At 36.7% G+C, this 115,998-nt stretch overlaps 2 protein-coding genes and 1 long non-coding RNA gene across 7 annotated transcripts; 2 read left to right on the top strand and 1 right to left on the bottom strand.

Annotated features, from left to right (window-relative positions):
• The first annotated feature begins 4,531 nt into the window (after positions 1–4,531).
• SHPRH (SNF2 histone linker PHD RING helicase) lies at positions 4,532–63,223 on the top strand. 3 transcript variants are annotated; one of them, XM_007421535.4, is made up of 30 exons: positions 4,534–5,188; positions 6,920–7,583; positions 9,160–9,289; positions 11,765–11,980; positions 13,790–13,868; positions 14,512–14,662; positions 17,037–17,142; positions 18,548–18,804; positions 19,858–20,529; positions 23,444–23,695; positions 25,474–25,552; positions 25,908–26,071; positions 26,158–26,414; positions 31,076–31,197; positions 33,621–33,709; positions 35,546–35,638; positions 36,318–36,425; positions 39,244–39,386; positions 43,413–43,586; positions 44,112–44,174; positions 44,637–44,862; positions 48,368–48,511; positions 49,176–49,277; positions 50,651–50,722; positions 51,834–52,022; positions 52,629–52,721; positions 52,932–53,018; positions 55,952–56,130; positions 58,810–58,890; positions 59,960–63,223. In XM_007421535.4, exons 2-30 carry the CDS (start codon positions 6,945–6,947, stop codon positions 60,054–60,056), a joined length of 5,064 nt encoding a protein of 1,687 aa, XP_007421597.2. In that variant the 5' UTR covers positions 4,534–5,188; positions 6,920–6,944; the 3' UTR covers positions 60,057–63,223. The 3 variants fall into 3 exon arrangements, with proteins under 3 accessions (XP_087997867.1, XP_007421597.2, XP_087997877.1); XM_088141741.1 differs by lacking the exon at positions 59,960–63,223 and having other exon boundaries at positions 4,532–5,188; positions 58,810–59,489; XM_088141751.1 differs by lacking the exons at positions 4,534–5,188; positions 59,960–63,223 and having other exon boundaries at positions 6,955–7,083; positions 58,810–59,489.
• On the bottom strand, positions 18,722–81,560 carry LOC148217099 (uncharacterized). Its single transcript, XR_015796393.1, has 3 exons — positions 81,307–81,560; positions 35,374–35,681; positions 18,722–18,809 (listed from the first exon to the last, which is right to left on the bottom strand). It is a non-coding gene; the product is annotated as an uncharacterized LOC148217099 (long non-coding RNA).
• Positions 81,561–81,650: 90 nt separating this feature from the next.
• FBXO30 (F-box protein 30) lies at positions 81,651–108,020 on the top strand. 3 transcript variants are annotated; one of them, XM_088141767.1, is made up of 8 exons: positions 81,651–81,784; positions 85,555–85,654; positions 94,381–94,423; positions 94,709–94,800; positions 96,541–96,573; positions 101,007–101,061; positions 102,589–104,656; positions 105,370–108,020. In XM_088141767.1, exons 5-8 carry the CDS (start codon positions 96,549–96,551, stop codon positions 105,571–105,573), a joined length of 2,352 nt encoding a protein of 783 aa, XP_087997893.1. In that variant the 5' UTR covers positions 81,651–81,784; positions 85,555–85,654; positions 94,381–94,423; positions 94,709–94,800; positions 96,541–96,548; the 3' UTR covers positions 105,574–108,020. The 3 variants fall into 3 exon arrangements, with proteins under 3 accessions (XP_087997893.1, XP_087997884.1, XP_025028427.1); XM_088141758.1 differs by having other exon boundaries at positions 100,969–101,061; XM_025172659.2 differs by lacking the exon at positions 81,651–81,784 and adding an exon at positions 81,858–82,269 and having other exon boundaries at positions 100,969–101,061.
• Positions 108,021–115,998: the final 7,978 nt, after the last annotated feature.

The following is a 115,998-nucleotide window of genomic DNA, read 5'->3' as shown; positions in this document are numbered from 1 at the left end:
TGAACTAAAAATAAAAAAAAAAACCAGTTCATTTAAACCATTCATTCTACCCACTTATACATCTCTGGAACCTTTCACTTCATTCACCTTTTCTCTAATGTAAGAGAGAAAAATATGTGGTCTTTCAGGTGACCTTGAGCTACAATACCCAGTAATCCCAGGCCTGAAGGATGTTGGGAATTATAATTCACCAATTTCTTTGGACCACAGATGCCTCATCCCTAATGTAATAACATAGACCACTGGCTTCCTGAGGATTTCCATACTACAATTCTGTAAATCAGTGGTGGTAGACTGAGATGGCTAAAATGGTTTAAACTGTCTAGCTGCACAAGATTCCTTGTGTAGAGACTGATTAATGGCTGTTCCTGAGGATAGCCATGGATTCACCTGGAAGGGACTTACCTGCCCATCAATCATTCACTTTATTTGCTTTACTATAATAACTTCTTTACACTGGACCATCAAAGCCAATCCCTCTTCCCTAGTATGTTTGCTAAAATTGTAGTAGTGGCAAAGAAGAACTTTTGGTTATTTAGTTGTGTGTATGTTTCCAAGAATCATTTGTAAACTACTACTCAATTCTATACTGGTAAGAATATATACAGGAATAAACTACCATTGCAAAATATATCTTTGTGAAGTCTTGAGAGAACATGCAGAAATATTGTACAACTATAGATGAACATATTGTGGTTCAAAGTTCACTATACCTCTTCCATGTTTTTCTGTCCTTGCAAAACATCCTCATTTCTACTGTGTCCATATCCCAAGCTCATAACCTCTTTCTTCTTCAGTACCTCATCATCTCTATCCAAACCCAAGTCTATTGGTCTTTCTCTTCTTTTCCATTCATTCATCCTTCCTTCATGTATCTGTTTTGTAATTCGATACTCATTCTCTGTATATGACCAAGCCTCTTCAACATACTTCATGTTGACCATTTGTTTTTGTTTGCAATCCATTCATTCAGCACCTTTTCATTCTTGACCTATCTCTTTTTATTTTATCACACACACCTCTAAGTACTCCCAGGGGCATCCGGGTGGGGGGGACAAAAAGGTCAAGATAGCAGCCACAATTGCATAACTGAAGTCCACCCCTTCTGAGGGACTTCAATCAAAAAGTTGTGGCTATCATCTTGATTTTTTTGACATCTCCATGGACTCCCCTGAGTACCCCATTCTTTCTGCATTCAACATGTTTTTATTTTAATAGTCATTTATTCCTTGCCACATACTGTATGCTACCAGTGTTTGCAAACATTTATCTTTTTTGCAATTTTTGGCAAGCATTCTATCAAGGTACAAAAATTCATCTACTGTATTTGCTCTAATTTTCACCACTGATATCTAATTTGCATCGCTTACTCCGTTTTCCATGTCAAACACCACTATTTTGGTCTTCAGTGCATTTATCTTCAGAGCCATATTCCTTACTGCATGATTTATCATGAGTATGTCCATACACTGCAGGAGATAGGATATTCACAGCAATATATTGGCTTGAAGATAGCCTCTAGGTAAGAGATCCTAGTTTGTATAAAATAGTATGAGCATGTCTGGGATAACACTTAGGTCTAGTTGCACTCGTGGGACACTGGCCAAAATGTCCATAACTGACAGGTACTATCTTGTAAAGGGTGTAAGAGTAACCTTAAGGGACAGGAGGAAGAGCTGCAACCAAGATAATGGTAAGATAAAAGAACTGTAACCTGAGAAAATTTCTCAGACTTGACCCTCTCTACTTCTCTTGAAGATAAAGGGAGGGAGGGGGGACGCACATTCAGATTGCAAGATTCTATTACTGTAACCTTATAATAAAAGTAGTGTTAAATGGAATTTTAGGCTTCATTATTAGCATTTTAAAAAGGTGATCTTAATGTTTTTTAACACGACAATCTAGGCCTCTTTGCTAACTTTACGAAAGCATGTTTTTCCTCTGGGCCAAGGCCATTTCTTTTGGTATATCTGAGAACTTGCCTTTTCAGCTACTAAACAATAGAGAACGTATTCTGAGAGTCTTTGAATACACTTGCAAGTTTTAAAAGATACAAACGCGGCTGGGAAAGGGAGTGACATAACCCATACATTTGCCACTTGTGGAATGTTAACTGGAATCAATGTTTTCTATTGTTCAATTCTCACATGTAATCAGTGTATTTTATTGTTTGATTACTTGCTTTCTGATGTATCACATATACTGTATGTATGTATCATTTGTTTCTGTACCCTATATTCTGTACCCCCCCCCTTAATAAACACTTTTTGCTTTGCCTGAATTACTGGGTAGTTCGTATTTTCAGGTAGGCTAAGGAGCCACTTTTGCAAAGGTAAAATTGTTTTCTCTCCCAAATCCAGGGAATAGGTCTTCAGCTCCACACCACTTGGGATGCCTGAATTTTAAAGGCAACAGTATTAGCATTCATAACTTTGGTTTCCTAGTCTGCTCTACCTTACCATTAGCAAGGAATGCTGCATGTATTATGGGTTCAACCAAGGTTGATAACGAAGTGTATACTTTCCTTCTGTTACTAAAAAATATCCATCCCTGAATGCTGCTGACATTTTCAACTACCTGATAAGAATTTCTCATGTATTCATTTAATCTATGAAATATACTCCAAATTGATTCTGGACTTGAAACATCTGGCCAATTTTTTTTTTTTAAGAACATTTTTTGGTGCCATTTTGGTTCAAGGAAATAAAACTTTATGGAAAAATGTCTATATTAAGTTTTGAAATAATACATTATGCATAATATCATACAGTGCTATGGTACACTTCAAGAAGGAAAAATTAGGAAAACCTATAGGGAAACATGCATAAATTTTAACTACAAGGAAAAATAATGTGAATGTCCATGTATTGAATATAAATGCAAGTTGTGAGATATAGGTTCTGAAATAAGATTGCATTTTTATGATATGCTATTCTGCCTAATTATAAAATAAGACACTATAGGAAGATTAAAAGCATTGGAACCATGCTGGAGATATATACAGTAGATTTCTCACCTGATTAATATTTAGAGTCTTGAACTTGGGGCTCTTTGGGTCTTTTGGGCTATGATTTGGATGTTGGCTCTGCCCACAGTTTGGGGACCAAACCAAGTTCAACAGCCTGCATAGTGCAGTGACTCAGTGAATGTTAGGGTGACTCAGCCTGACCTGAAACTGACTGATTCTGAACTAATTGGGTTTTTTCGGCCTGGCTCCGTCTCCTCTGACAGGCTGTTGTGAAGAGAGATGGAAGAACTGGGTGTGCAGTCCTGAACTATCAGAATTGGCAGGATATGAGTGATGCACAGATGTAATACTAACACCATTCAGACAAGCCACAGATAAAGTTAAAGTTCCAATGGAGGTGTATGGCACTTTTATTTCCCAAGTTTCAATAAAAAGCCAATAAGAAGACTTGAGATGAGACTTCTGATGAATAGCAGATGTATTTTGATCAACACATTAACAAGAGATGTTGATGGAACCACACCTCACAAAACAAACATCAGAGGCTTTATAGACATTTAAATCTGTAATCAGATAGTACATCTCCTCATACCCATACAAGGGATTTTTGGGACAGTCTGAGCAAGTGAAACGTGGTTCTTAGGAAGGTAAACTTAAATGTAACTTTTTCTTCTGGTTACCAAGGGAATGGCATACCAGATTCTTATCTTTTTCTGGAATGTAGGGCCTCACAACTGTTGCAAAAAGCTTGGTACAACAAACCCTGCCAGCACCAGCCTTGTATCGAATTAAGTTATGGCTTGCAGCATCTGCCTAGTTCTAAGGGAGCTGGGGTGGGGGATGCTGGGCTCTTTAGAAGGCAACTTTTATTGAGCTTGTACTCGGCTAATTGCTTGCTTATTTGAAGACAATCGGGCATTCAGCAAAGAGATGGGGGGGGGGAGAAACCAGTGCTCTTTACAAAACAAAAGCAAGTTAACCCTTTAGAAATAAAATAGAGTGCACTGTTACAGGTATGGTTATACATTATGTGAAGCATATATATATATATAAAATATAAAATTGTGTATATATAGAATATAAAATTGTGTATCAAAATAATGCCCTTCAGAGGCAAATATGTATAGCTCAGGACTGAACTGTGGAGTCCTTGGGGTTCTCTGAGCTTGGTTCTTTTCTTGGAAGCGTTTCATTACCCGGCTAGGTAACATCTTCAGAGCTAAAATGGGATGGGGTTTGCTCTCTATTTATATGCTGTGGCCTGCCTTGCCAGTGCCAGTGGGGGTTTTGTTCTGCTCCTCTGAGCAAACCCCATCCCATTCCAGCACTGAAAGTGTTACCTAGCCGGGGAATGAAACGTTTGCAGGAAAAGAATCAAACTCAGAGAACCCCAAGGACTCCAAGTTAAAGTTTCTCTCCAGTCCAGTGTTTTTTCAACCTCAGCGGCTTTAAGATGTGTGGACTTCAACTCCCAGAATTCCTCAGCCAGCAGTTCTGGGAGGTGAAGTCCACGCATCTTAAAGTTGCTGAGGCTGAGAAACACTGCTCTGGTCGAGCTAGATTCCTGACGAGTCTATGCTTGAATGTTTTGGGGAAGATGGGGGAGCAACGGTTTGGAAGTAATTTAGCACCGCCTTCTTCTGCGATGTTTGTCCAGTTTCTCCTCCTGGGATTTCTCCACGGCCTCCCATCCAAAGATTAACCAAGTCCGATCACGTTTAGCTTTTTCGGGGTTAGCCAAACCTACAGCATTTTATTACGTTTTACCCTGTAAAGAACATGGCACAATCGCACGGAACAAGCGGCTTCTTCCTGGAGATGCCTCCATCTTTTAAAGGGAACCGACGCAAGCTAAACCTTTTGCCACAGCACCAACCGAGAGGAGCCACCGCGGCGTTTCGCTCCGTCCTCCCCGAAAGAAGGCAACATTCCCTTGGGCGGCCGAGCGCGTGCGCACACGCCCCGGACGCTGTGGCGTCACTTCTCCAGCGCACGCGCGCCAGTCGGTGGGGACGGGGATCGCGGGGGACCTTTGCTCGCTGTCGGTTGGCGTAGCCTTGCTGGCCGGTGCCTCGCGGGGGGCGTTTGCTGGCACGCTTCTCCCTCCCGCGGCGGCCCGTTCGGAGGCGGTTGCTCTGCTGCTTCGGGCTCAGGCACGGTTTCCTGAACGGACATCCAGAGCGGAGCCGCGCGGTTCGCGCAAGCTGGTTGAACCGTCAGGTACGTTGGAGCGAGGAGCATCTCTCGGCGGAAGGGGCTCTGGCCTCGTTTCGCCTCCGCCTGGTGCCTCCACCCGCCTCTCCGCTCGTTGGTGCTTCGCAGCAGGCCCGAAGCTTTGCATCCCCCACGCCGCCGTCTGTTGTCTTCGTATCTCCCAGCGGTTCTCCCCTGCCAGCTTGCTTCAGTCTTTGCGGAAATAGGAAATATTCCCTTGTGTTCTACTGTACACCCGGCGCCAGCGCTCTTGCATTCCTGCAGTGCAATGGAAGGACAGCAGCTTCTATTTCATGGGGCCCTATGAAGTTGATTTGAAATAAGCAAATTCTTACCCATCCCTTCAGATGTGGTGCAGAAATCTAATACTCATCCTCATTTAAAATGTGTAAAGGTTATTACATTATGGACTTTTTAGTTTAGCTGGTACTCTGTTATGATTAATTGTACTCCATTATTGTTTCAATTGTTTTATTCTGTATCTGTACTGCACTTAGTTATGAGTGCATAATAAACAAGCAACTACTATTATTATTAGAGTCGCACAAGGGAGTGGGGCAAGGCAGCAAACTTCAGGTAAAGCTATCTATATGTGGAGCCAAGGATTGCAATACAGATTAATGTTAAAGGGCACTTGAAGGTAATGGAAATAAAGGCCAAAGGTGGGGTGGTTGGACTTGTACAACATTACAAAGTGGCCTCTTCAGCCTATTCTTTTTGGGGTTTTGGGTAGCAGCCTAATACATAGAAAAGGCAAAATAGAAGCAAGGACTTTCAAGATCACTGATGCAAAGCAGAATAGTAAAGCGGTTGTTTGAGCCCATATTGTGCTTTTCAGCAGCACTCCTCCTCCTTAAAAAAATTGAAGTAAGTGACTTCAGTTGTCTGGTGAGTGGATAGCCAATTGAACCAATAAATAAGGTCACAAGTTGCAAAGACAGACTGAAAATTGGTGTGGAAAATATGACAGAAACAAGGTTTAAAAATTAGCAAGGAATTGGAGGCTCTAGGAATACACATGTGCATCTCATAGTTGTTTTGTCAGCTTCAGGAAAGAAGTTTTAAATTTTAGGAAGAAATATTACAGAAATGGAAAAAGAAAATATAACAAAGAATTGGAACTCTAAGAAACCAGCACACTGTAATCCCTTAAACATGGCCCCTTAAACATTTTGTTTCAAAAAACAAATGGTGATTATGTCTAAGATTGATGAGGTTTAGTGTTTTTCTGATCTGGTAAAGAAGCAAAGGCAGAAGCATGCATTTTTGGCTAAATTTTCTTAGTATTCAAATACCAACACACACACACACACACACGCACACACAATTGAAGATAGTATTGTTAGGATTGGTTATGGAGTTAAAATTGTGGCTAGAAAAGATAAATATCAAATTAGTACATGTAATCCAAAGATTTTTAATGTATTACTTTTGAGAATGCATTTTCATGTTTTCTGAAGCAGTGTCCCAAAGATCATAGGATATGTTCATTCTGAAAAGTCAAAGTAAGACCTCCAGCTTTGAAGAGCAATTTCTCTGAGTCAGTATCTGAGACTAGTTCTTTCATGGATGGGAAGTCCTGATGCTGAACCCCAAAGTGAACAAGACTGGAGTGGGCCAAGGTTTCTTATTTGATGTTATATCTAAAATAGTTATTTGACTAATATTCTAGATTCTTATTAAATCAAAATATAATGCTTCATTCAGGAACCTGACTGGTAATTATCTATGTTACAGTGATTAGCAGTAGTGAAATATCAAAATGAGTCGCCGTCGAAAGCGTGCTCCTCCCGTGAGGATGAATGAAGAGAAAAAGAAGCAACTCTGCTGGAATATGCATGATGACCAGAAAAATGAAATGATAGATTTAGATGTGGTGGATGAAGACCATCCTGTTGCAGGTACAAGTTCATCTTCTGCTGCACTTGTTGTGATAAATGATGATAGTGGGGATGAAGACTTGACTCACAAAGAAAAGAATCTAAAATCCCCAAGCTTCTCAACATTCATAGATGAAGCAGAAGATTCTTGTCATCCATTGCCATCTATATCCATACAGCTAAATATTTTGATACTTCCTTATCATCCTGATCCTCCCTGGAAAACCTTGCTTGGAGAATTTACACTTCAGCTTCTTCCTGAACAGTATTTAAATGAGAATATCCAGAAAAGGGGGTTGACCTTGATGACAGCAGAATTTAGTGATCATCTGCATATTCTTGTCCATGCAAATGATACTATAAAGGTGGACAAAGGGGAAGAATCATTACAGAGTACTTATGAAGTAGATGTGTTAGTTGAATCATCTTTAAATAATGAAATTTTGGAAAATTTAATGTGGCTGCAGAAGAAAAAAATAATTGTACTGTATCAAAGACCTGGAGATGCTCGCTATTTAAAGGTATTTGATTTATGTAATTAATAGGGCATGCTGAGTGTTGAGTATATTTGAAATTGAGAATATATAGAAAGGGTGCCTGAACAGAATATTGAAACTTATGTGTTTTACCTGTACATGGAAAATATATTAGCATCAAAGACAGGAATCTCTCCTTCAACTCAATTTATTCTATATACAAAATAGATTTTACTAGATTTTATTCCTTTGCAGTGCCTGTTAACTAGCTTCTCTGAACAAAATGTTAGTGATGCCCACTAAAATAATGAAAAGCCTTGGCCCAGCATATCTTAGAAAGTATGGTTTTCATATGTTTTTAATTTTCTGTTGGGATGTACAAATAAAACTCTCCCCTGAGAAAGTTTAAAGCTGCTGTTCGGTCTACATTTTGTTTTTATTTAAAATTTCCTCCCTATACAGGAACTATACAAATAGTTCTGTAACTCAGTATCCAGACTCATAAGATGAAAAAACTTTCCTATTTCTCTAAATTTGAGGAATTCTTTACCTGTAAATTGGATTTTATTAAATAAATTAAATTGTGTGTTTGTGTGTGTGTAATGTTAAATAGCCAAAGGTAGGTCACAAATATAAGCTACTAACTAATCACAGTTAGTGGTGCAATAGCTTATAAAGAGGAAATGCTTTTGATACAGCATACTGTTATAAACAGTTATTTTACCAAATCCCCAACATTTTTTTTTTTAATTTGGCAGATTTTATTATGAGGGCATTTTTTAAAAAAGAAAGTTCTGAACTGTAGGAACAAACCATGTATTATCCATGAGTTAATTATTGTCTCAATGTTTTCTGTAATTTCCCCCAACCCACCATTGCATTTCATTGAGGCTGTGAAAGGGCTTATTTATTCTTCCTGCTCTGCTTTCCTGCTTTCCATTATCATCTCATGGAGAAGGAAATGCAAATACTTGATTAGATTATGGTTCAATGTATTGTGAACATATACCAATAACTCTGTTGGATGATTTAATTATGGGTATCTTCCATTACATGTAGTTTGGCCCTTAGTTATCTTCACCCAGGATTCTCAAGCTCAGTCTCCTCATTATAGGATGTGCCTGTTTTGGGGGCACATAGGAAGCAGCTTTCTCTTCCTCTGCAGCTAATAATTGGAATATATTTCCTTGAGAATCACAGATAGTAGTTATGATTTCAATTTTTAGGGAAAGTATTAAAATATATCATAATTTAACCTGTTAAATTACTTTCACTGTCTTTAATGAACCCTGTTCTAACCTGGTATCCTTTTAGTTATGAAATGTGATGTTAGGTCTCATATTCCAACTAGTCTTGATGGTTGAATCTTCTAAGAATTGGTTTAGTATATTTGAAGAAAACTGGGTTGGAAAGATAGCTTTAATGTTCTCACTATGATTTTAATTTTTTTTTATTGTGGTGGTGTTATTTCTACTCTTCCTTGCTTATTCCTTAGCAGAAGTATTTAGTATATTAATAATACAAATATTAATTATTTGTATTAAATTTACTTTTCCCTCATTTTGTTGAATATTCTACAATTTGTCTAAACTTTTTTTCCCCATGAACATTTAATTCACAGGTTGGAATATATCTCCTTGAACTTGGCATAAGTAAATTAGAATTCCTTAGTGATGGTGGGGGAAGAATAAGAAAGGCCAATCAACTTCTTCAGAAACTGATGGAAAAATTTTACCACTTTGTAATTCCAGGTAATCATATTCTTCAGACCAGATCCTTAAAAATGTATCTGTTTATTCACTTAATTGTAAATTCTGGCAGAATCTGTGCCATTGTTTGTTTGTCAGTTTTCTCTATATTCTGTTGGTTTTGGCTGTTTACTGCAAGTTCTTCTAAGAACAGCAGCCTTAGCTCATTTCTTCAATACAAGGTTAGCGTAAGTTGGTTGCTGGGAAGATGCTTGCCTTGTCTAGTACTACCACATTTGCTGCTTAAGAAATTAAAGAGAAGGAATTAGATTTGGAGAAATGAGAATATTATTATAGATAGTTTAGATCGTTATCATTAATTTGAACATTTTATTGTGAAAAAGTGTGTAATCCTATATGGTTCTTATCTGATTGTTGTTTTTTCCCTCCTTTTCACTATGTGAGCTGCCCAGAATCTTTTGGAAGTCGGGCAGCCTTCCAAATCTAAATAAATCACATTCAGCAACTCCATATTCAAGCAAGATTCTGTAATTCAAGCCTATTCATTTTATTGTACAGTTTTTCTAAATAGAAGTGCAATAAACTAACTCAGTGAACTGCTGAAGAGCAAGACTCTAGTCTGTGCCTTCTGCCCAGCATAAAGCAATTTGCTACCCTTTCCCAGTTTTGTCAGCTCTCATTAACATTTCAGTCAGGATTCTGCCAAATGCATTCCCAGCCACACTTAGTTTCCTTATGCTTTTTGCATTTATTTGTTGTTTCCATTTACAATAATTGCATCCCTTCATCTGGCACAGGTACAGTCTTCATGTTAAACAAGTCACATAGTTATTTTGAAAACTCCAAAAACAAAGTACATCCATATTTTATCATTTTTTCAGGTATACTAGCAATGCCTTTGTTCTTACTATTTTGCAACATTTTCACCACATTTATTATTTTACATCTTTTTTTTTCTTAGACACTAGCATTTATAGTATTTGTTTCAATTCCACTTTTTGTCATATTGTTATCATTCTTGTAAAAACCTTTTAAAAGACTTCTAGCATTTCTTCACATTAGTTAAATCCCAGATCATTTATCACTTTTATTTTTAATTTCATTCACTCTGTTTAATCTTCTTTATCTAATTGAAAAATATATTTTTTTATTTCCATTAACATTGCTCTCCATTTTCTCTGCCTGTTTAAGCTGTTCTCTTGTTCTTTGCAATGTCTTTTTCTGTCTGGATACCATATGCAGGAGCTTTCTCTCATCCTCAGTTTTTGCAACAATCATTTTCTTATATGCATTTTTTTCTTATCCTGGGTTCTTTCACTTTATCATTTCACCAAGCTTGCTTTTTTATACTTCCCATTAGAATATCTCAACATACTTAATGTAGCACTCTGAATCAAAATTCTTTTCATTCTACTTTCATATCTTCCACATTTTCCAATGTCCATTTTGCTGGGAGATTAATCTGTCTTGTCATACTTTTTCATACAGGATTTGTACTTTCTGCACTTGTTCTATTTTCATTCTCATTGCTTTCATTTTTTTTGTCTTCCACATCCATTTTTTCCAAGATCCATTTTTAACACTACTAAATGGTACTTTATTTCAGGCCATCTCATCATTTTTGTATCCTTTATTATGTCACTTTTTATTGCAGTCAAATCAGTTATGTTTTTAGATTTATATTCATTCCTTTACCATGTGTATGTACAAATAGACCTATGCTTACACTACTTATTAAAAACATCTCTCTTTCTGGGCAGATAACTTGCCACAGAGCTTTTCTTATTTTGTTCCCATCTCCCATTCATGTCACTTAACTGAATGGATTGCATTCATTTGTACAATTTTCCCTCAAACTCATCTCAATGTTCACTGGAATGTATCACCTAGTTTCATATGGACCCATAGTAACATAGATGACACCAATTTATACTTTCTGACATACATTTTAACCCTTTCATTTCTAATGAAACCTGCTGTTTCAGTTCCCTGCATGTATTCATCAGTTCCACTCCACAAGGTCAGGCACCTTAGTTCACGTCTCTTACATCCTTCCCTTTGTTTGAATTTTCAATATTTCTGCATAATTAAACTTTGGATCATTTTCCTCAATAAATAATACTCAATAAGTATATGAACAAGAAATGAACAGGTATAATGTTTTTGACTTATTTGTTTAATTGGGTTTTCTTTATCTAGTTTTAGGACTTGTGTGGAAAACAGATTACATTTTAGGTCATATTTATGCAGAATTATTGACAATTCAATATTCAAACGGGTTCACAAACTTTTAAACACCACTGTATATTTCTTATAGTCAATTCACATTATTCTTTCATCAGACATTTGTTCATATCTCCGTATTTTGAGGGAGTTGTTTTCTTATCCCCCTTCAAAAGCTTGGAAGCATTGATGCACTAGATTACTCAGGTACTTTTTTCAACTTTTTATTTCTTACGTTACTTTAAAAATATTTCTGATATTACTGATAGTCAATAGCACTGTACATCTTTTTAGACATTCTGGAAGAAGATGAGGAGTCTGACAGGGATATAGAACGTCAAAATATTGAAGAGCTGTATGACTATGTGAGGCATGTACACCAAAAAGAGATAAAGTTTTTAAAGGAGAATGTACAACATTCTGCATTGATTCCTGTACTTAGGCCATATCAAAGTGAGGCTGTAAATTGGATGCTGCAACGTGAGAACTTTAGAAATATACCTACCAATGGTAAGTATCTCAAAATAGTAACATGAATGTATATATTGAACACATTAATGGTAGAATACATGATGACATACTTGTTATGAGGGAGTTGCCAGTTCCTTCTTTTGGCTAATGTGGCTTAAAGACATCTTTAGAAACTGTAGAAATATCAGCAAATACAATGGCTAGTTTGTATATTAGATCAATAGAAATATTAACATATAAAATGTGTTGTATATTAGATAAGTAGTCCTCAGACATTGCCTCAATAGTGACATTCTAATCTAGCATTTGTTTCTAACAAGTACCCCCCACCTTACCAACCTATGGCAGCCTCTAGTTAAGAATAGCCAGTCAAAGGGATCCCAAATGGTTTCAGAAATACATACATTATAAGGAGAGTGTTTATGGAATATTTTTATACTGTGGGGGAGGGGATGCACTTAGTCAGCTGTTTCAGGTTCCCAAGGGTTCATAAATCTCCCAGTACTGAGTATTAGAATTTTCTGAAGCTGCCTGTGGTACACATACTTTTTAGCTACCTCTTAGTTTGAGATAATACACCATTCTTCTAGCAGCAACTAGTAATGTATGTTTATATTTTATAAAATAAATTGTCCCTGTGCTGCTTTGAGTCTTACCCTTTGGCAGACTGGCTGATTGCATGACAGGATCTTTGCTTTTGAAGATCTCTCTGTATTCAGCAGAATTCCCAGCAGCTGAAGGAATGCAGGTTTCTCATACCTTATCATAAAAATAGTATCTATGTCACAGGAGACCTGATTCTATGCCCAAGCCTGGGGCCCCCAGTATATGACAGAGCCCATCTCCTGGGTGTGTTAATGGCTGTCTTTTATAATTTTCCCTGACTGCTATGTGTTTTATTTTTTGTACATATTTGCATTTTTATTTATTCTAATATTGTAAGCCTCCCTGAGTCATGTATTTGAGATTGGCAGCTATATAAGTTGATTAAATAAATAAATGCAACATTATGAAACTTCTATACAGGTAGTCCTTGCTTATCAACTGTTCGTTCAGTGACTGTTAGAAGTTACAACAGCACTGAAAAAGGATATTTATGACTGGTCCTTGAAGTTGCGGCTGTTGCAGCATCCCCACGGTCATGTGATCGCAATTTGGGTGCTTGGCAACAGTCAAGGATTTACAACAGTCACAGCATCCTGTGATCATGTGATTGCCATTTGTGACCTTCATAGCTGGCTTCTGACAAAGTCAGTGGGGAAACTGGCAGGAAGTCGCAAGTTGCGATCACATGCTGTTGCGCTTAACAGTTGCAGGTGATTCGCTTAATGACCGTAGCTGGAGTTGATATTATAAGTTGGTGTGGTCACTGACATTTCACTTTATGAATGTGTTCCTTAGCAACAGAATTGCCAGTCCCAATTGTGGTCAGTAAGTGAGGACTACCTGTATTTTTATACCAAGTATGGGTAGTCCCCAGTTTAAGAATGAGTTTCGTTCCCAAGGTCTGTCCATAAGTCAAATTTGTATGTAAGCCAGAACAGTATTGTTGTATAATAATGTATAAGTAGTATTGTGTAATTAACTTGAACCATTATGTGTTTAATTTGAATCATTGTGTATTTAACTTGAATTTTGCTATAGTAGGCTCTTTTCTTAACTATAAGTTGTTCTTAAACTGGGTGTTCTTAACCTAAGGACCCCTGTACTCATTTAGCTAAAATTGTTCCACAGAATTGTTCCACAGAATCCTAGGAGCTTCAATTTGAACTTTCAAGTTTGAGGAGATGAGAAGAAATGAGGAGTTCAATGAATCTCATTGTCTTATTTATTCTTTTCTTTCATCAGAAAATGCCCTCCACTATTTATGGAGAGAGTTTAGTACTCTAGATGGACTAAAGCTCTACTATAATCCTTTTACTGGCTGGTAAGGATGGATTGTTTTAGTATTATGTCCAAAAGCATAACATTGAAACAATGATCACATTTAAGCCCTTTCTGCAAGAAAATGTCTTAGTTTCTGTATGATTTCTTTCCTTGAATTGAACTCCAAAAATGCAGTGTAGCTTCTTTTAAATTCTTCTGACTGGAAAAAAAAAATTGAATTGAGAATATTTGCCTTTATCTGCCTTTCATATATATGGAAAATCTTTATTTAATAGGTATTGGGTTGTATAGATTGTGTATAGTATAAATAGGTGAGAAGACACTAGGATTAAAATAATTTCATGAATTAATTTTGTTCTGCAGAAATCACAGTTATTGGAAACTGAAAAACGTATGCTTAATAAAGTATTTTATGCAATTATATAGGATTTTATGCAATTATGTAAATCTTCTGAATTATGTTTCTCAGTAGAATTATTTCCTTCACATCTGTTCTATAGGATTTGAGGAATCCTTGATGTATATTTTGAGGGCATGGTGGGGGGCAGATGGAGCAGAACAAGAAGTCCCATTGAACGAGTTTTGAAATATTGAGTATAGCTGATACATGTTTAGAATTCTATATATTGAATTCAGTAGTTCAGTTGAACTTGTAACGAAAACCCATAATTTTTTATTTGCAGTGTGATTCGTGATCGACCTGTTGCTGGGCCTCGGTGGCCTGGTGGCATATTAGCAGATGAGATGGGCCTTGGAAAAACAGTAGAAGTCTTGGCTCTTATTTTGACACACACTCGTAAGGATGTCAGACAAGATGCTCTGATGTTACCAGAGGTGAGAAACCTATAGTGTGAGTGGATGAAAACAGTATCAATATTCAAAAGCTGATTCAGTCCATTAATTGTAATTGGAAGTTATATTTGGAACATGTAAGCAAATATTTCTCCTAAATCTCTTTTCTTTGAAGTTTGTAAAACAATTTTCTGTGATCTTTTTATTTTTTTTATCATTAGTATCAAGACATAAGATTCAGTTGTGAATCTAATATGCTAGAAAAATTGAATTGAAATAGAAAGTTATATTACAACGTAAAGCACTATTTGTAGTGTTTGTACATGATTCATAACAATCAATCTTCATTCTTAAGTATCATTTTTGTAATGTGTATTTGATCTCCAAAAATCTTTTAGTAAATAATCAGAATAATTACTGATAATTAGTTAAATAAACAATTAAACTAATACTTTCAGCATTCGAGACTCAGATAGAAATGTTGAGTCCTGAAATAACCAGATGTATATTTATATGGATCATTAACTGGCTAAAGAACAGGACATAAAATAGACCTTAGTGAGTAGCTTGCATAATAGAGAATGAAGGAATAATTTTTAAAACCATATTTGAATTGGTATTATATAAATAATGTTATCAACATCTATGCCTGTTGAATTTATGAACAAATGTTTCTTTAATCTGAGGATTGACAAACTCCAGACTAAATGCTGAACCCCATAAATAAAATAATTTTAAAATCACCAGAATTTTGTGTGAAACTGCAGTATTTTTTAATGCCTGGAACAGTGTGTGAGGGTGCATGGTGTTTCCAGGAGAGGAGGCTGAAAAGGTGACCAAACACTGTGATAGACGGTGAAGGGCTTAGGGGGCAGTGAAGTACCAGTGTCTCATGTAGATTGAAAAGAAATGAACATGCAAGCAGGCTGCGTAGTGCTCTTAAAGACATTCATCAGGATAGAAAACAACATTGTTATTGGGGAAGGGGGAAAAAAGCTAAAGGTGTGCACTTATACACATATACACATGTATACATTTACAGCTTCAGAACTAAAGGCTTGAGCTGTGATTGGCAGCATAATGAAAATGCCACTTTTGGGCATCAGTAGTGCACGCAAAAAATGCATACTAGGTTTTATGAAGAAAGTTGTTTAAAATCAGTCTGCTCTATATCATTGTGCTATTACATAAATCTGTGTAGCTGCATTTTAATAATGTGTCTGATTATTTTTATATTGAAAATGTGCAGAAACAACAACAAAATTGGCAGGATTACAGCAATATTTCTTTACCCTGGAGAAAAGTTAAAGTTACCAACTAAAAATTATAAAATTATTTTGTTAAAAATATCAGGTTAACTAGGAAGGATATGATAGTCCAAATATAACATTTTTCCTCTCTTTATTCTTGGATTATTCATGACACAATTAAATTCGAAATGTGTTGCAAACTGTTATGATGCTTACCAGCCTACAGGATTTGAAGCTCAGTAATTTGACCAATTTGTAGATAGGTTTACTAATAGCCATTAGCTATGATAGCTAAATAAAATTTGCTTGTGCAGAGACAGAATACATCTATAACTTTATGTGAGATGGGCAGCTATATAAATACAATAGATAAATAAATAAATCTATTGCTGGAGTATAGACAAGAGAAGAGGTGTCGTGTGGTCACTCTTGAAAACAGAATACTGAATTAGATGTACTGTTGCTGTGATCCAGTAGGCCTGCTTTTATGTTTGTATTTGGTGTCTTTTTGATTTTTTAATTTTTTTTAAAAATTACAGTTTTATGAGATAAGTGATAGTTTCTTATGTGTGCATTTTGCCTTATTTTTGCCTTAGATTGCTTCCTTTTATTATTACAGTAATATAATAATTATGATATCAACTACAGATGGCCCTTGTTATCTACAGTTTCTCATATCTACAGTTGGAAAACACAGGGCAGATCTTGTCTGTGATAAAGCATTCTGTGGTTTTTGCCATGTAGCTCTGCTCTAGAGTGTTCTTTGTGTGTCTTATGCATGCACAAAATGGCTGACAAGCTTTTTCACATAAGCACAGACTTTACAGACTTGTTATTCATGGTTCAATTGAAACAGAATCCCATGAATAAACAAGTATGAAATATATTTAAGTTGGTGAAAAGGTCAGTATTTCTAAATTCTGTTTTCAGAAAATAATGTTTAATGCTTACAATTTCTTTCTGTAGTCTTAATTCTACAGTGTTAATAAAAATGTTATTGTTTGACATTGAATTGTTCTAACAATTGTTAAAGTTTCCACCTAAATTCTTACATGTTTTGGTAAAACTGGTGGACCTTAATTAAATATACAGATATTTTTGTCATGCCTAACATTTGTTCATTATTAGGTAGACTATGACATAATGATGTTAAAATTATATCTCAGGGGTTTTTAGTAAACTTCTTTGTTCCACCTCAACCTACTGAAGGAAGTAAAAAGAAAAACATAATGAAAATGGAATTTACATTGAAGGAAAAAGTTCAGTATCCCAGTAAGTATTTTTCAGCAGGTATCATTTGCATAACCAGCAGTAAGAAAAAACAGCTTTCTAGAGAAAAAAGTTAGTGCTGAAGTTTCTTTGTATGCATATATTGTCAAAGCTAATGCCTTAAATCCCAGGATTCACTTTTTTACTTATTTAAGGTACTGTACTGATAATACTATCTCTCACAATATGTTCAAAGTACAACAAACAAAGTACAAGTTTGTAGTATTGATAATCATTAAAAACTAAAACTATCAAATTCCTAATATCGTTTTATTTCCTCCAGACAGTTCTTCACTTATTAAATCAATAAAACTTGCATTTTTCTCAGATCTGATAGCTATATGGAAAAAAAAGTTTTAAAACTGCCAAACTTGTTTAATGTGCAGTTGGTTTCTATTCATTAATGTTAATGAATTTTCAAGATAGAGCTCTCTGTTTGAATTTTTTCCAGTCCTTAATTTTTCCAATCATTGCTAGAAGATTTTCCCTAGTGCATGTGTGGTTCTTGCAAGCCCCACAGCATTTATACTGATGACAAATGTGGTTTGGAGATAATTTTTAATCTTGAATAGGAATGAAAGTGTGAGAGATGCTCTGGAAAGTAAAAAATTTAAAAAGTTCTTTGCACAGCTCTTTGTACTAGGCCAGTATCACAATACTGCACTGTATTCATGTAGTCTTTGCTTCAAATTCCTGCTACTGTATACACTTAGGAGCAGGTGTAATATATAAACTGATAGGCAAAGGAGTCATTTACAACAACATGCAGAAGAATTTGACTATAAAATGAATGACAGTCTCAAGTAATTGAGAGCTATTTGGAATTTCTCAGTAAAGTAGAAACAACACAATAGCAATATCTATATATGAATATATAGATATATAGTATACAATATATATTATTTTAATATACCAGTCAAAATATGGAGGAGAAAACCTATTCAGACATCTTAAAATCACATTATGGAATTATGTTAATTACTGTATATTGTTTGAAAACCTGTGCCTTCACATCACATTAAATACTTAGTTTATAATGAAGAGTTCTTTTTGTCTTACACAGAAACTAAGGGAAATTTCAAGTTTTTGCTGCTGTTTGTTGATCTGTTTTATTATTAAGTATATGATGCTTTCTATATGAAGACTACTCATACTTTGGTTACATGTGGTAATTGAAGAATTATGATTGGAGAATTAAAGTGCTGTATATTAGTAAGAAATTAAAAAAAATGATTTAAAATTGTTTGGCGGAAAAGATTACATCTGCAAATTAGTAACAAAAAAATTAAGCTAGAGCCTTATGGCTTGGTTACTATAACCAAGTTATAGTAAAATTATAGTAAAATCTTAAAATTACTTTGCAATCTTTTTTCACAGCTTTAATTAAAATTATTTGTTCTTCATATAGGTTTGCGAGTGATGCTTTTAACAGCTATAAAAGAAATGAATGTGAAGAAGGGAGCATCCATTGTTGCAATTTTTAAGTATGTCCATGCCATATATAAATATGATGTTCAGAGAAACCGTCGGATTCTTAAAAGAACTTTGGAAAAATTAATTGCAGAGAAGGTAGTAGAGCAGGTCAAAGGCCATGGTCTTGCTGGCTCTTTCAAGTTGGGCAGAAACTACAAGGAACAGATGTTTTGTAATAGGTCCAAAAAACAGGTGAGCTGGAAGAAAAAGGATTTTTTAGGATTATTTAAGTACATGTTCTCTATTATAATGAAGCATATTTGGGGAAGGGAGAAAAAGAATGGCTGCTATATCCATTGAATAGGAATTAAGAGAATTCCTATGGGAACATAAGTCATTTATTTAAAAATTAACTTTACATATGATGAATACTTCTGCATCATTGTTATATCATGTTTAAAATAGTGCAGACATCTGTAGATTTGTGTGTACAATTCTATGCCTTCCAGTAGTGCAGAAACCCAGCCTTCTTCCATGTAGGTATTCAAGATGTACTTGCAGATATAGGGGAAAGGGTTACATGATGTGCATAATGGTTATGGGTAGGCCTCCTTGATACGACTTGGGCTTGTAGGTTCAGTTAAAGAATTTAATACTTAAATAGGTCTAACCTTTTAGAAAATCTTTCTAGACTTCCCATTCCCATTCATGACTTCTTTTAAATAGTCATGAAGTTTGTAGTAAGGTATCTTCTTAATTATCCCTGATCCTTTAAATACATCGACATAATTGTACATAATTTTGACAAAATAGAATTGGGTACAAATCCCAATTATTATAAATTGATATTATAAAGGGAAAATTATGTATCAAGTGTAAAGTTAATAGTTTTGAGGAAGGAAAGGAAACTGAAAGTTGATAGTTGTATGCTTTAAAAAAGTCAGCTTGGAGATTGCCAAGCGTACTCAATACTATAAAGATGTATGTTCTAGCTCCTCCTCCTCTGGTACCATCTCCTATCCCCACTTGGTATTGTATAAAGGTTAGGAGATAGTGGCTGACACAAGTGATACAAGCCCTCTCCAGCTTGTGTCCTTCAGATGTGTGAGGCAAGAACTCCCAGAATTTCTGTGCTGGTGAGAATTCTGTGAATTACAGTCTCAACACATTTAGAGGGTGTCAGATTGGGGAAGGCTAGAATACAGCATGCAGAGTGGATGTTTTCCAGCTCTCTCTTCCTCATAACTTCAGAGAATTAGGAATTAGTACTAGGAAAATTAAGTTTAGTTTCTTTTATTTTTATAGAAAATGCAAACTTCAAATAGGTCTCAGAAGAAAATTTTGCCAGACCATAACCCAGAAATCAAAGAATTGGATGATAAGGATGCATGTTCTACAAATGTTCTAAAGTTACCTCAGGCGGTAGACATTACAGCAGAAGAGCATGATTACTGTGCAACAAAGAAAGATATTAGTGAATCAAACCTGGATTCTGAGAGTTGGAAAACTAAAGAAGATTCTCAGTGTAGACCAACTGACAATGTGCTTGTAGCCAAAGATGGGATATGCTGTAGTGTTGCTGTACCTAAAAATGATGAAACTGAAGAGATGCAGGATGTCTTAGAAGACCAGTCCTCAGTCTGTCAAGAACACACTAGCATCTTTAAACAACACCCTGGTTCTATTTTTCCATTCAACACCTCTGATTACCGCTTTGAATGCATCTGCGGTGAGCTTGGCTTGGTTGACTATAAAGCTCGCGTGCAATGCCTGAACTGTCACCTGTGGCAGCATGCTGAGTGTGTGAATTATAAAGAAGAAAATCTTAAGATCAAGCCCTTTTACTGTCCCCATTGCCTTGTAGCAATGAAACCAGTTCCTACAGGAGCAACTCTCATCATCTCTCCAAGTTCAATCTGCCACCAGTGGGTTGATGAAATTAATAGGCATGTGAGATCATCTTCCCTTCGTGTGCTGGTAAGAAGTGTTCTTTATAGTAACAATAATACAATAAGTGTTCAAAGAATGTGATGGATCTCTGAAGAGCAATTATATCACAGAGCAGGGAGAATGAAAATATATTTCCCTGTGGGTATTATCTTGTAGAGTATAGGTATAGTACATGCCTTTATAGAGGCTGGTGGAATATGAGGATATTCCAATATATCTGTAGCTGCATGATTATATCCTTATCATTTACAAGGAAAGTTTGAAGTTCACTGTAGCCTGGATATAAAATTTACATTCAGTTTCTCAGATTTGCTAGCAAATTTCAGAAATTGCAGGTGGCCAGTAGAAAATCAGCCATTAATTGATATGCTTGTGTATTAAAATGGATCAAATATAATCATGTGAAGAAAATTTATTTCTCTTTTTGTATGGTAATGTTTTTCCATTCAGATCTCATGAATATCTGTCAAGCTGTCTAGATATACAGTGGGGTAAAAAAGTATTTAGTCAGCCACCAATTGTGCAAGTTCTCCCACTTAAAGAGATGAGAGAGGCCTGTAATTTTCATCATAGGTATACCTCAACTATGAGAGACAAAATGGGAAAAAAAATCCAGAAAATCACATTGTCTGATTTTTAAAGAATTTATTTGCAAATCATGGTGGAAAATAAGTATTTGGTCAATATCAAAAGTTCATCTCAATACTTTGTTATATATCCTTTGTTGGCAATGACAGAGGTCAAACGTTTTCTGTAAGTCTTCACAAGGTTTTCACACACTGTTGCTGGTATTTTGGCCCATTCCTCCATGCAGATCTCCTCTAGAGCAGTGTTGTTTTGGGGCTGTCGCTGGGCAACACGGACTTTCAACTCCCTCCAAAGGTTTTCCATGGGGTTGAGATCTGGAGACTGGCTAGGCCACTCCAGGACCTTGAAATGTTTCTTACGAAGCCACTCCTTCGTTGCCTGGGCGGTGTGTTTGGAATCATTGTCATGCTGAAAGACCCAGCCACGTTTCATCTTCAAAGCCCTTGCTGATGGAAGGAGGTGTTCACTCAAAATCTCACGATACATGGCCCCATTCATTCTTTCCTTTACACAGATCAGTCGTCCTGGTCCCTTTGCAGAAAAACAGCCCCAAAGCATGATGTTTCCACCCCCATGCTTCACAGTAGGTATGGTGTTCTTTGGATGCAACTCAGCATTCTCTTTCCTCCAAACACCACGAGTTGAGTTTAGACCAAAACATTCTACTTTGGTTTCATCTGACCATATGACATTCTCCCAATCCTCTTCTGGATCATCCAAATGCTCTCTAGCAAACTTCAGACGGGCCTGGACATGTACTGGCTTAAGCAGGGGGACACGTTTGGCACTGCAGGATTTGAGTCCCTGGCAGCGTAGTGTGTTACTGATATAGCCTTTGTTACTTTGGTCCCAGCTCTCTGCAGGTCATTCACTAGGTCCCCCCGTGTGATTCTGGGATTTTTGCTCACCGTTCTTGTGATCATTTTGACCCCACGGGGTGAGATCTTGCATGGAGCCCCAGATCGAGGGAGATTATCAGTGGTCTTGTATATCTTCCATTGTCTAATTATTGCTCCCACAGTTGATTTCTTCACACCAAGCTGCTTGCCTATTTCAGATTCAGTCTTCCCAGCCTGGTGCAGGTCTACAATTTTGTTTCTGGTGTCCTTCGACAGCTCTTTGGTCTAGTGCAGTTTGGAGTGTGACTGTTTGAGGTTGTGGACAGGTGTCTTTTATACTGATAACAAGGTCAAACAGGTGCCATTACTACAGGTAACGAGTGGAGGACAGAGGAGCCTCTTAAAGAAGTAGTTACAGGTCTGTGAGAGCCAGACATCTTGCTTGTTTGTAGGTGACCAAATACTTATTTTCCACCATGATTTGCAAATAAATTCTTCAAAAATCAGACAATGTGATTTTCTGGATTTTTTTCCCCATTTTGTCTCTCATAGTTGAGGTATACCTATGATGAAAATTACAGGCCTCTCTCATCTTTTTAAGTGGGAGAACTTGCACAATTGGTGGCTGACTAAATACTTTTTTGCCCCACTGTATGTTTTTCCAAATAGTTCCTTGTAAATGCTTAGAACATAGTTGTTGATTTTTGATACAATTATCCTTCCAGTCAAAAAGAAGAAAGTAGAACAGAGGAATTGTAAAAATAGCTATAGTATTAGGAATGTTAGAAGCAGCCAATAGAAATGCTTGGCAAAGCATGTGTGAGTGAAGAATTTCTGCTTAAAAAACAGCTGCATCCTGTCCCTAGTTGTCTTTGCTTGTATGTACATGCACAGCTACCACTTCTACTGAGGTGGCCAGCAAAGTGGCTGTATGTCCTCACGTGTGCAGGCAACTCAAGACAACTTTGAAATACTATGTGAGCCTTTCAGTGGGTGTTGCTCCTTAAGCTCTAAGAGGAGTGTTTTGCTCACCCAGCACATTTTGTCACATGCTCCTTTCACATGCTTTGGCCAGCCATATATTTCACTTTGCTAAACTATTGTAATGGTATGTGGGAATGATCTTGTGGGACAAGGGGAAGAGATGCTGCCTAGGGAATGATCAGATAAAAGGGGGAGGAACCCGCAGCTGAGTAACAGGCAAAGAAACTTAAAAAGGATCTGCCCTAACATATCAGGCTGTTAAAAGTGACAGCGGGAGATTTGTATTTTCAGACTTGCAAGATTCTGTTAAAGTAGCCTTACAATAAAGTAGAATTAGCTCACCTAGTCATGTTTCCTGTCTGGTTTACACCGGAGGGCTAATAACTATGAAGCTGTTACCATAATTTTAATTTTTTTTTAATGAGAAAGAAAATGCTCAACTTTATGATGGACAACCACTTTTTACTACATGGAAGTCTCTAACTGTCAACATTTGCTTTGTTATGTCTTTTTCGGCAAAACCCATGCAGGTTTATCAAGGAGTGAAGAAGCATGGCTTCTTGCAGCCCCACATCTTAGCAGAGCAGGAAGTAGTGATCACTACATATGATGTCCTCCGTTGTGAGCTGAATTATGTCGACATTCCACATAGCAATAGTGAAGATGGGCGCCGTTTCAGAAACCAGAAACGTTATATGGCCATTCCTAGTCCTTTGGTAGCTGTGGAGTGGTGGAGAATTTGCCTAGATGAAGCACAGATGGTAGAATGCACCACTGCAAAGGTGAGGCAATCCCTTAGGTATGAATCTAAATATGAATTGTATTAAACATAAAGTGGAAGGAACTTCTGTTACTGTTTAAACAGAGATGTAAACATGCCCTTGCACTTTATCTTTCAGAAGTGAGTAAATTATGAATTTCCCTTAGGGGTATTTGCTACTAAATATTTTCCCTCTTGGAGGTTTGAAAGGATATGATGCATGGTCCATTTTAAAATAATAACTTTACATAATATATTCTGACAGTTTAAAGAAGTAGGTCATGATGTCTTTTATACGGCTTCATGGTTTAAAGCAAGAGATTGATTTAATGCTATCTCAAGAGGCACAAGATATGCCCTTTGGGTTTAGAAGATGTAAAACTGTTTGCATTGACTTTAAAAATTGTATTTATGCCCATTCCAGCAACTGGTAGAAGATATTATTAATTCTAATTACTAGATTTTTAAAGATTACAATTTTATTTTACAATTTTATGTGCTACCCATTTCCAGATAGTTCAGGGAACCTTATAGAAATATAAACTTTAAAACTACAGCTGCATAAAAAGCCTCTGAAACTGTATAGGTCCTCATTCGATTGAGGTAAAAAATTACACCATGTATGGCAGATGGATAGATATTGAGAAGGCAAAGCAGGAAAACAATTAAGTAAATATGGGGTTTATGGGAAATGTGATGAGAATAAGGCAGATTTGCTGTAAGAGAAGGACCTCAGTTGCAGTGGTCCAGTTGCAATGGTCTAGAGCAATGATTAGCAAATTTTGGGTTCTGAGGGCACATTATTCCATGGCACCAGGAAATCCTGGTTCAAGTCCACACTCAGCCACGGAAATGGATGGGTGACCTTGGGCAAATCACATTCTCAGTGTAACCTGTGTCACTTGGTGTGGAGAAATGGGAAGAAGGAATGCTATGTATGCTATCTCGAGCACCTGAAAGAAAAATGGAATAGAACTCTAACAAATGAATTGATGCCTTATCAAGTCTTCTTGATACACTTACCAATGAATACATAAAAGCATACATATACACATAAGCTTCAGTTATGAGCATAAACTTCATTCCTCCATTCATACACAAACACAAAGCGTATAAAGCATATAAAACATGAAAAAAGAAACAGTTGCGGCTCAGTCACCATTATGAAGCTATCCTGAATAAAATTGTTTTCACAAGCTTGTGAAAAGCCAATAAGAAGGCCGCCTAGCACAACCATCAGGGTTAAGGTGTTCCATCGTATTGGGGCTACAACAGAGAAAGCCTGTCTTTTTGTTCCATGAATCTCCTCAGTATGAGAGAAGTCAGGGTCTGGAGTAGGCTCTCTCTAGTTCTCCTGATAGGATGGGGAGAATTATTTTGGAAAAGGCAGATTCTAATATAGCCTGGAGTTATGCTATAAAAGGTTTTATAAATAATTATGAGCACTTTGAATTGGGCCAGAAAGCCTGCTGGAAATCTGTGTAGCAACTGAGAAATGGGTGTTTGATTAAGAAATAGGCGGTATATAAGCAAGTCTTACCTACCAGTAGCCTGAGAGCTACATCCTGTGCAAGGTGTGGTTTCCAGTTAATCTTCAAAGAGAGCCACAAGATGATGATATGAGTCAGTATTGCCAGGGTTCCTGCTTCCTACTCCTATTACTGCATTAGCTTACACTGGACAGAGGCTCCACTGGATATTACCTTGAACTTACAGTGCTGTTTGCTGCCTAGCTCTTGGATTTAGCATTGTTCCTACATGTTATGAACTTTTCTTACATTTTCTGTCATCCTGTATTAGGCTGCAGAAATGGCACTCCGATTGAGTGGAATCAACCGCTGGTGTGTCAGTGGCACACCGGTACAGCGAGGACTGGAAGGTGAATGATGATAGACATTGTCTTTTAAGCTGACATCAATGATCACTGACCTATATTTTGAAAACCAGCATTACTAGATGAATTGCTAGTGGATTATTTAGGCTATTTATAAGATGATGGGCTACTCAGTTTAATTTTTCAAAAAAGGCCAGCTTTTTTTATACTGTATATACTATCTAATATACTGTCCAAGTTTCATCAATACCTCATCCTCAAAAGAAAGCAATCTTAAAGTTATATAACTTGTCAGATGATGAACTAAAGTAGATTATATTTTGAGAATCACATTCATTCAAAATATTTTTGGAAAGATTGCAACCTGCACTCAGTAAACTTTATTCTTTCTCCGCAACAGATTTGTATGGATTAGTACTGTTCCTTGGTGCTGATCCTTACTGGGTCAAATATTGGTGGGATCAGCTTCTGTATCGACCATACTGCAGGAAAAACACACAGCCTCTCTACAACTTCATAGCCAAGATAATGTGGAGGTCAGCAAAGAAGGACGTGATTGACCAAGTAAACACTTCAGTTCTAAAATCATGTTATTAGATAATATTTTGCACCTAAACTTTAGTTGTTTATTATTGTTTCATTATTGTTAGATTCAGATTCCTCCTCAGACAGAAGATATACATTGGCTTCATTTTTCTCCTGTGGAGAGACATTTTTATCATCGCCAACATGAGGTGTGCTGCCAGGATGCGTTGGTAAAGCTCAGGAAGATCTTGGATTGGTCCCTCAAACTTAGCAGCTTGGATAGGAGGACTGTGACTTCCATTTTGTACCCTTTGCTGCGTCTGAGACAGGCCTGTTGTCATCCACAAGCTGTTCGTGGAGAATTTTTGCCTCTACAGAAAAGGTTAATTTCACTTTTTCTTAAAATGGATTTAGACTCATCATTAATATATATATGTAAATATTGGTCTTTTAGTAGCTATTCTAAAAATAGACAGTAAATAAAATTCAGCAAGTTCACTGTATGAAAAGAAAACATGTCAAGCATTTATTTGAAACTATGAGCCTGATATTCCAGGCAGCAATTTTACAGGCAGTGTAGTACTTGTGGAATGTTCAGCCCCTGAAGCTCTATTTACATGACAGTGCTCAAAAGTACCTACTGATACTCATTCAAGATGGGCATTTATTCTATCCACACACTGGGCATCATTACTACAGCTGCCAGTAGTCTTAGCATCCCATATGATTGAATAACAAGCCATTACAGTTCTTCTTTTCTGATAATATACAAAACAAAGATAAAATACAAAACAAAGATAATCACTCTGTGAAAATTCAACATGGCCAATATGACTTGTATTTAAAGACATGGAATTATATTCAGACCACCAGATTTATGCCCCCTATTTTCTTCTTATTGTATATACGGTTCCCCTAATTACATAAAAAGTGTATTAACCTTTTCTGAAAAGTAATGTCACTAAGAGTCGACACTGACTTGATGGCATGCAATCAATTTTTAAGAATATACTGAGACAGTTGTATGAATAGATACAAATAGATTTAGTCAATCCCACTTTGATTTCTTATATCTCTTCCTTAGAGTATGTATCCTTCTTGCTACTAAGTTCTATTTAGAGTTACAAAGTCTCTTAGACAAAGATTTTCTAGTCCTGTGAAGTCCTTCTAATATTGTAGTTCCAGTGTCTACACAACAAGCTGGTGCTATGCTAAACAATCACAAGCTGAATTTTGTGTACTTTCAATATACTATATATAGAAACACTTTTTAACTAGTTGGTGTTGACCTGCATTATTATCAAAGACTGATTGAGATAGGATACCTAGAGGGTATTTGTGTAACTGCCCAGTTAATTAGAGAATAACATATTTTATGTTACGCTTAGCTACAGTAAGAGATAGAGGACCTCTATCTTCAATATTTTGCTTTAGTGCCCACAGTTTTTTCTTCCAGGTTAATGTAGTCCTTGTGTTAGAAACTGTGTGAGGAAAAATGTTCTGATAATGGACAGGTGAGTCTTCATAGCCTTGAGCTCTGAATTCAGCATATGTGAGGCATATCTGCCTTAAAGACATAGATCTTTTGGCGTTACTGTACAGTCCTGAACAATGGCAGTATCAAGAACTAAATGAAGATTCTGTCTTGAGAAAGAAGAAATTTGGAATAGTGATAGGAATCTGATAACCGATCTTTTATTTTGCCTTTGATTACGGACAGTAGTAAGGACGAAATGGGAAATATATTTTCTTTCAAATTGGAAGAAACTATTATTTTGCTTGTTCTGGGTTTTGGATGTAAAAGAAAATTCCAAATGAGTGAGTAGGACTCTGCCGTACTCCATTCATTGCCCATCCCTGAGCTTCTTCCCTCCTTCCCTCAGTCACTGCTGATGTTTTTGCCAGTTTGCCTGCCTCCTCAATCTTCCTAGGACCTCTCTTTCCTTTTCTCTGCTGCTGCTGCCAGAGAATCCCTATGTGACATATTTCAGTGGCCAGAACCTTCCCCTTTCCCTGGATCTTCCCATTTCTTTCCTTTCCTTCTCTCCTCTTCTTCCCCATAGCCACCAGTGCCCCATTCCCCCTGAAATATTCCTGCCCAGGTGAAAATAGTCCCATTGCATTCCATGCACAGAACAAAACAATCCTGTTTGGTTCCATGCACTACCAAAATACCTGAAATGTGTGCTTTGGTTTGGGCACAGCTATTTGAAGCCAGCTGTTCTGTGTGCAGAATGGTTTGCGTATGAAACCTCTAGATCAGCCCTTCTCAACCATTTGACCCTGGAGAAACCCTTGAAATAGTTTGCAGGTTTTCCGTGGGTTTGAGTGCCGGGAGACAACCACGGCAGAGTGTTTTAAAGGACCCTAAGTTCGCAAACCGCACTTTCTAATAACTTTCAGAAATTGCTTATTAACTACTTCTAAGCTATTAGAGACCTTTGGAATGACAAATTTGAAAAGGCCGGGTGAGTCTGCCTTTAGTCCTGAATGAAAGAGAACTTTAATTATAAGCTTAAGAATTTAAAGAACCTGAAATAAACAGCAAAAAGCTAAATAAGATTTTAATCTTGGAAAGTTATAAACAGACAAAGCATCCAGATAAAATTGGAATATTGAAACTTTTACAATAAGATTATGGAATTAATTATAAAGTAAAAACACCTTCTTGTGGGAAATGAAGCCTGTTTTGGTTTTAAAAGACACAACATAGAGAAATAATTTCATGATTTCAAAAACTGGACACTAGAGTGGACTAAAGATTTTAAGTAGATGAAAGATATACAGGCCTGCAAGATGGTTATGACAATAAAAATACTGAAGGAGACTTTTGAAAAATGGAATCAGAAAATAGTAACCACCATATCAATAATGTCAGTAATGATGTCTGCTTCTATGGATAGACTATGTCCAAAAATGTTATTGAAGAAATGTCAGATGTAGAACAAATTTTATCTGACAAGATAGAGATGTTATGAAAGTGGATTTACAGCTGACAGGCCAAGTTAATTATTTAGAAAAGGACGTTTCACCAGATCTACAAAAGAAACTGGCTGAGGTTTTAAAATTTAAAAAGGAAACACAAATGACAAACCAAGAAAGTGACCTGGATAATTTTTTCCTACTGAATTTACAAAAGAGGCTTGTTAAAGCCTTGAAAAATTCTGCAATGGAACAAAAAAGAAATGAAGAGAAATAAAATCCTACGACAATATTTGAATGTATTGTCGAAGGCTTTCACGGCTGGCATACGATGGCTAGTGTGGGTCTTCCGGGCTGTGTGGCCGTGTTCTTGAAGTTTTGTTTCCTAACGTTTCGCCAGCACCTGTGACCAGCATCTTCAGAATGTAGGAGCACAGACAGGAGCAGCTCCTGTCTGTGCTCCTACATTCTGAAGATGCCGGTCACAGGTGCTGGCAAAACGTTAGGAAACAAAACTTCAAGAACACGGCCACACAGCCCGGAAGACCTACACCAGCCATAATATTTGAATGAATTAAAGATTAAGACTGTTAGAAGAAAAGGAAGGAATATAAAGTTGGTGTATTTGATCAAGGTTAAAATAAGATACGTTATTACTTCTGGCTATCCTTTTTGGACTTTTTGCTGACACCAGGACTGAAAAGATGATGTTTTATGGATTTGTTTATAAATGGGATATGGGATGAAGAAATAAATGTTTGTAACTTTAGAGAGAGTGAAGAATTACTAAATTTGTTTATACTTACGATGAAGTTTAGAAGTCACTTCTTATATATTTCTTTTCTTTTTCTTCATTCTGTTCTTTTTTCTTTCTTTTTCCTTGCACTTTTTACTCCTCCCCCACCTGCACTCGTGGTGTAGCATCTTCTCCTGCTGCATTTCATAGCTCTCATGCCCACATCAGTCTACTTGCGAACCTCCCAGGGCTTGCAACTTTCTGCCAGCTTCCCCATTGATTTCGCTTGTTGGAAGCTGGCAGGAAGTCATAAGTCATGGTCACATGAGGTTATGGATCACTTAACAACCTGTGATCCTTGCTTAATGACGGCAACGGGGACTGCCAGGATTGCTGTTGCTATACAATGAAGTCACGTGATGTAGTGCTTTATGGCTGTATCTCTTAGCGACAGTCCCAGTTAAGCATTAGTGAGGACTACCTGTAGAATGCTATGTAGATTTTAGTACAATGTTCATGTATGATAGCAACCCAGCAACTATAGCTGAATATGTTAAAAAGTAGCTCCTATGAAAAGAACTACATAAAATAAGCTTTCTAATTTCTTTTTTTCTGAGAGCAATATACTATTTAAAATTAACAAACTCATGGGAATCATTTGCATTGCATATTTAAACAAAGTCAGGATCAGGAGTTTTAAATAATATGAATGTAAGAACTAAAGCAGGAATCTGCTTTTTATCTCACTTTCATTAGATTAGCAAGGCGGTTCATTTTGTATCCTGCTGGCTGTAAAGTTCAAAACAGAATAAATGAAGTTGCCAAGCTGTTTTTCAGTCTGATAATGGCCTAACCTAAATATCCTCAGCTTCTGAGAAGACTAACACCAGGCCTGTGCTCAAGTCTCCTATTAAATATGTGCCTTTCAAATTATTTTCTAGAATTTGAGCTTACTTATGAACTCTGCTGCTGCTTCTGTACTTTGATGTTAAGCATCCATAAAGGTGGCAGGTAGAGCAAATGATGAAACGTGTATCATGATGTCAACTTAAGTCCCTATGTATTTGAGTGAGATGTTGCAATACAAGTACAAAAGAGCAGAGCTTGTATTATGATATCATAAGGTACATTTTGTTATTTTGGCATCATAATGGTTAGGAACATATGATTATACCTGTATTGTTAACTTTTGCTTTGCTGCTCTGTATATTATTTTTATTGTTGCTAATCAGTCACTTTCCCTTAAGCCGGTTATTGTACTCTCTGCCCACACTCATGATCTCGTGGATATTATGCAAATTGCAAAGCCTCTGGGATAACTTCTGGAATAATTTGGATAGCTACTAGAATTATGTCTGTAATTCATGTTTGGGTCTCTGTTCCAGCACAATGACAATGGAAGAGCTTCTAACATCTCTGCAGAAAAAATGTCGGATAGAATGTGAAGAAGCCCATCGCCAATTGGTGTGTGCTCTTAACGGCTTAGCTGGTATTCATATTATTAAAGGTAAAAAATGCTGGAAATAGTATGGCATACTTCTTTGACTTGGAAATATATTCTGTTATTTTTATCTTAATTTGTTATATCAATTAAGTTAAGCTGTTTGTTCTCTTACACTAGATTGTTCCAGGCAACAAGTAGTTATCTGAATGTAGTTGCCTAATGAGAGTAGTAGTGAATATGAGGGATGGTACAGTTTTGGCTTTCAGAAACAAAACTAAATAGAATTTAAATAATACAATATGTACATTTTTGTAGTTTATGTAATAATCTCTTGGTTTCCTATGGTCTAATGAAGCATCTCAGACTTTTGTATTGCTTACATATTTTGATAGATTGATTATGTGCCATCAAGCCAGTATTGACTCTTAGTGACCACATAAATAGTTTTCTCCAGGACAGTTTCTCCAATCTGATCCTTCATGTCTTCCAACAGTGCACTTACTATTGCTTTAACTAAGACAATCCACCTTGCCGCTGGTTGTCCTCTTCCCTTTCCTTCCACATTTCCCAGCATTATGGACTTTTCCAGAGAGCTATATCTTTGCATAATGTGTCCAAAGTATGATAATTTGAGCCTGGCCATTTGGGCCTTGAGTGAAAATGTGGGTTGATATTTTGAGGATCCATTTGTTTGTTCTCTTGGCTATCCTTGGTATTCTCAGGAATCTTCTCCAACACCAAAGTTCAAAAGTATCAATGATTTTTATATCCTGCTTCTTAAAAGTCCAAACTGCACTTCCACATAGCGTCATGGGAAAAACATTGCCTGCACAATTCTGATCTTTGTAGGTATAGACATATCATGACAGTTGAATATCTTTTCTAAGGCCTTCATGGCTGCTATACCAAGTGCTGGTCTGCAGCATATTTCTTGACTGCTGGTTCTTTTACTGTTGATGGTTGATCCTAAAATGCAGAAATTATCCATCACTTGGATATCTTCATTGTCAGTTCTATCCTGATTTTCTACCTGTTGTAATTAATTTGGTCTTCTTTATCTTAGTCCCAGTTTTTCTCTGTGCTTCTTGATGTTCATTACTAGAGCTTGCGAATCATTTGCATTTTCAGCTATCAAAGTAGCATCATTAGCAAGCATAAGTTATTTATGTTTCCTCCTCCAGTTTTACAACCATTCTCAGTTTCATTCAGTCTAACTTTCATCAATAAATATTCAGCATACAGGTAATCCTCACTTAACGACCCTAATTGGGGCCGGCAACTTTGCTGTTAAGTGAAGCAGTTGCTAAGTGGGAAGTCATGTGACCGTGACCACTTTCCACCTGGAAAGAGACAAGACTAGTCAGTTTCACACCTTCAGCTTTTTTTTTACCTCCTAACCTCTCCCCCATTCTTTGGAATGCTCAAATGCCTGCTTTCTGTCTTGTACACATTGAAAGCAATGCAATCATGCTTCCCAGGCCCCCCCCTTCTACACATTGAAAGCAATATGATTGCTCCGGCAGCAGGAAAGGGTCAGGGAAAGGAGAGATTGTCTATAGAAGTTTTCTCTCCCTGCCCCCAACCTCGCAGAGCGGAGAGATTGGAGAGAGAATTCAAGAGAGCAAGGTGTTTGCTTTTGTGCATATCGAAAGCAATGAGATTGCACTCACAGCCTGGGGCTGGGAACCATGGGTGTGCTACACAAACAGATTACAGTACTCTCTTGAAATCTTTTCCTTCCGTTCATGATCTGTTTCACCGTCAGCCCCTGGCTATGTCTTTGCTGTTATAACTGAGCTCTTCCATCTCCTTGTACCAATAATATAATCAGTTTGATTTTTGTGTATTGCAAGTAGTGATGTCCTTGTATATAGGCATCATTTTGGATGTTTGAAGACTATGTTAGCAATGAAGGAATCATTGGATGGCAGAAATTGGTAAGTTGTTTTCCTGCTTCATTTCAGTTTCCTAGGCCATATAGACCAACTACATCTTCCTCCTCAATATTTTCACCTTTGGCATTCCAGTCTTCAACCATAAGTATCATCTTGCTTGCATGTTCTGTCGATTTCAAATTGAACTTGAATAAAATTCATTAACCTCCTCTTCTTCTGCATCAGTGGTTGGAGTATTAACTTGGATAATTGTAATATTAAAGGTTATCTGCAACATATTATTGATATTATTCGGTCATTAATTGCATTGTAGCCAAGTACTGTTCTTGCTGTATTTTTTCTAACTCTGAAAGCAACTTAATGTCTTCTCTGTTTTTTGTGCCCAAATAATAAAGAGTATGATCTGTCTGACAGATTTTTTAGCTTCATTTTCAGAGTGGAAGTTTGGTATTCTTTTCAGTTAGATTCATTGTGTATATTTTTTAATTTAAGGGTGCTTCTTTAAAAAAAGGCTAGTGATAATGTATACATAATTTTATGAAAGCAGGAAACAAATGCAATGATCTGGTCTGAAATGTGCTAATTTTTCAGGAGAATATGCTTTGGCTGCTGATTTGTATAGAGAGGTACTACGTTCCTCTGAGGAGCACAAAGAGAAGCTCAAAACAGATTCATTGCAAGTATGTACATTAATTCGGTTTTTTTGAATGCGTACATAGACTATGCTAGTGTACGAATACGTTATTATTGGCTGTTCACCTAACCAATGTTAAATTTCCTTTCGCTCTGAGTCAATATTGCTTTGATATCTTTTGTAAAAGCTTATCATTTTTATTACAAAAACAGGTCTTAAAAGAAATTAAACCTATATAAATTCATTTATGAATAAGCAAGTGCTGGGCAATTATTACATCTCCATTTCTTTTTATTTTGCAGTTGTGATTGATGCAGATGGATCTGAATAGTATTGTTAAAGAGCAAGAGATAAATATTTTAAATAAATGCAGTTCTTTCCTTAGTGTATATATATAATGCTCCACTTAGCACTATAATTACTTATCTTAGCTTTTTAGTTTGTGGTATTTTTAAAATCTTTTTTAAGGGATTGCACCAGACTATTTGGAACATGGTACTTTATAAGCTCTCAAGATTGATGTCAGCCCTTTGAGGTAGGCCAGATCAGGAAACAGGTTCCACGAAAAATACTGGTACTCTACGTTATATAAATATAGGCAGAAGTAACTGAATATTGAAAGCCCGATGTTTTCCTTTTCCTCCCTCTTATACCAAAGCAAGTCAAGGCAGAATCACTTTAAATTTCTTTCTAATGTCTTCTTCCTTTTTGGGGGCTTAATTCATGTTTTATTAACTGTTATATTCTTTCTCCAAGGTCATTTCTCTGTTTCTCTACAGTTATTAATGTAGAATGTCTGAATTGAGTTGGAGTAATTTTCTGGAACTAATTATTGAATCAATTTTGTCAGGTTGTATAGGCCTATTTGTCATTGTTCAGGTGGCTGATATATTTATATAAACTTGTTTGACAGCAATAATCTAAAATTATGGTTCTTTCACTTTAGCTTCAAAATACTTTGGAAACCCTTGAAATCAATAATGTCTGTATATTTCAGTTATTATAATTTTTATACTATTGCAGATCACACATTTCCATTCTAAAAGACTATTTTTTTCTCCCCATTTCCTTTGATGTGGCTATTGACAGTTTGTGAAGGTCAAACACAGAATCTGGAGCAAAGAATTCCATGAACTCAAGGACCCCCCTGGCCCAAATTTTGGTGCCCTTCATTATGCTGTTTAAATTCAGCAATGAAAATGTTGGTTTTCATCTGTGCAGAATTACAAGTTTTGGGCAAAGTGCTTAAGGCAATCATTTTAAAACCTTCAGCTCCTCCCTCCACAAAATCCCTTCGAATGAGCAGAAATTTTATCACATCATCATCCATACCCCTTGCAACTCTTAGAGACCTTTTTTTAAAAAAATAAAATAAAATAAATAAAAGTTGAATCATTGGCCATAAAAAAACAGCCATTCCGTTTGGTTGCCTTGATCTGAAAATGAGGTGTATATAGTACTGTACAATTTCTGTTCAATTTTCTTTCTCTGTCATATTCCTTCCCAGAAGCAGGAAGAGGTCAGCTAAGCAATAACTGTTAATCCCCGTAAGCACCTAGGCAAATATCTGATAGAAGAATTGGATTGTGGTTGTGTTTCTGTATTCCAGTGAAATTTAGATTTTAAAGAAGTCACTTAGTTGCCTCTGTCCATGGTAAAGTTGATGGTATTTACTTTTAATCACAGAGCAATAAGATATGTAGAAATTACCTGTGCTGGTTTTTGACTGTAATAAAGTTTAAAGTAATAACATTTTAAGTAAGAAAGAAATTATTTTGTAAGTTTCCTTGGTGTGCAAATTCTGTTACACATTAAACTGTTCCCCATTAGAGTTTTCAGAATATATTTGACTTCATGACAGGCATTTATGTTGTATTGACAGAGACTTCATTCTACACACAATCTGATGGAACTTCTGGCAGCAAATCATCCTGGGATATCACCCACTTTACGAGATGGCAGACTTAAGGAAGAGGTAGCTGTTCATTGTATACATTTCAATGTCCATGAAGGAGTATCTATTTGCAAAAAAAGAAAAGAAAAGAAAATCAATTGTATTTAAAAACATAGAACATTCCTATATGGGACACTTCATGATAAAGTCTGGAGTAATAAATCTACCAGTTCCAGGGCTGACAAAAATGATCACAATACTAAGGATGGGAATTTTTTGGATCCTGAGGTATGCCCATGTCAACCCCCAGCATTCTTTTGTTTGCTTTCCGGTGCCATGAGGAAAATAATTTTGAAGACTGGTGAAGAAGAAAAGATTTCAAATCAGATTTCCCCCTCTGAGGTTAGACTGTCTTGCCAACTTCAGAGGAAGAAATTAGAACTATACTATGATTATCTAATAGTCATCATGGTCGATACCATGAACAACTTACTCCCCCGCTCCAAAAAGATATCTTTGTAATAACTTCATAGAGCTGTCCAGATTCTTCTGTCAGGGTTCAAATTTATACTCTTCTCCTTCTGAAACATCTGTTAATTATACTTGGTTGTGTTGTACTGAAATGATTAATCAAACCAGGCTAATATTCTAGAATAAATTTGTTTAATTACAAAAATATATCTAAGGATTAACTGTATTTCATTGTTAGAAAGGTTTCTGTCAAGGTTATATGACTAATTAATGTTTCATTTAAATGCAGTGTGAACAGCTCCGCCAGCATTATATGAGTAAATCAAACGCAGAAGTTGCTGAAGCTCACCAGGCTTTGCAACCAGTTATACAGACAATTCATGAACTCCAAAGGAAAGTAAGAGTCTGCTGACATATTTGAATTGTATCTCTTTAATGTACACAGATACTGTATTTTTGTCGTCTTTATCACAGAGCATCTTGAGATCAGGATGTTCAGATGTTTTGAATTAGAAACAATCTGCCTTGAGTATGTAACACCCTGTTTTCAGATGCAGAACATCTTTTTAAGCATGAAATGGCCTGTTTCAAGCATTTCAGAAGTGCTTCAAGCTTTTACATTTGAAGCAGTGTTCTGAGTTTGAAATAATTCCAGTGTGCTCAGATCAGATACTACATCTCTGATAGAAGTTTCACACCTAAATAGAGGTATTCCAAATTCAGAATGGTTTAATTTGAAATTTTTTGCATAGCACAAATTGAGTTTCTGTTATAATGAGCTTAGTAAGTTATAAGTATGATTCTTTATTAAAAGTTTTTTCCAAGTTTTAGACGACAGTAAGCAACGGAAACCCCGCCTCCTGCGCTCGCCAGCTGGGCTCTGCCCTAGGAAGGAGGCTCTGGCAAACCACTTCCGAAAAACAGTTGCCTTGAAAACTGCAAGGACTCGTCCAAGCAGTCACTGCAGGGTCAGCAATGACTGAGCGCAGACAAAAAAAAAAAAAAAAAATCAATCTTGACTTGAGCAATAGTAAGAACAGGCTGCTATAAGAATTCCATCTTCCTAATCATATGCTTTTTTTCAGTAGTATGTCAGGTTTGAATATTTGGGCCTGGTGTGTTTCTGGATTTGTCACACTAAGTAAAATGAAAGTGACATCAATAGCCAGTATTGCATTTTATCAACTTTCTTTAGGTCCATCATGAACAACACTACTTGGAGAAAGCAGATCTCATCAAAATAATGTGTACTCAAATTACATCCATGGCTTTATATAATGTGCTGTACATAGGACTGATTTTGAAGCACTTCAATGTATACAGATAGTCATCTCAAGAAGGCCAACAGGGAAAAGTTACAATTGTGTAAAAACTGTTTAAAAGCCTAATTTAGTGCTTATTTGGGTTTTTAAAGCTTTAAATAGTTTTGGTCAGGTTATCATAACATAAGGGCTGCTTACTGCTGTACATGAGAGTTGGTATGGGTTGGGACAGCTTAAAAAAGCACTGATGATAATGATATATGCCTGTTCACTTTTATAATTGGCTAATATTATGCCCTACTTTGTGAGCATTGATGAAGTAGTTAAGAAAAATCAGCTACTTTTTAAAAGCAAAAGAGGCTTTCTTTCCAAAGTAGACAGAAGAACTTACTTTTTTAAAAAAGATTTTTTTTCCCGCCTTTATTATTTTTACAAATAATGCAAGGTGGTGAACATATCTAATATTCCTTCCTCCTATTTTCCCCGTAACAACAACAACCCTGTGAGGTGAGTTGGGCTGAGAGAGTGACTGGCCCAAAGTCACACAGCTGGTTTTCATGCCTAAGGCAGGACTAGAACTCAGAGTCTCCTGGTTTCTAGCCTGGAGTTTTAACCACTAGACCAAACTAGTTCTCTTTTTCTCTCAAACTTTGCACTGTTTGTCCCTCAAGGCAGGCTTAAGACCAGCTAGATGGGGACATTCCAATCGTGTATGATGAAAAGGACATCTTTTTTTGTTGCTAGTTCTAGCTTTTAGCCTACCTTCATAAAATTGACATCAGGATAAGAGAGCACAGATGGTTGAGCTTCACAGCTCAACAGGGACTTAGTCCATGCCTGCTGGTCAAGTCTGACACTGTTCATCCATGCTAGAGAGAGCATTGTGCGGCACTAGAAATGACAGATGAAGTTATTGTGTGACTCACTGAATCATGGAGGCATTCATCTTTGGAAGCATTAGCAATGTATTATTCACAAGGCAATGTCTTTGAGAATGCTGTATTTTTCAGTGATAAAAAGCTGTTCTTCAGGTAGTTCTTGTATTTTTTTCCTCAGAAAGTACCTTAAGGTATCTGGAGCATGTTGAGATTTACTACTCTATTTGAGTGTTTGGCAGAATACAGTGATGATACATATGAATTTTGTGACTCAGAGCATTGGTCCAATAGTAAGAAGTTGTTATTATTTTCCTTTGTTCTACCAGGTGTATTAGGCACAAGAAGAATTATAAGATCAGACTGTGGATTTTGTAGGGCAGGCTTGGGTTATACATGGGCATATTCACTGCAAGATGGGAGTATTAAATTTTTCTGCTGATACTACCAGGGGTAGACCATTAAAGTGAGTTAGAGAGAAACTTCTGTGGTGCTTTAAGCACGTAAGGTCATATAAGGGCTTGGCCAGAACAGCTTTCTATTAATCTCCAGTGTGCAGAATCAACAGAGACTCCCTGACCTTTCTGGATGCCTGTATCTAGGGTATATTTTTTTACTGTCAGCTTTGCTGCTATCAAACTCCATTGCTTTAAAAAATTGATCCAAAGAGCCACACTGACAAATAGAATTCTGGAGCTGGATTTTTCAGGTTGACTTAAAATTGTAACGGACACTCAGAGTCACTAAAGAACCCCTAGCATAATTTTGGTTTGAGTACATAATTGAATAAATATTGCATTACATCAGAACTTACTAGAAAAAGCTGGGCCTGTATTATTGCATATTCATATATAATGTTCTTCCCTTTTGTTATTATTTTTTAAATCATATACTACTCTTTTAACTCGATTTCTCTGCGTAATCTAATATTTCTTTGATTGATACTTGGAAAAGACCATTTTTTAAATCATTAGCTTTATCTCATAGTGCTGTTAAGCCTGTCATGATACAACCTGGTCGAGGAAAGTATGATTTATGGGACATTTATTTATGGTCACAATTTTTCTGCTACACCCAGATACGCTCCAGTTCACCTTGGTGGTTGGATGTGATTCAATCAGCAATACAGTATGCGATAGATGAGGAGCTTGTACAGCGAGTGCAAAATGATCTAACCAGCAATTACAAACAGCAAATGAATAAACTCTCTATGGCAGATAAGTAAGTCAGAAATTGCAAAAAAAAAATTGTGTAACTTAGTTTGTTCTTCTTGAGTTAACTGGTTTGATTCCAGCAGATACGACTGTACGTCAGGCATTGATAGTTCTGCTCTACAATTAAATTTTAACAATTGCTTTAAACAGAAACCTAAAATATAATGCTTCTTAAGTGAATATATACATGAAATAAGAAATGTGTTTCATTTTGAGTTTGGAGCAAAGTAGCCCCACTCAGAACATTTGATTGGAATTATCTGAGATGGCTATATTCTAGAAAAAGAAAAATTGATTTTTTTTCTGGTTTTCTATTCATAAAAAAAGTGGAAATTTGGATCAACCCCCTTCCTTACCAATCTGAAACCGCAAGAGTTGGTGGGGGTGGTAGTCCATAATTTCTACCTGCCCAGAGAAAAATTGGCCACTGGTATGATTTAAGAATTGTTTTGGAAAACATTAAAGGCATTTTTTAAGGATTTTTTTAAATCCCCCCTTTATTGTTTTTATAAATAACTCAAGACAGCAAACATATTTAAATACTCTTTCCTTCTGTTTGCCCCACAACAACAACCCTGTGAGATGAGTTGGGCTGAGAGAGAGTGACTGGCCCAAAACCACCCAGCTGGACTAGAACTCACAATCTCCTGCTTTCTAGCCTGGTGTCTTAACCACTAGGCCGAACTGGCTCTCATTTTCTCTCATTTTTTTCGAGTTTCTTTCAGTTCAGTTCAATTCAATTCAAGAATTTCTCTCATTTTCAAGAGGAGTTGTATTGTTTCCATAGAAGATAATTGTATGTTCAAGCAGTAAAATTTTGATTAATTTTGTATACATTTTGAAGCTTGCTTGCCTCAGGCACAAATCGAACAAAAATAAACTCGTATATTGCTGTTAGCTGAACTTGGATGCCTGCCTGTCTGTTGTAATTGCAGAAATGATCTGCTATATTATTGCATAAGTAACATTAATATTACAGGTAGTTCTCGTTTAGTGACCACAATTGGGACTGGCAATTTGGTCGTTAAGCAAAGCAGTCGTTAAGTGAAACTGCAACTGTGCTTATGATCTTACTTCAGCTTTCCTTTCTTTACAGACATGCAAAGGGCATACATGTGAGGATTGATTGTAAAGTTACTTTTTCATCCCTGTCATAATCACAAACGATTTGCTAAACAAGGCAGTCACTAAACAAGGACTATCTATATAGCAGGCGGAAAAACACTTCTGCCCCAGGCTCTGCAAACCACCAAAACTTGAAATTAAATGCTCACCAAAGCTCATCAAGAACCTGCACAGAGTGCAAACGTATCAACACATGGCAATCCAACCCAAACCATCAGCATAATATTTGTAGTAAGCTTTGTATTTATAACTGACAACCTCAGCAGTATTAACAATACTTGTATGCAAAGCAAAGTATTCATATGCTTGACTTCTTTTATCTTTATTTACTGGTTTTCTTTTGCAAGCTATTTGCCTGCAAAAGAAAGGAGAAGACAAAATTACTTGTATGGATTCTAAATTTCCGTAGCAAAAAATTGTAAGTAACTTACTTATTAGTGCACAATGTGCAGCAAAGGATCCATGTAGTAACTGAAGTTACTGTTCCCACATCCCATCTATTCTAAGGTAACAACACTAGGGATTATCCTGTTTTGCTAGCTAGGCTGGATTAAGCTACAAAGCAAACTTTTGTTCTGCGCAGTGTGTTTTGTTTCTGAGTTTAAAACAAATTTTTCATAGCACAGGTATTTTGTTTCAAGCTTGGAATATTTTCCTATTCTTGAGAATTACATTTTTGCATCCTATTACATTCATTTAAAATGCTTTAGATTCCTTTGTTATAAGAATTATGTTTTGTCCGTCAAAGCTGCGCTGGGGTGCACGTGCGCATTGCACTAGTAGCTTTCTTTGTTTTGTCATAGAGCTGCTGCATTCATCACCTTGGTTGCTTAACAGTTCACCAGTTCACTCTGCTATTGTTAAAGAATAATTTTTCAATGATAAGTGGAATGGTAGAGCTTTTTGAATTTTTTTTGAGCAATCACTGACAAGTAATCTTTTATTGAGCTAAAATGGTTATATAAAAGCACATTTTAAATTCTTTCTCTGAAACTGCGTTTGCTTGATATACTTGCATTATGACACAGGCTATATGCTATTTAGAAAGACAGCTGTCAATTTTTGTGAAAAACTGATGATTGGAATGATACGCAGACAATTTATACTACATGCTCTGTTGCTACTTTGAGATCTCGATTTTTGAGTTGTTCTATGAGACCGTAAATCGCTAACATCTTGGGACCATGGAGACATTTCACATCTAATGTTGTGAAAATGGTTACTATGAAGAAGGGCTTACTTACTGACATAGCAGTTGCTGTGTTTGGTTGTGGCAGGATATGCAACATGTGCCACAACTGTTACGGCTTCTCTGGTGGATGTGTCTTCAGATGAAGAGGATGGGGAAGGAAGTGGAGCTAAAAGCATCAACTGGACGTAGTCCTGTTGCTGGAGATTCCAGCAGTACTGGAGCCATTGATCCCACTCTGACTTTAACAAACCCAGCAGTTCACAGGACCCCTTGCCAGTACCCACTTGGTCACTTAGCTCTAGACAGAAGTGTTTATTCACGTTCCAGGATCAGAGAGCTGAACTTTGGAGAACTGAGAGGCTAGCCAAAAGGCATCTGAGTGCTAAGAAGAGAGCAGGCTCTGCAGCTACTGTTTCATGAATCTCAGCTGTCCATTGGATAGAAGCTCAGTGTGGCTTATTTAATTGTGCTCACTCCTTTTGAACAATGCTGAGAATAACTTGTCAAAAACTCAGCTCTTGTCTGTGAATATCCTATGTTGCTGTGTTTTGGACCCTGGATTTTGTCTGTCCTTGTCTCTTTCTTCTCCTGTGGATTTATCACCTGATTAGTAATTTACTGTCTCAATACCTGCTTGCCTACTTTAAGGCAACACAGCAGTATATCCTCAAAGATACAGTGTTTCTACAGTGCAAATTGAGTTTTAAAAAAGCTGGTCAAGCAAAATGTATGTTTATTGTGCATAAAAAAGAAAGTGTTTTTATTAAGAATTATTTCCGTAACCTCTGAAATTAAGAAAGACTTAGCTATTGGATCATTTATTACTACAGCTACATGCAACATGTTAATTAGCGAGAGGTTCCGATTACATGATGGCTAGAGGAAAATTCAGTAATAAAATGCTGCTTAATTCCAACTTTTTCATTGCAATAATAATGTTGTTTAGGGGAAAAGTCATGAATATTTGCAATAAACATATGCAATATTAAGTGGATCTGTATGTTTTTAAATTCACACTGGGCAATCTTGAGTAAATGAGGGAGACATCTAAGAAATTCTCATACTGGTTGTTAATGTGCCAAATTGCATGAGCTGGCTTCTTCATGCTACCACTTGGCCTACTATTACTGTTTAAGACTTCCAATGTGCCTATTCAAGATAGTTTGTCTGGTACTTATGTTATCTGTCCATAGCCAATGAGAGGAGTAAGTACATTAGATGAAATGTATTTAAAATAATTTAAATTAAAATAATTTCCTGTGCTGGCACATAAAAACAAACATGGCAACTATTATGTGGGTGGATAAACCTTTTTTCATAGCAGCTCTCTTGTAAACTGATCTGCATGCTCCCTATCATCCCAACTTTCCTTTGTTTTTGTTTTTTTTTCTGGCCATACGAACAAAGCACTCAACTGAAACTGTTTGCCATTTTTATGTTCTAAAGGTATAATATGGAATCTATGTGAAATCCAAGTACATTCCTGAAAATAACCGTGATTCTGGACTTTGAATGCAAAATGACTTTGCAGTATTTTGTTTAAAAATTAACTAATCTTTAGTTTAAGATTGTTTTAAAAATCCATGTGGCTAATTATGGCACCACATTGGCAATCTCAGGATGAGACTAAGGTCCATCCATTTCAGGTATGTGAGTGAATAGATCAGTTCCAAAATAAAGTTCTTAGTCTTTGAATACCCATTTATCTCTTCCTAGATTCCGTGACTGCAGAGGACTGCAGTATCTGCTGACAACTCAAATGGAAGAAGTGAAGAAACTGCAGAAGCAAGTGAGAGAGGCTGTGAAAAATCTGGAAGGACCTCCTTCCAAAGAGGTTATTGAGGCTGCCACTATCTGCCATCTGCGGCCTGTAAGATTGCCGCTAAACAAGTAGGTATAAAAATATTTGCCAAGGGCCAAACTACAGGGATTTCTTCAGCATTTCTTCTGCAGGTTGTGGTGAAACTGTCATGAGATTGTGTAATGAGTATTATTGTTTTATGACTTAAAAAATGGTGCTTGTTATACTGTATCATGAATTATTTGGTGTTAATTACCACAAACGTTTTAACATTTGTATTCATTGTGGATATTTTATCATTTATAGTGTTGTGTGTATTGTGAGTGTTTTAATTGCTATAAGCCATCATGAGCGAAATGAAATTGGTACTGTACAGATTTAATTAATTGATTAATTAACATAAGGTACACAACTGATGTATAGCTGACATAATATATACATTTTGATCTTACTTGATTGATTTACATGGAAAAACAAATCTTTTTTTCTTGGTTATATTCTCATTAATAACTTAAAAATAATTAATTTTATATACTTCTGTTGATTAAGCATGCTTCCTGACTTAGGGAGTAACTTTGTTTACTGATCTTCTCTTTGTAAAATTTGTGTTCCAGCTGTGTCTTTTGCAGAGCTGATGAATTGTTCACAGAATATGAATCAAAACTATTCTCCCACACGTAAGTGCTTATTGCTTTCTTTTTTTCTTTGCAGTTAATGCAGTTAAAAAGCAAACTTTTTTCATATCCAAAAGCAGTTACTGATCAATAAAATTTGCTAAAGGTCTGTGTATTTTCTGAATTTTAGTGCTGCAAAAAAGGATGCATTCTTCTTTAGGAACTACTGTGTCCCTTATCCAGTGTGTGCAGCTTAAAGGAATTGCTTTCTGTCAGTGTACTCTTTCAAGAGAATAATATTTGAATTTCGTGGTGGATTTGTTTTTTGAGATAATGACATCACATCATGTATTCTCATGCCCTTGTAGCATTTCTTTTCAGTTGTGAAGGTGTGTTTTACTTTGCCCAATATCTTTGATTTTATTAAGATAAAGATAGATTCTAAGATAGAAGCTTAGATAGAAAGATAAATTGTCAGATAGAACCTTCAGATATGGTGACAGCTCTAATGTTTCTGCATTAAAGTGTAAAAGGCCAGATGGCGATCTTTGAAGAAATGATAGAAGATGAAGAAGGCCTGGTTGATGATCGTTTGCCTACCACCAGCAGAGGTCTCTGGGCAGCAAGTGAAACCGAGCGGTCCTTGAAAGCTATATTGTCTTTTGCCAAAGCTCATAGAATAGATTCCAAGGCAATTGAAGAAGGCAACATCTTCCTGGAACTTTTTGAAGCATGGAAAAAGGAGTATAAGGTATAACGAGAAGAAGAAATCCCAGAGAAAGCTTAATATAAATAATAGTTACTTGATACCAGGCATGTGGGCAACTCGAGCATAATGTGAAGCAATTCAAACAAATTAGAATAGCAGTGGTAGTAAATACAAAAAAAAAAAGCTATAATGTCAATATATCAGGCATTTCAACAAAAAACAATTCATTCAGTAAAGAATAGGACGATGATATACAACAAATATATATAAAAAAGAGCCAGTTTGGTGTAGTGGTTAAGGCACCAGCCTTGAACCTGGGAGACCATAAGACTTTGGGACAGTCCCTCTTTCTCAGTCCTAGGAAGAAGGCAATAGCTAACCACTTCCAAAAATGTTGCCCAGAAAACTGCAGGGACTAGTCTAGGCAGTCGCCAGGAGTCAACGCTGACTCAAAGGTGCACACACACACACAAATACAGCAAATATAATTTTTAAACCTTTTCAAAAATCATGCTATATATTCCTAGTCTATAATCATATTTTAATATAAATTCATATTAAATTCATTACATTTAAATAATATATTTGCATATATTAATATTAAGCATAGAAATCTGTAGAACTAGTACTAGCAATTCATATGTTTTATAACTACTGTTTACAGTTTTTCCTTTGCGCTGTATATGTGTGTTTAATATAACAAATGCAGTCTGCTAATACTTAGTGCAAATAAATGTTTGAGATCTAATGAAAATATACCACTGTAAGTAAGCTGCAAGGCACAAAATTTAGATTAAAATTAACTTTATTATAGTCATAAACCATTGCAAAAACCTAAAAACACTTGAAATATAACAAAAAAGTATGAAATAACAGGTTGTTGTATATATTGTGAAGTACAAGTATTTAATCATGTGTTAATGATTCAGACCCTGCCATTCATTAGACCCTGCCAAATTTTGTAGACAATAGAAAATTTTTTTCCACATTTAGCGAGATAGATGGGTTCTTATCTAAGAGTAGGTATTCTAAATAGAATAAATCTGATTGTCTAGGGTAATTTGTTAATAGCAGGGATATAAGGCAGGGATGAGTGTCTATATATATGACATTTTTTAGTACTCTTATTGCTTATGCTTCACTTGCTTCATCCAGTGAAAAATAGTTGTTTGGAGTAGGGGGTTGCTGTAAGGAGTTTAAAACTGCTGGCACTAATCAGTACTAAAAGTGGGAAACAGATTATCTTTTCTTCATTTCTGGTTGTTTGAAAATACATAGACTAATTGCCGAATCTGTGTGCAAATGACATACGTACAAATATCTGTTCAGTTTCCATGACACATGCTATATATTATTGAAATGTGATTTATATCCTTAATTCCTACATAATGTAACAGCATCACTTAAAATTAAGAGATCAGCTAGAGTGTATTGTATGTGTATAATTTTCTTCCACTATCACAATACCCCAAATTAAGAATAACATGGCATTTTTCAGGTAAGTGTATTTCATTATGGAATATTCAATGATCTATATAGCTCAGTAAATAATAATATGAGTTATGCACTAAATATCCTTAAGCAAGATGTGTCTTGTCCCTAATTCATATTTACAAATGGGACATAATTGTTTGGATTACTTCTCTAGCTTGTTGCAAGATTGTAATGTGTACATCCATGCGTGTTAAGGAGATATACAGTGGGGCAAAAAAGTATTTAGTCAGCCACCAATTGTGCACGTTCTCCCACTTAAAAAGATGAGAGAGGCCTGTAATTTTCATCATAGGTATACCTCAACTATGAGAGACAAAATGGGGAAAAAATTCCAGAAAATCACATTGTCTGATTTTTAAAGAATTTATTTGCAAATCATGATGGAAAATAAGTATTTGGTCAATATCAGGAGTTCATCTCAATACTTTGTTATGTATCCTTTGTTGGCAATGACAGAGGTCAAACGTTTTCTGTAAGTCTTCACAAGGTGTTCACACACTGTTGCTGGTATTTTGGCCCATTCCTCCATGCAGATCTCCTCTAGAGCAGTGATGTTTTGGGGCTGTCGCTGGGCAACACGGACTTTCAACTCCCTCCAAAGGTTTTCCATGGGGTTGAGATCTGGACACTGGCTAGGCCACTCCAGGACCTTGAAATGTTTCTTACGAAGCCACTCCTTTGTTGCCCGGGCGGTGTGTTTGGGATCATTGTCATGCTGAAAGACCCAGCCACGTTTCATCTTCAATGCCCTTGCTGATGGAAGGAGGTGTTCACTCAAAATCTCACGATACATGGCCCCATTCATTCTTTCCTTTACACAGATCAGTCGTCCTGGTCCCTTTGCAGAAAAACAGCCCCAAAGCATGATGTTTCCACCCACATGCTTCACAGTAGGTATGGTGTTCTTTGGATGCAACTCAGCATTCTCTCTCCTCCAAATATGACGAGTTGAGTTTAGACCAAAACATTCTACTTTGGTTTCATCTGACCATATGACATTCTCCCAATCCTCTTCTGGATCATCCAAATGCTCTCTAGCAAACTTCAGACAGGCCCGGACATGTACTGGCTTAAGCAGGGGGACACGTCTGGCACTGCAGGATTTGAGTCCCTGGCAGTGTAGTGTGTTACTGATGGTAGCCTTTGTTACTTTGGTCCCAGCTCTCTGCAGGTCATTTACTAGGTCCCCCCCATGTGGTTCTGGGATTTTTGCTCACCGTTCTTGTGATCATTTTGACCCCACAGGGTGAGATCTTGCATGGAGCCCCAGATCAAGGGAGATTATCAGTGGTCTTGTATGTCTTCCTTTTTCTAATTATTGCTCCCACAGTTGATTTCTTCACACCAAGCTGCTTGCCTCTTGCAGATTCAGTCTTCCCAGCCTGGTGCAGGTCTACAATTTTGTTTCTAGTGTCCTTCGATAGCCATAGTGGAGTTTGGAGTGTGACTGAGGTTGTGGACAGGTGTCTTTTATACTGATAACAAGGTGCCATTACTACAGGTAACGAGTGGAGGACAGAGGAGCCTCTTAAAGAAGTAGTTACAGGTCTGTGAGAGCCAGACATCTTGCTTGTTTGTAGGTGACCAAATACTTATTTTCCACCATGATTTGCAAATAAATTCTTTAAAAATCAGACAATGTGATTTTCTGGAATTTTTTCCCCATTTTGTCTCTCATAGTTGAGGTATACCTATGATGAAAATTACAGGCCTCTCTCATCTTTTTAAGTGGGAGAACTTGCACAATTGGTGGCTGACTAAATACTTTTTTGCCCCACTGTATGTATCTGTATCTGTGTATGTGTATGTATATATGGACACCCACATATGCACACATATGAATATATTGGTTACTGACAGATTTTTGCAGTTTTATTGTTTTCCCTCTGTTCTGTAGAGATGGAATTGCTTGTCATATAACACATTTATAGATACAAAGGGGGAAATCTACGTTATTGTTTTCTATTATGTTTTCTGCCCATGTTATTTTAGAATCTGTTTTGTTGACCGCAACCTAGAGTTCTTTTCTTGATTACAATAATTACCCTTTCAGTTGCTTCATGAATATTGGATGGTCTTGAGAGACCATGTTTCTGCCATTGATGAACTTGCCATGGCCACTGAACGTCTTAGAATGCGTCATCCAGAGGAGCCAAAACCCAATCATCCTGTTCTTCACATAATTGAGCCACATGAGGTGACATTTCTTTATACTTGAAAAGCTGGAATACTGCTTAATAAGCCATGGTGGATCAGTTCATAAAGTATTGAGTTGGGGCTGACCTTATTCAATAATGACGGCCTTGGCACAAGTTGCTACTTAATTTTGAAAGATTGCTTCAGTTGGAGTTAAAATGAAGTGATGTTCTGGTTCAAAATATTGTATAGACCTAATGATTAGCAGTCATTGAGGGCTGCAATCTGAAACTAAAAAGAACTAACATCCAACACTGCTATTTCTTAATCTTTTGTAGTATCTCTTTTGTATTATAATGTTGGAAGTTATATACCTCAGATCTGTTTGTATATAGCAGATAGGTTGCTCTTCAGCCTTAATGGTTCTTCAAAGTTGTTTACAATAAATATACCATAAAGTAATTCAAAATTAAAATAATTCCATTTTAAACTAGTTCAAGAGGAGCAACAGTAGGATAATTAAAATACATCATATCATATATGTTATACACTCTGCTCTTCACCTGAATTTCCTGATCGCTGCAAATGATGGGTGTTGAAGGACAGAATGATTTTAAACAAAATAGATCTCTGTTAATTAGCAATAATGCTAAAGAAGATGGTATATGCTACAAAGTCTTTCCACAATATAATAAGAGATTTATGAAAATAAACTTGGTTTCCAGGTAGAACAAAATCGAGTGAAACTTTTGAATGACAAAGCAGTTGCCAAATCACAGCTCCAGAAGAAACTAGGCCAGCTACTCTACCTCACTAATTTAGAAAAGGTAAGATTGAACTTTCCTGGGCTTACATTATGCTATTGCCTAATGCATTGAAACATCCTTCCCCAGTCAGTGCTGTCCAGATGCATTGGTTGTGAGCCTCTACAGTTTTTGGCCATAAACTGAAGACCGATAGAGTGGGAAAATGCCAGGGCAGGAGAAATTATCTTTAGTATTTTGAAGATAGAATTTTCCCTTGAAACCTATTTCATGGAATTTTAATGACTAAAAGATAGTGTCTGTTGACTGTATTTAAACAACACAAAAAGCATTGCTTACAGTTGTGAACTCACTAGGATCATGCCGGGTAATTCCAGCCTGCCTCTATAATTGCTGCTGATAAGGTTGTTTCAGGTTTGCATTGTCTATCCAGAGTTGCTATCTAGTTTAAGGCTTAATGTGTTACCTGTCTGCAGATTTCTCTTGCTAACTAGAGAAACAAATCTAAAATAATCCATAGCTATTTTAACCATATTTACTAATATATAATTGTATATTACATTGTAAAACCCTGATTCTAAGAAAATGTGCACATTTAGGCCATCTGACTCCTTGATGACTCTGGGTGGCTTACAAATAAAAACAATATATATATGAGAAAGAACACAATTGACTAGAAGAACAGGACACTAACTATAAACCAGCCATAGTGGCAAGGGGCTCCACAATCACTGTGTCCCCAATTGTCCCCTTTAACAATGTGCTAAATCAATAAGGGTGGGAGCCACAGAAATCTCTACGGGGACGTTGTTCTGTTAAGACATTGTTCAAGAGGGCAAGTATTGCAGCACAGTAGGCACACTTCCAGGGTCCCACAAGATGGCATTGTTTAATTGACAGGACCTGGAGCACATCCATCGTGCTTGACTACCAGGCGGGCAAAGACGAGATATGTGGTTCCATTTTAATGTATTGTTCCATTGTTACTTGCCCCATAGACGCTTGAATTAAGAGTGAATTTAAAAACAGTTTATCACTCAACACAAAGAGATATGGGCTTCATTTTCTTTAAATTATCTCTCATATTAGCTCTGAAACATATTTATAAGTTCATCATGCTGGCTCTCAAGTGACACTGGTCACTGTATTGTTCATACTATAACATACTTTCCAGCTGTACTCTACTTTGAAATATTTCCATCGCTATGCATAACGCTTTTTCTAGTTCTATTTCTGGCTCTTTGGATTCATGCACATTCTTTCATTTTTTGGGGTACTATGTCATGTTATTATGAAAGATTATTATGAAAGAAGAACATATTTGATTAATAAAAATGAATAGTGTTAACATCAAATTACTTAGATAATTATTTTAAGCAGTACATAATTGATTTTTACTCTCTCAGTAAAAATGCTTTTCTTTAATGTTCACATAGTCTCAAGATAAAACAACTGGAGGAGTTAATCCAGAACCCTGCCCAATTTGTGCACGGCAGCTGGGAAAACAGGTAAAATTTCCTGTATGGCCTTTTCTGTAGATAGTTTAGTTCATTATTGGCATACTTGAAATAATTTTCTTTATCCAAAATTTGCTTGTGTGCAGTCTCAAAACTGTACTTATAAATCTGTTGTCTTTTGAAACAGGCCTATATGGTTATAATTCTGTATTCATTAAAAAAATTATTCTGTTGGACCATATAGCTGCCAAACGTAGAATGTGTATGCAATTTTGCTTCTTAAAGATCTCAAGTATTATAATTTTCATATGGAAATATATTTATACTTAAACATCTAGCTCTTAAAACTCTGAAAATAGCTATTGAAGTATATTTTACTACCTGATGAAACACCAGGCAGCTGAGCAGATTTTCTAGGTATCTGTAGAATTTCAGTGTTGTGTATAAATTTTTGTCCTTTTTTTAATATTAAAAGCTGATGACAACATAAGTAGTTATATGCAAATCTGCATAATTAGCTGTTCTGGTTTCAACTAATGTTTGCACATTCTACAGTCACAAAAAGCCTTGGCTATGGCTGTTCAAACTCCTCTGAATGTTATAGCTAAATTCTAATTTCTAATATGATAGAAAAGAAAGGCTGGTACAGTAAATGCACGGGTTGTATTTAAGTAAATTTAATTTAAAGTTTTTTCAAATTCAAGCAAAGTTATTTTTTGTCCTGGGAGTTAACACTTTTGGGACTTCTCATTCAGAGAATGAGTGTCCACCCTGTCATCCAAACTGTAAAACCCTGCCTCAGAGGTTTGATTTTTTGTTTGTTTTGATATTTATGTGTATGGTACAAGCTGCCCTGTTATTTGCCCCACCATCATTTTATGTGACCGTAATCAACAATAAATACCATGAAGCAATCAAAGAAATCCAGGACTTGTATCTCAGTTTTTACAGGCTTTCACTATTTTTAACATTGTGTTTAAATTTGTGTGAGAGCTCTATCATTAGACACCTGACCATATGTTCAGGCTGGCCGGTTAAATTAAAAATCTAATGTGTATGCATCTTTTCACTTTTTTTAAACAACTGAGTAGTCCCTTTTTAGTTTTCATGTTTGTTTATGTGAACTACAAATAAGCTCTTACTCTTCTTTTTCTCCATCTAGTGGGCAGTGTTGACATGTGGACATTGTTTCTGCAATGAGTGCATAGCTATTATTATAGAACAATATAGTGTTGGCACCCGCAGAAGTTCAATCAAGTGCGCCATCTGCAGGCAAACAACTTTACATAAAGAAATCTCCTACGTCTTCACAGCAGAGACTGCAAACCAGGAGGATGATATACCTGTGAAGGTAGACTGCTTTCCTTTTTTTTTTAATTAATGCAAATTATTCATGATTTCATTAGGAAAGTTTTACTTTTTAAAAAATATTTTTTATCCGGCTTTTATTATTTTTTTATAAATAACTCAAGGCAGTGAACATACCTAATACTCCTTCCTCCTATTTTCCTACAACCACCACCCTGTGAGGTGAGTTGGGCTGAGAGAGAGTGACTGGCCCAAAGTCATCCAGCCAGCTTTGCTTTATTTGGAAGTAGGTTTTGTGGAATTAGTAGTTTTCACAACATTTTTGTCAAAATATAGGGTGAAATTTAAGATTTCTTTGTAATTCAATAAGTTAGTCTAGTGCTTAAGTCCATTATCCAAAGCAACTGGGCATATCAGTTGGCTGGATCATGTTCATGGGTAGAGTTTCATAATATCTTTATAGCCACACAAAGCATCTCAGGTCATATGCCTGTGTGTTATATATATTTTTGAAGAGTTTCCTGGTATACTTGAATTAATATGCTATAAATAGTGTGGTAAAACAAATACACATAATGTTACTGTGTAATTTTATCATGATCTATACTGTATAAATGAAAACTAATTTTTATTTTCCTTCTCTTGAAAGGGAAGCCACTCAACTAAAGTGGAAGCTGTGGTTAGAACTTTAAAGAAAATTCAGTTCAAAGATCCAGGGGCAAAATCTCTAGTTTTCTCAACGGTATTTCTAACATTCTAAAATTATAAATGACCATTTTGTGAATGTATTGTACAACTAGATTCTTGTGTACTGATAAATGAAATGTGAATTGATTGAAGCTAAAATTAGTCAATACTGACAATTGTATATTTGTACTACTACCTATTTTTGATGTTGGAAGCAATAAACAGGCTTCCTAGTATGTAAATAACTGCCTCTTATATTTTGCAGTGGCAAGATGTGCTTGATATCATTGCAAAAGCTTTACACGATAACAACATGGACTTTGCTCAAATCAATGGAATTCACAAATTTCAGGTATTGATTGCATTATCATTATTATATACTTCCTTTTTTCTTTCTTCTTAAAACCAATATAGAAAGGATAACAGATATTTGTGCCAAAGTATTTGAACTGATTAAATTAATTTAGTTTCTAAAGTAACCATAGTACTGTAAATTAAAAAACAAACCAGGAAAGATAAATAAGACATTAGGTTGCAGAATAAGAACCAGTGCAAATTTAGCATCCACCATCAGTTAATTCTGGTTTGATGCAAATGAGGAATTAATGCCCCCATAATCTAGATGGTAGGGAACAAGTGAGTGAGATTTTATCTTATCTAGCTTCTCATTCTTTCCAGCCATTTTCCTATCTTTGCTCAAAATAGTGATCTGTTTCCTCTCTAATTATTTCCTCATGAGGCCTGTCTGTTACACTTCTTGATTATTTTGTTTTATTCTTACCTGAATTACTTCTTTGTTTACTACAAAAAATGCAAACACAGTTTTAGGCTAAATTAAAATAATTATAATTTTCAAATCACAGTAATTGATCATTCTATTTTATTCTGCTTTGGTCAGACCTTACCACAAATCCTGTATCCATTTCAAGGTACCACACTTAAAGAACAATTCAGAGAAACTGAAAGAGATTCAGAAAAAGACAACTAGGTCCTATAAATAGAGGAACCGGGTTGTATTGTTTTGTTTTGTTTAGCTTTGAATAGAGTGTAAGTGGATATTATGGCACTCTTCAAATACCCAAAAGGCTCATTTCACTTTTAAAAAAGTCTTCTTAACATTAGGAGCAATTTGATAATGAAATCAACTACCCAGTGATGTGTGCTACTCTTCACTGGATGTCTTCAAGCAAAGGCTAGATAGCAGTCCATCAGGGATACTTTAAGTTGGATTTAGCAGCCTAAATGGCCCTTTGCAAGATTCTGTTATTCTCTAGAAATAAGTACACATATCTCATGAGTCCTCAAGAAGATCAAATCGGGGATAACAGATATTTTTAATTGTTCCTTAGTGGCCATATTGGCCATGTTTTTTGATGATTCTACAGTTATCAAAAGGTGCTCCAGTCTTTCTGCTAGTCATTCCAGATTGGATCTTAGAAGGTCCATTCTTGTAGTCTTCTACTTGAAGATCTGTGATTCTGCACAGCTAGCAGTTTTTGGCATAATTACAGAATCACAGATAAATAATTCTGTAGTTCTAAAGTGTACAGTTTTAACCTGCCATATTGACTTAAAGCTTGAATGTTTTTGGCCTGCAATCTTCAGAAGCTATCTGAACCGACTGGGGATATGGCTCATTCCACCAAGGCAACCTCAACTTCAGCAGTGAATGCTCTGTATGGCAGACACCTAGATATCTTCCAGTTCTTGCATTGCAAGTTTGATGTCCTGGCTATCTTTGGAAGAAAAGTTTTGGAATAAACATTTTACATCAGCCTGTTTTTCCTCATTAAATTCTATTTGGCATCAAAAAAATCTTGGCCTCACTAGGAACTAACCACTTATGGGTCACCCTAACCCCATCCTTTCAGTTGTTGGCTCTGGTATAACATGTTTACGTGATCATTTATTTTATACCAAATGGTGGAAATAACTGAATACTTATTGAGAAAGATATCTCTCATTTGATGTGAAGGAGAGACATCTACGCTCCACTTTGGAAGTGTCTGGGAACCAAAAAAAAAAGAGTTTTTGTTTTGTTTTCAGGCTTGTGCAGTACTATGATGGGGTTTTTTGCTCATTCATCTTCCTGCTTTGCTCATCTCAGTTATGGGCTCTTCCATAGATGCATTAGTTGCAGCTTTGATAGAAAAGGAATTAGAAGGAACAAGAAGTCAGAGAGTGCATGAATATCTGGGTTATGTGTTCCTGGTAGATTAGTCCATTGTGTGGATACCTTCTTCATATCAAACAGGAAGTAATTTTCATGGTAGGAACACAGTGTTTCTGTTTTAACTGCATGTTATTCTTACAAATTGTGAATGGACACAGTTGAGCAGCTTTTAATAACTTCTAGTAATTTTAATCCTTGAGATCATTACAGGGAGAAAAGGCTATGGCAAGGCTACAGTTCTTTCTGCCTGGAACTGTATCCATTCTACTGTCTCACTATCAGGCATCTTCATTGTGGTAAGCCATGGAGGAGACTTTGGGGAAAATATGCATTACAAAAACAAAAAGTCCAGAAGCATTCCTTGAGTCCTGGGAAAGAAGAAAGGAAGGGACTCAGGCTGTCTCCTCCCTGACTCCCTGGGATATAACATGGAGGGAAAAGAAAACACAATCAGGTTTGCAGGATTATTTATCTCAGTAAAGCATAGTTCTAGTCATTTTATGGAGTCTTGTTTCCTGATCTGGACAACTTCTAAGGGCTGACATAGTCACTTCCTATCATCTCTTATCCCACTTATCTTCCTGTTTATTTTCAAAACGAGGATTAACGGTATTTTTTTATTGCAATTGAATTATTTGTATTTGTATAATTTTACTGCAGAGAAAAGCAGGGTATACATTTTACTAAAAATCAATATATTTTATATCTGCAAATTCTGGGGACCAGCTTTAGTTCTACCATGGAATAAAGTACAAGCATGCTTTTTTTTTTGGATGAAGTTAATTTTGGATAACCTTAGGCAAACTGAAACCAATCTCAGATTCCATTTAAATGGAAACTTATTGCAGTTAATGCAGGTGATGAGTTGTTTAAGCTGATTAATTCAAAAGTGGAGGGTAATTTATCCATAGTATCATGGGAATCATTTATTAGTCATGGATAACAAGGAGCCCATGTTATATTTGCACATCATATTTGGCTGTTCTGTATGTGTAAAGGAGTTAGGATTTCCTGTCACTAACCTGTTACATTTATTAAATATACTGAAAAATTGTGAATTTATATTTGTTTCCCCACCAAATATCCTTCACTGAAATATTTTTATTTTCCAGGAAAACCTCTCTGCATTTAAATATGATCCCAAGATCAACATACTGCTTTTGCCTCTCCATACGGGTTCTAATGGTCTAAACATAATTGAAGCAACTCAGGTACTGCTGGTTGAGCCCATATTGAATCCAGCCCATGAGTTACAGGCCATTGGCAGAGTGCATCGTATTGGGCAAACTAAGTATGTTCTAAAATCCATCTGGCTCATGTAATTTAACTCCATCTTCATAAAGGTTTAGAGGCTCTCCTTTTTGCCCACCAGTGAGTTTTACATACCAATCAATTACACCCACTTATTTTGGCTGTCTTGTTCTTTTTTCCCCCTCCCAATGAATTAGGGTTAGGATTAGGATTATCAATCAGTTGTTGACAGTTACCTCTGTGAATTTATGTACAGTGGTACCTCGGGATACGAACTTAATCCATTCCGTGACTCTGGACGTATCCCGAGTTGGTCGTAACCCGAAGCAAATTTCCCCATAGGGTTCAATGTAAATCCAGTTAATCCGTTCTGCCCTCTGCCCGAATTTGGTCGCAACCTGAGGCAATTTTCTCTTCAGAGCTTTACTCCCGCCAAGCCTGCTCTGCATTTTCTTTGAAGCCATGCTAACACGCACACCAAAAATGTTCGCAAAACACTGCAAAACACACCACAAGCCTCACCGAACGTCTCCTTGCTACTGCGACCTCGCCCACAGGAAGCCACGACCGCGTGGCAGCAGGGAAAATGGCCGCGGATCCGGTTCGTAAGTCGAGGCGAGTTCGTAACCCGAGGCAAATTTTTCCTGCCAAAGCTGGTCGTAACCCGAAATGTTCGTTAGTAGAGGCGTTCGTATCCCGAGGTACCACTGTACCTACACCATAATCACAACAAGGATATCATACCAATCGATTACATATGCAGTGGCCAAAAACGTTTTAGACAGGAGATTTTAACACCAGTGGTGGGCAAAAAAGGAACAAGAGCCAGTTTAGGATTTAATGTAGTGACTCAGATGAGTTTAAAGTAGAATCAGAGAATGTAAGGAAAAGAAAGCATTAAAGTGCTGTGACTTCAGAATGTATACTTCTCAAACTCAGTACTGTACTGTTTATGCTATTTTTGTACAGAGTGGGAATTTTTACTTATTACTTAAATGATTACATTTATTCCCTGCCTTTTTGCTTATATTACAGTAGTTCCCCTGCATTTTTAATATCTTTATTTTTTGTAACAAAACAATATTTAATCTTAAAAAAAAGAATTTTTTTAAAAAATTAAAAGTGCAAACTAAAAATATAAACTAAGAAGGAAAACAATATATTTTATATCTTTATATTTTATACTTATCAACAGTCACTGATTTACCAATGAATTTACTACTATAATATGAACAATACAAGATACTATTGTAAGATATCACAGAATGTATTGTCGAAGGCTTTCACAGCCAGAATACAATGGCTGGTGTGGGTCTTCTGGGCTGTGTGGCCGTGTTCTGGAAGTTTTGTTTCCTAAAGTTTCGCCAGCATCTGTGACCGGCATCTTCAGAGGGCAGGAGCACAGACAGGGCCAGTTCTCTCTGTGCCCAGGATGATGTGACCCTTTTGTGGGTATTTATAGAGAACAGCGAGGGTGCCTGAAGGGGTGGGGGGGTTAACAAGTGGCTGCTTGTTTTGGTGTCAGAATATGTGTGTATCTTCCTTGGGGTTAGGCAGGGTTTTTTCCTTCTATTGAGTTGTTAATGAGTGGCTGCTGAGGGTGATTACAGTGAACATGCTAATCACCCTCAGCAGCCACTCGTAAACAATTCCTCAATAGAAGGAAAAAGCCCTGCCTAACCCCCAGGAAGATACACACATATTCTGACACCAAAATAAGCAGCCACTCATTTCAATCTGGGAAGATTCTTGCTAGAGGTTGTAGCTAATAAACATAGCTGAACTGATTTTGCATTGTCTCTTGGAGTTCCTTGGGCTAGGCCTGACATCAATCTTCCCAGACTGAAACTCCAGATCCCAAAGCCAGCCACAACAGTGTGAACTCCTCAGGGAGGTGCCAGTCTCATCCTCTTGTAGTTCCTACGCTCCTGCGGTGAGCTAAGGAAATGCTTATCTCCCTGAGCCTGGCCTTCATAATTCCATTCCATCACATATATAAGGTTAAAATAGTATTTACCAGTCTAGGTACCTTTCAGATATAGTGATTTTTTACCTTCCAGCATTCACAGCAATGGCCATGCTTTCTGGGGAATTCTGGGAATTAATGTCCGCACATTTGGAGGACATCTAAACTGGAAGTCTGATTTAGAATATCATCTTATCTGAAATAAATATATTTAATTTGCACTTTTTGTGCTTATGGTATTATTCCTCCATGAAATGTGAAGAAAAGAGATGTTCTTGGCTGACCTAGAAAAATACTGTCTTGGTTCTATTCCACTTAGCAGATACTGGAACTACAACTGGCTATGTCTGTGGTTTTTTAATTTGTTAATTAATGGAAAAAAGCAGATTTAAAAAAAGAAAAGCACTAGACATATTTTCAAAGTCTTTGCCTTTTATATAATAACTGTTTCCTGTACATGGGTTTTCTAAAACTATATTATAAATATGGCTATATTACTGAAATTATAGTTAATTTGATTTTTATTTTAAAATATCAGCTGATTCTAGTTTGTTCTTACAGTACTTATTACATGATTATTGATTACATTATATACATTAATTACATGATTATATACATGAAACCATTAAAAGGATTAAGACTATAGACTCCCCTACTCCCCTACTGTAAGTAAGGCCCATTGAACACAGTAAAATTTACTTCTGAGTAAAAAAACATAATAAGCTTGCTAAATGTTCTGTTTTCAAAATGCAGGCCCACCATTGTTCATAGATTCTTGATTAAAGCAACAATAGAAGAACGTATGCAGACAATGATGAAAACTGTAGAAAGAAGGTGGGTAGAAGGTGATAATCAAATTATTATTCAAATGTGCTGCAACTCTGTACACACATATATAGGAGTAAGTTCCATAGAATTAAGCAGAAGTTATCCTGAGTTCACATATATAGAATTATGACATTAGAAATCAGAAATCAGCATTATGATGTAAAAAGGGAGAGGCTTTATCCAAGGACTCTCAACTGCAGGCATTTTCAAATTGCAGTGAATATTCTTGCCACAGAAAGAATCTGAAGCATAATAAAAGTCAAGTGAAAATGTCTCAGACCACTATAGCAAATAAGAACAACTGGACTTTGCTATATCTAATGTTTTGGGAAAGTCCCTATGAATCACTTTTGTATTTTAGACTCTTCATCAAGCTATTGGAATTGAGTCAGTTCCTGAAATTGATCTTGATCTACTTTCCAGACCAAAAAAAAAAACCTGGTAAATCAGTTGTCTCATTTTTAAATTTTTAAACAGCTAGATTCCCAAGAAGCATACAAGATTGTGTGCATAGTAAATCCATATAAATCAGTGCAGGTTCATTGGTTATTTGTTTATGGTGAATAGCTATTAGAACATCTTTTTGGCCATTTGCAAACACAATTTTTGTAAGTCTGCTTTTAAAATACAAAAGAATTATGTTTGGTTACTGACCAGCTGGTATGGCTTATGTAACATATTGAAATTAAATCTAAACTTTTTTTATTCTCTTCGGTTGAAGAAGAGATCCATTTTTGTTACATAACTTTTTGTATAGACATTTTTACATATGAAGTGGTAGCAATTTACTACATAATTTCTAATTATGTGAATCATTTTACTGAACATTGAAATAAAACACGCTTAGAAAGGAGCTTACTATTTCAAACATAAATACCATTGTAAATCATCTTGGGAAATATTTAAAATTATCAGCCATGATTTTGTACTCCTTTGAAATAAACTGTCCTTGGGAAACTGCCTTTTCCTCAGTGATCATTATAAAATAAATCTCTAGTGCAGAGCCATGAGTGTACACTCTGTTTCTCAATTATCTTGATTTGTTCTCTTCCTCTTTTCTGTTTTGTTTCCAAAGTCACTCTAATTCTTCCATGAAACAGTCGGAGGCCTCTGTGTTAACTGTAGCTGATTTGGCAGATCTTTTCTCAGAAGAAACTGAAGAACTTGAATGAAACAATCTATTTCAGATTCACTGAGGTTGGAAGGGGGCCATGACCTATCTGATTTCTAAGTAACACAATAATATGAGTTAACTTTCAGGAATTCCTGTACATGTCACCAACTACTCATTCATTTTAGGATGATGTATTGGTAAATAATTTTGGTTCTGTGATTGTGAATTACTTCAGAATATTATTTTGGTTAATCAAAATGCACTTTATTTAGAAATTAATAAACTATAACTTTGTACTTCCAAAGAACCTAAGCACCATAATCCACCTTGAATTGTGCATAAAATTGTTATTTCAGTGTAGTTTGTTACATCAGAAAATTTATATGCACATCCAGTTGAAACCAGTGGGAGCAAATAGATGGCATCCATGTTCGGTTCCATATATGATTTAGGCCTAGAATTCCTGAACTAAGAGAATTAAATAAGAGACACATATGGTTGTTCTTTGCTGGATCAAGGTGTTCAGCTAAACACTGAAGGAATAATAATTTGTATGGCAAGAAGGACATAATGAATCAAGTATTGTCTCCATTTTATTTTTGCAGTTAATTATTAAAATAAGTTTCAAAATAAGCTGTTACATTTTTGAAAGGACTTCTAGCGGTGCTCCCATGTTATCATGCAAGTAGCAGTTTATCAGTTAACCTTAACCTGCAAATTTTTAGAAACCATTTTAGTTTTGTAATGGTATTTATGCTATGATATTCCAATTTAAATTTTTGTTTTTTCTTGTTTACATGTTTGCTGTTAATATGTGCTATTCTCTTTGTAAATTATGTCTTTTGTATGATCTGTCTTAAAATGATAGCTAAACACATGTTTATCAGATTTTTAAAGATTCTTAAAATTGTATTGTTTTGTTTAAAATTTGGGTATTTGTATTCTGTTAAAAATGGTAACACTTCCTCTTACATTTAACTTTGATATGACTGTGAACAAAGTATGACAAACTTGTAAATTACTAATTTTGTTGTATTGCTTGTTCATTTTTAATAGCAAAATACTAGTAATTAATATTAGACATAAAAAATTAAATGTATCCAAACAGTGGTGAATTTAATAGTAGTTAAACTAATCTTGCTGAGATTTTATATGAATTTCTTAGATAGTATCTGTATAGAATGATCATTAAAATTGATGGCTAGAGATAGGGAAAGACTAGGATGCAGATTTAAAGTAATATTTCAAGGCTGAAAGTTTCATTGTGGATATTTTATGTTGCCAACCTTCCTTCCCGAGCATTACCCCTCTCCCACCTTTATATTTATTATGTATTACTAACTTGGAGGCCTATTTTTAAGTAAAGGCAACAGCAAACACATATGCAGGTGTACATAGAAAGAATGTTTTATACCAAGTTCAGTCCCACCTTCATTTTCTTACAAGTTTACCTAATCAAGCTCAGTATGTTACAGGTAGTCCTTGGGTTACATCCATTTGTTCAGTGACCATTCAGAGTTATGAAGGCAGTGAAAAAATGGACTTACAATTGGTCCTCGAAGTTCTGGCCATTGCAGCATCCCTGTGGTCACGTGATCGCAAACCGGGCACTTGGTGACCAGCCCGCATTTACAACTGCTGTCACCACCCCCAGCTGACCTTCATCTTCTTTGCCTACCTCCCTTCTGTTGGGATCGCCAACACTGGCTGGCCTCAAGCCCTACGGTACGGGGCTTCGTTGGCCATGCTGTGCAGGGCACCTTCGCTGCTGCCTGCCTTTCCAGCTGCCTTGCCATGCGGGAAGCCCTCAGCCAAGTAGTTGCCAGGAATTACCAGTAGGTATCCTGGCCATGTGTGGGGGAGGCACTGTGGAATTGTCCCAACTTCACCGATCAGTGTGAGGATCACCTGGTCGGCAGTGGCATGCAATGTGATGCGATGGACTCGCAGCTTTGGCCCTTTCCCTTCCTGGCAGAGCAGTGGCACCTGCCCACACTCCCCACCACCTGCCTGCAGCACCTGCCTGTGCTTCCTAGTGCCTGTGCATGGCATTTGCCCCCACTTATCCTCCTTAGTGCCCACCCACGGCACCCATTCCCTAGTGCCTGCCCACCCGTAGCTCTCATCTGCTGGCCTGCTTGCCTGGGACTCCCGTCTCTTCCCATGTTGTAGTCATGTGAGGTCCTCACTTAATGACCTACCTGGTCCTGGACTTATGACTAACTGGGACTGCCATTGCTAAGCAATGCGGTCACATGACATCACGCTTTACTACCGCATTGCTTAGCGACAGAAATTCTGGTCCCAATTGCCATCATAACCCGAGGACTACCTGTATGATGTTAAGACCCAGACATGATAGCAAAAGGTTTTCACAACTTTATACCTTTAGGATTTTTGGAACAGGAAGGCTGGGTTTTTGCTTCCCCTTTATGCAGAAAATTGGACAGTGTGCATGTATTAATACAACATATTGAGAAAAGCCAAATATATTGAAAAAATAATAGAGCAGATATAACTGATTTGCATTTTTAGATTTGGAACCTTGAACATCATTTGATTCAGCCACCTTTGCAAAATTTGATTTGGTTGAATCATTTACTCTTGCACATAGTAAGTAATTCCTATCTTTTAACATGGGAATAAGTAATTTAACTACCAGGTTTGATAGGAAGACAAAAAATAGATGGCAAATCTGAGTTCTCCCACACTGTCAATAATTGAATCTTCCTATTTTTGGAAATGTATTCTGAGACTTAATGGGAACTGTCCTTGGTTTAGGGTTGGAGTAGAGATTCCTTGGGGCTTAGTGGCTTGGCAGTGTGTCCTTGGTTGCTGGAACTAGGGTTTGTGCTTGGATGGTATGTAAACATGATTTTATTGTAACTAACTTTCACTGCTTATTTTTAATTAAACTTTTTAAGTATCAGTTTAATTTTTTTTAAAAAAAATACCTTTTATCATTTAGAGCAGGTAAGATATACAAAAACCTGGAAATAACAGGCACTTTCTCCATCAAACAAGCAATGTTTCTGTGTTTCTCATTTATCTAAATTGCAAGCTTGTTGGGTCAGTTGTGACAAAAGTTTCTACCATTTCAGGCAGTCTGGAGACTTGGCCGGCAAAGCATCTCTGTCAGGAGAACCAGCTTTTTTCTTCCTTTTTTGGTTGCCTGGAACATAAAAGTTGTTTACGAGAATTGTCATGTACTATTAACAGAAGCTAAAGAAATACCATGCTGGGGGGGGGGGGGGGGCGATGAGACAAGGAAGTAACTTTTTTTTCTTTCTTGCTCAATCCGAGAAAAAGTATGTCTCTAGTCAATAACATTAGGGCAGATGAATCACAGTCCATAAATTGGCTGTTATGGAAAGTGCATTTTAGACTGAGGAAAAACAAATACTTTTGAGAAAAGTACTTAGCACATAAACATAAAAAAATAAAAAAAATCCAAGAATTTATGTCCTGCTTTTCTAAACCAACTGTGCTTCAGTATAGCAGACAATGCCAGCTGGCTGCTCATCTTGGCTGTGTGGAAAATGCTGTCACACAAGGCCAATATAAAGTGCTACAGAAATTCAACAGGTCTTGTGTTCTTTAAACAAATAATTAAAGATAATTGTTACTTGCTCATGGCAACCCAAATTAAACTCTTGCATTTAAATCTTATTAATCAGAATATTGACTTTGCTGATACTGATTAAAACAGGAAGTCCCATTGTCAAAATGGTAAATTGGATAAAATGCATATCTCAATAGAGAGAATGTATTGTGCCCTGTGAAACGAGGACAGAACCAGGTTTGCTAATAATTATTTGTGTATGAAATAGATTTACTTAGCACGACGATTGTTAAAAAGACTGGTTTCCCAAACCCTATATATGTCCCTCCTATCTGTTTTATATTTCATTGTTTATAAATTCCTGTGTATTACAACTTTGCTGATTGCTTTAAAATGGGGGGGGTCACTTTCTTGGAGACAGTAAGTAAGCTCACAATTCAAACAACTCAAATTGCAGATTAAAAAAACATAATGGGTTGTATAGAATGCAGCCTGAATAGAAAAATACTCATTTAAATAGATGCCTTGTTTCTTCCTACTGCATCCTTTGGAAAACTTCCCTTGAGGAAGGGTAGGCCTGCAGCAAAGATCTGGGATGCGTGAGGGGAAATGAAAAGTAATGTGGAGGAGTTAGATTGCATGAGCAAGAGTTTTTTTATAGTAATTTATATTAAAAATTATGATTACAACAATAAAAACTAATACAAACTTTAAAAAATGAATTAAAAGAAATAGAAAGTTGAAAAATAGAAAAATAGGGAAAAAGAAAAAATAATATAGTAAAGAAAAAAAGAAATTATACAGAAATGACTTCCCCCTTCATCACAAGTATAAACAATTTTAGTAACTTACAAACTTCTCTTAAAATACAACAAATGATCTCTTCTTCCCATATTCCATCTCTTATCTATAAAGAAATCCTTACAGCCTCATTGTTTCAGTCCTGGTCAGCAAAAGTCCATTAAGGGTTACCAGAGATAACATATCTATTGTAACCTTGATCAAATAAACCAACTTTATATTCCTTCCTTTTACTTTTAACAATCTTCATCTTTAGTCCCTTCAAATAATGTCCTAGAATTGATTTCTTTTCATTTTTTCTTTGTCCCTTCTCACAAAATTCTTCAAAGCTTTAAAGAGTCTCTTTTGTAAATCCAATATAGAAAAATTATCCAGGTCACTCCCTTGGTTTGCTATTTGTATATCCCTTTTGGTTATTAAGACATCAGCCGGTTTCTTTTGTATGTCTGGTATAACATCTTTTTCCATATCATTTTTGTAACCTGTCATTTTAAAATCCACTTTCAGACAAGTCTCAGTCTTGTCTGGTAAAACTTGTTCCATAACATCTTTTAAACACAGTCTATCCATAGAGGCAGACTTCTTAAAATTAACTTCTGGATCTGTTGTTCAAAAATATCCTTCAATATGTCCCATGTGTTTTGTTCTGTATTTGTAAATTGAGTTTGAATGTTCTTTAATTGTAATCTTTATTTCCTTCTAGTTCCCTCTAATGTTGAATTTTTAAAGTCTCATATTTTCTTTTAAAGAATTCAAAACAAAAGCATTTTCCCATGGGAAGGATTCTTTATAATTAATTCCAAAATCTTATTTCAAATTTATATGGACCCTTAGTCCATTTGTAACTTTCTAAAATCAAAGTTTTAATCCCCCTTTTGCTGTTTATGCCAAAAATATTTTTTTTAAGTTCTTAAATTTGTATTTAAAACTTCTTTTGCTAAGGATCGAAGGAAACTCACCCAGTGCTGCAAAGCTTGTCAGTCCAAAGGTTCATAATAGCTGAAAAGCAGTTAACAAGCAATTTTCAAAAGTGATTAGAAAAGGAAGTATGCAAACCCAGTGTCCTTTCAAAGGCGCCAACCACATTTTGAGCAAGATGGCTATTCCTTCGTCTCCCAGAGCTCTAAACCTGAAGACCACTGTCTTGCATTCTCCTCATGAGGAGCAACAATCTGGAGTACTTGTGGATAATTTCAAGTCCTCTCCTAAACTGGAGAGGAATTATCAAAGAGCCAGTCTACTTGCCCGCTCTTCATTGCACTGCAGTTGTCTGTTCCGCTTTTCGCAGAGCTGTCTTCAGTCCACCATTTCTTCCCTGGAAGTCTCATCCATGAGCAAGAGTTTTAAAATGCTTGGATTCTGTTTTGGCTGAGCCATATTGCCCCAGTATGAGTACAGGCCATTGACTATTTCTCACGGAAAGGAACGTATAACGTATTCTACTTTCACCCAACTGACCTGAAAGGCAACCTCCAACCGTTTCTGCTAGTAGCATTTTCTGACTTGTACAGGCTCAAGTGGTATCTGATCATCTGTTGTGCTTCATTTCAATGTATGAGTTCATCATGGAACAGCGAGAAGCTAGGCTTTTTTTCTTTTTACAAGCTCACTAATGGTACAATGAAGAAATGGACCTGATTATAATTTTTTTTAAGAAGATGAAATTGATTAGAGTTCTGCCATTTTTCCATTTTAGCCCAAGTGAGAGGGACTGTGGTGTATTTTTACTTTCTTGGTCCAGAAGGGGTTAAAGAAACAGAGGAATCCTCCAGTCAGGGGCCATGGTAAATGTGGTCCAGATAGAACATCAGGCCATCGTCAAAGGAAGGGGTTGAAATTCTGAAACGGTTTTCTTAAGAACGGCTTCATTTCCAGCTAGTTTACGCATAGGAGACAAGCAGTTCAGTATTTCAGTGCAGAAAAGTTGAATGACTAATAGTTATCCAAAAGGGTGGTTGTTGGTTTATCTTATAAAGACCGCAACAGGACAAAGGGAACATGATGATTCTCTTGTATGTGGGTTTGTAGAACACACTGAAAAATATGTGGGGTATAAAAGGTTAGCGGTCTACAACAAAGATAACCTGATTCTAAAGTTTAGATGAAGCCATGATTTCTGCAAATAGCACCTTTGTTACCAACTGTATAATTTCATTATGTGAGTATAATATCTGGAGTCAGCAATCTTTATTAGTAACTGAAGAATTGTTTCTACTGATGCAAGGAGGATGCTGACCTGGAATAAAAATCAAATGAGCTTTCAATTCTTTCTTTTTCAGTTAAATTAAAAGCATATTATTACTCTTGTGAGTAAAAGTCTGCATACATTCTCTTGCAGTGAGTTTCAGTTTCCTGCAGTATATGAGTAGTGCAAGGAATTCTTTTTGCATTTGTTCACTGTGGCATTAAAAAGCATTTTTGTTTTTCAGATGCAAATAGATGTGTTGGCAGTATCAAGGGATGTTTGGGATTACCTCAGACAGAAAGGAGCGGGTTTTATCCCTCCCCTTGCTGCATCTCATTTAACTTTAAAAGAATAAAAATCAGGTGGGCCAGGGATTCTGGCAGGCATCAAGAAAAATGTCCATGGTACATGTGGGTACCATATTGTCTTACGGGAGTTAGTTCTCATATCATTAGAGGGATACAACTTGATATCAATCTGGCTATTACCAAAACAAGAAACAGATGGAAACCAGGCCTCACATTCAAAAAAGAGGCTTGTACACCCATTGCATAGTATGGACAGAAGAAAGATAAAAAAGTAAATTCACTATATATGGGATTCATCAGTCACTGGAATACTTTAATTAGCTTCTTAAGTTTTTCATACTAAAATTCCTTATGGGAAGTTCCTGAATTCTTGTGTATCTGTTAATTCTTTCTAGCCCAGTCTGCTGGGATTCTTTTTCTCCCCTTTCTTGGGAATGTGGAGAATTGCACAACTGCAGGCTAGACATTCCATCTTCCCTGATGGAAGACATACTGAACGTTTGCCACAACAGCAAGCCTTCTGGGTTGTTTTAGAGTTCTGAAGACTACCCACTTTCTCCTTTGAGATATATGGTACTTTGTCAAGACCTATGCATCTTGTCACACTTGCCACTGTGTAAGGCATTTGTTGCAACCTTTCTGCCAACCCCATTCCACAACTGTGACTTGGGACACAGTTGAATTTTATTATTGACCCATGACTTGTCAAGGGACTAGTCACTATTCTAGTTGTAGATCTTTTGTTGAAGATGCCTCATTTGATCCCCTATTGGGGCCTGCCCTTTGTGCCAGACTTCTCATTTGTTATCAGCCAGGTTTTCTGGCACTAAATCATGCCTAATCATCTTAACTTGGATAAAGGTGCTCAATTCTCAACCCCATTTTGGAATACTTTTCATTAAACTCTTCTTTTCCCCCCATCACTTGCAATCTGATGGTGAACTCAAGAGAACAAATGCTACCTTGAAGCAATATCTTCATTGTTATGTGAACCACCAGCAAGACAAATGCACTATTCCATTATTCTATTGCCTATGGATGAATTAACATATAACAACTCAGTGAATTCTTCTGTTTGCACATTCCCTTTTCAGTACACTACAGCTGTCACCCATGATTGTTTCTGGGCTCTGCCCCAATCTCCCCACCTGTGAGTTCTCACATTTTCTATAGGAACTTTAGGCAGCATACCAGTTTCTTAAAGAAAAACTGGATCTTGCCAAGGCTTCCTGCAAACATACTGATCATCACAAGGAAGACTCTTCCATTACTCTTGGTGATCACATATGGCTTACAAAATGTTTATCCTCCACATATCCTTCCAAGAAGCTGGACAAGTGTACTGTTCCTTTCCCTGTACCAGCCTGAACTAACTCACTTGGCTTTCTGCAATTTCCAAAATATATCCAATTTTTCACATACTCCCTTTTGGTTCTTGAACATCCTCCATTTTCCTTAAACTGGTTTGTATCACCTTCCCCTCTAGTATCATTTGCAGGGGAGGAATTCAAAGTGGAATGTATTTTGGTTTCCCAACACAGAAGGGAGAAATTTAAATACCTGGTTCACTGAAAGAAAGATCAAACACATACTGAAAACCAACAGCAAATGCCCATGGGTCGTCCTCCACCAATTTCATTTGCAATATGCAAGCTCAAACCTCCAGCTGATATTGCAATCTGTCTAAAGCACCTATGAATTCTTTGAACTCTGAAGGGATAGGAAGTGATTTTGGATTATCGGAGTGAGGTGGTGAATTGATTACTTACTGGACTGAGTCCAACCAGCATCCACAGGACAGTCTTTGGGTTGGGGAGTAGGATTGAACTTTTATCTGAATTGAGCATTCCTTCTCCATTTTCCTGTTTCTAAGGTTGGCAGGCAGTCTTCCCTTTGCTGGATCCTGGAGTGATTAGTCTTGATTTGGGAAGAGTAACCAAGAGATTGAGACTGAAGCCCCTGCTGCGTTTGTTCTCTAGATATGGGAATTCCTTTCCTCTCTGATTTTATGGGAAGATAGGAATGGAAATACCTTTTCATTGAGATTCAGAATGGAGGGGAGAGCTCTACAACTTACACAAAGACACAGGATTCACGAAGAATGTCATATCCTTTCTGAGCTGGACACTCCTCCAGAGGAAGGAAAGAGGCTTCAAGTTCTTCTAGTACAAGCACATGGAGAGGAGAGGTCTTGAAGGGAAAGTTAATGTGAGAGTTCTCACACTGTCAGAGGAAAACAACTTGATATCAGATCTGGTCACTACCAAAACAAAAGATAGATGGAAATGAAGCCTGAGTATAAAATCCTTATCAGAAGTGATATAAGAATCACTAGATTCTTAAGGGCCTGTTCATGGCTTCTATTCTAGTTTGCCAGAGAAGTCTGATATCCCTGATCACATGTGTCTCGAAACAACTTTTGGTTCTTTTACAGTATTAACTATCTCCTTTTTAACTGGGGATGCTGGTGAATCTGGGACCTGCATGTCAAGATTCTGCAATCCACAGAAGAAATACTTGCATACATACAATTTGTGTTCTGTTGGGCAGCAGTTCCAAGTATTTTTTAAATTGAATATTTTGGCTTTTAGATTTCAATACTTATTTTTCATTCATACCAGTAATCCAATTAATCAAGAATCATGGTATTGACTGCTAAAATTTATTTCACAAGAAGAATGTAATTATTGATAATATGTAGGTTTATATTCTAACATTTTAATATATATTTTGAACATCACTATATAGGTCAATATAATTAAAGGAAACCATGTGCTAAAAGATGGGTTGAGAGAGAGTTCCAGGCCAAAATGATTGTCAAAATTACTTTCTTTGAACAATTTACTCCAGTTTCCATTTTGAAAGCCAGATTATAATCTTATTCTGAAGCCAGTTTCAAATGAATTTTTCCACAGCTTCAAGCTCACAGAACTTGACAGTGCTTTTAGACCCATCATTTTCAATTACTCTTACCTCCCTTAACCACAGATCTCATAATTTTACTTTGGGTGAAGTCCTGCCCATCAAATTTGTTAATTCAAGCTACCAAAAATAATTAGATCCAATACAATTCTACTATCATCAGGTTTTGTTTTTTTTTACAGCAAGAAGTTTTAAACAAACCATCCTATATTCTAGTAGGTAGTTTTGAAAAGTGCAAATTTTACATACACATACAAGGTTGCAATATTTATTATTATTGCTATTGTTATTCCTAGGGGGAAAGAAAGGAAGAAACAGTTAGAAATCATTTACTGCCCTTCTCTAGAGTGGAAAAGAAGCATAAAAAACACCAAGGGGGAGATTCCAAAGAGGTTCATGTTATAGTAAAAGACAAATATGTGGGAGGAGGGGGAATGGTTTCTTGGGGTGTGGGGGTGAGGCAGTTTGGCTCTAAAATAGGTAGCTCAGCATGAGTAATCATGGTCTCCATTGGCTATCCATGTGGAATCTTATTGTTGGACCTGGAGCATCCTTGATGTTTTCCAGGTTGGAGCCTTCACTGCTATGAATAAGTTGAGAAAGAAAAAAAAAGGTTAAGAGCCGTGCAAAACTTTGTGCATCATTCACTAATTACAAACTTTCAGCCCAGACACCAAGTAAAAAAGACAAGATGCCTTTACATAAGAGGGCAATTTCTGGTAAGGGTTCTTTGAGACAATTCCTCATTAGATGGCACCATACAAAGTGCTCTTACCTGCTTTCCTATGATTTCTTTGCTAATAACCCCATTGGGACTAACCCCAGGGAGGGTGAGTTTGCTGCAAAAATCTGCTTGGTCAGATTTGTTAATTCTTCTATGATAATGTTTCCGTTCTAAATTTGCACTTGTTTTGTTCTATCTAAATGAATTATAAATACATCATTTTCACAAAGGATAACAGCATACAAATATTGCAATAAAAGTAGGCTCTTCAATGGATTTTCAAAAAATAATACTGTTACTTAGTACTGCAAGTCATTCCTCTTCCTTCATGGAGATGTTATGCACAGTTCTTCATGAGGACCATTCTAGTTCAAAATTTTCTGTTAGTGCAAACTATATCTTAAATGTTGTAAGTGAACTCAGTGTTATATATCCAAATCTAACTCATGAGTTTTGATAAAGGCAGAGAGTCTTTTCAGCAGAGTTACTTATCAGCAAAAACTCACTCTTCAATGAGTTCTGATTTTTACTTCTTGAAGCTAACTCTTCAAAAACCGAATTAACTGCTTGGGCTGTGAGAAGGCATTGCTTAGCCATAAGTTCAGTTGAACCACCCTGTGAAAACTACTCCCAATCCTGCCTCAATGTTCCCTTGTCATTTATGGATACATCGAGTAAGTTAGAGAGAGGCCTGGAAGGAATTAGACCACTCAGATCATCTTTTAAAGAGATGGAGGAATCTGGTAACTTGTTTTTCTACTGTATTTCTATTTGGAAGTCACATTCAAGAACCTTAAATCTGTTGGAAATTGGGATAGAACTAGAGGAAGAAGTAGGGACTGGTTTACTTACAGCTTCTGTGGGCAAAAGGAATTCCTTGATTTTTGGATGTTTAGCTGATTTCAAGGGTCAGTAGAGCCAGTGTGGTCTAGTGGTTAAGGCGCCAGGCTAGAAAGCAGGAGACTGTGAGTTCTAGTTCTGCCTTAGGCTTAAAAGCCGCCTGGGTGACTTTGGGCCAGTCACTCTCTCTCAGCCCACAACATCAGGCACAGTCGACAACCTGGCCAGTCAATTCCTGTCTCAACCAACAGATCAACATTCAGTTGATCCGAAAAAGCAGACCCTGCCCCTGCGGGAAAATGCTAGGAAGAAGAAAAAAAAGGCTGATTTCAAGGGTAATTACAGTCCAGGACTGGCTCTATGGCGTTCTCCCTTTTGCCTATTCTGCCAGGGAGACTGCCTTATGCAGCCTGTAATTTCTTCTTCCCTTTCCTCCACTCAGCAGACTGCAGTTGTTTAAATAGTTAATAAAGCCTTCTGTTTTACCATATAAATAACTATTAATGGCCAAAGGCCAAGAGCACATCAATTAGGAATGCAAACATTAGTATCATCAGAAGTGAACCCTGTTGGTTTTATAATGAATGTGTCAATTGCTTTGCTATTTTATTGTGTTAATACTTGGATTTCATTTTTTATAGTTCTAGAAAGGTGAATGCAAATAACTTGGATAAATTGCCTTGTCTGAAAATTCTGTGCTGAAATCAGTGTTTATTTTTGCACTATCCCTTATTTTTGTCCAGCAAGCTAGTTTTATTGCATATGTGCCTGCGTGTGCACATGAAGCTTGTGCCTATAAGTTAATGAGTATTTTCAACTGAAATATATTTGGGTATTGGGAAGACAATTTTTAATAATGTCTTCATTTGCAGGATTGCCTGCTCCCAAGGGTATCTGCCTGCCCATATGCTCCAACAGGGAGGGCATGCTCCAGATGCTTTCATTGAAGCCATATCATTTTATGGGACTCAAGAAGTATGCCTTCTTGGTGGTGACTCCTAGCCCTTTGGATCGATCTTTTCCCCAATATATGGTTGGCCCCAACTATACAGGCCTTTAGAAACCAGTTAAGACTTGGGTCATTCTCCAGGCCTTTGGGTCAGGATGAGTAGAGTTCCAGTTTGAGGATATTTCAGCCCTGACTCCCATTTTACTGTTTTAGTGGGTCTTAATGATTTCTTAAAAACTTGATTCGGCAGTGTACAAAAAAGAAGAGAGAAATCATGACCAGAGTCATGTTATCTGAGTTGGGCAGCCATATAAATCTTTAAAATATAAATATTTGTGTTTCCTGGTCTAGGGGAATAATGGCCATTTCCATCACCCAGCCATCCCTGTAGCAATATAGAGCCTGACTACCTTAATGATACATCATCACAACAGTGGCAGGATGATGCTATAAATTGGACATGCAGAAATTCTCACACATTCATGCTGTGTTTAGGGATCAAGATGAGATAAACGAAACTATTCTGAATCTATGTTTAAATCTCCACATTTTTTTCCTTGTTCTTACTGGTCTTATGGGTTGGACCTAATCTAAAGTACCTTAACTTGCATCCCACTGATATCAATGGAGTAAGTTATTAACAAAGACTCATTCATTATTCCCACTTTGCCTAATAATTCTTCCATGTTGAATCCTGAGTCCAACCTTATTTTTCCAAATCCGTTAGAAGAAAAAAGTTAAGAGGAAACTAAGTTTTATTTTCTATTGCTCCAAATACCTGTCGTATTAGGGTATCTGACAAATTTACTAGCCTTATAGTTAAATAACCCAGTAAACTGCTTAATAGGCAAATCTAACAGAGCAATCCATATTAATAAGTAAATCATGAATACAGTTGAATAAATTCAGAAAGAAACCCTACCTAGAGACAGTGATCTTGAAACAATTTTCCACAAAATTGCTAAAGTAAAATATAAATAAGGAATCACAGTTACTTAGATTTCATTTCTAAATACTGTTGTTTTTTTTAACAGACTATTCTTCCACTTCAGAAATGAAATTTCTTTAAAACATTCTCAAATGTTCAGAAGATAAAAAGAGCCAAAGATTTTAATAGGCCAGCCTTTGTTCTGGTTGGGGCAGGTCAAATGCCTCTGGGATGTTCCTGAATAACAAAGCACCCTCCCTAGTTAGTTCCTCAGTATCGGGATTTGAGAGGCACCATGCTTGGGATAGACATCTAGCATGACAGTAGCTATTGGCAGCCTTATGTAACAGACATTGTCTCATCAGTGCATCTTATGGTAGCAAATGCCATAATCTGTGTAAGGAAGTATTTTTTAAAATCCTTTTTTCCTTCTCTCTCTCTTGTTAAGTAGTTTCCTTGTAAACAGCCACTTCTAATATTATGAGAGCGAGCACTTCCTGCCACAACTCCTTTCCAGAATTCCTCATTTCAGCGTTACTTCGGTCTTATTTTGCTTTGCAATCCAACTCAGGAAAGTGAATCCTGAACACAGTGAGAAGTGTGTATGTATGTATGTGTATATGCGTGTATGTATAATGGTTTCTTTTCATAATATTTGCCAATTATTTTTCTACTGGGTAAACAGGTTTGGAATTTGAAAATCTTATATTGCAGCTCTTTTTCTCCAGAAAAGACAGGGCTATACTTTCCCATGCCAGTATTTTTACTGCGCAACTAGGTCATCCTTCTCATTAGTCCAGCCTGCCTTCTGTCCTATCTCAGCCCTTTTAAATTCCTAGCATGTCTGCCTAGACAGTTCTGATTTTATTAAGGAGTGCTTTTTATGATGACTGTTCTTTAGCAGAACTGCTTATAACCTTCAACCTGCACTCAAAATCATGTTGCTAATTAGGACAGAAAGCAGTTCAATTCCCTTCAATTGTACCATCATTTGAGTAACAGCTCAATTTTTTCCAGGATTTCTTTTTAAGTGGCAGAATAAGTGATTTTTTTAAAAACATTTTCTTATTGTTTGTTTGGCTGTTTCCTACTTCTCCCTCCTGGGCATCAGTGCACTCTCACTCCCGTTACACTCCATTGGCAAAATCTCATCTTCCACAAGACAGAAATGTGATAGTTTGGATTAGCTATTCTTTTTGATAATTTTGTAATAAGATTAGGCTTTCTATGTATATTATCCATTGGAAGCAGTAGCCTTAGACTTCTGGGGAAGCAATGGCAGACTGAAGACAGCGTCGCCTTTAGTGGACCCGACGACAGCGGCAGAATGAGCCGACAAATGAATCGGTGCCTTGTAATTCCTCTCTGGATAAAGGGGAGGACTTAGGATCACCTGTAGGGCTCCATACAGATGCTTCCCGGAACAAGACCATAAAACAGCGGTCTCTGGAAGGTTTTAATGCTCTGGGAGCCAGGAGAGTCAGCTTTGCCCAAGCCGCCATTTGGAGCCTTCAAAGGGACACTGGGTTCACCTACTTCCTCTTAATCACTTCTGTAAATGGCTTGTAAATTGCTTTTTGGATAATAAGAACCTTCAGAAAGACAAGTTTTATTTCATTAGGTGACTCTCCTTCAATCCTCAGTGAAAGAAATTTCATGTAAGTTTAAGAACTTAAAGAAAAAAATTTATTCAGAAATAAGCAGCAAAAGGGGGATTAGAAAATTGATTTTGGAAAGTTATAAATGGACTACAGGGCTAGATTGACTGGAAATAAGATTTTGAAATTGACTATAAGAATCCTTCCTGTAGTTTGTTTAAAATTCTATTAAAAATATATGAAGATTTTGAATCTAAGTAACAAACCTTTCCATGGGAATGTTGTGGATTAGAAAAAGACATGGTAAGAGGAGACCTTGAAGGCTGGTTACTAGAGGCAACCAGAAAGAACTAAAGATTACAATTAAAGGAGAAGACCCACTAATACAGAATGGAGAAAAGTATTTTAACTCTGGAAGAATTCAAGGATATTTGGTAACAATGTACTCAGAATTTTCTCTAAATTTGTCTGCTACTATAAAAATGGGTTTAAAAGAGGAGACAGGATTGGATATGGATTTAAAAATGACAGGCTGCAAGAATGATATTGACAAAGATGGTACACAGGACTTACAAATGAAACCGGCTGATGTTTCAATAGCTAAAAGGGACACAGAAATAATAAATCAGAAGACCGAACTAGATGCGTGGATTTCAACTCAGAAGAATGACTTGGACAACTTTCTTATTTTGGACCTACAAAAGAGATGTGTTATAAGAAAGTTCCTGAGAAAAGATAAAGAGAATGAAAAGAAATCAGCTTTTGGGACACTACTTAAAAAGAATAAATATCAAGACTTTTAAAAGCAAAAAGAAGGATTATAAAGTTGGCTTATTTGATCAAGGTTAAAATATATATTTAATGCAAAAGCATGGCATTTGATTTAGATCTAATATCTGTGGCACTGAATTCAGATTCAGGATTCACCAACCAGCCATCCCAAAGATCTTTATAGTGTCCAGTGCCTGAGTTCAGGAAGCAACTTGAATAATAAAACAAAGATTTTGTTAAAAATACTATGGTGATTTACTTATTTTGATAAGGTCACCTATTAAGAGATGTAAAGAACCTGATACTTTCTTGATTCATATAACAATTGCTAGGTTCTCCATATCAAATGTCATCAATAATATGTATTGGCTCTCCCAAGTTATCTTGTTTTTGGAAAAAGGTCAAGAACAAAGTGTATCCTATACGCTGTGATGATTTTTTGGAATGGAGTGTGGCAAAATAAACTATTCCTCTCCCCTCCAACACTGAATAGAGTATAACTGATTTCCCCTATCTCCAAATCTGTTTCAAATTCACATTATACTGAGTATGATGAATTGTGCAGTGCAATAGCATCCAAATACATCATTCCCAACAGTGTTTCCCATAATAATTTATTGCCTTCTGGCCTCCATTGGAAGAAGGAGGTCATCACTTCTCTATGAGGTTTTGTTTCTAGATATTGCAACACTTAGGACCTAAATGATGAAAATTAACTTTGTGTGCACAGAATATACATATAGGAAACAAGTCTGGCCTCCTCTTCTCCCCTTAACAAGCAGCAATTGTATATATTTACAGAAATTAATGAGACTATCATATGCACCAAGGACCCGATTGAAGTGGAGATCCCAAGCATATTTTTTTCTGTCAAAGAATCCTCCAATATTAGTAAGTACTCAGTTTTCCTTATGTATGTATAAACAAATAGAACTTCTTTTTCGAAGCATCACTATGAGTACGTCTTCTTATGTAGCTTAAATGTTTACCAATCACACAAAGAGTGGGAAGCCTTGAATATGTAGAAGTACAAAACTATCTGAGGAGAACTAAGGAAGGAAATCTCATATCTCCACAATCAGTTAATATTAACCATGCTTAGTGGATATGGAATGCTGACCTCTGTTAGAAGGGAAAAACCAAACAAAATAAAACACACCTTTGTGGGAGAAGCAATGCAATAGAATATTGTGGAAGAGAGCTCTCACTGCTTGCTAGAAAGAGCATTCCACACTGTAACCCCTTACTGAAGATCCCATTGGTTTGTTGCGTGGGAGCTTGCTTTTAATCTAGAACTTTCCCAGTTTATTGTTGCAATCTTTTAACTGGTGGTATATCAGGTGTCCACATGGAGATCGGGAAGACATAGAATGAAGCAGTGTCATGCCATGCAATGCAATGCAAGTTCTGGCTCTTATCAATGTGCTGTGACATTAGATGCCCATATGAAAAGAGTGGTGCTTGCACCATGATGGCACAATGCTACTTCTGTCATTTTGATGAGAGCATCTGATCCTGTGGATGCTTCTGGTGGGATTAAGAAAAGCTGTAATTATGTAAGTAGTTATAACAGTGACCTTGTTACTCAGCTAGGATTTCTGCTTGCTGTCTTCATGTTCTTTTGAAATAGTGTAGAGATGCTCAGAAAGTTGGGGAGCAGGCTCAACGAATAGATTATATGATTCTGATGACTTATTTTTGGTAGGGGTGGTTGGAACCTCCCATTTTGATCTGTACTCAGTGCCAGTACACTGAATTAATATTATAAACAGCCTGCTGGTCTAATATCCCCTGACTGCTGAAACAAAGAGATTGTTTAAGCATGGCTTAAACATAAATGCTGAATTAATGTTTTGAATTTAGCTGCACTGTCATTTTAAGAGTGGTCATAATCAGTCTTCCTCTTGCACATCATAGTGTTATATCTATCATGGGGTGGGGTGGGGTGGGGTGGGGTGGGGTGGGGAAGAGATCAAGATCCACTGCCTTTAATGAATATATGTTATGCAAAAAGTAGAATTTGAGAAAGCTTGGGCTATTATGCAACCATGAAAAATAGATAGGCTATTCTAGGCAAATAAGAAAACTCTAGAACAGTGTTTTTCCAACTTGGCAACTTTAAGATGTGTGGACCTCAATGCTGGCTGGGGAATTTTGGAAGTTGAAGTTCATACATCTTAAAATTGCCAAGTTTAGGTGGGCAACCTAGGGCTATAATGCCACATAACGACTAAGGCCTAGCATTCCTCAAACAATTCAGATCCCTGGCAATTGTATTTTTGCTTTTCTTGGTCTCTTGGTACATGAAGAGCAAAGAACAAAAGGAGGTCAAAGAGAAGACAGGTTCCCACTCACTTTGTCTCTGCCCATCTAATTTATATGCAGCCCTTGATCAAAGAATGCCTGCCCTCGTTTTAGCATATTATGATGTCCGATCTTGAACCAAAATGCCAGATTTCAGTACCCCCAAATATACTGATTACATTGCCCAAGGATAAATAGGCTGTCAACTGCTTTATTAATCAGTTTATTTTTAAAACACTTTTTTCTTTGTAGTTCTCTGATTTGCACCTTAATGATACAGAATGCCATGGCACAAAAGTAGGAGATTTCTATGAGTTCAGCATTAAGACAAACTTCACAGACTGCTGAACAAGAATGGCAGTTTTTATATTGTTTATAAATTTGCTCCCTATGCCACGTTTGTTTTCCAAACTGCTGTGAAGATCTTCAAAGTCCCACAAGCATTTAATTCTACATGAAGTTAAATAATAATTGGTTCTGTCACTTACTTTCAAAAAGGTGAAATCATATAAATGCCATTCTGGTCTTTTAGAAGTATTTTGAGAACAACAACATCAAAAAAGAGTCTAAACTTCTAAGAACACATGGAGATAAGATACCATTCATGATATGTGCAGTTTACTTTGTTGTCTTTTCAATACAAATGGAATATACAGTAGCATTGTACATCACCTACAGGGGTGAAACCAGGATTTTTAAAAGAAACAGTCCAGTTTTTGTAGGAGAGTTTGGCATTTCTCTTATATTTTAATTGTGTCACACTTATTGTAGGGTTTACAGTACATATTTTTATGCATTTCTTGCATCAAAATGACAAACCACAGTTGGTTACTGTACTATCAAAATTTGATGGAAAGTACAAATAGGATGTTTGGAAATTACAGGTGGGCCTAGGTTTGCTTGTTTGTTTATTTATTTAACTTGTTCCCGCCCATCTCCCCCCAATGGGGGACTCTGGGCGGCTTACAACATATTAAAACAATAAATATACAGTTAAAATTTATAACAGGACACATTTACAAAGAATAAAAGGAAAAATCCAGGAGGCCAATGGAAGCAACACCAGGGCTCTAGGGGGCTAGCCAACCCCACATCTGCTGACCTCCCTCCCCGCCCCAGGCCAGATGGCAGAGCCAGGTCTTCAAGTCCCTCCGAAAGGCCGGGAGTGAGGAGGCCTGTCTCACCTCTGGGGGCAAGATGTTCCAAAAGGCGGGGGCTACAGTAGAGAAGGCCCACCTTCTGGACCCTGCTAGTTGGAGTTCTTTTGCCGAGGGGGTCCGGAGCATGCCTTCTCTGTGCGATCAGGTGGGACGGGTTGAAATCGTGGGGGAGAGGCATAAAATATATACCAGGTTACTCTAACTGATCTAATCTGTCAGATAACCAGGAGAGACCGTGCTTGTTTTGCTTGCCTTGTGAACATCTGAACTATTTTCAGCACTACATGTGCTAAAAATACATGTAATTGTTAATGTATTTTTTTTCTTAGAACTGCACAAGCAATGACCACTTGATCAAACATAAATGAGAAGCTGCACTTTTTTATAGGACCTATTGTATGGTCCTATAAAACAAAGACTGGTGGACAATGAAGAGACTCATATAAGTAGTCAACAAATGATGTTTTAAAGTAAAATCCCTGAATATGTACTGAACAGCAACTACTGCATAAAAATGTGTTTGTAGGTACAGACAGTTTGTACTGTCCTCTTACCACCTTTTTTTTTTCTCCAGCTGAATGTATCAATGTTGTTAATCTTTTCTTTTTAGCAATACCTACTATTCTGCTATGAATCCATTCTTCCTCAATGTTCAGAACTGGGCATGGCACTCAGTGTTCATGATGAAACATTTCTTTTAAAAATACCATTGATCTACACTTAAGAATGTAAGAAGTGGTTTATTCTCCATTTCTAGAAATTTTAAATCCTCAAGCACAAGTTGGGTTCATATCTTGCATTAAGCCATGATTATTTGAACTGTAGTTTGTTAAACAAATCATAGTGGCTTGGTTTGCACATAAAACTAAGCCTGAGTATGGTGTAATGGTAAAGATGTGTTGGACTAGGACTGGGGAAACCAAGTTCAAGTCTACTCTCAGCCCCTGAAGCTCACTGGATTACTTTGGGCAGATGCTCTCCAAGCCCATCCTACCTCCCAGGGTTGCTGTTGTGTGGGAAAATGGAAAGTGGTGCTCTGTATGCTACCTTGAGATCCTGATGGAAAGGCAAGACACACATTAAGTTAATATAAAAATAAATTGGTGTCTTGCCAGGCCTTGCCAGTGATACATGAGAATACATATAAGCTCCCTATACATATCCATGCATCTCCCTATACATATCTAATCTTCATTCCTCCATTCACACATAAATGCAATGAGCAGCATATAAATGGCTGCATAATCTCTCCCATGCCAATGCACATGTGCATGCACACAAACACGTATATTTCCCCTGTACACATGCATAAATGCAAACAGTCTCCCCGCCCCCAAGCGATAGAGTCCCACCTACCTCATGGTATTGTTTAGAGGGGGGAATGCTCTGTATGGCACCTTGAGCTCCTGATGGAAAGTTCAATGGTCTGTGAGAATGTCCTTGAGAGACAGGAGGAGGAGGGGGAAGAGCAGCAGCCATCTAGGCAAGTTAGATAGGAGGCAGCTTAGCCCACAGAAGCAATGGGGGTGAGAGAAACTGGGAGCCCTTTTTCATAAGGTTTCAGGAGCATGGCACATGTCTCAGGAGGGACCCTCCCTCATTTCTTGAACTGTAAAGGTAAGGGGGGAGACACGCACTTTCAGACTTGAACGATTCTGTTAATGTAACTTTACAATAAAGGTAGTGTTAGTACTCACGGTTGGAGCTTCGTACCTGGACTACCTCTAAGGGCTAACAGAAAGGCTGGATATAAGTCTAACAAACAAAACCATGGCTGACAAACCATGAGGTCACACACTGTGCCAAGTGAAACCCAAATCAAACAATCAGTTAGTGTGACAGGTAAACCTAGCCAAGGAAGCTCAAGATTTCACTACCCATTGATGTTACCTAGTTGGGTAATGAAACATCTGCAAGCAAACAATCAAGCTTAGAGAGCACCAAGGATTCCACAGTTCAACCCTGAGATACAGATATTCTCTTCTATTGGAAATAGATGTGGCTGACTTAATGAGTCACAGACAGATGTTCCCGCATTCCAAAGCAACTCCTCCAAACTAAATCCAAACCACTGCATAATTATAATATGCATTATTACTTAATTTATACCCCAGCTTTTTACTCTTATGGCACTCAAAGCAGCTAATGAGAACAAAAAAAGCAATTACTACAATTCCTGAGAAACTGATTTTTGGGAATTAGGCAGAAGGCGGCCTTTTTCACATCTGACAAATAGGCTTTTGAAAGTGTACATACCCTTAAAAGGGTTTTTCCTGTGGATCTTAGTTTCACGCTTATATCTTGAATTACGTCTGGAAGGCAATGGCAACAGAGGCATAACAATATTATTTGCAAGTTATCTGCGTAGAAGTTTACCAACAGCGCGAGCGAGCGAGCGTAACGCTACGCATAAGAGACGGGTCACTTGCCACTCTGGAACAGCCCTCGTTCTGCTCCGCCGGGGGTAGAGAGCGACGTCGCTGCGTCATTAACGTGACTGGCCGCGACGTCTTCTGAGAGCCCGCCCCTCTCTAGGACGCCCCTTTCCCCGCTGGCGTGGAACTGAGGGGTGGGGCGAGGAAGCGGCACCCGAAACGCGGTGCTGTGCGCGCGGCGTTCTCTGCCCCGCCTCTCACCGGAACGAGCCCGAGAACGTCTGGGGGAGGGGCGGCGTCGGCTCCTCGTTCCGTGCTGGGACTCGTTCACACGCAGAAGGCGGAAGACCGGCTGGGCGGTGAGTCCCGGTGCGCGAGAACCCGGCCGGCGGCGGCGGCGGCGGTTGCTCGAGCCAGCGAGAAATAAATAGCGGGGCTGCCGTTCGTGCTGTTGCCTGCGGTTGGGGACTTGCCCAGGCGAGCGGGGCCCGGGCCTGCCTAGGGCGGACGATCACGGCCTCCTGGACGAGGAGAAGTGGGGTGGCCATCCCTGATTGACAGCTTGTGCCTTTATGTAGTGGCACATAAGCAGAGTTCGGCGTCTGCTGGGCCAGTGGGGCCGTTCGCCTGGCTTCGGGCTCTGCTGTATTGGCAGGGTCCGGTTTGAAAGGATGGGCGAAGGCGCTCTGCGTCCGGCGAGGTGCCTTTCTTTCCTTGGCGGCCCCCCTGCTCTTCCTCTACCCGGGAGACAATGGCTGAGGGGTGGAGAGAGGAATAGGCCGTCTCCTTCTTCGTCCAGGGCTGATGAGTTCGCGTTGCTACATCAGTCATTAATAATGGGAAGGTGCGCAGATTCACACAACCTCGGGCACGCCCAACTCCGGCTGCTCCAAGAAAGCTCTTTTGTGCTCTGCGCCGGGACAACAGCTGCAAGTCATCGCTGGTTCTTTCTTTCCTCTTGTTCCTCCCGCTTTCCTCCAAGGCAAAGTGTTAAATTATTTTGTCGGAGGCCCTTTTTTATGGGTGTTCAAAATATATAGGAAAACAAAGTAACTGAAAGTGCAGTCCTGTTCTGTATTAGCTTCTAGATGAAAACTGCCCTGTGAGGGAAAACCTGTGTCTTAAAAAAAGGCACCCTTGCTTGTGTGTTTAACTGGAGAGAAAGTTGTTGTACCAGTCCTAATTTGTTTGTAAGGATGAACGGACAGCTGTGGAAAGGATGGTTCTCTGGATGGCCCCTTACTGAAGCACTGTAGTCTTGCATGTGCAGCAAATATTTTAAAAGATGCTGCTTTTTTCTCTGTTCAAAATAAGTGAAAGCTGGAAACAGAATATGGTCAAGAATTGCAGCTAGTTTGGAAAGCTGTTGTTTTAATTGAAGTCACAAAATAAGCACTACTGTGTTTCTCAAGTTATCAGGAAGCAGTTAACCATCTGGTTGGCATCTTAGGGAACAGTACAAAGTCTGGTAAAATTGGCATGTCAAAAACTCTAGCAGTGAAAGAATATAGTGCATTTTATGTAATATGCCTCACTCTGGATTTTAGTGAAACTGAAAGACTGAATAGCAATTCATGATCAGATATGAATGTGTCATACAATAATAATGTATTGACACTTTAGCTGAGTCATGATGGTTAACACTTCTTTGAAAATAAAATTTGGAACAGTTCTTGATCCGAATTAAAGTAGTGTAGGCTAAGGACTATTGTGTGAGCCAAGAAACTCAAAAAAAGTTAACCTTTTCATGGGAGGGGAAGACATGTAGGAACCATGTTTTATTTTTAAATAGTTCTGCTGAAATAAATGCTGTCTGCTATTTTATCTTTAAGATCTTCCATATTTTCTTCCACAATAAAGCAATTTTTCAGAAAGTTCTTCAGAAATCATAGGATGAAATAAAAAGCCCAAATCATCTTCAGGTAGAGTGTGATTCTTAGTGATTTCATGGACATGTTCATGTAATATTCTTGGAAGCAATACAGAAGTAGTTTGACATTGCTTTTTTCTGAGATTTTTTTTTTAACTTCTCCATCCGGCCTACAGCCTTGATATTCCTGATCCTGCTGCATTTCCAAGCCCAGAGGTGCTGCCACCTGCTGAGAATATATGGGGAAATGCATGATTTTTAAAAAAAATATAAAACATGAACAATACAAACTTATACATGATTTCTCAGAAATAGCCCTTGAGATCAGTAGTGCTTATTTCTAAGTAGGTTTATGTACAATTGCCTTAATTCTGATTTTAAATCTTTTTATTGTAAACTGCCCAGAGTCACTTCCTCGTGAGATGGGTGGTGTCTAAATATAAATATAAATAAATAAATAAATAAAATCACAACTGTATTTTTTTTAAAAGCTCCATTGTTTTCAAGGTTAGTTGCCATCCATATGATATAATACCTAAAAGTTTTTCTCCCGAATCTATCATTTCATGTGTGATATCATATCCAGTGTATTTTCTGCTAGGTTAGCTATGATACCGAAGAGGTATATTGGTGCCTGCTGGTTAAGTAGCTATTACCACACTGAAAAACATGTCAGTGAGTAGCTAGACATGAAACATAGAAGTGTTTGTTGTACTTTCAGATCATGGTTGATAAGAAGTAAATAATTTAGAAATACATTTCTTAAAGAATTTGCATCTCTTTGTTTCTGGAAGCTGTTTTACAAGATTTTTAGATATGTTTTTGTTTTATTTAAAAATATATTATGGTTCTGATTCAGAGAACATCTGCATACACTGACAGGTAAATTATTGTGTATAAGAAGTTCATGGATGAACAGAGCATTGACAACGCTTTTTGTTGGCTTGAAGAGGGATATGTGTCTGGAATCTATTGCTCCTAAATTAAGCATGCATCTCCTCCCCTCCCATAGAGCGTCAATGGATGCTATGTGCAGGTTTTTCTGGGCAGCATTTCTTGTGCACTCTGGTTTAGAAAACTCTCAGTGTGCAAATGTTGTAATATAACTTATAGCAATTGATATTTGAGAATATTTAATTTTGTTATAATGAAGTTATATTGTCTAATTTAAAATTCAGTATTTAATAATTTCCAGTCTCAATAGCCAGATGGATTGTTTCTGTTTGGAGCCGTAGCATCTGGATCTTTGAGTACAGAATAAACTGTCTGCAAGTCTAGTCACTGAAATGTAGGCAGTATCTATATAATTATGATATATTAGGTTTTTCAGATATTCAGGGAATAACATATTAGAGAACTTATATTTTTATAGCACTTTATCTAAATTTTCAGCATTAATTTTCAGAGAAGCAGCTTAGCCTGCACCTTTATTTAGGCGTTTTTTTAAAATGTGTCTACATTTCATTTCCCCCAGAGCTTCATATCAGAAATATTGCTTGATGGAGGTGGACTATAATATTGATTGATGTAGGTTTTTGATATTGAGCTCAAAACAGATAGTTTTTTAAAACTGATTTGTTATTAGATTAAGGAAAATTCTAGTAAAATGTACAAGTAAACCCTCAATTTAACAGACATGAATTTAGTGGATTTCAGATGGGGTTGGCAATTTTTGTTTTAGACATCACCACATTTAATGTGCAAAAACTATTGTTTCTGAAGGAGTCCAGATATTTTTGTCATTTGGATCAATTTACATAATTTAAAATTTACATATTAAATTTTGTTTTTAAACATTGATTGCTTACGATATTGATAAATTGTATATAAAAATATGTCTTCAATGTCCCTGTGATTCTGAAAGTTGCTTCTGTCAGAAAAGATTGAATCTTTTGATAATGTATATTTGGCAAAGTTTAAAGTAATGTGTAGTAGCTTTGCTATCTCAGTTCATGTATTAGATCTGAATATTTCTTTCTTACTCATGAAAGTAGTCAAAATGTTGAGGTATAAAAAAAAGATTATGCAAAGCTAAAACCCCTCAGAGTAAATATTACAGATGAGATAGGTCAATTAAAGAGAACCAGTTAACAGGTTAACAAAATGAAAGTTAAATAAGTGTTATCTTATGAATTTGTGATGAAGTGAAAGGCTGAAACTTGCCAATGGATATTCTTGACTTCATAGGATTTCATATATTTGTCTGCTGAACTGAACTCTTAAAGAGAATTCTTAATAATTTCAATGTTTTCCCCACAGAGTCTGCTGCAAATTTGGAGACACTGAGCTCAAGTGAACAAGTGCCTTACATGTGAAAGGAGGCTGTTTGCCTCAGTCTCGTGTGCTAGATTTTTTTCAGGTAGGGCTTCTTTATTTTTTTAAGTTTTGTTTCTGATATTTCTCTGTTGAAATTGAAGAAAATACAGCAGCTGGTAATGAACAAGTGGCAAATTAGTTATACTAAGGTATTAGGCAATTATATTGTTTTTAGGATAACATGGCAATCACTTCTAAATCTTAATATCTTCCTGTAATCTAGGAAGCTATTGAGCTTGTCCTTCTGAATTACAATGTAAAGGCTGAATATTTGTTAAACAGAAATCTTTCTGGTCTAGTGATACCCTGAAACACACAATTTCACTATGAAAAACAACATTGAGAATAAGATTCTTCATCCTACTGCTTAATTTAAAGGAAATCTGTGAAATCACAGGTCTCACCTATTTTCGAATGCTCTAAAAACTTTGTAAAAGAGTTTTTGTTGTTGTTGTTGTTGTTCAGTCATTAAATCGTGTCCGACTCTTCGTGACCCCATGAACCATATCGCGCCAGGCCTTCCCGTCCTTCACTGCCTCCCTGAGTTTGCTCAGTTTCATGCTCATTGCTTCAGTGATGCTATCTAACCATCTCATCCCCTGCCGTCCTCTTCTCCTTTTGCCTTCAATCTTTCCCAGCATCAGGGTCTTTTCCAAAGAGTCCTCTCTTCGCATTAGGTGACCAAAGTATCTGAGCTTTAAATAAAGAGTTTTATTCAGTCCTAATTCTTCACTAGTAGAATACAAATCATTGGCAAAAGTGATCAACCCATACTTCCTATATATCTCTTAACTTTGTTCTAGAAAGTAAGTAGAAGCACTTCTGCACAACTTAAAGTCTGTTCACATAATAGTTTATGTAGCCTTTAATTATAATATTTATACTTTTGGTGTAATATTTTGCTAATGTATTCATGTGGTGACTAAGCATTAATGCATTTTTGTGCCTGACTGTGACATGTGAACCTGGCAAGTTTCCAATCAGACCAGGATCTGAATCCTTAGATTAAAATTGGCTTCTTCAAATTGTCTTAGAAACTAACAGCCTGATTCAGATGTACTGAGACAATATAGCTAACTGTTCTTCTTCTTTTTCCATTTATGTAAGTGGAGGAACAAAATTGTAGAAATGGACAAAAGTCAAACAATTCTTGACTTAAGTCAGTTTGATCATCCAAATGCCAATTTTGGCTTAATTTGTCATTGAGTTGCCTTATGAGCTTCTGGCATTATGAAGAATTTATCAAGTTTTGGAACTGAATACAAAAAGAAGTAAATCAAATAATCGGCTGTAAATTGTTTTCTTTTATCTACTTGGAGGCTCCTACTGGTAACAGTGTGAGTTCTGAGCTGCTGTTAAAACACACTGTGGTTCAGTGTGAAGCCTAAATTAACCTGGTTAGCAGGAAGATGACAATTGATGTTTATAAAATGGATAAAATATTCTCAGAAGTGGAATTAAAATTCAACTGTCAAGTTTAAATTTGTTGCACTAAGTAACTGGATCCCAAAGAGGTAGATTGCATTTAGAGTTCTTTCTATTTCAAGTCATTATTATGATCTTTGTTGTTCATACAAACATTGGTGATTGGGTTGTTTGTTATAGTTGGAATTCTACTTGTGCTAGCAGACTTTCCAAACATGCTTTGGCAGCTGTAGTCAGCTGATTGTAGTATGTACAATAACATCAGGTGGTCTGAACCTTCTAAGAGCAGTGTACATCTCACCAGAACTGTGTGTATTTTTAGGTTTCTTGGTTGGTAACAGGCAAGCACACATACTTCAACATCTCTGATGAACTGAACCTACTTGCTGACATTGCCTAATCAGAAATGAGCAGCTGCTTTTCAAGATTTGATCATTAGTAAGACACAGTATTTCACAGGCTATTATTCTCTTGTTATGACTGGAAATTTTCATTGCAGTAAGTGAAACTTGGTCCTTGTAAGCCAGTCAGGAGAGTGGTGAGAGTGTAATAAAACACACAGTGCTGAATAACAAGTCTGCTGTTATGCACCCATTCCAGTCCCTGTATTTGCCATGTTTATTTTCTAGTTTTACTCACCAGAGAAAAACAGATAGTTTGTGCCTCAAAACAACAGTTATTTGTATGAAAAAAATATGGTTTGAATTTATTAAAAGATAATATTGTTGGCTGGAACAAATCACAGAAATGTTGATTTTATTTAGCAACCTGTAAAAGGAAAGATTTCAAAATCATGCTTGCGGATTTAGGTCCAGTTCATCTGAACTGTTTTTTAGCTTTGATAATTAAAAGCCCAGCTGTGATTTAGTCCATGATCATTCACAAATAGTGAGAAAGCAGCATGTGTTTTCTAAAATAATAATAAGCCCCCCAAATGCATTGCTAAAACTTTAAATGTTTATTTCATTTGACCCTGTAGCAGATAACAACATAACTACTAGCACTTCAAGAAACTTGTAACAAGATTGTAAAGAGCATATGCTAGAAATCCTCAAATGAAATATGTTACACATATTGGAAGGATTTAAACATTTCATTATTCTGGGCTTTTTTCCCCCTACTTTTCTTGGATATCATGGCAATAGTATTTTGGCTAACCTCATTAAGGTTGCCCTTTTGCAGATTTACTTAAAACATATTTGTTTATGTGGAATACTCTTTCAACAATATCTCTGTAAATGGAAATGTTCTCTCATTAAAGTTACACTGAAAATGTGAGGTTGGATTTATGGGCTTTAGAAACTTGAGATGAAAGAACCCTTGATATATTTCATGTACAACTTCCAGGAACTGAAGGATGGTATTGTTGCGATTTAAGACACTAGTGTTTACAAAATAGCAACAGAAGACTTATTTTATTTGCCATACTCCTCCATCTTTGTTCTTTTTGCTAGTAAATTATTTTTTTAAGAAATACAGTTTTGATTGGAAACTAATAAAGTAAGAAAAAGTGCATCAGGAAAGAAAACTCAGATCAAATGCTCATTGTGCATATTATTCATGTTGACAGAAGTGAAGGGATATTGATACATCGTGATTATCAGTAAAAGGAAAATTCTGTACCCCTGGACCTCATTATCCATGGCTTTCTTATCTGTGGTTTTACACATCTACCATTGATAATACAGACCAGAACTCATTATCTGTGATAAATAGTTTTGCCTGTCTGCAGCTTTTGGCACTCAGTTCTGATCTCCACCATTGTATACATGTGCAGAAGGGTACACATCTGGACTCTATTCCCACAATTTCCCAGTGATCTACAATGTTTTGACCTTATATTGTTGTTCTCTTCCTGCGCATTAATTATTCCATAGTGAAAATGAGCAAGTGTATAGCAGAGAACTCTGCTGAGAGAAGTGGCAAATGTTCGTGCAAAACCTTGCCTTTGAGAGAAAAGGTAAGATCCTGCAGCTGGGAAGTGCCATGGAAGATAAAGTGTTTGAATTTGACTCATTAATGGAAGACAGCATCAAGTTCAGTAGGCAGCTGGAAGTTGCTTTTCAACTCTGAAAGGACAGGTTCTGCAAAGCAAGACCTGGCAAAGCATAATTATCTGCTACTTTGATCACACCCACCACAACTAAGTCACACCCACCACAAGCATCATCAGGAAGCAACACTGACAGCTCTGAGCAGGAGGAAGTAGAGGAGTACTCCCCTCTTTCTATATTTTGATTCACTAATTTTTACAGACTATCCTTATTTCAATTTTTTCCTTATATTTTTCATGATTTTTGAGGGGGTAATTTTTTGGGCATTTTCCAGGTCTAACTCCCAATTCTCGAAGGCCTGGTGCCTCATCTGTGGTTTTACTAACCGTGGTTATATGCTGGAATGTAACTGTTATGAATAAGAAGGTCCACTTCTATATTCCAATTACGTGATAATTCAATGCTATTTATGGGACTCTAGGCTTGTGCAGTTCAGTGGGATAACAAGGTTGTCATATTTGACTGTAAAAGCTAATTTAATGCTAAGATGATGAGGAATTAAATAGTAAATCATGAAAGGTAAAGTACTAACAAAGCTCTGCATTCTTTGCCGGTATCTGGTGTTCTAATGCATATTACTGAACACCCAGTTGATACAGTGTTCTATGGAAGTGTGCAACATCACATCAACATTAGTTACAATGTCATAATCTAACTTTTGAGTGGGGTGCCAATGTACAAGAAAAGGATATATGGGGGAAAGGCATATTCTTTATCAGATCTACTATTTCCCCATTCTGTTTTTTATTTATTTATCAAATGTGCAGCTGCTGCAATTGCCAAGAAATTAACCTCGTCCTCTGATCTTCATGTAGCACTGTAGACATGTTTACTAATACGCATCTGGAAACCTATTGGAGAAAAGTGCTTGGGAAGGGAAGGCTCGTTTTTAGGAGAGGGATATAACTGGTTTCCTTTCATTTACTTTCTGCTCTAAACTGCCCTATCATCTTTAATTGGACTTTTGTTACCAGTTCTTGAATGCAAGTGTTTATCAAGTGCTGATATATTTTATAACGTTAATTAGAATATGGGGTTTCATTATTCTTTATTTGATTTATATCCCACTTTCCTATTCAAATACTCTCAAGTTGTTAACATTGTTAAAATAAAGAGTAGAAAATAGAAAATGAAAAAATAAAAATAAAAATAATGTAAAGTTAATAATTAAAAACTTGACAAAAATATATTTTTCAATAGTTCTTCTGAAGGCAGAGATAGTCAGGAGCCAAATACAATTCCTGAGGGGCATGCATTTCATAGCTTGGGACTGACATAGGATTTAATTTTATACTGTCTTTCTTTCTCGAGTAACCAGAGCAAATTACACATGAAATAGGGGTGGGGGGAGGGGAAAATAGACTTAAATAAAAACAGGACAGTAACACCAACAATTATTAACAAAAAATAACAATTAAAAAGAATGTCTATTTTAAAAATCATACATCAGCAAAATAGCAACAGGTAGGCACTATTTGTCCTATACATTTCTAGGTGAACAGTTTCAGTTGTTCCTTGGAAAAGGATAGTGAACTTCTCTTGGATGAGAATTCTGTAACTGGGATGCTCGCACTGGGGAGGCTGTACTTCTGGCCTCTGCACTATGAGCCAAACCAGTCAGTGGGATCAGAAGCAGAGCTTTTCAAACCTGATCTGAATACATCAGTCTTATGGTGTTATTTGAGGCATATCTGATCGTAAGCCACCTAGGGCTTTATAGACTAACGTTAAACAACTTAAATTAGGTCTGGTGGCTCAAGGACAACCAGTGCAGTGTTTACAGAAAGAGTGCTTTATGGTCCCATATAGCTACCCCACATAACAAATAGGCAACTTTGCGACTTCCGGGGAAGCAATGGTAGGCTGAAGGCAGCTCTGTGAGAACAGAGCCAACAGCTGTGGCAGAAAGAGGAGCCGGTGAATGGATTGGCTCCTCAGAACCCCTTTTCAGATTAAGGAGAGGACTAGGATTGCCCACAAGTTTGCTCCATATAGAGGCTCACCCATGAAGAGACTGCAAAATAGCTGTCTTCAGTGGGCTTGAGAGCTCTGGGAGCTGGGGGAAAATCATCCTGCCTAAGCTGTGGCTTGGTGCCTTCAAACGGACACTTCCAAAAAGCAAAAGAGGGACTAGAATGTTGAATTTTGGAAAGTTAAGGGGCCAGATGGACTTGGAAGAATATTTCCTGAGGGTTGTTTAAAATTTTATAAAAGTATATATGAAGATTTTGAAATTAACTGTAAGAAATTCTCCTGTAAGAAAGTTTCACTGATTGGAAAATAAACATACAATAAGAGGGGACTTTGAAGGTTGACTAGACGAAACCAGAGAGAACCAAGGATTACAATTAAAGGAGAACAGATCTATTAATACAATGGAGCAATATTATCTGACTATAGAAAAAATTAAGGCTGTCTGGGAACAGTGTACTCAGAAATTATTTTCAATATTTTCTGCTACTACAAAAATGGATCTAACAGAGGCTACAGAAGAGAAACAGATTTTACTGGACAAAATAGAGACTGAGCCTGACTTGAATGTGGATTTGAAAATGGATTTTTTAAAAATGCTATACTACAAGAATTATATGGAAAAGGATGATGTGGGTTTGGAAACAGATTTAAAAATGATAGATTATAAGAGTGATATGGAAAAAGATGCCACAATTGATTTACAGATGAAACTGGCTGATGTTTTAAGAACTAAAGGGGATATACAAATAATAAATCAGAAGAGTGACTTGGATAGCCTCCTTATCTTGGTTTTACAAAAGGGACATGTTGAACTATTGAAGGTGTTCCTGAGATGAGACAAAGAGAAAATTATAAGAAATTAACTTGTGGGATATTACTTAACAGGATTAAAGATCAAGCTTTTAAAAAGTAAACAAAAGAATTATAAAGTGAATTTATTTGATCAGGGTTAAAATGTATATGTGTGGTTTTTGGTAGCTATTAATGGAATTTCTTCTTGGCCAGGACTGAATGACGAGACCTTGAAGATTTGTTTATAAATAGGGAGAGATTTCTTTTGCTTTGTTCCTCAGAGAAAGTGATAAGTTGGAATACAAAATGGGTTGATTTGATTAAGGTTAAAATATATATGTTATTTCTGACTAAAATTGCTGAATAGGACTGAATGATGATTTTTTGCAATTTGTTTATTGATAAGAGATGAGATATGAGAAGAAGAGTTTTTTTATCATTGAAATACAAGAGAATGGGGTTAAGTTACTGAAGTTGTTTATACTTGTCTGGAGGGAGGGGGAGTCAATGTTTATATTTCTCCTTATTTTTTTTAATTTTTTCTTTTTTCTGTCTTTGCACTTTTCTTTTTCTTTACTTCACTTTTATATTTCTCTTAGTTTGTATTAGTCTTTTATCTTTGAATTTGTAAACTTTAATAAAATTATTACAACCCCCCCCCCAAAATAGTCACCTTTGTTCTGGACCAAACACAGCTGCTAGATAGTCTTCAGGGATTGCCCCGCATGGAATGGATTGCAGTAATCCAATAGAAGCATTGTTAGGGCATGGATTGCTGAAACTTGTCTGTTTTGGTCCAGACAAGGCTGTATCTGATGTACCAGCTAAGATATCAGTACTTTCAGAAGGAATGATGTCTGGTCAACTACAGGCTAATTCCCCAAGTTTAAGCTGCATCTTTCTGCTGCATCTCTGTGTTATCTGACTTTGGCTTTAGTTTGTTGGTGCTTATTCATCCACCACAGTCTTAGGTAGCTGTACAGTCTCCCCTGATTCAGTTCAAAAGAAGAAATAGAGCTACGCTGATGACATTGAAATCTTCAGATAAACATCCCCCAGAACTTCATGTAGATAGTGAATGGGGGGCGGGGGAGAACCCAGTTGTGAAGCCCCATAAGTAAAATGTCATCAGACCAAACAGCTATCTCCCAGCACTACTGTTTGGAATGGAGCCACTGTACTGAAAACTCCCAATTTCCAATTCACTGAACTGCTTTAGCAATACCACATGGTTATTGGCTCTGTATGCTGCTTGCTGAGAGTTTCAGAAGATTCAATAATATTTCTTTCTCATGGTCATCATTCAAGGCAACCAAGGTTCTGTGCTATATGCAGGTCTGAAATCAAACTGAAATAATTTATGTAGTTGGTTTCTTCCTACCATGCTTTTAATTGGACAGCACTTTCCCCAAGAAAGGAATATTTGTAATATTTGCAACTGGCCATTTGTTGCCCAAAATATCAAAGTCCAGAGAAATACTGCCTGTTACACTGCAGTGGGCATAACTCTTTCTTATAAAGGGTTACTGACTTTCCATGGACCCACCCAGACTGTCTATGCTGGTTTTTAGAGTCTAGAATACAGGTAGTTGGCCTAACTCCCAGAGGTGTCTTATATACTTCTAGTCAAAATAACTGAAACAGATTCCATGCATTCTGATCAAATGGTACCCTCCCAAGTCAATAATATCCACAAGAACTGTGTCTAAAAGCTGATGTAAGTGACTTCATTCTCAAAACACATTGCAAAGATATCACAATACACCACTGAGTAATCAAATAAGACTTCCTCATGGCTGGTCTTGGGCAGGTCAGATACCCCCCGCCCCGCCAAGCCCTGCAATGATGGTGGAAAAGTGAGCCTTTTTCTACCACCTACACCAGTACTATATGATACTGTAGGTTTGATTGTGCACTCTGGTCTATGTCTGATTTAATTCACTGCAAGATGTGCAGCATTTGTGCTCTATCAGCTAACAGTTTGTATCAGTGCACCAGGTTGTACTGATCAGGGCCTCAACTGAATGTCTAACCATTGAGACTGGAAAATCCCTCATAGCATTTAGGAATTCCTTAGATTCTGTTGGTCTCTGGGTCTCTATCCATGCTGAGAAGGTCAGCCATTGCCAGCTCAAATCTTGCCAGCTTATTGCCAGTCTGTTCTACTCCCAGAAAACAGATTGAGTATGCCCAGCAATATGTGTTAAAGAAGAGAATGGATCATCTGTGAATAAATTTGCAGCTGTTTATAAGGTGGGTTTCTGTTGCATGGACAGACAAATCTGACTTGGGTATAGCCCATATATCTTTTATTGTTTAGACTTATCCCTAGTTTATCAAGAGAAAATTGCCTTGTAAACAGATGGTTTCTTTTGTTTTCAAGTTCAAATTAGTATTCAGATTATTGTGGCTGTGCAATTTTTTTTTTCCTGATCAACACAGTGTATTTTAATTCAAAGAATGAAACTGTATTAAAAAAAGAGGTGACATTTTACTAACTTTAATTAACTTGTTTTTGTTGCAGGAGGAAAAAACCTCGACAACTGAAAATCTAGTCTGGCAATAAGGTAATACAGCAAGGGGATTAGAAACATGTGGAGAGGAAGAAAGTAGGAGAGAAGCATTTGCATTAAGTGGGGGAGGAATTTCATTAAAAAGGTTACTGTCTTAGGTGACAGCTTTAGTCATATTTGTTTTGTTTCACTTGATTGCAGTTAAATTAAGAGAGAAAAGGAATTGTTTCATGTCTTTACAATTTAAGAAATTAAGAGGAAAACAATTTTTTCATCTTCTGACATTCCAGACATTTGCTTTATGGTTTTACTTCAGTATATGATTCTGTATCTTTGTAGTGTTTTAGCTGTGTCGCCATCTAAATATAATAGGAATGGAGGCTATACAAAAAGTTCCACTGCTGTATTAATTATTGGAAGGTTGTAATCTGGTAAGTTGATTGTTTCTTTTTCTTTTTGTGCCTTCAAGTCAGTGTGGACTCCTGGCGACTGCCAGGACTGGTTCCTGCACTTTTCTTGGCAAGATTTCAGAAGTGGTTTGCCTCTTTCCTAGGGCTGAGAGAGAGTGACTGGCCCAAGGTCACCCAGCTGGCTTTGTGCCTAAGGTGGGACTAGAACTCAGTCTCCCAGTTTCTAGCCTGTTATGTTAACCACTATACCAAAGTGGCTCTCAAGTCAAGTCAATTTTCTACTGTAAGAATATTTAACAGATATGAAATCCACAGGTATACCTGATTTGGCAAAAGTATTTGTGAGAAAGATATTGGAATGGTACTTGAATACAAACTGAATGTGAGTCAGCACTACAATTGGAAAAGAGGCAAATGTTCTTTCAGACTGCATCAACAGAAGTTTCCAAATCATGAGAACTGTCCACAATGAATGGCAGCATTTAACCATCTTTAGCAAATCCAGGAAGAGCCAAGCAGAGTGCTTGGATGGGACATTACCAGGAAATCCCCAGGACAAAAGAGTAGACTGGGACATTATAAAATATCCCAGAAAAAGGTCAAGGCCAGGTGCTTCTGTATTGTTGCCAAGAAACAACTTGGAAATGCCCATATAATTGCCAGGATTATACTTGACTTAAGGAAAACTATCCTTTTAGCTTATTTTCCATTGACTGAACTCTACCTCAAGTGTTAGGTTCAATTCTCGGCATGATATTTTAAAAAGGATTCAGACAGACTGGAACACATTCAGAAAATGCCAGTGAGGATGATCATGAAATTTGAAAACACAAGGACCTATGCAGTAAGAGCGAAGGAATAAGTAATGTCAAAAAAGTGTTTTGGGGGGGGGGAGAGATGAAATTGCATTATTTGGGTATCTGAAATGGATTGAATGTACAAGAGGGCAGGTTAAGGTTGAGGTTGAATATATTTAAATAATTGAATCAGTTACCCAGAGATGTGATCAGTTCCTCTTCACTGGATGTGTTGAAAGGCTGGAGAGCCATCTGTTATAGATGCTTTAATTTTGATTCTTGCACAAAGAAGTAGACTGGACAGTGGCCTAAATGGATTATTCAAACACTTTGATTCTATGAATATCCAAACCCAGATGTATTGAAATAGAGTGAAGCATTTCTAATAGTTGGACTATTTTGATATAAAGTTTCAACATTTTCAACATTGTGAGAAAAAGAATTCAGTATTTCAAGGGGAAAAAAAATTACGTTAGCATAAATTACAGCTGCCAAATCCTAATATGAAGTATTAAATTATCAGACAAAAGGAGGTGTTTATTATTCCCTGAAAGCTTTGGTGCGGATTCAAAACAAAGTGATAAGTGCAACTTGGTCATTTAGGAGATTTTTTACCTCTCTTTTTTTTTAAATACAGAAATTGTTGAATAATAGCTTCCATAGATTAGATTATCTATGTAATAGCAATTAGTGCATAAAATTAGTTGATGCTTATTCATATGTTTCAAAAGTTTAGTATTTAGGCTACTCCTATTGGTTAAAAGAATTCAGTTGGTATACTTCATTTTTTTTTTTTTTGCAATGGACTGTTTATGAGTAAGATATGGGTCTTAAGTTTCATTGATATGTGAATTATGAATCAGCATGAACTGAGGCTCTGTAACAAATTTCAGTAATATGTAGGAGTCTTCTAGAAATGTACCTTCCATTGACTGTTAACTGTTGACTGTTTTTTCTCTTTCAGGATTTCTCATGACTTTTCAGAGAACAGATTCATGTATGTATACATATTTATGCAGCATTTGGTTTCTGTGGAAAATATAATACTTAAATATGAAAAAAAATCCTTGGAATATTGTATTATGGGATTTATAAAAACCATGTGTATTGTTATATTAGGCTTTTATGCAGGATGCCAGAAAGCAATGTCCAATTCTTGGTAGTTTAATTCATATTTAACAACAGTGTTCAATGTGTGTTCAAACTTCCTCCCCATAAAGTATACATTTCTTTTCACCGGAAAGTGTTGGGTTATTTCTGAATCTGCAGTTATGATGTTTCTTGAAACCAGCTATGATTTATGTCATTTAAGCAAGAATTCCAAACCATAGTTTATAATTATGGCTTACCCTTACTCTCCAAATGTGAATTGTCTTGCTTAAGTTAGAGTTGCTGCAGTATAGGAAGCATGGGCAGTAGCATCTAAGCCCAAAACATATCATACAACAAACCAATAATAATTCAGCTTCTTTTGATTTATCATAATCTTAAGATATTATTTGGTTCTTTACATTTTTTATTTGCACTAGTTACTTAGTTATTTAGGTGTTAATCAGTTTTTAATTAAAAATTAGCTTCATTAGGGAATTTCCAACACATGCAATGGGAATATTCTCCTCCCATTCTAACCTTTTTGCTTTTGAATCTGGATCACTACATATTTCTAGTATGTAGCATATTGGACTTTGATGGAAAAAGACATAAAGTTCATTGGACAGACTTAAGTGAGCCACTTATTATATAAACATTGAATCACACTTTCCAGTGCTGACAATAATTCAGTATTGGAATTTTAGATGCTGCTGATGCATCTGGACCCCACTGTAAAATTGAATTTTGTTTAAACAAATAAACAATGGAAGATTATTACTAAAATAGTTTTTAAAATAAACAGTGGAAAATTATTGATAAACTAGATATTATTTGCAAGAACTCTGAAAGAGTTGGAATACCCTACATAAACAAATTAGTGAGTCTTAAAGTATATTAAATTAAAGATGAGAATAATTTAACAGAAGATTTTCTTTCATGTTTACTAGACATTCCAAAGAATATTTAAAAATGGTTATCAACCTCACTATGTTGGAGGTGGGTGAAGAGTCATAAGTTAAATATTAGTCTGTTCAATCTAATATCCATAAATTTATAAATGGTTAGATTTTAATGACATGTTTAAAAGCTGGGGTGGATGTTTTTCTACATGTAATGTTTTTATTTCCTTTTTTCTTGGCGGGGGGGTTCTTTCCTTTTTTTTTCTTTGTATGTTAAAGCATTTGTTTAAAAAATCATAGTGTAATCTCAAAATAAAATAGCTCCATGTATGTAGATCTAAGCAAGAAGGGAAGGGAGGAGATACTAACGTGGTAATAATTCAAACAGAATTTTATCCAACTATTGTTGCTATTCGTGATCACATATTCAGCCTGTCTGCATTTGTACGTGAAACCATATAGCATAGCAGCATAAATAATAGCTTTCCAAATGGGATTTATAAATGTTAAGGAGTGGATGCAGCTCCATAATCACAGTTTCCATCTGGTACCATTATTATAGGGATTTTTCAAAGAATATCTCATGTCCCCCTAGATCTCACCATGAGATTTCACCATTTCAGTGGCTTAATTAAAGCTTAATTCTTTATGACTTTTCCCTGGTGTTGCAAACATTCCTACCTGAAATTGGTATTGTACAATATATGCAGTGCGTATACTCCTAATGTGATAAATTTTTGTTGGTGGGCCTTGCCCTTGATATTTAAATTTTTACTTATTTTGAGGTGCTTAACATGAAAATGCCCCCTTTTCACTTTAGGAAGTAGTGTAGGACAGATTCAAGTCATTAAAGTGATTTGTCTCTAGTGCCTTTATAGAAACATATTGCACCAGGTGCTTCTCATTGCAAAACTTGACAAATTGTTTCTTTTCTGATGAGGCTATTCAAATCTTTGGATGCTAATGCTGTAGGAAGAGAGCCACGTTAGTCTATGGGGGCCAAAAAATCAGAAGGAGTCTAGTAGTGCCTATTCTAGTAACAAATTTTATTAAAAGGCATAAACTTTTGTGAGCTGCAGCTGATTTCATCAGATGCAGGTGCATGAAAGCTATGCCTTTTAATAAAATTGTTAGTTTGAAAAGGTGCTACCAGACTCCTTTTTGAATAATAGGCATTTATTTGTTAATTGGAAACTAGAGGGAGCTAAAAAAACATTTTGTACTTCAACATTTTGTCTGTATTCTAGATTTTGTTGTATAATCAGGAAGCTTAAACTGATTTATCAGTAAGTTTATTTTAGTACAGGTAGTCTCCAGTTTCAGAATGAGTTCCATTCCCAAGGTCTATCCTTAAGTTGGATTTGTATGTAAGCCGGAACAGTATTATTGGATAATACTGTATAAGTAATATTGTGTAATACACTTGAACGAATGTGTATTTAACTTGAATCATTGTGCATTTAACTTGAATTTTGCTACAGTAGGCTCTGTTCTTAACTACAGGTCGTCCATAAACTGGGCACTTAACCCAGGGACTACCTGTATTTATTTTATTTTAGAAATATAAAAGGCTCCCCAACTCTACAACAACTCTGAGCAGAGTATATCATTGAATTATATGACAGTTGAAAACTACAACTGTTCTTTTCTACTTGCATGACCACAAAGGCCTTCTTATATGTAAATAAATCCAACACTTTTGGTAAGGGACTAAACTTTTAAACATACTCTTCTAATGCTTTTCTATCTCAAAGTAATTAAGTCAGTAGTCCATACGACTTTTTAAACTGTCAATCCCTTATTGTGGTTTTGGTAGGAACAAGAAACTAGAAATAGGATGAAAAATTGCTAAGCAAATCGTAAATAAGAAAATATAAGGAGAAAATACTGTTTTAGAGTTGCCTGCTTTTGGTGTCTATGGTAAAGAAATGATAGCATTTACACAACCCTAAGTTAGGATTTTTAAATGATGGTTTGTTTAATTGAACTAGTGGCCTTATTCAAACATAATGTGAAGCCGTAATATGAAGGTTCACATATCCTGCTGTGCCACAAAACAAACAACTTTGTCCCTTAGCATCATGACTCAGGCCAGCGTGTAGGAGAATTTACTGGAGTTGCTAAAATTTTAAACTGTTCACAGCTCAGAGACACAATGTTCACCAGCCATTGTTCTGGGCAAGCTTCCATTATTCTAGTCCCACGGGATGATTATTTATAAATCTGCTTGGCTCTTAAATACTAACTGGCTAAATCAGGTTAGATATAGCGGAAGATTTAACACTGATATCTTGTCATGTAAAGGACATTGATAACATAGAACTAAGTCAAAGACCTGTTTGCTAAGACTTAGCAAAAGGGGTGATTTGCCTACTCTGAATCTTAAATATTTGCATGACTCTTTAATTTCAGAATTCTGGAGGCCAATTTTTTTCAACTATGGGTATTTTATTGTGATCTCAATATAATTGCATCGTATCGTTGTCATATGGCATCAGTTTTTAGGGTTTGGAGGAACAGTTCTGAGAGAAAATAAATGTGTTAAGTCCTGCATTTATTCTTCATGGTTTGGAATAAAGGCTCCAAATCATGTCACAGGTGTTGCTGCTGCTGCTGCTGTTGTTTTAATATTTTGTCATTAAAATCCAATGGCAATGATCTGAGGGCTGCATGTGGCATGAGCCACCAGTTGCCAACTTCTTTTATTTTCTTGAAAACTTAGTTTGCTGTAACTGCATCATTTTCAATAATGTTATTAATTTTCTTAAAAGTATAAATGATAGTAAAAAATCCCAAACTGTTCACATCAGACAAAATGAAATATAAAAATGCAAACAAATTAACAGTCTAACATGAATACAAAGAGAAAGCCAAAAAAGTAGTTTGGTGTATATTTCTACAAAATGCCTATAATAATTACATCTATATAAAAATAATTCAAACTCAATTTTTAAACAAAAAGTTAAATGTTTACCACATAGAATCACATTGTTCAGTTTATCCCTTTGATCACTAAAGAGCCGCCGCGACGGCTTAGTTAAGCCATCCTTTAGAATCTGATACACAAGTGTCCTTTCAGGAATATATAATCACTTTTTTTTTTTTTTGCAATTGTCCAGGTGCAGTATATCCAGAACTCTTCATTATATGGACAAGTTCCAAATTTGGGGAATATAATTTAGCAACACAGTAATATCTTTTAAACTTAACTTTTTTCCTGAACCAGATTCACTGTGGTAATAATATCCAATCCATACAGAACTATCATTCCACATGATCAAAGCATATATACTAGTATACCTTTGAACTATAACTATAACATGTGTAAGTAAATACAGAACAAAGAAAATGTATATGTTTGAAGTTAGTTGGTGATTGATCAAAATCTCTTTTGGCAATAGGTACCACAGGAAAAATAACTTTATCGTTATGTTCACAGCGTCAGCAGGGGTTGGTCTTTCTCCTGTGCCAACTTTGAGCTCATCTGAAGAAAAGTAAGTTCAGAAATGTATTAATTTGATTTTGAGATAAGATTGGCCTCCAGGTTGGTGATTACTTTGAAATTAGATATGATAATACAATGTACATTTAAAAATAAAAACAACATGCAATTTTCTGTAGGACTATTTAAAGAAAATTTGACGGTACTTACAATTATGTTGTAGGCTGTATTCTGCTTCTGTGCTGTGATTGATTTTATAGATGATTGTATTTAACCTAAAGAGAACCAGTTTGGTGTAGTAATTAATGGGGTAGTGGTTGAAGGCACCAGATTAAAAACCAGGAGACAGTGAGTTCTAGTCCTGCCTTAGGAATGAAGCCAGCTGGGTAACTTGAGGCCAGTCACTCTGTCAGCCCTAGGAAGAAGGCAGTGACAAACCTCTTCCAAAAATCTTGCCAAGAAAACTGCATGGGCTTCTTCAGATAATTGCCAGGAGTCAGCACTGACTCAAAGGCCCCAAAAAACAAAACAGACCTGAAATGTTTAATGTATTAATGTATTATTCAGTAGTATTACATCTATGTTGAATCCTGAGTAAGTTATAAGCCCAATAGATCTCTGTAGTTTACCATAGCACATGAAAAATTTCCACAATGTGATTCTACATAGCTATAAAGTTTTTATATTTATATAGCAATTTATATTGCTATAAATTGGAAGACGTCTGAATAGCAGCTTTTTCGCCTAAGATAATTTATTGCTCAATTCATCAGATCTATAGAGTGGCTAAACTGATGTAGGATTTAAATTGGAGTGAGGCTGGGGAAGGGAAACGAAAACAGGTTGGTTATGTGGATGCAAGTTACATATGAAACAGATTAAAAGTATCTTATCAATTGAAAGTTGTAATTTTTGTTAGAAACTCATTATGTTTGTTGAAACCTTTTGAGATTGCCTGAAACTTTATGTATTTTTTAATGTTTTTAAAAATATTTTTAAAATATTTTTTATGTTCATCCCTTGCTCAAAGGCAGAACCTAAGTCTCATTTTTCCAAAATAGTCAGTTTGAGGTCTGCTATAGTGTCCTGGGAGGTTTCTTGCTACCATAGCTCTTGTCCTACAATGCTATAAATTGCTAAATATAAGTTTTCCAACTTAATATGTATAAAGAAATGAGCAATTAAGTGTATAGTAAAAACTATTAATTTTGACAATTTAAAGGACCTTCTCTATTGTGAGCTCCAACATGCTTACTTTCCCAGATGAGTACATCTGGCACCAAAATTGTACTCTGTCTTTCCTTCCTTTTGGCCTTACTGTTTTATTATTTCATTTATTGTTGTTTTCATTGTATTGCATAATTTAATTTTCTGCATACAGTCCTAAATTTCCTTTGGGGGGGGAATAAAAGTGTGGTTTTTAATTTTTAAAATAAGAAGATGTATTCAGAATTTTCTTCTTCTAATTTTGAACATGTTAGCTGTTCTTTTATTTCCTTACAGAAGTATTTTGTTCCAACTGTGCTATTAACTTAAAGCCTTGATATCTTCTCTGGTTTGTCTTGTTTTCTGTACCTAGAACTGAATTTGCCATCATGGAAGAACTTCAGCATTTACATTGTGTGAACTGTATTAGTCGACGTTGTATGATCAGATCAGAAGCTGGCGTTTCCTGTGACTTAATTGGTTGCCCTATGGTTTGTGGAGCAGTATTTCATTTATGTAAAGCTGAAGAGCATCGTCTTTTATGTCCACTTGAAAGAGTGCCTTGTCTCAACAGTGGCTTTGGCTGTCCATTTACTATAACCCGAAACAAAATTGCTGAACATCTAGAAACTTGTCCTGCAAGTGTTGTATGCTGCACTATGGAATGGAATAGATGGCCAGTCAGTTATGCAGATCGAAAATCTTATGAGAATCTAAGTAAAGATGTTGATGAAATTGAACAGTTAGATATGGCTCTTGCCCTTCAAGATCAGCGAATGCTTCTTGAATCTCTCAAAGTTGCAACTATGACATCAAAAACTCCTGACCCAGTGTTAAAACCCAGAGAACAATCTTCTGTTGCAACTGCCTCAGATGCTACAGTTTCAAATGGATTATTACCTGTAGATGAAGAGTCATTTGGTGCACTTTATCAAGCCACTGTGGAAACAACCAAAAGCTTAGCTACAGCTCTAGATATTCTAAACACTGCTACCAGCATGTTAAGTTCAAAACTCAGTATCTTACCATGTAAAACAAATGCAGATTTTCATGTAAAAGAACAAATTTGTCATGGCAGCATGCAAGCCGTGGTAGAGCATGACTCTCTAGAGGACAATAGCATGGGAGCAGTTGGTGGTATTAAGTTGGATGTTTTGAATCAAAATGGACAATTAGAGCAAAATGGGTCAAGTGACATTTGTTATGATACTACAAAACACTACAAACTGAATATGAGCCTTGACAATACCTCTCTATGTAATGGCTTTCATCTAGATGATACAAGCCCAGAGAAACTGCAACTGAAGGAAGAACTAAATATATGTAATTCCAGCCAGTTTAATGTAGCAAATAGTATTTACAGTGCATCTCCCTGTGATAAAGCACCAAGTGTTTGCAACTCAGTTCCTGTAGCAGCACAAGTTGAAGATGAAATACCTCTGTACGGTTTGTCTAATGGCACCGTTAATCCTATATATATGTCACATGACTATAATGAAGAGCTATTAGAGAGAGAAATAGAGCAAGAAAAACTCAGAAATATTGATGTCTTTTCTTTAATTCCTCACCATACCTACAAATACCTAGCAAATTACTGCTTATCTGCATCAAAGGAAGACAAAGCAGTAGATACATCAGACTTGGAAATAACAGAGGATCCCATGGGGCTTCAGGGAATAGACTTAATCACAGCGGCATTATTGTTTTGTCTTGGAGACTCTCCTGGTGGTAGGGGAATATCAGATAGTCGTATTATTGATGGATACCATGTTGATTTTGGGACTCAGACCTTTTCTCTCCCTTCTGCAATTCTGGCCACAAATACAATGGTAGGGGAAATTGCTTCAGCATCTGCGTGCGATCACGCAAATCCACAGCTCTCAAATCCAAGCCCTTTTCAGACTCTTGGGCTAGACTTGGTACTAGAATGTGTTGCTAGATACCAAACAAAGCGTTCAATGTTTACATTTGTTTGTGGACAGTTGTTTAGACGAAATGAATTTTCCTCACATTTTAAGAATGTACATGGTGATATTCATGCTGGCCTAAATGGCTGGATGGAGCAGCGATGTCCTTTGGCTTATTATGGATGTACATATTCTCAACGCCGATTCTGTCCTTCAACACAAGGAGCAAAGATTATTCATGATCGGCATCTTCGGTCCTTTGGGGTTCAGCCTTCTATATCTACTGTGTTGTCAGAACCTGATAAGAGATGCTGCTTAGGGCTGCATAGTGACAATCTGAGTAATCTTCCTTTTGAGGTTCTACAACACATTGCAGGTTTTCTAGATGGCTTTAGTCTATGTCAGCTTTCACAAGTGTCACGGCTAATGAGAGATGTATGCGGAAGCTTACTTCAGGCACGTGGAATGGTCATCCTGTTGTGGGAAAAGAGGATATATCCTGATGGAAGTTTTTCGTGGCAAATAAAGGAAAAGGTTTGTATATTTAATTGTACATTGTGAGAACCTGCTTTACCTCTGGAAGGAAGAATTGGAATTGTCTTTGTATAAAGATTGAGTCCTCCCAACACTCCTCTCTCAGGTGCCATGTGTGAGGCAGGTGTCTAGAATATGGGAGCAGTAAAATAGAAACAACTTGGAGAACAGTATAACTATATAAGATACAATTCATATAATAATAAATATAAGAAAGAATTAAACTTTTTGCGATGGGTATACAAGTATCTGCCCTGAAATATTCACTAGCTGTTATCCCTATCCAGATTTTCAGTACCAGATAAGCTAATTATGGCTAAGTTAATCAAAAGAATAAAAGCAAGCAAAATGCATGCCTTAAAAAAGGGAAAACCCTGGAATCAAATGGAAATTTGAAAAGACAGGTCAATTTGTCTTCTAATATGTCTGAATCATTTTCTGAATGAATACACGTAAGTGTATTTCATCACATTTCTATATCAGTTTGCAGTTTTTTTTAAAAATGCTCATACTAAAATTTGTAGCATGTTTTTGTTCATTATCATTCATAGGAAAAGGTGTTTGCAGTAAACCATATAGACTGAAGATTCCTTTAAAAAATCTATTCTGTGGTGCGCTTAACATTTGTGCTGTTAAATGCCAGTTCTACATGACTTGCACGTGAGTGAGACCTAATAAATATATCCTGATGCTAAGAGAAATTTATTTTTTAGGTATGGCGATTCAGCACAGCTTTTTGTACTGTAAATGAATGGAAATTTGCTGACATTGTAAGCATGGCTGATCATTTGAAGAAATGCAGTTACAATGCTATAGAGAAACGCGAGGAAGCTGTGCCACTGCCGTGTATGTGTGTCACAAGAGAACTAACAAAAGAAGGACGGTCGTTGCGTTCAGTCTTGAAGCCTGTACTTTAAAGATGAAGAATAATTCTAATTGCACACTCAAGCACCTGAAGTAACCTCTGTATGATAATTTGTGACACTTTATTAATTTACTAAATATGATTTCTGGATAAATTTGTCATTATGTACATAATGTTTTGAAGTGGCATTTATTTTTTTATAATACGGTCTGGTTAGAATGAACGAAAATTGCCTTAAAAATGGAACTTGCTGGTCAGGGGAGTTCTGTATGACTTTTTATCATTTGTAGTTTCTTCTTTTGGGGTTTCCCTGACTAACTGCATCCATTTCTTTTTATCAAGTTCAAGATACATATTCAGGCAAGAAGTCTTCTTTGTATAATTTTGTCTCTTTGCAAATTTGGATGTAACATTGAACGCTTGTCAAAATTTAACAGCATACGTTTTGATCAGTCTTCTCATTCTATGGATTGCTGTGTTCATATAAGCTGATTCAGTGCTATTTAATGTAACTTCTAGTTAAGATTAGAAAGTGTGATTTTAGTATTAATGCAAATGAATAGGCGCATAATCCACAAGTATTTGAAGTTAGGATCAAAACTTCTAATTTAATGCAGCAAAATCCCATCAAGTGAAGCCTGAGATAGAGCAGTTTTCTTCTAATAGTACCCTCTCTTAATATTCAACACAAATTGCTACTATCAGCAGTTTAGTGGAACAAAATTCGATTTTATTTCAGACTTTAAGGTATGCCTAGGGTAGAATTTTGGATTAATACATTTTCTTCCCTTTTTCATTGTTTGGTATTAATAAAAGGTAATCTTGAAAAAAATCATATTGTTTGCTGTAATTAGCTATACAGGATTCGTAATGTTTAGATTAATAATTTAACAAAGGGCTTAAGTTTTATGGTGTTAAGATGCATTCTATTATGTTAACAAGTCTGTGATGTACTGTGTGGTTTCAAGGCCATTTTACAGAGTTTAGGACTCATTCTGAGCACACTTTAAATTCCATTGGAATTTCTGTCCTAGCAAATGTGTTTAGGGTAGCGATATTGATATGCCATCTTTGTAAGATGAGAACTAATTCATTGCATAAAGTGTATCATAAATGTTTCTTTCATAACTCCATATTTTCCATAGTCTTCCATAATGAGGAAATTTTGTTGAATGTTTTCTCTATTTACAAAATGCCTTTACTTTAGTCTAATTCAGAAGCTTTAATACTTGATACAGCTAGTTTATTGAGCTTGGTGCCACAAATTTAAGAAACCAAGTTTATTTAAAAATAATACAATGTTTCCATTTTAAGGAAGAAAGTATTGGGAAGATAGCTATATATTTGTAATATGTTAATTAAATCATTTAAATATACTTGATCAAGACTATGTTGGCATATAAATTTAATCTGGAAAATAATTGTCTTTATCATTAAGCGGTTCTATTAAGAAAAAAGCTAAGCCTCATTCTCTAGTGCCATATAGCTAGATCATTAAGGAATATGTTTTATATAGCCGTTTTCTATAAAGCCTGGAACTTGGGATCAGTTAACTATTCTCACAAAGCTGCCTTTCCCTTTGAGGAGGATAGGAGAAGACGTTTCCTGCAATTCAGTGGAATCTTCAGCTACAAAAACACTAATTATACTAGTTTAAAAAAGAATGAAGGGGACAGCATTATCATATTAGTTTTGATCATATATTGGATTTCTCATAGAGGTTATACCTACAGCCAGGAAACTTGACCCTAACACGTACAGAGATTTCTTTTGCAATCTCTGGGTGTGTATGCCTGTCTTCAGAAAAAGAATTATCAGCCTGAAACAACCAAGAATATTCATTCCACAGGTTTTACAAGCTGTTTATGCATATATTGTTACCCATCAAACATTTTACCAATACATAATCCATTCTATTTTTTCCTCAAGAACAGATGGGCAAAATATACCTCAGCCCTTAAGTGAGGAGTATGCTGTAATTGTAAAGGCTTCATACAGTACTAGAGAAACCTCTGGCTCCTAACGAAGTGTGGATTAACCTGTAACGAATGCTTGGTTTATTTTTTCACATTAAGCATTTTGAACAGTTCATTCTCAATACTACTTGCATTTCTGCCTTCAAGTTCCAATACTGTTTCTTGTTTTAATCCTGAATTATTAAAACATTATTGCTGTGAAGAATATTTTAATATATTCTTGCAAAGAGGAATACATTTATAAGATATCAGTATTTTATACTGCTGTGCAGTTTTCCAAAGTAGTAGTTAGTTTGTCAGTACTTGAATTCCTCTACGATAGTATACTTTCCATATTAAACTGAAACTGAAACCTCCTCTAGTTTGTTCCATTTGAATTGCCTTTACAGTACTTCACATACACAGCTGTTTTGTTTTTGTTTTTTCTCTCTCTTACTGGCACTCCATTACCTTGTTTTAATGTTCACTTAATGCTGTTTTTTGCAATGTTTAGCATAACTGTAATAAAACCACTTGACATTTCTTTGTTTAGTACCTGATCTTTATTTATAATCTGGGAAATCCCTTTTTCCTGAGTAAATCTCCTCCCTTAAATAGTTAAGGTGAAACAACAGCACTATCAAATAGGATTTTATTGCTGGACTGAGCATTTCTCATAGCTTAGTGTGTCATTAACTGAAAATGTAAATTTAATTAAAATTTATGAAGAAAACTTGTACTTTGAAAGCATTTGTTGCTAAATACAGTTGCAAGAAAAAGTATGTGAACCTTTTGGAATTTCATGGTGTTCTGCATTAATCTGTCATAAAATGTGATCTGACCATCATCTAAGTCAAGAGTATTGACAAATATAATGTGCCTAAAGTAATAACACAAAAACAATTCTGATCCTTCATGTCTTTATTGAGAACAACCATGAAAACCTCATAGTACTAGTGGAAAAAGTAGGTGAACCCTTGAGCTGACCTCAAAACAGCTAATTGGAGTCAGGTGTTAGCATACCTGGAGTCTTGTTACACACACACACGTTTATTACAGCCCTAAGGCCAGATACAATCAAAATATACAATAACCATCTTACATTTATATATATCTATAAAACAAAATATTTAATCTAGTAATTAAAATAACAGTGCTAAAATATATCAAGGTAGGCTACTACGTTGTGGAATTTTAACTCTAAATAATGGTGGAGCGTATTGTACAGATGGTAGCACAGAACCGGGCAACTTGGGAGGATATTTCCGGGTCTTTGTCCGAAAGGAGTAGCATTAGATAGAAGTCACACTCCCTGCCAGGAAATCTCTTCAATATCGGGTATATATATATATCTGTCTAGAATCCTTATATAGGGAGCAATATAATAGCATATGGCTTAGTGTTTCTATTGAGCCATCTCCCCATGGACATAATCGAAGGTGCATAGGAATGTCCTTAAAGTGTCCAAAAAGGACTGCTGAGGGCAATGCGTCCATTCTAGCTAGGGCGAAGGCTTTGCGAAATTTCAGAATCGTAATAGATGTTAAACAAGCTGGAATGAACCCTTGTGGTAGAAACTGACAAATATTGGGGTGCAGCACCTTACTTAAATTTATTTGTAAATGTATATCCCAGAAATGATGTTTAAGGGCAGTTCTAGCATTATCACATCCTAATAAGCACAGAGTTTGCATAGAGAAGCCCAGCAACTGAATTCTATCTAAGGCTTGTTTTTGCCACGATGATTTGAAATGATCCCTAAATACTAACGGGGCTAAACCTATAGGAGACAGTAATAACTTTAGCCAGAAGGTAAGAAGAAAAAAACATGCTCTGGCATCCAATGAAACTATACCTAATTCTACCCTTAAGATGGCATTTTTAACACTTTTTGGTACCATCAAAATGGCTCTCATAAACTTATTTTGAATAGTTTCAATTTTATTGAGCTTTGCAAAGGAGCAAATCTGAGAGCCATAGAGGAGCTGAGGTATTACTTTAGCTTGAAATACCTTGCATGCTGCAGGGATATAATGGGCTCCTTTTGAATGGTAGAATCTTATAATTGCTGAAGTGCGCTGTGCCACACTTGCTCAGTAAAGGAAATGTGCATTCCAGAATAGAGAAGCATGGAATTGCACTCCAAGGTATTTATACGTGCACACCTGTTCAGTTGGGGTCCCATTTATTTGCCATTTATGGCTTTTATGATAGTATTGGGCAAAAACTAAAACTTTAGTTTTCTGATAATTTATTGAAAGTTTTTGATCTGTGCAGAATAAAGCTAGTGCCCTAAGTGCTCTTCTCATTCCCACTTGTGTGGTAGACATAATGACTACATCATTGGCGTATAGTAGTGCTGGGATTGCACGGTCAGCCAGAATAGGTGGATGATGGGCTGCAGCAGCAAGCGCTTGAATTATTGGATTTAGATACAGATTGAAAAGTAATGGAGCTAATATGCAACCTTGTCTTACACCTCTGTAAGTTGGGACTGCTCTAGATAAGTGTCCCCAAGGGGTGCATCTAATTTTCAGGGAGGTATTTGAGTAAAGCGACTGAATAAGAACTAGGAGTCTTTTATCAATCGTGGTATGTCTCAACCTATCCCACAGTCTCTCCCTTGGTATTAGATCAAAAGCTGACTTAAAATCAACAAAAGTTGCGAAAAGTGAACCACGAGGAGGAGTAGAATATTTTTCTGCTAAATGGTGAAGAACTAAGCAATGATCTAGTGTTGAACGTTCCTCTCTAAACCCAGCCTGTTCTTCAGCAATAATATTTTCATTTTGTACCCAATCCAATAACTTTAAATATAGAAATCTGGCATAGAGTTCATTTATTGTATTTAGTAAATTAATAGGCCTATAATTTGTAGGGTCAAGTCTATTTCCTTTATTTTTTTATATCAGTACTACAATAGCCTGATTCCAATCAGCTGGAAATTGTCCTGTATTGTTAATATTTGTAAATAAGGTAGCCAAAACTGGGGGCCACCAATCTTTATTTTCCTTTATTAATTCTGGGGGGATAAAGTCACCACCAGCTGCTTTACCTGGTTTTAGTTGGACAATAAGATCTTTAACCTCAGCTATGGATACCAGCAGCCAATCTGGGAGGTCATTACAAGGGGGAATCACATCTGAAATTTCAGCAGATTCCCTTTTAAAGATATTATTAAAATGATCCTCCCATTTACAGTGGGGCAAAAAAGAATTTAGTCAGCCACCAATTGTGCAAGTTCTCCCACTTAAAAAGATGAGAGAGGCCTGTAATTGTCATCATAGGTATACCTCAACTATGAGAGACAAAATGGGGAAAAAAATCCAGAAAATCTCATTGTCTGATTTTTAAAGAATTTATTTGCAAATCATGGTGGAAAGTAAGTATTTGGTCAATATCAAAAGTTCATCTCAATACTTTGTTTTATATCCTTTGTTGGCAATGACAGAGGTCAAACGTTTTCTGTAAGTCTTCACAAGGTTTTCACACACTGTTGCTGGTATTTTGGCCCATTCCTCCATGCAGATCTCCTCTAGAGCAGTGATGTTTTGGGGCTGTCGCTGGGCAACACGGACTTTCAACTCCCTCCAAAGGTTTTCCATGGGGTTGAGATCTGGAGACTGGCTAGGCCACTCAAGGACCTTGAAATGCTTCTTACGAAGCCACTCCTTTGTTGCCCAGGCGGTGTGTTTGGGATCATTGTCATGCTGAAAGACCCAGCCACATTTCATCTTCAATGCCCTTGCTAATGGAAGGAGGTGTTCACTCAAAATCTCACGATACATGGCCCCATTCATTCTTTCCTTTACACGGATCAGTCGTCCTGGTCCCTTTGCAGAAAAACAGCCCCAAAGCATGATGTTTCCACCCCCATGCTTCACAGTAGGTATGGTGTTCTTTGGATGCAACTCAGCATTCTCTCTCCTCCAAACACGACGAGTTGAGTTTAGACCAAAACGTTCTACTTCGGTTTCATCTGACCATATGACATTCTCCCAATCCTCTTCTGGTTCATCCAAATGCTCTCTAGCAAACTTCAGACAGGCCCGGACATGTACTGGCTTAAGCAGGGGGACACATCTGGCACTGCAGGATTTGAGTCCCTGGTGGCATAGTGTGTTACTGATGGTAGCCTTTGTTACTTTGGTCCCAGCTCTCTGCAGGTCATTCACTAGGTCCCCCCATGTGGTTCTGGGATTTTTGCTCACTGTTCTTGTGATCATTTTGACCCCACGGGATGAGATCTTGCATGGAGCCCCAGATCAAGGGAGATTATCAGTGGTCTTGTATGTCTTCCATTTTCTAATTATTGCTCCCACAGTTGATTTCTTCACACCAAGCTGCTTGCCTATTGCAGATTCAGTCTTCCCAGCCTGGTACAGGTCTACAATTTTGTTTCTGGTGTCCTTTGACAGCTCTTTGGTCTTGGCCATAGTGGAGTTCAGAATGTGACTGTTTGAGGTTGTGGACAGGTGTCTTTTATAGTGATAACAAGGTCAAACAGGTGCCATTACTACAGGTAACGAGTGGAGGACAGAGGAGCCTCTTAAAGAAGTAGTTACAGGTCTGTGAGAGCCAGACATCTTGCTTGTTTGTAGGTGACCAAATACTTATTTTCCACCATGATTTGCAAATAAATTCTTTAAAAATCAGACAATGAGATTTTCTGGATTTTTTCCCCCATTTTGTCTCTCATAGTTGAGGTATACCTATGATGACAATTACAGGCCTCTCTCATCTTTTTAAGTGGGAGAACTTGCACAATTGGTGGCTGACTAAATACTTTTTTGCCCCACTGTATCTGCAGATATTTGTGTAACAGAGCCAAAATGTCTATCTGTAAGAGACTGATTTATTAAATGCCAGAACCAAGTGGAATTCTTGAGCTTTGCTGCTAAGATTAAGTTATTCCAATTCTCTCTCATAGCCTGCCATTTCTTTGTCTTCAGAAGGTCTTTATAATTTTTTTTTTTTTGAGTCTTAAGTAACTTTAGAGCAACTGAAGAGTTTTCCTGGCGAAAGGAGATTATTGCATTTAAGACAGCCTTTTTAGCTTTAATGCAGTCATTATCATACCAAGATTTAGATCTTTTATGTGCATAAACATACTTTGGTGTTGTACATCTTGTCAGGGGGGCCTGAATATCTTGAGACCATTTATTTTGTACTTGTCCCTTCATTGTGATGTCAATGGGGCAGTGGGCCACTTCTAATGGTTCAAGGTTTGTTTTAGAATCCAAAAAGCAGATTAGTGGAAAATGGTCACTATCAGGGCAAGTTCCAATATAAAAATAAGATATATGGCATATAGAGTTCCGGGAGATCATAATATAGTCCACCACACTGGCCCCATTTGGGCACCAGAATGTAAACTCCACTTTGAGGTCACCCGTGACAGTGCCATTTAGTATAACTAAATCTAAACTATCCACCAATTGAGCCAAATGAAATCCTGCAACATTACATTTTTGATCTTTAGATTGTCTGGCTAGTAAATATCCCATGTCAGTTTTAGGGGGCATTTGCCAATTAAAATGAGTTTGTAAAGAGACATCAGATTGGCCCATGCGTGCATTGAAATCACCAGCTATTAATATGATGGAATCTGGATATTGACATAATAGCAAATTTATGTAAGTATCAAACTGATCCCACAGATTATTTATTTCCCTGTGCCCACGAACTGGGGGCAAATATACATTGACAAGTAATACAGAATAAACGTTAAATCTGAGTAGGAGGGTTAGAGCCATATTTGAGCAAGACTCCAGCATAAGTACTGGAGCATTGAGCTTAACAGAAATCATAGTACTCAGGCTGCCTGATGGTCTACCCTTTTTTGTACTGGGAATTGCATGTACAGTGAAGGAAAGGTATCCAGGTATTAATAAATCCTCCCTACCCCACGTTTCTTGAAACAAAAGGATATCAAAAGAAGAAATATATTCCATAAAGGAAACATCTAACATCTTTGCTTTCCAGCTTGCAACATTCCAGGAGAGGATAGAAATGCCCCCTTCTATAGGGTAGAGTCATTTAGGGTCTGAGGGTACTATCCGTGAGTTAGCCGTACATACAGAATTTTCATTCTGGAATGGGTACAAAGTTGAAGTTTCCTCTAGTGCTGCCTGGTGTAGCACCACCTGAGTTTGAGGGACAGCTTCCGGTTGGGTGATTTTAGGACTTCCAGTAATAAAATCCAGGTCTGAATTTTGGGAAAGAGAACTAGTAGGTTTCAAAAGATGTAATAAAAAGCTATCATGTGGAGAAGGTCTAAGATCCATAGAGCATTGTTCAGCATCTGCCTGTGATATGGGAAACACTTCCTCCTCAATAGTTAGCAAGGGCTGGTGCTCTCCAGCAGGCTCCCCATTCCTTCCATGGAGGCTGGGAGAGTTATTATTGGGTGGCAATTTCCATCCATTTCATTGTCCATCGAGAAGTGGCAATTTGTGTCAGTATTTGAAGACACAAGATCAATAAGTGGTTCTGCTGTAGCAATGGTGAGCAGTAAAGTTTCCTTGAGATTTTCTAGCTTACGTATTATGTTATCTTGTTCCTTCCTGGGCAGACCTCCAAAAGCCTTAATAAGATCACCTTCATCTGAGTCTGGCATATCTTCATTTTGTGAGAGTGACTGACTCCCACTGCCTTGCTTTTTCAAGGTCATATGTGGGAAGGAGGGCTTGGTGGCCTCGGTTACAATTATGGAGTGAGTATGCAGTCGAAATGAGATGACCAGATAAAGAGTTAATTTTAACATCACGAAAAACTCCGGTAGGGAAGATTTGAAATGATGCTAAATACGGTCTCCTTTAATAGCATTAATGGAATGGTAGTCTGGTTAAAGGATAGCAAAATCCGTTTTCGGTTTTGAACAGTAGGAAGCCATTCGATGGCATATAGGTCTATCTGACTGTAGTGATGATGCAGAAGTTGACCTAAAGAAGTTTTAATTGCTCTCCTAGAGTCCCAGCATCCAATATTGAGATTGTTTAGGGAGATACAGAGAGCAACCTGCTGTGTCTGAAGTAAGCAGTTTTGCTTATGAGGGATTTCCTCTTTTGTATCCAGAGAGGCATTGATCTAGTACAATCATTTAATTGCTGCATACTTTTGTCAGCTTTTTTAACTTTATTGTCTCGCCCTTTATCAGAGCACATGTTAGAGATATCTTGCTTTATCGGAGTTCCTGCATTAGTTTTAATGGATGTGGCAGGTCCAGCTGCATACTTATAAACAAAAGTCTCAATGTCTTTTTTCAGCAGATTGAGATCATTTTTTATAGTTGACAGTTGTTCAAATAGCGAAATAACAGTTTGGGCTGTAAGGACATTACCTCACCATCCACTCCGTTGTATTTTCCCAGGGGAGCCTCTCCAAGTTTGGATTTTGTATCTTATTTTTAAACTTATTTTTATTTCCCTTCGCGTTATTAGGGGAACTATCAAGTTGTACTGGAGACATACGATCAGAGACCGAAAGGGAGTCCGGGTTTTCATTTAGCTCTTCCCTGACAGATAATGAAAGCTCTAACAACTGTTGTTTTTCTAGTTCTGTTTGTAAGTCCCATTCAAATTATTCCAGGGCTGCAAATTTGTTGGAAGAGGAGGGAAGATTTGCTTTACTTACAGTTTCATTTCGTGTGAAAAGTTCTTCTATCTTTGGTTGTTTAGCTGATTTTGAGGAGGAGCGAGAACCCGGGCTAATTCCATGTCTCTTCTTCCCTTTTCCCATGTTAGGCAGTCAGCTCAGACACTTTTACTCCACAATCATCTCGTTGTAGAAAATTGTAAATATATTTAAAATAATCTAATAATAAAAATCGAATTTAAAATCTACATTAACGAAATATTTGACTGAAGCTATCTAAAAGGAAAAAAAAGTAAAATATACTATTTAAAGTAGTATAAAATTAAAAGGCAGGAGCATAAAAAACGTGTGTTGCTGGCCTGGTGAGTGAGACTCCACCCCGGAGTCTTGTTAAGAAAATGAGTTTGGAGGTGTGGACTAGAGCCACGTTGACTGATAAAAACCACTCAAACTTTTTGAGTTTGCTCCGCACAGGAAGAATATGCTTATGGGAGCCATGCCTCTCCAAAAACAGCTTTCAGAGGATCTACAATCAAGAATTGTTGATTTACATAAAGCTGGAAAGGTTACAAAGTGATTTCAAAGACCTTAGAAATTCACCAGTCTACAGTTAGGCAAACAATCTACAAATGGAGACACTTTGGGACTGTGGCTACTCTACCAAGAAGTGGGCGTCCAGTCAAAATAACCCCAAGAGCACAATGAAGACTCATCAGTGAGGTAAAGAAACAACCCCAAGTGATAGCCAAAGATTCCATCATTGGAACTGGCTAACATCTGTGTTTATGAGTCTACAGTACGTAAAACATTGAACAAGCAGGGTGTCTATGGCAGGACACCACGAAGGAAGCCGCTGCTTACTACAAAGAACATTGCTGCACGCCTGAAGTTTGTGAAAGAGCACATTGACACTCTACAGCAGTATT

The sequence above is a fragment of the Python bivittatus genome, unplaced genomic scaffold (genome assembly GCF_059951505.1).
Source record: "Python bivittatus isolate LINGU-HERP-01145 unplaced genomic scaffold, Pbiv_v1 ctg000020_np1212, whole genome shotgun sequence".
Classification (NCBI taxonomy): domain Eukaryota; kingdom Metazoa; phylum Chordata; class Lepidosauria; order Squamata; family Pythonidae; genus Python; species Python bivittatus.
Note: the sequence above shows the minus strand (reverse complement) of the source record. Positions and strands in the feature narration are given on the sequence as shown.

Bases quoted from the DNA above. Each gene is read 5' to 3' on its own strand.
- SHPRH (XM_088141741.1), top strand. From the start codon at position 6,945: ATGAGTCGCCGTCGAAAGCGTGCTCCTCCCGTGAGGATGAATGAAGAG. The intron at 11,981-13,789 runs GTAAGTATCTCA...TTCTTTCATCAG, and splicing joins TAGAAATATACCTACCAATG to AAAATGCCCTCCACTATTTA. The intron at 33,710-35,545 runs GTATGTACATTA...TTGTATTGACAG, and splicing joins TCAAAACAGATTCATTGCAA to AGACTTCATTCTACACACAA.
- FBXO30 (XM_088141758.1), top strand. The intron at 101,062-102,588 runs GTAAGTTCAGAA...TTCTGTACCTAG, and splicing joins TTGAGCTCATCTGAAGAAAA to AACTGAATTTGCCATCATGG. The intron at 104,657-105,369 runs GTTTGTATATTT...TTTATTTTTTAG, and splicing joins CGTGGCAAATAAAGGAAAAG to GTATGGCGATTCAGCACAGC.